Source organism: Stegodyphus dumicola, chromosome 11, assembly GCF_044657685.1.
Source record: "Stegodyphus dumicola isolate Sdum_Otavi_A_Nest chromosome 11, ASM4465768v1".
NCBI classification, from domain to species: Eukaryota; Metazoa; Arthropoda; class Arachnida; order Araneae; family Eresidae; genus Stegodyphus; species Stegodyphus dumicola.
Window position 1 is genome coordinate 2,191,111 of NC_140778.1, and position 144,179 is coordinate 2,335,289.

The following is a 144,179-nucleotide window of genomic DNA, read 5'->3' on the forward strand; positions in this document are numbered from 1 at the left end:
GTATTCAAATCCCTTTGGACTAAAAAAACAAAAAAAAATCTGAACTGTTTCAGATTTTAAATTATGTCCAAAGGGGCGTTTTTTAACATTTTGTATGTTACCTTTCTTTATTAAATATCATGCTCCTCGCACTTAAACCATAAGTTCCAGTGCAACAGCAATATCGCAAAATAATTTTAAAACGAGCATATCTTTAGAATTTCCGATACAGAGACTCACGCGCTGGAGATAAAAATGTTTTTTCTGCACAACGTTGCCACTGCTCGCTTTGAAATCCTTGAGTTTGTTAATTAAAAATTCGTCAAAGTTTTAAAAAATAGGAAATCGATCATAAAACAAATTTCAAATTTCAAATTTGGTCTTCCACATGCTCATATTCGTTGGAGGATTACGTTATTCAAAATTCGATGACTCTATGTACCGTTATTTTATGACATTGCGAGAAATATACATACATTTACGCAGATTTTCATTGTTTAATTTCTTCAAATATAATGCACGACTCTAACATTTTATGGCAACAGTTTGAAAAGTGAACCGACATTTATGAGTCCGACGCAAAATGCAAAAACGAAACTAATAATCCTTCGGAATTCAAATCCCTTTGGACTAAAAAAAAAAAAAAAAATCTGAAATGTTTCAGATTTTAAATTATGTCCAAAGGGGCGTTTTCTAACATTTTGTGTGTTACATTTCTTTATTAAATATCATGTTCCTCGCACTTAAACCATAAGATCCAGTGCAACAGCAATATCGCAAAATAGTTTTAAAACGAGCATATCTTTAGAATTTCCGATACAGAGACTCACGCGCTGGAGATAAAAATGTTTTTTCTGCACAACGTTGCCACTGCTCGCTTTGAAATCCTTGAGTTTGTTAATCAAAAATTCGTCAAAGTTTTAAAAAATTGGAAATCGATCATAAAACAAATTTCAAATTTGGTCTTCCACATGCTCATATTCCTTGGAGGATTACGTCATTCAAAACTCGAAGACTCTATGTACCGTTATTTTATGACAATGTGAGAAATATACATACATTTACGCAGATATTCATTATTTAATTTCTTCAAATATAATGCAGGACTCTAGCATTTCATGGCAACAGTTTGAAAAGTGAACCGACATTTATCCGTCCGACGCAAAATGCCAAAACGAAACTAATAGCCCTTCGGGATTCAAATCTCTTTGGACTAAAAAAAAAAAAAATCTGAAATGTTTCAGATTTTAAATTACGTCCAAAGGGGCGTTTCTTAACATTTTGTATGTTACTTTCTTTATTAAATATCATGTTCCTCGCACTTAAAACATAAGATTCAGTGCAACAGCAATATCGCAAAATAGTTTTAAAACGAGCATATCTTTAGAATTTCCGATACAGAGACTCACGCGCTGGAGATAAAAATGTTTTTTCTGCACAACGTTGCCATTGCTCGCTTTGAAATCCTTGAGCTTGTTAATCAAAAATTCGTCAAAGTTTTAAAAAATAGGAAATCGATCATAAAACAAATTTCAAATTTGGTCTTCCACATGCTCATATTCGTTGGAGGATTACGTTATTCAAAATTCGATGACTCTATGTACCGTTATTTTATGGCAATGTGAGAAATATACATACATTTACGCAGATTTTCATTATTTAATTTCTTCAAATATAATGCAGGACTCTAACATTTTAAGGCAACAGTTTGAAAAGTGAACCGACATTTATCCGACCGACGCAAAATGCCAAAACGAAACTAATAGTCCTTCGGGATTCAAATACCTTTGGACTAAAAAAAAAAAAAAAAGAATCTGAAATTAAGACACAATAACACGCCGAATAAATACTAATTCAGAAGTCAAACAACAAAATTGCGTTTGTTGTTTGACTTCTGAATTAGTATTTATTCGGCGTGTCATTTGCGGTTTTGCAGCTGAAGATGGTGGTTCGGTAAAACCATCGAAACTTGTCCTGTGAAAATTTTGTGGATTGACGCTGATTTTTGTTGTTTGACTTCTGAATTAGTAAAATCTGAAATGTTTCAGATTTTAAATTACGTCCAAAAGGACGTTTTTTATCATTTTGTGTGTTAGCTTTCTTTATTAAATATCATGTTCCTCGCACTTAAACCATAAGATCCAGTGCAACAGCAATATCGCAAAATAATTATAAAACGAGCATATCTTTAGAATTTCCGATACAGAGATTCACGCGCTGGAGATAAAAATGTTTTTTCTGCACAACGTTGCCATTGCTAGCTTTGAAATCCTTGAGTTTGTTAATCAAAAATTCGTCAAAGTTTTAAAAAATAGGAAATCGATCATAAAACAAATTTCAAATTTGGTCTACCACATGCTCATATTCGTTGGAGGATTACGTTATTCAAAATTCGATGACTCTATGTACCGTTATTTTATGGCAATGTGAGAAATATACATACATTTACGCAGATTTTCATTATTTAATTTCTTCAAATATAATGCAGGACTCTAACATTTTATGGCAACAGTTTGAAAAGTGAACCGACATTTATCCGACCGACGCAAAATGCCAAAACGTATCTAATAGTCCTTCGGGATTCAAATCCCTTTGGACTAAAAAAAAAAAAAAAAGAATCTGAAATTAAGACACAATAACACGCCGAATAAATACTAATTCAGAAGTCAAACAACAAACGCAATTTTGTTGTTTGACTTCTGAATTAGTATTTATTCGGCGTGTCATTTGCGGTTTTGCAGCTGAAGATGGTGGTTCGGTAAAACCATCGAAACTGGTCCTGTGAAAATTTTGTGGATTGACGCTGATTTTTGTTGTTTGACTTCTGAATTAGTAAAATCTGAAATGTTTCAGATTTTAAATTACGTCCAAAGGGGCGTTTTTTAACATTTTGTGTGTTACCTTTCTTTATTAAATATCATGTTCCTCGCACTTAAAACATAAGATTCAGTGCAACAGCAATATCGCAAAATAGTTTTAAAACGAGCATATCTTTAGAATTTCCGATACAGAGACTCACGCGCTGGAGATAAAAATGTTTTTTCTGCACAACGTTGCCATTGCTCGCTTTGAAATCCTTGAGCTTGTTAATCAAAAATTCGTCAAAGTTTTAAAAAATAGGAAATCGATCATAAAACAAATTTCAAATTTGGTCTTCCACATGCTCATATTCGTTGGAGGATTACGTTATTCAAAATTCGATGACTCTATGTACCGTTATTTTATGGCAATGTGAGAAATATACATACATTTACGCAGATTTTCATTATTTAATTTCTTCAAATATAATGCAGGACTCTAACATTTTATGGCAACAGTTTGAAAAGTGAACCGACATTTATCCGACCGACGCAAAATGACAAAACGTATCTAATAGTCCTTCGGGATTCAAATCCCTTTGGACTAAAAAAAAAAAAAAAAAAGAATCTGAAATTAAGACACAATAACACGCCGAATAAATACTAATTCAGAAGTCAAACAACAAACGCAATTTTGTTGTTTGACTTCTGAATTCGTATTTATTCGGCGTGTCATTTGCGGTTTTGCAGCTGAAGATGGTGGTTCGGTAAAACCATCGAAACTAGTCCTGTGAAAATTTTGTGGATTGACGCTGATTTTTGTTGTTTGACTTCTGAATTAGTAAAATCTGAAATGTTTCAGATTTTAAATTACGTCCAAAGGGGCGTTTTTTAACATTTTGTGTGTTACCTTTCTTTATTAAATATCATGTTCCTCGCACTTCAACCATAAGATCCAGTGCAACAGCAATATCGCAAAATAATTTTAAAACGACCATATCTTTAGAATTTCCGATACAGAGACTCACGCGCTGGAGATAAAAATGTATTTTCTGCACAACGTTGCCATTGCTCGCTTTGAAATCCTTGAGTTTGTTAATCAAAAATTCGTCAAAGTTTTAAAAAATAGGAAATCGATCATAAAACAAATTTCAAATTTCAAATTTGGTCTTCCACATGCTCATATTCGTTGGAGGATTACGTTATTCAAAATTCGATGACTCTATGTACTGTTGTTTTATCACAATACGAGAAATATACATACATTTATGCAGATTTTTCATTATTTAATTTCTTCAAATATAATGCAGGACTCTAACATTTTATGGCAACAGTTTGAAAAGTGAACCGACATTTATCCGTTCGACGCAAAATGCCAAAACGAAACTAATAGTCCTTCGGGATTCAAATCTCTTTGGACTAAAAAAAAAAAAAAAAAATCTGAAATTTTTCAGATTATAAATTACGTCCAAAGGGGCGTTTTTTAACATTTTGTATGTTACTTTCTTTATTAAATATCATGTTCCTCGCACTTAAAACATAAGATTCAGTGCAACAGCAATATCGCAAAATAGTTTTAAAACGAGCATATCTTTAGAATTTCCGATACGGAGACTCACGCGCTGGAGATAAAAATGTTTTTTCTGCACAACGTTGCCATTGCTCGCTTTGAAATCCTTGAGTTTGTTAATCAAAAATACGTCAAAGTTTTAAAAAATAGGAAATCGATCATAAAACAAATTTCAAATTTCAAATTTGGTCTTCCACATGCTCATATTCGTTGGAGGATTACGTTATTGAAAATTCGATGACTCTATGTACCGTTATTTTATGACAATGTGAGAAATATACATACATTTACGCAGATTTTCATTATTTAATTTCTTCAAATATAATGCAGGACTCTAACATTTTATGGCAACATTTTGAAAAGTGAACCGACATTTATCCGACCGACGCAAAATGCCAAAACGAAACTAATAGTCCTTCGGGATTCAAATCTCTTTGGACTAAAAAAAAAAAAAAAACCTGAAATATTTCAGATTTTAAATTACGTCCAAAGGGGCGTTTTTTAACATTTTGTATGTTACTTTCTTTATTAAATATCATGTTCCTCGCACTTAAAACATAAGATTCAGTGCAACAGCAATATCGCAAAATAGTTTTAAAACGAGCATATCTTTAGAATTTCCGATACGGAGACTCACGCGCTGGAGATAAAAATGTTTTTTCTGCACAACGTTGCCATTGCTCGCTTTGAAATCCTTGAGCTTGTTAATCAAAAATTCGTCAAAGTTTTAAAAAATAGGAAATCGATCATAAAACAAATTTCAAATTTGGTCTTCCACATGCTCATATTCGTTGGATGATTACGTTATTCAAAATTCGATGACTCTATGTACCGTTATTTTATGACAATGTGAGAAATATACATACATTTACGCAGATTTTCATTATTTAATTTCTTCAAATATAATGCAGGACTCTAACATTTTATGGCAACAGTTTGAAAAGTGAACCGACATTTATCCGACCGACGCAAAATGCCAAAACGAAACTAATAGTTTTTCGGGATTCAAATCTCTTTGGACTAAAAAAAAAAAAAAAAACCTGAAATATTTCAGATTTTAAATTATGTCCAAAGGGGCGTTTTTTAACATTTTGTATGTTACTTTCTTTATTAAATATCATGTTCCTCGCACTTAAAACATAAGATTCAGTGCAACAGCAATATCGCAAAATAGTTTTAAAACGAGCATATCTTTAGAATTTCCGATACGGAGACTCACGCGCTGGAGATAAAAATGTTTTTTCTGCACAACGTTGCCATTGCTCGCTTTGAAATCCTTGAGTTTGTTAATCAAAAATACGTCAAAGTTTTAAAAAATAGGAAATCGATCATAAAACAAATTTCAAATTTCAAATTTGGTCTTCCACATGCTCATATTCGTTGGAGGATTACGTTATTCAAAATTCGATGACTCTATGTACCGTTATTTTATGACAATGTGAGAAATATACATACATTTACGCAGATTTTCATTATTTAATTTCTTCAAATATAATGCAGGACTCTAACATTTTATGGCAACAGTTTGAAAAGTGAACCGACATTTATCCGACCGACGCAAAATGCCAAAACGAAACTAATAGTCCTTCGGGATTCAAATCTCTTTGGACTAAAAAAAAAAAAAAAAAACCTGAAATATTTCAGATTTTAAATTACGTCCAAAGGGGCGTTTTTTAACATTTTGTATGTTACTTTCTTTATTAAATATCATGTTCCTCGCACTTAAAACATAAGATTCAGTGCAACAGCAATATCGCAAAATAGTTTTAAAACGAGCATATCTTTAGAATTTCCGATACAGAGACTCACGCGCTGGAGATAAAAATGTTTTTTCTGCACAACGTTGCCATTGCTCGCTTTGAAATCCTTGAGCTTGTTAATCAAAAATTCGTCAAAGTTTTAAAAAATAGGAAATCGATCATAAAACAAATTTCAAATTTGGTCTTCCACATGCTCATATTCGTTGGAGGATTATGTTATTCAAAATTCGATGACTCTATGTACCGTTATTTTATGGCAATGTGAGAAATATACATACTTTTACGCAGATTTTCATTATTTAATTTCTTCAAATATAATGCAGGACTCTAACATTTTATGGCAACAGTTTGAAAAGTGAACCGACATTTATCCGTCCGACGCAAAATGCCAAAACGAAACTAATAGTCCTTCGGGATTCAAATCTCTTTGGACTAAAAAAAAAAAAAATCTGAAATGTTTCAGATTATAAATTACGTCCAAAGGGGCGTTTTTTTTACATTTTGTATGTTACTTTCTTTATTAAATATCATGTTCCTCGCACTTAAAACATAAGATTCAGTGCAACAGCAATATCGCAAAATAGTTTTAAAACGAGCATATCTTTAGAATTTCCGATACGGAGACTCACGCGCTGGAGATAAAAATGTTTTTTCTGCACAACGTTGCCATTGCTCGCTTTGAAATCCTTGAGTTTGTTCATCAAAAATACGTCAAAGTTTTAAAAAATAGGAAATCGATCATAAAACAAATTTCAAATTTCAAATTTGGTCTTCCACATGCTCATATTCGTTGGAGGATTACGTTATTCAAAATTCGATGACTCTATGTACCGTTATTTTATGACAATGTGAGAAATATACATACATTTACGCAGATTTTCATTATTTAATTTCTTCAAATATAATGCAGGACTCTAACATTTTATGGCAACAGTTTGAAAAGGGAACCGACATTTATCCGACAGACGCAAAATGCCAAAACGAAACTAATAGTCCTTCGGGATTCAAATACCTTTGGACTAAAAAAAAAAAAAAAAAAAAAAAAAAAAAAAAAAAAATCTGAAATTAAGACACAATAACACGCCGAATAAATACTAATTCAGAAGTCAAACAACAAAATTGCGTTTGTTGTTTGACTTCTGAATTAGTATTTATTCGGCGTGTCATTTGCGGTTTTGCAGCTGAAGATGGTGGTTCGGTAAAACCATCGAAACTAGTCCTGTGAAAATTTTGTGGATTGACGCTGATTTTTGTTGTTTGACTTCTGAATTAGTAAAATCTGAAATGTTTCAGATTTTAAATTACGTCCAAAAGGACGTTTTTTATCATTTTGTGTGTTAGCTTTCTTTATTAAATATCATGTTCCTCGCACTTAAACCATAAGATCCAGTGCAACAGCAATATCGCAAAATAATTATAAAACGAGCATATCTTTAGAATTTCCGATACAGAGATTCACGCGCTGGAGATAAAAATGTTTTTTCTGCACAACGTTGCCATTGCTAGCTTTGAAATCCTTGAGTTTGTTAATCAAAAATTCGTCAAAGTTTTAAAAAATAGGAAATCGATCATAAAACAAATTTCAAATTTGGTCTTCCACATGCTCATATTCGTTGGAGGATTACGTTATTCAAAATTCGATGACTCTATGTACCGTTATTTTATGGCAATGTGAGAAATATATATACATTTACGCAGATTTTCATTATTTAATTTCTTCAAATATAATGCAGGACTCTAACATTTTATGGCAACAGTTTGAAAAGTGAACCGACATTTATCCGACCGACGCAAAATGCCAAAACGTATCTAATAGTCCTTCGGGATTCAAATCCCTTTGGACTAAAAAAAAAAAAAAAAAAGAATCTGAAATTAAGACACAATAACACGCCGAATAAATACTAATTCAGAAGTCAAACAACAAACGCAATTTTGTTGTTTGACTTCTGAATTAGTATTTATTCGGCGTGTCATTTGCGGTTTTGCAGCTGAAGATGGTGGTTCGGTAAAACCATCGAAACTAGTCCTGTGAAAATTTTGTGGATTGACGCTGATTTTTGTTGTTTGACTTCTGAATTAGTAAAATCTGAAATGTTTCAGATTTTAAATTACGTCCAAAAGGACGTTTTTTATCATTTTGTGTGTTAGCTTTCTTTATTAAATATCATGTTCCTCGCACTTCAACCATAAGATCCAGTGCAACAGCAATATCGCAAAATAATTTTAAAACGAGCATATCTTTAGAATTTCCGATACAGAGACTCACGCGCTGGAGATAAAAATGTATTTTCTGCACAACGTTGCCATTGCTCGCTTTAAAATCCTTGAGTTTGTTAATCAAAAATTCGTCAAAGTTTTAAAAAATAGGAAATTGATCATAAAACAAATTTCAAATTTGGTCTTCCACATGCTCATATTCGTTGGAGGATTACGTTATTCAAAATTCGATGACTCTATGTACCGTTGTTTTATCACAATACGAGAAATATACATACATTTATGCAGATTTTTCATTATTTAATTTCTTCAAATATAATGCAGGACTCTAACATTTTATGGCAACAGTTTGAAAAGTGAACCGACATTTATCCGTCCGACGCAAAATGCCAAAACGAAACTAATAGTCCTTCGGGATTCAAATCTCTTTGGACTAAAAAAAAAAAAAATCTTAAATGTTTCAGATTATAAATTACGTCCAAAGGGGCGTATTTTAACATTTTGTATGTTACTTTCTTTATTAAATATCATGTTCCTCGCACTTAAAACATAAGATTCAGTGCAACAGCAATATCGCAAAATAGTTTTAAAACGAGCATATCTTTAGAATTTCCGATACGGAGACTCACGCGCTGGAGATAAAAATGTTTTTTCTGCACAACGTTGCCATTGCTCGCTTTGAAATCCTTGAGTTTGTTAATCAAAAATACGTCAAAGTTTTAAAAAATAGGAAATCGATCATAAAACAAATTTCAAATTTCAAATTTGGTCTTCCACATGCTCATATTCGTTGGAGGATTACGTTATTCAAAATTCGATGACTCTATGTACCGTTATTTTATGACAATGTGAGAAATATACATACATTTACGCAGATTTTCATTATTTAATTTCTTCAAATATAATGCAGGACTCTAACATTTTATGGCAACAGTTTGAAAAGTGAACCGACATTTATCCGACCGACGCAAAATGCCAAAACGAAACTAATAGTCCTTCGGGATTCAAATCTCTTTGGACTAAAAAAAAAAAAAAAAAACCTGAAATATTTCAGATTTTAAATTACGTCCAAAGGGGCGTTTTTTAACATTTTGTATGTTACTTTCTTTATTAAATATCATGTTCCTCGCACTTAAAACATAAGATTCAGTGCAACAGCAATATCGCAAAATAGTTTTAAAACGAGCATATCTTTAGAATTTCCGATACAGAGACTCACGCGCTGGAGATAAAAATGTTTTTTCTGCACAACGTTGCCATTGCTCGCTTTGAAATCCTTGAGCTTGTTAATCAAAAATTCGTCAAAATTTTAAAAAATAGGAAATCGATCATAAAACAAATTTCAAATTTGGTCTTCCACATGCTCATATTCGTTGGAGGATTACGTTATTCAAAATTCGATGACTCTATGTACCGTTATTTTATGACAATGTGAGAAATATACATACATTTACGCAGATTTTCATTATTTAATTTCTTCAAATATAATGCAGGACTCTAACATTTTATGGCAACAGTTTGAAAAGTGAACCGACATTTATCCGACCGACGCAAAATGCCAAAACGAAACTAATAGTCCTTCGGGATTCAAATACCTTTGGACTAAAAAAAAAAAAAAAAAAAAAAAAAAAAAAAAAAAAAAAATCTGAAATTAAGACACAATAACACGCCGAATAAATACTAATTCAGAAGTCAAACAACAAAATTGCGTTTGTTGTTTGACTTCTGAATTAGTATTTATTCGGCGTGTCATTTGCGGTTTTGCAGCTGAAGATGGTAGTTCGGTAAAACCATCGAAACTAGTCCTGTGAAAATTTTGTGGATTGACGCTGATTTTTGTTGTTTGACTTCTGAATTAGTAAAATCTGAAATGTTTCAGATTTTAAATTACGTCCAAAAGGACGTTTTTTATCATTTTGTGTGTTAGCTTTCTTTATTAAATATCATGTTCCTCGCACTTAAACCATAAGATCCAGTGCAACAGCAATATCGCAAAATAATTATAAAACGAGCATATCTTTAGAATTTCCGATACAGAGATTCACGCGCTGGAGATAAAAATGTTTTTTCTGCACAACGTTGCCATTGCTAGCTTTGAAATCCTTGAGTTTGTTAATCAAAAATTCGTCAAAGTTTTAAAAAATAGGAAATCGATCATAAAACAAATTTCAAATTTGGTCTTCCACATGCTCATATTCGTTGGAGGATTACGTTATTCAAAATTCGATGACTCTATGTACCGTTATTTTATGGCAATGTGAGAAATATACATACATTTACGCAGATTTTCATTATTTAATTTCTTCAAATATAATGCAGGACTCTAACATTTTATGGCAACAGTTTGAAAAGTGAACCGACATTTATCCGACCGACGCAAAATGCCAAAACGTATCTAATAGTCCTTCGGGATTCAAATCCCTTCGGACTAAAAAAAAAAAAAAAAGAATCTGAAATTAAGACACAATAACACGCCGAATAAATACTAATTCAGAAGTCAAACAACAAACGCAATTTTGTTGTTTGACTTCTGAATTAGTATTTATTCGGCGTGTCATTTGCGGTTTTGCAGCTGAAGATGGTGGTTCGGTAAAACCATCGAAACTGGTCCTGTGAAAATTTTGTGGATTGACGCTGATTTTTGTTGTTTGACTTCTGAATTAGTAAAATCTGAAATGTTTCAGATTTTAAATTACGTCCAAAGGGGCGTTTTTTAACATTTTGTGTGTTACCTTTCTTTATTAAATATCATGTTCCTCGCACTTCAACCATAAGATCCAGTGCAACAGCAATATCGCAAAATAATTTTAAAACGAGCATATCTTTAGAATTTCCGATACAGAGACTCACGCGCTGGAGATAAAAATGTATTTTCTGCACAACGTTGTCATTGCTCGCTTTGAAATCCTTGAGCTTGTTAATCAAAAATTCGTCAAAGTTTTAAAAAATAGGAAATCGATCATAAAACAAATTTCAAATTTGGTCTTCCACATGCTCATATTCGTTGGAGGATTACGTTATTCAAAATTCGATGACTATATGTACCGTTATTTTATGACAATGTGAGAAATATACATACATTTACGCAGATATTCATTATTTAATTTCTTCAAATATAATGCAGGACTCTAACATTTCATGGCAACAGTTTAAAAAGTGAAGCGACATTTATTCGTCCGACGCAAAATGCCAAAACTAAACTAATAATCCTTCGGGATTCAAATCCCTTTGGACTAAAAAAAAAAAAAAATCTGAAATGTTTCAGATTTTAAATTATGTCCAAAGGGGCGTTTTTTAACATTTTGTATATTACCTTTCTTTATTAAATATCATGTTCCTCGCACTTAAACCATAAGATTCAGTGCAACAGCAATATCGCAAAATAGTTTTAAAACGAGCATATCTTTAGAATTTCCGATACAGAGACTCACGCGCTGGAGATAAAAATGTTTTTTCTGCACAACGTTGCCATTGCTCGCTTTGAAATCCTTGAGTTTGTTAATCAAAAATTCGTCAAACTTTTAAAAAATAGGAAATCGATCATAAAACAAATTTCAAATTTCAAATTTGGTCTTCCACATGCTCATATTCGTTGGAGGATTACGTTATTCAAAATTCGATGACTATATGTACCGTTATTTTATGACAATGTGAGAAATATACATACATTTACGCAGATATTCATTATTTAATTTCTTCAAATATAATGCAGGACTCTAACATTTCATGGCAACAGTTTAAAAAGTGAAGCGACATTTATTCGTCCGACGCAAAATGCCAAAACTAAACTAATAATCCTTCGGGATTCAAATCCCTTTGGACTAAAAAAAAAAAAAAATCTGAAATGTTTCAGATTTTAAATTATGTCCAAAGGGGCGTTTTTTAACATTTTGTATATTACCTTTCTTTATTAAATATCATGTTCCTCGCACTTAAACCATAAGATTCAGTGCAACAGCAATATCGCAAAATAGTTTTAAAACGAGCATATCTTTAGAATTTCCGATACAGAGACTCACGCGCTGGAGATAAAAATGTTTTTTCTGCACAACGTTGCCACTGCTCGCTTCCAAATCCTTGAGTTTGTTAATCAAAAATTCGTCAAAGTTTTAAAAAATAGGAAATCCATCGTAAAACAAATTTCAAATTTGGTCTTCCACATGCTCATATTCGTTGGAGGATTACGTTATTCAAAATTCGATGACTATATGTACCGTTATTTTATGACAATGTGAGAAATATACATACATTTACGCAGATATTCATTATTTAATTTCTTCAAATATAATGCAGGACTCTAACATTTCATGGCAACAGTTTGAAAAGTGAACCGACATTTATCCGTCCGACGCAAAATGCCAAAACGAAACTAATAGTCCTTCGGGATTCAAATCTCTTTGGGCTAAAAAAAAAAAAAAATCTGAAATGTTTCAGATTTTAAATTACGTCCAAAGGGGCGTTTCTTAACATTTTGTATGTTACTTTCTTTATTAAATATCATGTTCCTCGCACTTAAAACATAAGATTCAGTGCAACAGCAATATCGCAAAATAGTTTTAAAACGAGCATATCTTTAGAATTTCCGATACAGAGACTCAGGCGCTGGAGATAAAAATGTTTTTTCTGCACAACGTTGCCATTGTTCGCTTTGAAATCCTTGAGCTTGTTAATCAAAAATTCGTCAAAGTTTTAAAAAATAGGAAATCCATCATAAAACAAATTTCAAATTTGGTCTTCCACATGCTCATATTCGTTGGAGGATTACGTTATTCAAAATTCGATGACTCTATGTACCGTTATTTTATGGCAACTGTTTGAAAAGTGAACCGACATTTATCCGACCGACGCAAAATGCCAAAACGAATCTAATAGTCCTTCGGGATTCAAATCCCTTTTGACTAAAAAGAAAAAAAAAAATCTGAAATTAAGACACAATAACACACCGAATAAATACTAATTCAGAAGTCAAACAACAAACGCAATTTTGTTGTTTGACTTCTGAATTAGTATTTATTCGGCGTGTCATTTGCGGTTTTGCAGCTGAAGATGGTGGTTCGGTAATACCATCGAAACTAGTCCTGTGAAAATTTTGTGGATTGACGCTGATTTTTGTTGTTTGACTTCTGAATTAGTAAAATCTGAAATGTTTCAGATTTTAAATTACGTCCGAAGGGGCGTTTTTTAACATTTTGTGTGTTACCTTTCATTATTAAATATCATGTTCCTCGCACTTAAACCATAAGATCCAGTGCAACAGCAATATCGCAAAATAATTTCAAAAAGGAGCATATCTTTAGAATTTCCGATACAGAGACTCACGCGCTAGAGATAAAAATGTTTTTTCTCCACAACGTTGCCATTGCTCGCTTTGAAATCCTTGAGTTTGTTAATCAAAAATTCGTCAAAATTTTAAAAAATAGGAAATCGATCATAAAACAAATTTCAAATTTGGTCTTCCACATGCTCATATTCGTTGGAGGATTACGTTATTCAAAATTCGATGACTCTATGTACCGTTATTTTATGGCAATGTGAGAAATATACATACATTTACGCAGATTTTCATTATTTAATTTCTTCAAATATAATGCAGGACTCTAACATTTTATGGCAACAGTTTGAAAAGTGAACCGACATTTATCCGACCGACGCAAAATGCCAAAACGAATCTAATTGTCCTTCGGGATTCAAATCCCTTTGGACTAAAAAAAAAAAAAAAAAAAAAAAAAAAAAAAAGAATCTGAAATTAAGACACAATAACACGCCGAATAAATACTAATTCAGAAGTCAAACAACAAACGCAATTTTGTTGTTTGACTTCTGAATTAGTATTTATTCGGCGTGTCATTTGCGGTTTTGCAGCTGAAGATGGTGGTTCGGTAATACAATCGAAACTAGTCCTGTGAAAATTTTGTGGATTGACGCTGATTTTTGTTGTTTGACTTCTGAATTAGTAAAATCTGAAATGTTTCAGATTTTAAATTACGTCCGAAGGGGCGTTTTTTAACATTTTGTGTGTTACCTTTCATTATTAAATATCATGTTCCTCGCACTTAAACCATAAGATCCAGTGCAACAGCAATATCGCAAAATAATTTCAAAAAGGAGCATATCTTTAGAATTTCCGATACAGAGACTCACGCGCTAGAGATAAAAATGTTTTTTCTCCACAACGTTGCCATTGCTCGCTTTGAAATCCTTGAGTTTGTTAATCAAAAATTCGTCAAAGTTTTAAAAAATAGGAAATCGATCATAAAACAAATTTCAAATTTGGTCTTCCACATGCTCATATTCGTTGGAGGATTACGTTATTCAAAATTCGATGACTCTATGTACCGTTATTTTATGGCAATGTGAGAAATATACATACATTTACGCAGATTTTCATTATTTAATTTCTTCAAATATAATGCAGGACTCTAACATTTTATGGCAACAGTTTGAAAAGTGAACCGACATTTATCCGACCGACGCAAAATGCCAAAACGAATCTAATTGTCCTTCGGGATTCAAATCCCTTTGGACTAAAAAAAAAAAAAAAAAAAAAAAAAAAAAAAAAAAAAAAAAAAAAGAATCTGAAATTAAGACACAATAACACGCCGAATAAATACTAATTCAGAAGTCAAACAACAAACGCAATTTTGTTGTTTGACTTCTGAATTAGTATTTATTCGGCGTGTAATTTGCGGTTTTGCAGCTGAAGATGGTGGTTCGGTAAAACCATCGAAACTAGTCCTGTGAAAATTTTGTGGATTGACGCTGATTTTTGTTGTTTGACTTCTGAATTAGTAAAATCTGAAATGTTTCAGATTTTAAATTACGTCCAAAGGGGCGTTTTTTAACATTTTGTGTGTTACCTTTCTTTATTAAATATCATGTTCCTCGCACTTCAACCATAAGATCCAGTGCAACAGCAATATCGCAAAATAATTTTAAAACGAGCATATTTTTAGAATTTCCGATACAGAGACTCACGCGCTGGAGATAAAAATGTTTTTTCTGCACAACGTTGCCATTGCTCGCTTTGAAATCCTTGAGTTTGTTAATCAAAAATTCGTCAAAGTTTTAAAAAATAGGAAATCGATCATAAAACAAATTTCAAATTTGGTCTTCCACATGCTCATATTCGTTGGAGGATTACGTTATTCAAAATTCGATGACTCTATGTACCGTTATTTTATGACAATGTGAGAAATATACATACATTTACGCAGATTTTCATTATTTAATTTCTTCAATTATAATGCAGGACTCTAACATTTTATGGAAACAGTTTGAAAAGTGAACCGACATTTATCCGACCGACGCAAAATGCCAAAACGAAACTAATAGTCCTTCGGGATTCAAATCCCTTTGGACTAAAAAAAAAAGAAAAAAAAAATCTGAAATTAAGACACAATAACACGCCGAATAAATACTAATTCAGAAGTCAAACAACAAAATTGCGTTTGTTGTTTGACTTCTGAATTAGTATTTATTCGGCGTGTCATTTGCGGTTTTGCAGCTGAAGATGGTGGTTCGGTAAAAACATCGAAACTAGTCCTGTGAAAATTTTGTGGATTGACGCTGCTTTTTGTTGTTTGACTTTTGAATTAGTAAAATCTGAAATGTTTCAGATTTTAAATTACGTCCAAAGGGACGTTTTTTATCATTTTGTGTGTTAGCTTTCTTTATTAAATATCATGTTCCTCGCACTTAAACCATAAGATTCAGTGCAACAGCAATACCGCAAAATAACTTTAAAACGAGCATATCTTTAGAAATTCCGATACAGAGACTCACGTGCTGGAGATAAAAATGTTTTTTCTGCACAACGTTGCCATTGCTCGCTTTGAAATGCTTGAGTTTGTTAATCAAAAATTCGTCAAAGTTTTAAAAAATAGGAAATCGATCATAAAACAAATTTCAAATTTCAAATTTGGTTTTCCACATGCCTATATTCGTTGGAGGATTATGTTATTCAAAATTCGATGACTCTATGTACCGTTGTTTTATGGCAATGTGAGAAATATACATACATTTACGCAGATTTTCATTATTTAATTTCTTCAAATATAATGCAGGACTCTAACATTTTATGGCAACAGTTTGAAAAGTGAACCGACATTTATCCGACCGACGCAAAATGCCAAAACGTATCTAATAGTCCTTCGGGATTCAAATCCCTTTGGACTAAAAAAAAAAAAAAAAAAGAATCTGAAATTAAGACACAATAACACGCCGAATAAATACTAATTCAGAAGTCAAACAACAAACGCAATTTTGTTGTTTGACTTCTGAATTAGTATTTATTCGGTGTGTAATTTGCGGTTTTGCAGCTGAAGATGGTGGTTCGGTAAAACCATCGAAACTGGTCCTGTGAAAATTTTGTGGATTGACGCTGATTTTTGTTGTTTGACTTCTGAATTAGTAAAATCTGAAATGTTTCAGATTTTAAATTACGTCCAAAGGGGCGTTTTTTAACATTTTGTGTGTTACCTTTCTTTATTAAATATCATGTTCCTCGCACTTCAACCATAAGATCCAGTGCAACAGCAATATCGCAAAATAATTTTAAAACGAGCATATCTTTAGAATTTCCGATACAGAGACTCACGCGCTGGAGATAAAAATGTATTTTCTGCACAACGTTGCCATTGCTCGCTTTGAAATCCTTGAGTTTGTTAATCAAAAACTCGTCAAAGTTTTAAAAAATAGGAAATCGATCATAAAACAAAATTCAAATTTCAAATTTGGTCTTCCACATGCTCATATTCGTTGGAGGATTACGTTATTCAAAATTCGATGACTCTATGTACTGTTGTTTTATCACAATACGAGAAATATACATACATTTATGCAGATTTTTCATTATTTAATTTCTTCAAATATAATGCAGGACTCTAACCTTTTATGGCAACAGTATGAAAAGTGAACCGACATTTATCCGACCGACGCAAAATGCCAAAACGAATCTAATAGTCCTTCGGGATTCAAATCCCTTTTGACTAAAAAAAAAAAAAAAAAAAAAAAATCTGAAATTAAGACACAATATCACGCCGAATAAATACTAATTCAGAAGTCAAACAACAAACGCAATTTTGTTGTTTGACTTCTGAATTAGTATTTATTCGGCGTGTCATTTGCGGTTTTGCAGCTGAAGATGGTGGTTCGGTAAAACCATCGAAACTAGTCCTGTGAAAATTTTGTGGATTGACGCTGATTTTTGTTGTTTGACTTCTGAATTAGTAAAATCTGAAATGTTTCAGATTTTAAATTACGTCCAAAGGGGCGTTTTTTAACATTTTGTGTGTTACCTTTCTTTATTAAATATCATGTTCCTCGCACTTCAACCATAAGATCCAGTGCAACAGCAATATCGAAAAATAATTTTAAAACGAGCATATTTTTAGAATTTCCGATACAGAGACTCACGCGCTGGAGATAAAAATGTTTTTTCTGCACAACGTTGCCATTGCTCGCTTTGAAATCCTTGAGTTTGTTAATCAAAAATTCGTCAAAGTTTTAAAAAATAGGAAATCGATCATAAAACAAATTTCAAATTTGGTCTTCCACATGCTCATATTCGTTGGAGGATTACGTTATTCAAAATTCGATGACTCTATGTACCGTTATTTTATGACAATGTGAGAAATATACATACATTTACGCAGATTTTCATTATTTAATTTTTTCAAATATAATGCAGGACTCTAACATTTTATGGCAACAGTTTGAAAAGTGAACCGACATTTATCCGACCGACGCAAAATGCCAAAACGAAACTAATAGTCCTTCGGGATTCAAATCCCTTTGGACTAAAAAAAAAAAAGAAAAAAAAAATCTGAAATTAAGACACAATAACACGCCGAATAAATACTAATTCAGAAGTCAAACAACAAAATTGCGTTTGTTGTTTGACTTCTGAATTAGTATTTATTCGGCGTGTCATTTGCGGTTTTGCAGCTGAAGATGGTGGTTCGGTAAAACCATCGAAACTGGTCCTGTGAAAATTTTGTGGATTGACGCTGATTTTTGTTGTTTGACTTCTGAATTAGTAAAATCTGAAATGTTTCAGATTTTAAATTACGTCCAAAGGGGCGTTTTTTAACATTTTGTGTGTTACCTTTCTTTATTAAATATCATGTTCCTCGCACTTCAACCATAAGATCCAGTGCAACAGCAATATCGCAAAATAATTTTAAAACGAGCATATCTTTAGAATTTCCGATACAGAGACTCACGCGCTGGAGATAAAAATGTATTTTCTGCACAACGTTGCCATTGCTCGCTTTGAAATGCTTGAGTTTGTTAATCAAAAATTCGTCAAAGTTTTAAAAAATAGGAAATCGATCATAAAACAAATTTCAAATTTCAAATTTGGTTTTCCACATGCCTATATTCGTTGGAGGATTATGTTATTCAAAATTCGATGACTCTATGTACCGTTGTTTTATGGCAATGTGAGAAATATACATACATTTACGCAGATTTTCATTATTTAATTTCTTCAAATATAATGCAGGACTCTAACCTTTTATGGCAACAGTATGAAAAGTGAACCGACATTTATCCGACCGACGCAAAATGCCAAAACGAATCTAATAGTCCTTCGGGATTCAAATCCCTTTTGACTAAAAAAAAAAAAAAAAAAAAAATCTGAAATTAAGACACAATATCACGCCGAATAAATACTAATTCAGAAGTCAAACAACAAACGCAATTTTGTTGTTTGACTTCTGAATTAGTATTTATTCGGCGTGTCATTTGCGGTTTTGCAGCTGAAGATGGTGGTTCGGTAAAACCATCGAAACTAGTCCTGTGAAAATTTTGTGGATTGACGCTGATTTTTGTTGTTTGACTTCTGAATTAGTAAAATCTGAAATGTTTCAGATTTTAAATTACGTCCAAAGGGGCGTTTTTTAACATTTTGTGTGTTACCTTTCTTTATTAAATATCATGTTCCTCGCACTTCAACCATAAGATCCAGTGCAACAGCAATATCGAAAAATAATTTTAAAACGAGCATATTTTTAGAATTTCCGATACAGAGACTCACGCGCTGGAGATAAAAATGTTTTTTCTGCACAACGTTGCCATTGCTCGCTTTGAAATCCTTGAGTTTGTTAATCAAAAATTCGTCAAAGTTTTAAAAAATAGGAAATCGATCATAAAACAAATTTCAAATTTGGTCTTCCACATGCTCATATTCGTTGGAGGATTACGTTATTCAAAATTCGATGACTCTATGTACCGTTATTTTATGACAATGTGAGAAATATACATACATTTACGCAGATTTTCATTATTTAATTTCTTCAAATATAATGCAGGACTCTAACATTTTATGGCAACAGTTTGAAAAGTGAACCGACATTTATTCGACCGACGCAAAATGCCAAAACGAAACTAATAGTCCTTCGGGATTCAAATCCCTTTGGACTAAAAAAAAAAAGAAAAAAAAAATCTGAAATTAAGACACAATAACACGCCGAATAAATACTAATTCAGAAGTCAAACAACAAAATTGCGTTTGTTGTTTGACTTCTGAATTAGTATTTATTCGGCGTGTCATTTGCGGTTTTGCAGCTGAAGATGGTGGTTCGGTAAAACCATCGAAACTGGTCCTGTGAAAATTTTGTGGATTGACGCTGATTTTTGTTGTTTGACTTCTGAATTAGTAAAATCTGAAATGTTTCAGATTTTAAATTACGTCCAAAGGGGCGTTTTTTAACATTTTGTGTGTTACCTTTCTTTATTAAATATCATGTTCCTCGCACTTCAACCATAAGATCCAGTGCAACAGCAATATCGCAAAATAATTTTAAAACGAGCATATCTTTAGAATTTCCGATACAGAGACTCACGCGCTGGAGATAAAAATGTATTTTCTGCACAACGTTGCCATTGCTCGCTTTGAAATGCTTGAGTTTGTTAATCAAAAATTCGTCAAAGTTTTAAAAAATAGGAAATCGATCATAAAACAAATTTCAAATTTCAAATTTGGTTTTCCACATGCCTATATTCGTTGGAGGATTATGTTATTCAAAATTCGATGACTCTATGTACCGTTGTTTTATGGCAATGTGAGAAATATACATACATTTACGCAGATTTTCATTATTTAATTTCTTCAAATATAATGCAGGACTCTAACATTTTATGGCAACAATTTGAAAAGTGAACCGACATTTATCCGACCGACGCAAAATGCCAAAACGAATCTAATTGTCCTTCGGGATTCAAATCCCTTTGGACTAAAAAAAAAAAAAAAAAAAAAAAAAAAAAAAAAAAAAAAAAGAATCTGAAATTAAGACACAATAACACGCCGAATAAATACTAATTCAGAAGTCAAACAACAAACGCAATTTTGTTGTTTGACTTCTGAATTAGTATTTATTCGGCGTGTCATTTGCGGTTTTGCAGCTGAAGATGGTGGTTCGGTAAAACCATCGAAACTAGTCCTGTGAAATTTTTGTGGATTGACGCTGATTTTTGTTGTTTGACTTCTGAATTAGTAAAATCTGAAATGTTTCAGATTTTAAATTACGTCCAAAGGGGCGTTTTTTAACATTTTGTGTGTTACCTTTCTTTATTAAATATCATGTTCCTCGCACTTCAACCATAAGATCCAGTGCAACAGCAATATCGCAAAATAATTTTAAAACGAGCATATTTTTAGAATTTCCGATACAGAGACTCACGCGCTGGAGATAAAAATGTTTTTTCTGCACAACGTTGCCATTGCTCGCTTTGAAATCCTTGAGTTTGTTAATCAAAAATTCGTCAAAGTTTTAAAAAATAGGAAATCGATCATAAAACAAATTTCAAATTTCAAATTTGGTCTTCCACATGCTCATATTCGTTGGAGGATTACGTTATTCAAAATTCGATGACTCTATGTACCGTTATTTTATGACAATGTGAGAAATATACATACATTTACGCAGATTTTCATTATTTAATTTCTTCAAATATAATGCAGGACTCTAACATTTTATGGCAACAGTTTGAAAAGTGAACCGACATTTATCCGACCGACGCAAAATGCCAAAACGAATCTAATAGTTTTTCGGGATTCAAATCCCTTTTGACTAAAAAGAAAAAAAAAAAAAAAAATCTGAAATTAAGACACAATAACACACCGAATAAATACTAATTCAGAAGTCAAACAACAAACGCAATTTTGTTGTTTGACTTCTGAATTAGTATTTATTCGGCGTGTCATTTGCGGTTTTGCAGCTGAAGATGGTGATTCGGTAATACAATCGAAACTAGTCCTGTGAAAATTTTGTGGATTGACGCTGATTTTTGTTGTTTGACTTCTGAATTAGTAAAATCTGAAATGTTTCAGATTTTAAATTACGTCCGAAGGGGCGTTTTTTAACATTTTGTGTGTTACCTTTCATTATTAAATATCATGTTCCTCGCACTTAAACCATAAAATCCAGTGCAACAGCAATATCGCAAAATAATTTCAAAAAGGAGCATATCTTTAGAATTTCCGATACAGAGACTCACGCGCTAGAGATAAAAATGTTTTTTCTCCACAACGTTGCCATTGCTCGCTTTGAAATGCTTGAGTTTGTTAATCAAAAATTCGTCAAAGTTTTAAAAAATAGGAAATCGATCATAAAACAAATTTCAAATTTCAAATTTGGTTTTCCACATGCCTATATTCGTTGGAGGATTATGTTATTCAAAATTCGATGACTCTATGTACCGTTGTTTTATGGCAATGTGAGAAATATACATACATTTACGCAGATTTTCATTATTTAATTTCTTCAAATATAATGCAGGACTCTAACCTTTTATGGCAACAGTATGAAAAGTGAACCGACATTTATCCGACCGACGCAAAATGCCAAAACGAATCTAATAGTCCTTCGGGATTCAAATCCCTTTTGACTAAAAAAAAAAAAAAAAAAAAATCTGAAATTAAGACACAATATCACGCCGAATAAATACTAATTCAGAAGTCAAACAACAAACGCAATTTTGTTGTTTGACTTCTGAATTAGTATTTATTCGGCGTGTCATTTGCGGTTTTGCAGCTGAAGATGGTGGTTCGGTAAAACCATCGAAACTAGTCCTGTGAAAATTTTGTGGATTGACGCTGATTTTTGTTGTTTGACTTCTGAATTAGTAAAATCTGAAATGTTTCAGATTTTAAATTACGTCCAAAGGGGCGTTTTTTAACATTTTGTGTGTTACCTTTCTTTATTAAATATCATGTTCCTCGCACTTCAACCATAAGATCCAGTGCAACAGCAATATCGAAAAATAATTTTAAAACGAGCATATTTTTAGAATTTCCGATACAGAGACTCAGCGCTGGAGATAAAAATGTTTTTTCTGCACAACGTTGCCATTGCTCGCTTTGAAATCCTTGAGTTTGTTAATCAAAAATTCGTCAAAGTTTTAAAAAATAGGAAATCGATCATAAAACAAATTTCAAATTTGGTCTTCCACATGCTCATATTCGTTGGAGGATTACGTTATTCAAAATTCGATGACTCTATGTACCGTTATTTTATGACAATGTGAGAAATATACATACATTTACGCAGATTTTCATTATTTAATTTCTTCAAATATAATGCAGGACTCTAACATTTTATGGCAACAGTTTGAAAAGTGAACCGACATTTATCCGACCGACGCAAAATGCCAAAACGAAACTAATAGTCCTTCGGGATTCAAATCCCTTTGGACTAAAAAAAAAAAGAAAAAAAAAATCTGAAATTAAGACACAATAACACGCCGAATAAATACTAATTCAGAAGTCAAACAACAAAATTGCGTTTGTTGTTTGACTTCTGAATTAGTATTTATTCGGCGTGTCATTTGCGGTTTTGCAGCTGAAGATGGTGGTTCGGTAAAACCATCGAAACTGGTCCTGTGAAAATTTTGTGGATTGACGCTGATTTTTGTTGTTTGACTTCTGAATTAGTAAAATCTGAAATGTTTCAGATTTTAAATTACGTCCAAAGGGGCGTTTTTTAACATTTTGTGTGTTACCTTTCTTTATTAAATATCATGTTCCTCGCACTTCAACCATAAGATCCAGTGCAACAGCAATATCGCAAAATAATTTTAAAACGAGCATATCTTTAGAATTTCCGATACAGAGACTCACGCGCTGGAGATAAAAATGTATTTTCTGCACAACGTTGCCATTGCTCGCTTTGAAATGCTTGAGTTTGTTAATCAAAAATTCGTCAAAGTTTTAAAAAATAGGAAATCGATCATAAAACAAATTTCAAATTTCAAATTTGGTTTTCCACATGCCTATATTCGTTGGAGGATTATGTTATTCAAAATTCGATGACTCTATGTACCGTTGTTTTATGGCAATGTGAGAAATATACATACATTTACGCAGATTTTCATTATTTAATTTCTTCAAATATAATGCAGGACTCTAACATTTTATGGCAACAGTTTGAAAAGTGAACCGACATTTATCCGACCGACGCAAAATGCCAAAACGAATCTAATTGTCCTTCGGGATTCAAATCCCTTTGGACTAAAAAAAAAAAAAAAAAAAAAAAAAAAAAAAAAAAAAAAAAAGAATCTGAAATTAAGACACAATAACACGCCGAATAAATACTAATTCAGAAGTCAAACAACAAACGCAATTTTGTTGTTTGACTTCTGAATTAGTATTTATTCGGCGTGTCATTTGCGGTTTTGCAGCTGAAGATGGTGGTTCGGTAAAACCATCGAAACTAGTCCTGTGAAATTTTTGTGGATTGACGCTGATTTTTGTTATTTGACTTCTGAATTAGTAAAATCTGAAATGTTTCAGATTTTAAATTACGTCCAAAGGGGCGTTTTTTAACATTTTGTGTGTTACCTTTCTTTATTAAATATCATGTTCCTCGCACTTCAACCATAAGATCCAGTGCAACAGCAATATCGCAAAATAATTTTAAAACGAGCATATTTTTAGAATTTCCGATACAGAGACTCACGCGCTGGAGATAAAAATGTATTTTCTGCACAACGTTGCCATTGCTCGCTTTGAAATGCTTGAGTTTGTTAATCAAAAATTCGTCAAAGTTTTAAAAAATAGGAAATCGATCATAAAACAAATTTCAAATTTCAAATTTGGTTTTCCACATGCCTATATTCGTTGGAGGATTATGTTATTCAAAATTCGATGACTCTATGTACCGTTGTTTTATGGCAATGTGAGAAATATACATACATTTACGCAGATTTTCATTATTTAATTTCTTCAAATATAATGCAGGACTCTAACATTTTATGGCAACAGTTTGAAAAGTGAACCGACATTTATCCGACCGACGCAAAATGCCAAAACGAATCTAATTGTCCTTCGGGATTCAAATCCCTTTGGACTAAAAAAAAAAAAAAAAAAAAAAAAAAAAAAAAAAAAAAAAAAAAGAATCTGAAATTAAGACACAATAACACGCCGAATAAATACTAATTCAGAAGTCAAACAACAAACGCAATTTTGTTGTTTGACTTCTGAATTAGTATTTATTCGGCGTGTCATTTGCGGTTTTGCAGCTGAAGATGGTGGTTCGGTAAAACCATCGAAACTAGTCCTGTGAAATTTTTGTGGATTGACGCTGATTTTTGTTATTTGACTTCTGAATTAGTAAAATCTGAAATGTTTCAGATTTTAAATTACGTCCAAAGGGGCGTTTTTTAACATTTTGTGTGTTACCTTTCTTTATTAAATATCATGTTCCTCGCACTTCAACCATAAGATCCAGTGCAACAGCAATATCGCAAAATAATTTTAAAACGAGCATATTTTTAGAATTTCCGATACAGAGACTCACGCGCTGGAGATAAAAATGTTTTTTCTGCACAACGTTGCCATTGCTCGCTTTGAAATCCTTGAGTTTGTTAATCAAAAATTCGTCAAAGTTTTAAAAAATAGGAAATCGATCATAAAACAAATTTCAAATTTCAAATTTGGTCTTCCACATGCTCATATTCGTTGGAGGATTACGTTATTCAAAATTCGATGACTCTATGTACCGTTATTTTATGACAATGTGAGAAATATACATACATTTACGCAGATTTTCATTATTTAATTTCTTCAAATATAATGCAGGACTCTAACATTTTATGGCAACAGTTTGAAAAGTGAACCGACATTTATCCGACCGACGCAAAATGCCAAAACGAATCTAATAGTTTTTCGGGATTCAAATCCCTTTTGACTAAAAAGAAAAAAAAAAAAAAAAAATCTGAAATTAAGACACAATAACACACCGAATAAATACTAATTCAGAAGTCAAACAACAAACGCAATTTTGTTGTTTGACTTCTGAATTAGTATTTATTCGGCGTGTCATTTGCGGTTTTGCAGCTGAAGATGGTGATTCGGTAATACAATCGAAACTAGTCCTGTGAAAATTTTGTGGATTGACGCTGATTTTTGTTGTTTGACTTCTGAATTAGTAAAATCTGAAATGTTTCAGATTTTAAATTACGTCCGAAGGGGCGTTTTTTAACATTTTGTGTGTTACCTTTCATTATTAAATATCATGTTCCTCGCACTTAAACCATAAAATCCAGTGCAACAGCAATATCGCAAAATAATTTCAAAAAGGAGCATATCTTTAGAATTTCCGATACAGAGACTCACGCGCTAGAGATAAAAATGTTTTTTCTCCACAACGTTGCCATTGCTCGCTTTGAAATGCTTGAGTTTGTTAATCAAAAATTCGTCAAAGTTTTAAAAAATAGGAAATCGATCATAAAACAAATTTCAAATTTGGTCTTCCACATGCTCATATTCGTTGGAGGATTACGTTATTCAAAATTCGATGACTCTATGTACCGTTATTTTATGGCAATGTGAGAAATATACATACATTTACGCAGATTTTCATTATTTAATTTCTTCAAATATAATGCAGGACTCTAACATTTTATGGCAACAGTTTGAAAAGTGAACCGACATTTATCCGACCGACGCAAAATGCCAAAACGAATCTAATTGTCCTTCGGGATTCAAATCCCTTTGGACTAAAAAAAAAAAAAAAAAAAAAAAAAAAAAAAAAAAAAAAAAAAAGAATCTGAAATTAAGACACAATAACACGCCGAATAAATACTAATTCAGAAGTCAAACAACAAACGCAATTTTGTTGTTTGACTTCTGAATTAGTATTTATTCGGCGTGTAATTTGCGGTTTTGCAGCTGAAGATGGTGGTTCGGTAAAACCATCGAAACTAGTCCTGTGAAAATTTTGTGGATTGACGCTGATTTTTGTTGTTTGACTTCTGAATTAGTAAAATCTGAAATGTTTCAGATTTTAAATTACGTCCAAAGGGGCGTTTTTTAACATTTTGTGTGTTACCTTTCTTTATTAAATATCATGTTCCTCGCACTTCAACCATAAGATCCAGTGCAACAGCAATATCGCAAAATAATTTTAAAACGAGCATATTTTTAGAATTTCCGATACAGAGACTCACGCGCTGGAGATAAAAATGTTTTTTCTGCACAACGTTGCCATTGCTCGCTTTGAAATCCTTGAGTTTGTTAATCAAAAATTCGTCAAAGTTTTAAAAAATAGGAAATCGATCATAAAACGAATTTCAAATTTCAAATTTGGTTTTCCACATGCTCATATTCGTTGGAAGGTGACGTTAATCAAAATTCGATGACTCTATGTACCGTTGTTTTATCACAATACGAGAAATATACATACATTTATGCAGATTTTTCATTATTTAATTTCTTCAAATATAATGCAGGACTTTAACATTTTGTGGCAACAGTTTGAAAAGTGAACCGACATTTATGAGTCCGACGCAAAATGCCAAAACGAAACTAATAGTCCTTCGGGATTCAAATCTTTTTGGACTAAAAAAAAAAAAATCTGAAATGTTTCAGATTTTAAATTACATGCAAAGGGGCGTTATTTAACATTTTGTGTGTTACCTTTCTTTATTAAATATCATGTTCCTCGCACTTAAGCCATAAAATAGAGTGCTACAGCAATATCGCAAAATAGTTTTAAAACGAGCATATCATTAGAATTTCCGATACAGAGACTCACGCGCTGGAGATAAAAATGTTTTTCTGCACAACGTTGCCATTGCTCGCTTTGAAATCCTTGAGCTTGTTAATCAAAAATTCGTCAAAGTTTTAAAAATAGGAAATCGATCATAAAAGAAATTTCAAATTTGGTCTTCCACATGCTCATATTCGTTGGAGGATTACGTTATTCAAAATTCGATGACTCTATGTACCGTTATTTTATGACAATGCGAGAAATATACGTACATTTACGCAGATTTTCATTATTTAATTTCTTCAAATATAATGCAGGACTCTAACATTTTATGGCAACAGTTTGAAAAGTGAACCGACATTTATGAGTCCGACGCAAAATGCCAAAACGAAACTAATAATCCTTCGGGATTCAAATCCCTATGGACTAAAAAAAAAAAAAAATTGAAATGTTTCAGATTTTAAATTACGTCCAAAGGGGCGTTTTTTTAACATTTTGTGTGTTACCTTTCTTTATTAAATATCATGTTCCTCGCACTTAAACCATAAGATCCAGTGCAACAGCAATATCGCAAAATAGTTTTAAAACGAGAATATCTTTAGAATTTCCGATACAGAGACTCACGCGCTGGAGATAAAAATGTTTTTTCTGCACAACGTTGCCATTGCTCGCTTTGAAATCCTTGAGTTTGTTAATCAAAAATTCGTCAAAGTTTTAAAAAATAGGAAATCGATCATAAAACGAATTTCAAATTTCAAATTTGGTTTTCCACATGCTCATATTCGTTGGAAGGTGACGTTATTCAAAATTCGATGACTCTATGTACCGTTGTTTTATCACAATACGAGAAATATACATACGTTTATGCAGATTTTTCATTATTTAATTTCTTCAAATATAATGCAGGACTCTAACATTTTATGGCAACAGTTTGAAAAGTGAACCGACATTTATGAGTCCGACGCAAAATGCCAAAACGAAACTAATAATCCTTCGGGATTCAAATCCCTATGGACTAAAAAAAAAAAAAATCTGAAATGTTTCAGATTTTAAATTACATCCAAAGGGGCGTTATTTAACATTTTGTGTGTTACCTTTCTTTATTAAATATCATGTTCCTCGCACTTAAGCCATAAAATAGAGTGCAACAGCAATATCGCAAAATAGTTTTAAAACGAGCATATCATTAGAATTTCCGATAGAGAGACTCACGCGCTGGAGATAAAAATGTTTTTCTGCACAACGTTGCCATTGCTCGCTTTGAAATCCTTGAGCTTGTTAATCAAAAATTCGTCAAAGTTTTAAAAATAGGAAATCGATCATAAAAGAAATTTCAAATTTGGTCTTCCACATGCTCATATTCGTTGGAGGATTACGTCATTCAAAATTCGATGACTCTATGTACCGTTATTTTATGACAATGCGAGAAATATACGTACATTTACGCAGATTTTCATTATTTAATTTCTTCAAATATAATGCAGGACTCTAACATTTTATGGCAACAGTTTGAAAAGTGAACCGACATTTATGAGTCCGACGCAAAATGCCAAAACGAAACTAATAATCCTTCGGGATTCAAATCCCTATGGACTAAAAAAAAAAAAAAAATTGAAATGTTTCAGATTTTAAATTACGTCCAAAGGGGCGTTTTTTTAACATTTTGTGTGTTACCTTTCTTTATTAAATATCATGTGCCTCGCACTTAAACCATAAGATCCAGTGCAACAGCAATATCGCAAAATAATTTTAAAACCAGCATATCTTTAGAATTTCCGATACAGAGACTCACGTGCTGGAGATAAAAATGTTTTTTCTGCACAACGTTGCCATTGCTCGCTTTGAAATCCTTGAGCTTGTTAATCAAAAATTCGTCAAAGTTTTAAAAATAGGAAATCGATCATAAAAGAAATTTCAAATTTGGTCTTCCACATGCTCATATTCGTTGGAGGATTACGTTATTCAAAATTCGATGACTCTATGTACCGTTATTTTATGACAATGGGAGAAATATACATACATTTACGCAGATTTTCATTATTTAATTTCTTTAAATATATTGCAGGACTCTAACATTTTATGGCAACAGTTTCAAAAGTGAACCGACATTTATCCGTCCGACGCAAAATGCGAAAACGAAACTAATAATCCTTCGGGATTCAAATCCCTTTGGACTAAAAAAAAAAAAAAAATCTGAAATTTTTCAGATTTTAACTTATGTCCAAAGGGGCGTTTTTTAACATTTTGTGTGTTACCTTTCTTTATTAAATATCATGTTCCTCGCACTTAAACCATAAGATCCAGTGCAACAGCAATATCGCAAAATAGTTTTAAAACGAGAATATCTTTAGAATTTCCGATACAGAGACTCACGCGCTGGAGATAAAAATGTTTTTTCTGCACAACGTTGCCATTGCTCGCTTTGAAATCCTTGAGTTTGTTAATCAAAAATTCGTCAAAGTTTTAAAAAATAGGAAATCGATCATAAAACGAATTTCAAATTTCAAATTTGGTTTTCCAAATGCTCATATTCGTTGGAAGGTGACGTTATTCAAAATTCGATGACTCTATGTACCGTTGTTTTATCACAATACGAGAAATATACATACATTTATGCAGATTTTTCATTATTTAATTTCTTCAAATATAATGCAGGACTTTAACATTTTGTGGCAACAGTTTGAAAAGTGAACCGACATTTATGATTCCGACGCAAAATGCCAAAACGAAACTAATAGTCCTTCGGGATTCAAATCTTTTTGGACTAAAAAAAAAAAAAATCTGAAATGTTTCAGATTTTAAATTACATCCAAAGGGGCGTTATTTAACATTTTGTGTGTTACCTTTCTTTATTAAATATCATGTTCCTCGCACTTAAGCCATAAAATAGAGTGCAACAGCAATATCGCAAAATAGTTTTAAAACGAGCATATCATTAGAATTTCCGATACAGAGACTCACGCGCTGGAGATAAAAATGTTTTTCTGCACAACGTTGCCATTGCTCGCTTTGAAATCCTTGAGCTTGTTAATCAAAAATTCGTCAAAGTTTTAAAAAATAGGAAATCGATCATAAAAAAAATTTCAAATTTGGTCTTCCACATGCTCATATTCGTTGGAGGATTACGTTATTCAAAATTCGATGACTCTATGTACCGTTATTTTTTGACAATGGGAGATATATACATACATTTACGCAGATTTTCATTATTTAATTTCTTCAAATATAATGCAGGACTCTAACATTTTATGGCAACAGTTTGAAAAGTGAACCGACATTTATGAGTCCGACGCAAAATGCCAAAACGAAACTAATAATCCTTCGGGATTCAAATCCCTATGGACTAAAAAAAAAAAAATTTGAAATGTTTCAGATTTTAAATTACGTCCAAAGGGGCGTTTTTTTAACATTTTGTGTGTTACCTTTCTTTATTAAATATCATGTGCCTCGCACTTAAACCATAAGATCCAGAGCAACAGCAATATCGCAAAATAATTTTAAAACCAGCATATCTTTAGAATTTCCGATACAGAGACTCACGTGCTGGAGATAAAAATGTTTTTTCTGCACAACGTTGCCATTGCTCGCTTTGAAATCCTTGAGCTTGTTAATCAAAAATTCGTCAAAGTTTTAAAAATAGGAAATCGATCTTAAAAGAAATTTCAAATTTGGTCTTCCACATGCTCATATTCGTTGGAGGATTACGTTATTCAAAATTCGATGTCTCTATGTACCGTTATTTTATGACAATGGGAGAAATATACATACATTTACGCAGATTTTCATTATTTAATTTCTTTAAATATATTGCAGGACTCTAACATTTTATGGCAACAGTTTCAAAAGTGAACCGACATTTATCCGTCCGACGCAAAATGCGAAAACGAAACTAATAATCCTTCGGGATTCAAATCCCTTTGGACTAAAAAAAAAAAAAAAAAATCTGAAATTTTTCAGATTTTAACTTATGTCCAAAGGGGCGTTTTTTACATTTTGTGTGTTACCTTTCTTTATTAAATATCATGTTCCTCGCACTTAAACCATAAAATCCAGTGCAACAGCAATATCGCAAAATAGTTTTAAAACGAGAATATCTTTAGAATTTCCGATACAGAGACTCACGCGCTGGAGATAAAAATGTTTTTTCTGCACAACGTTGCCATTGCTCGCTTTGAAATCCTTGAGTTTGTTAATCAAAAATTCGTCAAAGTTTTAAAAAATAGGAAATCGTTCATAAAACGAATTTCAAATTTCAAATTTGGTTTTCCACATGCTCATATTCGTTGGAAGGTGACGTTATTCAAAATTCGATGACTCTATGTACCGTTGTTTTATCACAATACGAGAAATATACATACATTTATGCAGATTTTTCATTATTTAATTTCTTCAAATATAATGCAGGACTCTAACATTTTATGGCAACAGTTTGAAAAGTGAACCGACCTTTATCCGTCCGACGCAAAATGCGAAAACGAAACTAATAGTCCTTCGGGATTCAAATCTCTTTGGACTAAAAAAAAAAAAAAAAATCTGAAATGTTTCAGATTTTAAATTACGTCCAAAGGGGCGTTTTTTAACATTTTGTATGTTACTTTTTTTATTAAATATCATGTTCCTCGCACTTAAAACATAAGATTCAGTGCAACAGCAATATTGCAAAATAGTTTTAAAACGAGCATATCTTTAGAATTTCCGATACAGAGACTCACGCGCTGGAGATAAAAATGTTTTTTCTGCACAACGTTGCCATTGCTCGCTTTGAAATCCTTGAGCTTTTTAATCAAAAATTCGTCAAAGTTTTAAAAAATAGGAAATCGATCATAAAACAAATTTCAAATTTCAAATTTGGTCTTCCACATGCTCATATTCGTTGGAGGATTACGTTATTCAAAATTCGATGACTCTATGTACCGTTATTTTATGACAATGCGAGAAATATACGTACATTTACGCAGATTTTCATTATTTAATTTCTTCAAATATAATGCAGGACTCTAACATTTTATGGCAACAGTTTGAAAAGTGAACCGACATTTATGAGTCCGACGCAAAATGCCAAAACGAAACTAATAATCCTTCGGGATTCAAATCCCTATGGACTAAAAAAAAAAAAATTTGAAATGTTTCAGATTTTAAATTACGTCCAAAGGGGCGTTTTTTTAACATTTTGTGTGTTACCTTTCTTTATTAAATATCATGTGCCTCGCACTTAAACCATAAGATCCAGAGCAACAGCAATATCGCAAAATAATTTTAAAACCAGCATATCTTTAGAATTTCCGATACAGAGACTCACGTGCTGGAGATAAAAATGTTTTTTCTGCACAACGTTGCCATTGCTCGCTTTGAAATCCTTGAGCTTGTTAATCAAAAATTCGTCAAAGTTTTAAAAATAGGAAATCGATCTTAAAAGAAATTTCAAATTTGGTCTTCCACATGCTCATATTCGTTGGAGGATTACGTTATTCAAAATTCGATGTCTCTATGTACCGTTATTTTATGACAATGGGAGAAATATACATACATTTACGCAGATTTTCATTATTTAATTTCTTTAAATATATTGCAGGACTCTAACATTTTATGGCAACAGTTTCAAAAGTGAACCGACATTTATCCGTCCGACGCAAAATGCGAAAACGAAACTAATAATCCTTCGGGATTCAAATCCCTTTGGACTAAAAAAAAAAAAAAAAATCTGAAATTTTTCAGATTTTAACTTATGTCCAAAGGGGCGTTTTTTACATTTTGTGTGTTACCTTTCTTTATTAAATATCATGTTCCTCGCACTTAAACCATAAAATCCAGTGCAACAGCAATATCGCAAAATAGTTTTAAAACGAGAATATCTTTAGAATTTCCGATACAGAGACTCACGCGCTGGAGATAAAAATGTTTTTTCTGCACAACGTTGCCATTGCTCGCTTTGAAATCCTTGAGTTTGTTAATCAAAAATTCGTCAAAGTTTTAAAAAATAGGAAATCGTTCATAAAACGAATTTCAAATTTCAAATTTGGTTTTCCACATGCTCATATTCGTTGGAAGGTGACGTTATTCAAAATTCGATGACTCTATGTACCGTTGTTTTATCACAATACGAGAAATATACATACATTTATGCAGATTTTTCATTATTTAATTTCTTCAAATATAATGCAGGACTCTAACATTTTATGGCAACAGTTTGAAAAGTGAACCGACCTTTATCCGTCCGACGCAAAATGCGAAAACGAAACTAATAGTCCTTCGGGATTCAAATCTCTTTGGACTAAAAAAAAAAAAAAAAATCTGAAATGTTTCAGATTTTAAATTACGTCCAAAGGGGCGTTTTTTAACATTTTGTATGTTACTTTTTTTATTAAATATCATGTTCCTCGCACTTAAAACATAAGATTCAGTGCAACAGCAATATTGCAAAATAGTTTTAAAACGAGCATATCTTTAGAATTTCCGATACAGAGACTCACGCGCTGGAGATAAAAATGTTTTTTCTGCACAACGTTGCCATTGCTCGCTTTGAAATCCTTGAGCTTTTTAATCAAAAATTCGTCAAAGTTTTAAAAAATAGGAAATCGATCATAAAACAAATTTCAAATTTCAAATTTGGTCTTCCACATGCTCATATTCGTTGGAGGATTACGTTATTCAAAATTCGATGACTCTATGTACCGTTATTTTATGACAATGCGAGAAATATACGTACATTTACGCAGATTTTCATTATTTAATTTCTTCAAATATAATGCAGGACTCTAACATTTTATGGCAACAGTTTGAAAAGTGAACCGACATTTATGAGTCCGACGCAAAATGCCAAAACGAAACTAATAATCCTTCGGGATTCAAATCCCTATGGACTAAAAAAAAAAAAAATTGAAATGTTTCAGATTTTAAATTACGTCCAAAGGGGCGTTTTTTTAACATTTTGTGTGTTACCTTTCTTTATTAAATATCATGTGCCTCGCACTTAAACCATAAGATCCAGTGCAACAGCAATATCGCAAAATAATTTTAAAACCAGCATATCTTTAGAATTTCCGATACAGAGACTCACGTGCTGGAGATAAAAATGTTTTTTCTGCACAACGTTGCCATTGCTCGCTTTGAAATCCTTGAGCTTGTTAATCAAAAATTCGTCAAAGTTTTAAAAATAGGAAATCGATCATAAAAGAAATTTCAAATTTGGTCTTCCACATGCTCATATTCGTTGGAGGATTACGTTATTCAAAATTCGATGACTCTATGTACCGTTATTTTATGACAATGGGAGAAATATACATACATTTACGCAGATTTTCATTATTTAATTTCTTTAAATATATTGCAGGACTCTAACATTTTATGGCAACAGTTTCAAAAGTGAACCGACATTTATCCGTCCGACGCAAAATGCGAAAACGAAACTAATAATCCTTCGGGATTCAAATCCCTTTGGACTAAAAAAAAAAAAAAAAAAATCTGAAATTTTTCAGATTTTAACTTATGTCCAAAGGGGCGTTTTTTAACATTTTGTGTGTTACCTTTCTTTATTAAATATCATGTTCCTCGCACTTAAACCATAAGATCCAGTGCAACAGCAATATCGCAAAATAGTTTTAAAACGAGAATATCTTTAGAATTTCCGATACAGAGACTCACGCGCTGGAGATAAAAATGTTTTTTCTGCACAACGTTGCCATTGCTCGCTTTGAAATCCTTGAGTTTGTTAATCAAAAATTCGTCAAAGTTTTAAAAAATAGGAAATCGATCATAAAACGAATTTCAAATTTCAAATTTGGTTTTCCACATGCTCATATTCGTTGGAAGGTGACGTTATTCAAAATTCGATGACTCTATGTACCGTTGTTTTATCACAATACGAGAAATATACATACATTTATGCAGATTTTTCATTATTTAATTTCTTCAAATATAATGCAGGACTCTAACATTTTGTGGCAACAGTTTGAAAAGTGAACCGACATTTATGAGTCCGACGCAAAATGCCAAAACGAAACTAATAGTCCTTCGGGATTCAAATCTTTTTGGACTAAAAAAAAAAAAAAATCTGAAATGTTTCAGATTTTAAATTACATCCAAAGGGGCGTTATTTAACATTTTGTGTGTTACCTTTCTTTATTAAATATCATGTTCCTCGCACTTAAGCCATAAAATAGAGTGCAACAGCAATATCGCAAAATAGTTTTAAAACGAGCATATCATTAGAATTTCCGATACAGAGACTCACGCGCTGGAGATAAAAATGTTTTTCTGCACAACGTTGCCATTGCTCGCTTTGAAATCCTTGAGCTTGTTAATCAAAAATTCGTCAAAGTTTTAAAAAATAGGAAATCGATCATAAAAAAAATTTCAAATTTGGTCTTCCACATGCTCATATTCGTTGGAGGATTACGTTATTCAAAATTCGATGACTCTATGTACCGTTATTTTTTGACAATGGGAGAAATATACATACATTTACGCAGATTTTCATTATTTAATTTCTTCAAATATAATGCAGGACTCTAACATTTTATGGCAACAGTTTGAAAAGTGAACCGACATTTATGAGTCCGACGCAAAATGCCAAAACGAAACTAATAATCCTTCGGGATTCAAATCCCTATGGACTAAAAAAAAAAAAAAATTTGAAATGTTTCAGATTTTAAATTACGTCCAAAGGGGCGTTTTTTTTAACATTCTGTGTGTTACCTTTCTTTATTATATATCATGTGCCTCGCACTTAAACCATAAGATCCAGAGCAACAGCAATATCGCAAAATAATTTTAAAACCAGCATATCTTTAGAATTTCCGATACAGAGACTCACGTGCTGGAGATAAAAATGTTTTTTCTGCACAACGTTGCCATTGCTCGCTTTGAAATCCTTGAGCTTGTTAATCAAAAATTCGTCAAAGTTTTAAAAATAGGAAATCGATCATAAAAGAAATTTCAAATTTGGTCTTCCACATGCTCATATTCGTTGGAGGATTACATTATTCAAAATTCGATGTCTCTATGTACCGTTATTTTATGACAATGGGAGAAATATACATACATTTCCGCAGATTTTCATTATTTAATTTCTTTAAATATATTGCAGGACTCTAACATTTTATGGCAACAGTTTCAAAAGTGAACCGACATTTATGCGTCCGACGCAAAATGCGAAAACGAAACTAATAATCCTTCGGGATTCAAATCCCTTTGGACTAAAAAAAAAAAAAAAAAAAATCTGAAATTTTTCAGATTTTAACTTATGTCCAAAGGGGCGTTTTTTACATTTTGTGTGTTACCTTTCTTTATTAAATATCATGTTCCTCGCACTTAAACCATAAAATCCAGTGCAACAGCAATATCGCAAAATAGTTTTAAAACGAGAATATCTTTAGAATTTCCGATACAGAGACTCACGCGCTGGAGATAAAAATGTTTTTTCTGCACAACGTTGCCATTGCTCGCTTTGAAATCCTTGAGTATGTTAATCAAAAATTCGTCAAAGTTTTAAAAAATAGGAAATCGATCATAAAAAAAATTTCAAATTTGGTCTTCCACATGCTCATATTCGTTGGAAGGTGACGTTATTCAAAATTCGATGACTCTATGTACCGTTGTTTTATCAAAATACGAGAAATATACATACATTTATGCAGATTTTTCATTATTTAATTTCTTCAAATATAATGCAGGACTCTAACATTTTGTGGCAACAGTTTGAAAAGTGAACCGACATTTATGAGTCCAAAGCAAAATGCCAAAACGAAACTAATAGTCCTTCGGGATTCAAATCTTTTTGGACTAAAAAAAAAAAAAAATCTGAAATGTTTCAGATTTTAAATTACATCCAAAGGGGCGTTATTTAACATTTTGTGTGTTACCTTTCTTTATTAAATATCATGTTCCTCGCACTTAAGCCATAAGATAGAGTGCAACAGCAATATCGCAAAATAGTTTTAAAACGAGCATATCTTTAGAATTTCCGATACAGAGACTCACGCGCTGGAGATAAAAATGTTTTTCTGCACAACGTTGCCATTGCTCGCTTTGAAATCCTTGAGCTTGTTAATCAAAAATTCGTCAAAGTTTTAAAAAATAGGAAATCGATCATAAAAAAAATTTCAAATTTGGTCTTCCACATGCTCATATTCGTTGGAGGATTACGTTATTCAAAATTCGATGACTCTATGTACCGTTATTTTTTGACAATGGGAGAAATATACATACATTTACGCAGATTTTCATTATTTAATTTCTTCAAATATAATGCAGGACTCTAACATTTTATGGCAACAATTTGAAAAGTGAACCGACATTTATCCGTCCGACGCAAAATGCCAAAACGAAACTAATAGTTCTTCGGGATTCAAATCCCTTTGGACTAAAAAAAAAAAAAATATGAACTGTTTCAGATTTTAAATTATGTCCAAAGGGGCGTTTTTTAACATTTTGTATGTTACCTTTCTTTATTAAATATCATGCTCCTCGCACTTAAACCATAAGATCCAGTGCAACAGCAATATCGCAAAATAATTTTAAAACGAGCATATCTTTAGAATTTCCGATACAGAGACTCACGCGCTGGAGATAAAAATATTTTTTCTGCATAACGTTGCCATTGCTCGCTTTGAAATCGTTAAGTTTGTTAATTAAAAATTCGTCAAAGTTTTAAAAAATAGGAAATCGATCATAAAACAAATTTCAAATTTCAAATTTGGTCTTCCACATGCTTATATTCGTTGGAGGATTACGTTATTCAAAATTCGATGACTCTATGTACCGTTATTTTATGACATTGCGAGAAATATACATACATTTACGCAGATTTTCATTGTTTAATTTCTTCAAATATAATGCACGACTCTAACATTTTATGGCAACAGTTTGAAAAGTGAACCGACATTTATGAGTCCGACGCAAAATGCAAAAACGAAACTAATAATCCTTCGGGATTCAAATCCCTTTGGACTAAAAAAAAAAAAAAAATCTGAAATGTTTCAGATTTTAAATTATGTCCAAAGGGGCGTTTTCTAACATTTTGTGTGTTACATTTCTTTATTAAATATCATGTTCCTCGCACTTAAACCATAAGATCCAGTGCAACAGCAATATCGCAAAAAAGTTTTAAAACGAGCATATCTTTAGAATTTCCGATACAGAGACTCACGCGCTGGAGATAAAAATGTTTTTTCTGCACAACGTTGCCACTGCTCGCTTTGAAATCCTTGAGTTTGTTAATCAAAAATTCGTCAAAGTTTTAAAAAATTGGAAATCGATCATAAAACAAATTTCAAATTTGGTCTTCCACATGCTCATATTCCTTGGAGGATTACGTCATTCAAAACTCGAAGACTCTATGTACCGTTATTTTATGACAATGTGAGAAATATACATACATTTACGCAGATATTCATTATTTAATTTCTTCAAATATAATGCAGGACTCTAACAATTTATGGCAACAGTTTGAAAAGTGAACCGACATTTATCCGTCCGACGCAAAATGCCAAAACGAAACTAATAGTCCTTCGGGATTCAAATCTCTTTGGACTAAAAAAAAAAAAAAAAAAAAAACCTGAAATGTTTCAGATTTTAAATCACGTCCAAAGGGGCGTTTTTTAACATTTTGTATGTTACTTTCTTTATTAAATATCATGTTCCTCGCACTTAAAACATAAGATTCAGTGCAAAAGCATTAACGCAAAATAGTTTTAAAACGAGCATATCTTTAGAATTTCCGATACAGAGACTCACGCGCTGGAGATAAAAATGTTTTTCTGCACAACGTTGCCATTGCTCGCTTTGAAATCCTTGAGTTTGTTACTCAAAAATTCGTCAAAGTTTTAAAAAATAGGAAATCGATCATAAAACAAATTTCAAATTTCAAATTTGGTCTTCCACATGCTCATATTCGTTGGAGGATTACGTTATTCAAAATTCGATGACTCTATGTACCGTTGTTTTATGACATTGCGAGAAATATACATACATTTACGCAGATTTTCATTGTTTAATTTCTTCAAATATAATGCAGGACTCTAACATTTTATGGCAACAGTTTGAAAAGTGAACCGACATTTATGAGTCCGACGCAAAATGCAAAAACGAAACTAATAATCCTTCGGGATTCAAATCCCTTTGGACTAAAAAAAAAAAAAAAATTTGAAATGTTTCAGATTTTAAATTACGTCCAAAGGGGCGTTTTTTTAACATTTTGTGTGTTACCTTTCTTTATTAAATATCATGTGCCTCGCAATTAAACCATAAGATCCAGTGCAACAGCAATATCGCAAAATAATTTTAAAACCAGCGTATCTTTAGAATTTCCGATACAGAGACTCACGCGCTGGAGATAAAAATGTTTTTCTGCACAACGTTGCCATTGCTCGCTTTGAAATCCTTGAGTTTGTTACTCAAAAATTCGTCAAAGTTTTAAAAAATAGGAAATCGATCATAAAACAAATTTCAAATTTCAAATTTGGTCTTCCACATGCTCATATTCGTTGGAGGATTACGTTATTCAAAATTCGATGACTCTATGTACCGTTGTTTTGCCACAATACGAGAAATATACATACATTTATGCAGATTTTTCATTATTTAATTTCTTCAAATATAATGCAGGACTCTAACCTTTTGTGGCAACACTTTTAAAAGTGAACCGACATTTATGAGTCCGACGCAAAATGCCAAAACGAAACTAATAGTCCTTCGGGATTCAAATCCCTTTGGACAAAAACGAGTAAAGACTCGTTTCGATTGGTACCTTTGACATTTGGACCTCCAAAATTAAAAAAAAAGAAAAAAAAAAAAATCTGAAATGTTTCAGATTTTAAATTACGTCCAAAGGGGCGTTTTTTACATTTTGTATGTTACTTTCTTTATTAAATATCATGTTCCTCGCACTTAAACCATAAGATCCAGTGCAACAGCAATATCGCAAAATAGTTTTAAAACGAGAATATCTTTAGAATTTCCGATACAGAGACTCACGCGCTGGAGATAAAAATATTTTCTCTGCACAACGTTGCCACTGCTCGCTTTGAAATCCTTGAGTTTGTTAATCAAAGATTCGTCAAAGTTTTAAAAAATTGGAAAACGATCATAAAACAAATTTCAAATTTGGTCTTCCACATGCTCATATTCGTTGGAGGATTACGTTATTCAAAATTCGATGACTCTATGTACCGTTATTTTATGACAATGTGAGAAATATACATACATTTACGCAGATATTCATTATTTAATTTCTTCAAATATAATGCAGGACTCTAACATTTCATGGCAACAGTTTAAAAAGTGAAGCGACATTTATCCGTCCGACGCAAAATGCCAAAATTAAACTAATAATCCTTCGGTATTCAAATCCCTTTGGACTAAAAAAACAAAAAAAAATCTGAACTGTTTCAGATTTTAAATTATGTCCAAAGGGGCGTTTTTTAACATTTTGTATGTTACCTTTCTTTATTAAATATCATGCTCCTCGCACTTAAACCATAAGTTCCAGTGCAACAGCAATATCGCAAAATAATTTTAAAACGAGCATATCTTTAGAATTTCCGATACAGAGACTCACGCGCTGGAGATAAAAATGTTTTTTCTGCACAACGTTGCCACTGCTCGCTTTGAAATCCTTGAGTTTGTTAATTAAAAATTCGTCAAAGTTTTAAAAAATAGGAAATCGATCATAAAACAAATTTCAAATTTCAAATTTGGTCTTCCACATGCTCATATTCGTTGGAGGATTACGTTATTCAAAATTCGATGACTCTATGTACCGTTATTTTATGACATTGCGAGAAATATACATACATTTACGCAGATTTTCATTGTTTAATTTCTTCAAATATAATGCACGACTCTAACATTTTATGGCAACAGTTTGAAAAGTGAACCGACATTTATGAGTCCGACGCAAAATGCAAAAACGAAACTAATAATCCTTCGGGATTCAAATCCCTTTGGACTAAAAAAAAAAAAAAAAATCTGAAATGTTTCAGATTTTAAATTATGTCCAAAGGGGCGTTTTCTAACATTTTGTGTGTTACATTTCTTTATTAAATATCATGTTCCTCGCACTTAAACCATAAGATCCAGTGCAACAGCAATATCGCAAAATAGTTTTAAAACGAGCATATCTTTAGAATTTCCGATACAGAGACTCACGCGCTGGAGATAAAAATGTTTTTTCTGCACAACGTTGCCACTGCTCGCTTTGAAATCCTTGAGTTTGTTAATCAAAAATTCGTCAAAGTTTTAAAAAATTGGAAATCGATCATAAAACAAATTTCAAATTTGGTCTTCCACATGCTCATATTCCTTGGAGGATTACGTCATTCAAAACTCGAAGACTCTATGTACCGTTATTTTATGACAATGTGAGAAATATACATACATTTACGCAGATATTCATAATTTAATTTCTTCAAATATAATGCAGGACTCTAACAATTTATGGCAACAGTTTGAAAAGTGAACCGACATTTATCCGTCCGACGCAAAATGCCAAAACGAAATTAATAGTCCTTCGGGATTCAAATCCATTTAGACTAAAAAAAAAAAAAAAAAAAAAAAAAAAAAAAAAAAAAAAAAAACATCTGAAATGTTTCAGATTTTAAATTACGTCCAAAGGGGCGTTTTTTAACATTTTGTGTGTTACCTTTCTTTATTAAATATCATGTTCCTCGCACTTAAACCATAAGATCCAGTGCAACAGCAATATCGCAAAATAATTTTAAAACGAGCATATCTTTAGAATTTCCGATACAGAGACTCACGCGCTGGAGATAAAAATGTTTTTTCTGCACAACGTTGCCATTGCTCGCTTTGAAATCCTTGAGTTTGTTAATCAAAAATTCGTCAAAGTTTTAAAAAATAGGAAATCGATCATAAAACAAATTTCAAATTTGGTCTTCAACATGCTCATATTCGTTGGAGGATTACGTTATTCAAAATTCGATGACTATATGTACCGTTATTTTATGACAATGTGAGAAATATACATACATTTACGCAGATATTCATTATTTAATTTCTTCAAATATAATGCAGGACTCTAGCATTTCATGGCAACAGTTTGAAAAGTGAACCGACATTTATCCGTCCGACGCAAAATGCCAAAACGAAACTAATAGCCCTTCGGGATTCAAATCTCTTTGGACTAAAAAAAAAAAAAATCTGAAATGTTTCAGATTTTAAATTACGTCCAAAGGGGCGTTTCTTAACATTTTGTATGTTACTTTCTTTATTAAATATCATGTTCCTCGCACTTAAAACATAAGATTCAGTGCAACAGCAATATCGCAAAATAGTTTTAAAACGAGCATATCTTTAGAATTTCCGATACAGAGACTCACGCGCTGGAGATAAAAATGTTTTTTCTGCACAACGTTGCCATTGCTCGCTTTGAAATCCTTGAGCTTGTTAATCAAAAATTCGTCAAAGTTTTAAAAAATAGGAAATCGATCATAAAACAAATTTCAAATTTGGTCTTCCACATGCTCATATTCGTTGGAGGATTACGTTATTCAAAATTCGATGACTCTATGTACCGTTATTTTATGGCAATGTGAGAAATATACATACATTTACGCAGATTTTCATTATTTAATTTCTTCAAATATAATGCAGGACTCTAACATTTTAAGGCAACAGTTTGAAAAGTGAACCGACATTTATCCGACCGACGCAAAATGCCAAAACGAAACTAATAGTCCTTCGGGATTCAAATACCTTTGGACTAAAAAAAAAAAAAAAAGAATCTGAAATTAAGACACAATAACACGCCGAATAAATACTAATTCAGAAGTCAAACAACAAAATTGCGTTTGTTGTTTGACTTCTGAATTAGTATTTATTCGGCGTGTCATTTGCGGTTTTGCAGCTGAAGATGGTGGTTCGGTAAAACCATCGAAACTTGTCCTGTGAAAATTTTGTGGATTGACGCTGATTTTTGTTGTTTGACTTCTGAATTAGTAAAATCTGAAATGTTTCAGATTTTAAATTACGTCCAAAAGGACGTTTTTTATCATTTTGTGTGTTAGCTTTCTTTATTAAATATCATGTTCCTCGCACTTAAACCATAAGATCCAGTGCAACAGCAATATCGCAAAATAATTATAAAACGAGCATATCTTTAGAATTTCCGATACAGAGATTCACGCGCTGGAGATAAAAATGTTTTTTCTGCACAACGTTGCCATTGCTAGCTTTGAAATCCTTGAGTTTGTTAATCAAAAATTCGTCAAAGTTTTAAAAAATAGGAAATCGATCATAAAACAAATTTCAAATTTGGTCTACCACATGCTCATATTCGTTGGAGGATTACGTTATTCAAAATTCGATGACTCTATGTACCGTTATTTTATGGCAATGTGAGAAATATACATACATTTACGCAGATTTTCATTATTTAATTTCTTCAAATATAATGCAGGACTCTAACATTTTATGGCAACAGTTTGAAAAGTGAACCGACATTTATCCGACCGACGCAAAATGCCAAAACGTATCTAATAGTCCTTCGGGATTCAAATCCCTTTGGACTAAAAAAAAAAAAAAAAGAATCTGAAATTAAGACACAATAACACGCCGAATAAATACTAATTCAGAAGTCAAACAACAAACGCAATTTTGTTGTTTGACTTCTGAATTAGTATTTATTCGGCGTGTCATTTGCGGTTTTGCAGCTGAAGATGGTGGTTCGGTAAAACCATCGAAACTGGTCCTGTGAAAATTTTGTGGATTGACGCTGATTTTTGTTGTTTGACTTCTGAATTAGTAAAATCTGAAATGTTTCAGATTTTAAATTACGTCCAAAGGGGCGTTTTTTAACATTTTGTGTGTTACCTTTCTTTATTAAATATCATGTTCCTCGCACTTAAAACATAAGATTCAGTGCAACAGCAATATCGCAAAATAGTTTTAAAACGAGCATATCTTTAGAATTTCCGATACAGAGACTCACGCGCTGGAGATAAAAATGTTTTTTCTGCACAACGTTGCCATTGCTCGCTTTGAAATCCTTGAGCTTGTTAATCAAAAATTCGTCAAAGTTTTAAAAAATAGGAAATCGATCATAAAACAAATTTCAAATTTGGTCTTCCACATGCTCATATTCGTTGGAGGATTACGTTATTCAAAATTCGATGACTCTATGTACCGTTATTTTATGGCAATGTGAGAAATATACATACATTTACGCAGATTTTCATTATTTAATTTCTTCAAATATAATGCAGGACTCTAACATTTTATGGCAACAGTTTGAAAAGTGAACCGACATTTATCCGACCGACGCAAAATGACAAAACGTATCTAATAGTCCTTCGGGATTCAAATCCCTTTGGACTAAAAAAAAAAAAAAAAAAGAATCTGAAATTAAGACACAATAACACGCCGAATAAATACTAATTCAGAAGTCAAACAACAAACGCAATTTTGTTGTTTGACTTCTGAATTCGTATTTATTCGGCGTGTCATTTGCGGTTTTGCAGCTGAAGATGGTGGTTCGGTAAAACCATCGAAACTAGTCCTGTGAAAATTTTGTGGATTGACGCTGATTTTTGTTGTTTGACTTCTGAATTAGTAAAATCTGAAATGTTTCAGATTTTAAATTACGTCCAAAGGGGCGTTTTTTAACATTTTGTGTGTTACCTTTCTTTATTAAATATCATGTTCCTCGCACTTCAACCATAAGATCCAGTGCAACAGCAATATCGCAAAATAATTTTAAAACGACCATATCTTTAGAATTTCCGATACAGAGACTCACGCGCTGGAGATAAAAATGTATTTTCTGCACAACGTTGCCATTGCTCGCTTTGAAATCCTTGAGTTTGTTAATCAAAAATTCGTCAAAGTTTTAAAAAATAGGAAATCGATCATAAAACAAATTTCAAATTTCAAATTTGGTCTTCCACATGCTCATATTCGTTGGAGGATTACGTTATTCAAAATTCGATGACTCTATGTACTGTTGTTTTATCACAATACGAGAAATATACATACATTTATGCAGATTTTTCATTATTTAATTTCTTCAAATATAATGCAGGACTCTAACATTTTATGGCAACAGTTTGAAAAGTGAACCGACATTTATCCGTTCGACGCAAAATGCCAAAACGAAACTAATAGTCCTTCGGGATTCAAATCTCTTTGGACTAAAAAAAAAAAAAAAAAATCTGAAATTTTTCAGATTATAAATTACGTCCAAAGGGGCGTTTTTTAACATTTTGTATGTTACTTTCTTTATTAAATATCATGTTCCTCGCACTTAAAACATAAGATTCAGTGCAACAGCAATATCGCAAAATAGTTTTAAAACGAGCATATCTTTAGAATTTCCGATACGGAGACTCACGCGCTGGAGATAAAAATGTTTTTTCTGCACAACGTTGCCATTGCTCGCTTTGAAATCCTTGAGTTTGTTAATCAAAAATACGTCAAAGTTTTAAAAAATAGGAAATCGATCATAAAACAAATTTCAAATTTCAAATTTGGTCTTCCACATGCTCATATTCGTTGGAGGATTACGTTATTGAAAATTCGATGACTCTATGTACCGTTATTTTATGACAATGTGAGAAATATACATACATTTACGCAGATTTTCATTATTTAATTTCTTCAAATATAATGCAGGACTCTAACATTTTATGGCAACATTTTGAAAAGTGAACCGACATTTATCCGACCGACGCAAAATGCCAAAACGAAACTAATAGTCCTTCGGGATTCAAATCTCTTTGGACTAAAAAAAAAAAAAAAACCTGAAATATTTCAGATTTTAAATTACGTCCAAAGGGGCGTTTTTTAACATTTTGTATGTTACTTTCTTTATTAAATATCATGTTCCTCGCACTTAAAACATAAGATTCAGTGCAACAGCAATATCGCAAAATAGTTTTAAAACGAGCATATCTTTAGAATTTCCGATACGGAGACTCACGCGCTGGAGATAAAAATGTTTTTTCTGCACAACGTTGCCATTGCTCGCTTTGAAATCCTTGAGCTTGTTAATCAAAAATTCGTCAAAGTTTTAAAAAATAGGAAATCGATCATAAAACAAATTTCAAATTTGGTCTTCCACATGCTCATATTCGTTGGATGATTACGTTATTCAAAATTCGATGACTCTATGTACCGTTATTTTATGACAATGTGAGAAATATACATACATTTACGCAGATTTTCATTATTTAATTTCTTCAAATATAATGCAGGACTCTAACATTTTATGGCAACAGTTTGAAAAGTGAACCGACATTTATCCGACCGACGCAAAATGCCAAAACGAAACTAATAGTCCTTCGGGATTCAAATCTCTTTGGACTAAAAAAAAAAAAAAAAACCTGAAATATTTCAGATTTTAAATTATGTCCAAAGGGGCGTTTTTTAACATTTTGTATGTTACTTTCTTTATTAAATATCATGTTCCTCGCACTTAAAACATAAGATTCAGTGCAACAGCAATATCGCAAAATAGTTTTAAAACGAGCATATCTTTAGAATTTCCGATACGGAGACTCACGCGCTGGAGATAAAAATGTTTTTTCTGCACAACGTTGCCATTGCTCGCTTTGAAATCCTTGAGTTTGTTAATCAAAAATACGTCAAAGTTTTAAAAAATAGGAAATCGATCATAAAACAAATTTCAAATTTCAAATTTGGTCTTCCACATGCTCATATTCGTTGGAGGATTACGTTATTCAAAATTCGATGACTCTATGTACCGTTATTTTATGACAATGTGAGAAATATACATACATTTACGCAGATTTTCATTATTTAATTTCTTCAAATATAATGCAGGACTCTAACATTTTATGGCAACAGTTTGAAAAGTGAACCGACATTTATCCGACCGACGCAAAATGCCAAAACGAAACTAATAGTCCTTCGGGATTCAAATCTCTTTGGACTAAAAAAAAAAAAAAAAACCTGAAATATTTCAGATTTTAAATTACGTCCAAAGGGGCGTTTTTTAACATTTTGTATGTTACTTTCTTTATTAAATATCATGTTCCTCGCACTTAAAACATAAGATTCAGTGCAACAGCAATATCGCAAAATAGTTTTAAAACGAGCATATCTTTAGAATTTCCGATACAGAGACTCACGCGCTGGAGATAAAAATGTTTTTTCTGCACAACGTTGCCATTGCTCGCTTTGAAATCCTTGAGCTTGTTAATCAAAAATTCGTCAAAGTTTTAAAAAATAGGAAATCGATCATAAAACAAATTTCAAATTTGGTCTTCCACATGCTCATATTCGTTGGAGGATTATGTTATTCAAAATTCGATGACTCTATGTACCGTTATTTTATGGCAATGTGAGAAATATACATACTTTTACGCAGATTTTCATTATTTAATTTCTTCAAATATAATGCAGGAATCTAACATTTTATGGCAACAGTTTGAAAAGTGAACCGACATTTATCCGTCCGACGCAAAATGCCAAAACGAAACTAATAGTCCTTCGGGATTCAAATCTCTTTGGACTAAAAAAAAAAAAAATCTGAAATGTTTCAGATTATAAATTACGTCCAAAGGGGCGTTTTTTTTACATTTTGTATGTTACTTTCTTTATTAAATATCATGTTCCTCGCACTTAAAACATAAGATTCAGTGCAACAGCAATATCGCAAAATAGTTTTAAAACGAGCATATCTTTAGAATTTCCGATACGGAGACTCACGCGCTGGAGATAAAAATGTTTTTTCTGCACAACGTTGCCATTGCTCGCTTTGAAATCCTTGAGTTTGTTCATCAAAAATACGTCAAAGTTTTAAAAAATAGGAAATCGATCATAAAACAAATTTCAAATTTCAAATTTGGTCTTCCACATGCTCATATTCGTTGGAGGATTACGTTATTCAAAATTCGATGACTCTATGTACCGTTATTTTATGACAATGTGAGAAATATACATACATTTACGCAGATTTTCATTATTTAATTTCTTCAAATATAATGCAGGACTCTAACATTTTATGGCAACAGTTTGAAAAGTGAACCGACATTTATCCGACCGACGCAAAATGCCAAAACGTATCTAATAGTCCTTCGGGATTCAAATCCCTTTGGACTAAAAAAAAAAAAAAAAAAGAATCTGAAATTAAGACACAATAACACGCCGAATAAATACTAATTCAGAAGTCAAACAACAAACGCAATTTTGTTGTTTGACTTCTGAATTAGTATTTATTCGGCGTGTCATTTGCGGTTTTGCAGCTGAAGATGGTGGTTCGGTAAAACCATCGAAACTAGTCCTGTGAAAATTTTGTGGATTGACGCTGATTTTTGTTGTTTGACTTCTGAATTAGTAAAATCTGAAATGTTTCAGATTTTAAATTACGTCCAAAAGGACGTTTTTTATCATTTTGTGTGTTAGCTTTCTTTATTAAATATCATGTTCCTCGCACTTCAACCATAAGATCCAGTGCAACAGCAATATCGCAAAATAATTTTAAAACGAGCATATCTTTAGAATTTCCGATACAGAGACTCACGCGCTGGAGATAAAAATGTATTTTCTGCACAACGTTGCCATTGCTCGCTTTAAAATCCTTGAGTTTGTTAATCAAAAATTCGTCAAAGTTTTAAAAAATAGGAAATTGATCATAAAACAAATTTCAAATTTGGTCTTCCACATGCTCATATTCGTTGGAGGATTACGTTATTCAAAATTCGATGACTCTATGTACCGTTGTTTTATCACAATACGAGAAATATACATACATTTATGCAGATTTTTCATTATTTAATTTCTTCAAATATAATGCAGGACTCTAACATTTTATGGCAACAGTTTGAAAAGTGAACCGACATTTATCCGTCCGACGCAAAATGCCAAAACGAAACTAATAGTCCTTCGGGATTCAAATCTCTTTGGACTAAAAAAAAAAAAAATCTTAAATGTTTCAGATTATAAATTACGTCCAAAGGGGCGTATTTTAACATTTTGTATGTTACTTTCTTTATTAAATATCATGTTCCTCGCACTTAAAACATAAGATTCAGTGCAACAGCAATATCGCAAAATAGTTTTAAAACGAGCATATCTTTAGAATTTCCGATACGGAGACTCACGCGCTGGAGATAAAAATGTTTTTTCTGCACAACGTTGCCATTGCTCGCTTTGAAATCCTTGAGTTTGTTAATCAAAAATACGTCAAAGTTTTAAAAAATAGGAAATCGATCATAAAACAAATTTCAAATTTCAAATTTGGTCTTCCACATGCTCATATTCGTTGGAGGATTACGTTATTCAAAATTCGATGACTCTATGTACCGTTATTTTATGACAATGTGAGAAATATACATACATTTACGCAGATTTTCATTATTTAATTTCTTCAAATATAATGCAGGACTCTAACATTTTATGGCAACAGTTTGAAAAGTGAACCGACATTTATCCGACCGACGCAAAATGCCAAAACGAAACTAATAGTCCTTCGGGATTCAAATCTCTTTGGACTAAAAAAAAAAAAAAAAAACCTGAAATATTTCAGATTTTAAATTACGTCCAAAGGGGCGTTTTTTAACATTTTGTATGTTACTTTCTTTATTAAATATCATGTTCCTCGCACTTAAAACATAAGATTCAGTGCAACAGCAATATCGCAAAATAGTTTTAAAACGAGCATATCTTTAGAATTTCCGATACAGAGACTCACGCGCTGGAGATAAAAATGTTTTTTCTGCACAACGTTGCCATTGCTCGCTTTGAAATCCTTGAGCTTGTTAATCAAAAATTCGTCAAAATTTTAAAAAATAGGAAATCGATCATAAAACAAATTTCAAATTTGGTCTTCCACATGCTCATATTCGTTGGAGGATTACGTTATTCAAAATTCGATGACTCTATGTACCGTTATTTTATGACAATGTGAGAAATATACATACATTTACGCAGATTTTCATTATTTAATTTCTTCAAATATAATGCAGGACTCTAACATTTTATGGCAACAGTTTGAAAAGTGAACCGACATTTATCCGACCGACGCAAAATGCCAAAACGAAACTAATAGTCCTTCGGGATTCAAATACCTTTGGACTAAAAAAAAAAAAAAAAAAAAAAAAAAAAAAAAAAAAAATCTGAAATTAAGACACAATAACACGCCGAATAAATACTAATTCAGAAGTCAAACAACAAAATTGCGTTTGTTGTTTGACTTCTGAATTAGTATTTATTCGGCGTGTCATTTGCGGTTTTGCAGCTGAAGATGGTGGTTCGGTAAAACCATCGAAACTAGTCCTGTGAAAATTTTGTGGATTGACGCTGATTTTTGTTGTTTGACTTCTGAATTAGTAAAATCTGAAATGTTTCAGATTTTAAATTACGTCCAAAAGGACGTTTTTTATCATTTTGTGTGTTAGCTTTCTTTATTAAATATCATGTTCCTCGCACTTAAACCATAAGATCCAGTGCAACAGCAATATCGCAAAATAATTATAAAACGAGCATATCTTTAGAATTTCCGATACAGAGATTCACGCGCTGGAGATAAAAATGTTTTTTCTGCACAACGTTGCCATTGCTAGCTTTGAAATCCTTGAGTTTGTTAATCAAAAATTCGTCAAAGTTTTAAAAAATAGGAAATCGATCATAAAACAAATTTCAAATTTGGTCTTCCACATGCTCATATTCGTTGGAGGATTACGTTATTCAAAATTCGATGACTCTATGTACCGTTATTTTATGGCAATGTGAGAAATATACATACATTTACGCAGATTTTCATTATTTAATTTCTTCAAATATAATGCAGGACTCTAACATTTTATGGCAACAGTTTGAAAAGTGAACCGACATTTATCCGACCGACGCAAAATGCCAAAACGTATCTAATAGTCCTTCGGGATTCAAATCCCTTCGGACTAAAAAAAAAAAAAAAAGAATCTGAAATTAAGACACAATAACACGCCGAATAAATACTAATTCAGAAGTCAAACAACAAACGCAATTTTGTTGTTTGACTTCTGAATTAGTATTTATTCGGCGTGTCATTTGCGGTTTTGCAGCTGAAGATGGTGGTTCGGTAAAACCATCGAAACTGGTCCTGTGAAAATTTTGTGGATTGACGCTGATTTTTGTTGTTTGACTTCTGAATTAGTAAAATCTGAAATGTTTCAGATTTTAAATTACGTCCAAAGGGGCGTTTTTTAACATTTTGTGTGTTACCTTTCTTTATTAAATATCATGTTCCTCGCACTTCAACCATAAGATCCAGTGCAACAGCAATATCGCAAAATAATTTTAAAACGAGCATATCTTTAGAATTTCCGATACAGAGACTCACGCGCTGGAGATAAAAATGTATTTTCTGCACAACGTTGTCATTGCTCGCTTTGAAATCCTTGAGCTTGTTAATCAAAAATTCGTCAAAGTTTTAAAAAATAGGAAATCGATCATAAAACAAATTTCAAATTTGGTCTTCCACATGCTCATATTCGTTGGAGGATTACGTTATTCAAAATTCGATGACTATATGTACCGTTATTTTATGACAATGTGAGAAATATACATACATTTACGCAGATATTCATTATTTAATTTCTTCAAATATAATGCAGGACTCTAACATTTCATGGCAACAGTTTAAAAAGTGAAGCGACATTTATTCGTCCGACGCAAAATGCCAAAACTAAACTAATAATCCTTCGGGATTCAAATCCCTTTGGACTAAAAAAAAAAAAAAATCTGAAATGTTTCAGATTTTAAATTATGTCCAAAGGGGCGTTTTTTAACATTTTGTATATTACCTTTCTTTATTAAATATCATGTTCCTCGCACTTAAACCATAAGATTCAGTGCAACAGCAATATCGCAAAATAGTTTTAAAACGAGCATATCTTTAGAATTTCCGATACAGAGACTCACGCGCTGGAGATAAAAATGTTTTTTCTGCACAACGTTGCCATTGCTCGCTTTGAAATCCTTGAGTTTGTTAATCAAAAATTCGTCAAACTTTTAAAAAATAGGAAATCGATCATAAAACAAATTTCAAATTTCAAATTTGGTCTTCCACATGCTCATATTCGTTGGAGGATTACGTTATTCAAAATTCGATGACTATATGTACCGTTATTTTATGACAATGTGAGAAATATACATACATTTACGCAGATATTCATTATTTAATTTCTTCAAATATAATGCAGGACTCTAACATTTCATGGCAACAGTTTAAAAAGTGAAGCGACATTTATTCGTCCGACGCAAAATGCCAAAACTAAACTAATAATCCTTCGGGATTCAAATCCCTTTGGACTAAAAAAAAAAAAAAATCTGAAATGTTTCAGATTTTAAATTATGTCCAAAGGGGCGTTTTTTAACATTTTGTATATTACCTTTCTTTATTAAATATCATGTTCCTCGCACTTAAACCATAAGATTCAGTGCAACAGCAATATCGCAAAATAGTTTTAAAACGAGCATATCTTTAGAATTTCCGATACAGAGACTCACGCGCTGGAGATAAAAATGTTTTTTCTGCACAACGTTGCCACTGCTCGCTTCCAAATCCTTGAGTTTGTTAATCAAAAATTCGTCAAAGTTTTAAAAAATAGGAAATCCATCGTAAAACAAATTTCAAATTTGGTCTTCCACATGCTCATATTCGTTGGAGGATTACGTTATTCAAAATTCGATGACTATATGTACCGTTATTTTATGACAATGTGAGAAATATACATACATTTACGCAGATATTCATTATTTAATTTCTTCAAATATAATGCAGGACTCTAACATTTCATGGCAACAGTTTGAAAAGTGAACCGACATTTATCCGTCCGACGCAAAATGCCAAAACGAAACTAATAGTCCTTCGGGATTCAAATCTCTTTGGGCTAAAAAAAAAAAAAATCTGAAATGTTTCAGATTTTAAATTACGTCCAAAGGGGCGTTTCTTAACATTTTGTATGTTACTTTCTTTATTAAATATCATGTTCCTCGCACTTAAAACATAAGATTCAGTGCAACAGCAATATCGCAAAATAGTTTTAAAACGAGCATATCTTTAGAATTTCCGATACAGAGACTCAGGCGCTGGAGATAAAAATGTTTTTTCTGCACAACGTTGCCATTGTTCGCTTTGAAATCCTTGAGCTTGTTAATCAAAAATTCGTCAAAGTTTTAAAAAATAGGAAATCCATCATAAAACAAATTTCAAATTTGGTCTTCCACATGCTCATATTCGTTGGAGGATTACGTTATTCAAAATTCGATGACTCTATGTACCGTTATTTTATGGCAACTGTTTGAAAAGTGAACCGACATTTATCCGACCGACGCAAAATGCCAAAACGAATCTAATAGTCCTTCGGGATTCAAATCCCTTTTGACTAAAAAGAAAAAAAAAAATCTGAAATTAAGACACAATAACACACCGAATAAATACTAATTCAGAAGTCAAACAACAAACGCAATTTTGTTGTTTGACTTCTGAATTAGTATTTATTCGGCGTGTCATTTGCGGTTTTGCAGCTGAAGATGGTGGTTCGGTAATACCATCGAAACTAGTCCTGTGAAAATTTTGTGGATTGACGCTGATTTTTGTTGTTTGACTTCTGAATTAGTAAAATCTGAAATGTTTCAGATTTTAAATTACGTCCGAAGGGGCGTTTTTTAACATTTTGTGTGTTACCTTTCATTATTAAATATCATGTTCCTCGCACTTAAACCATAAGATCCAGTGCAACAGCAATATCGCAAAATAATTTCAAAAAGGAGCATATCTTTAGAATTTCCGATACAGAGACTCACGCGCTAGAGATAAAAATGTTTTTTCTCCACAACGTTGCCATTGCTCGCTTTGAAATCCTTGAGTTTGTTAATCAAAAATTCGTCAAAATTTTAAAAAATAGGAAATCGATCATAAAACAAATTTCAAATTTGGTCTTCCACATGCTCATATTCGTTGGAGGATTACGTTATTCAAAATTCGATGACTCTATGTACCGTTATTTTATGGCAATGTGAGAAATATACATACATTTACGCAGATTTTCATTATTTAATTTCTTCAAATATAATGCAGGACTCTAACATTTTATGGCAACAGTTTGAAAAGTGAACCGACATTTATCCGACCGACGCAAAATGCCAAAACGAATCTAATTGTCCTTCGGGATTCAAATCCCTTTGGACTAAAAAAAAAAAAAAAAAAAAAAAAAAAAAAAAAGAATCTGAAATTAAGACACAATAACACGCCGAATAAATACTAATTCAGAAGTCAAACAACAAACGCAATTTTGTTGTTTGACTTCTGAATTAGTATTTATTCGGCGTGTCATTTGCGGTTTTGCAGCTGAAGATGGTGGTTCGGTAATACAATCGAAACTAGTCCTGTGAAAATTTTGTGGATTGACGCTGATTTTTGTTGTTTGACTTCTGAATTAGTAAAATCTGAAATGTTTCAGATTTTAAATTACGTCCGAAGGGGCGTTTTTTAACATTTTGTGTGTTACCTTTCATTATTAAATATCATGTTCCTCGCACTTAAACCATAAGATCCAGTGCAACAGCAATATCGCAAAATAATTTCAAAAAGGAGCATATCTTTAGAATTTCCGATACAGAGACTCACGCGCTAGAGATAAAAATGTTTTTTCTCCACAACGTTGCCATTGCTCGCTTTGAAATCCTTGAGTTTGTTAATCAAAAATTCGTCAAAGTTTTAAAAAATAGGAAATCGATCATAAAACAAATTTCAAATTTGGTCTTCCACATGCTCATATTCGTTGGAGGATTACGTTATTCAAAATTCGATGACTCTATGTACCGTTATTTTATGGCAATGTGAGAAATATACATACATTTACGCAGATTTTCATTATTTAATTTCTTCAAATATAATGCAGGACTCTAACATTTTATGGCAACAGTTTGAAAAGTGAACCGACATTTATCCGACCGACGCAAAATGCCAAAACGAATCTAATTGTCCTTCGGGATTCAAATCCCTTTGGACTAAAAAAAAAAAAAAAAAAAAAAAAAAAAAAAAAAAAAAAAAAAAAAAAGAATCTGAAATTAAGACACAATAACACGCCGAATAAATACTAATTCAGAAGTCAAACAACAAACGCAATTTTGTTGTTTGACTTCTGAATTAGTATTTATTCGGCGTGTAATTTGCGGTTTTGCAGCTGAAGATGGTGGTTCGGTAAAACCATCGAAACTAGTCCTGTGAAAATTTTGTGGATTGACGCTGATTTTTGTTGTTTGACTTCTGAATTAGTAAAATCTGAAATGTTTCAGATTTTAAATTACGTCCAAAGGGGCGTTTTTTAACATTTTGTGTGTTACCTTTCTTTATTAAATATCATGTTCCTCGCACTTCAACCATAAGATCCAGTGCAACAGCAATATCGCAAAATAATTTTAAAACGAGCATATTTTTAGAATTTCCGATACAGAGACTCACGCGCTGGAGATAAAAATGTTTTTTCTGCACAACGTTGCCATTGCTCGCTTTGAAATCCTTGAGTTTGTTAATCAAAAATTCGTCAAAGTTTTAAAAAATAGGAAATCGATCATAAAACAAATTTCAAATTTGGTCTTCCACATGCTCATATTCGTTGGAGGATTACGTTATTCAAAATTCGATGACTCTATGTACCGTTATTTTATGACAATGTGAGAAATATACATACATTTACGCAGATTTTCATTATTTAATTTCTTCAATTATAATGCAGGACTCTAACATTTTATGGAAACAGTTTGAAAAGTGAACCGACATTTATCCGACCGACGCAAAATGCCAAAACGAAACTAATAGTCCTTCGGGATTCAAATCCCTTTGGACTAAAAAAAAAAGAAAAAAAAAATCTGAAATTAAGACACAATAACACGCCGAATAAATACTAATTCAGAAGTCAAACAACAAAATTGCGTTTGTTGTTTGACTTCTGAATTAGTATTTATTCGGCGTGTCATTTGCGGTTTTGCAGCTGAAGATGGTGGTTCGGTAAAAACATCGAAACTAGTCCTGTGAAAATTTTGTGGATTGACGCTGCTTTTTGTTGTTTGACTTTTGAATTAGTAAAATCTGAAATGTTTCAGATTTTAAATTACGTCCAAAGGGACGTTTTTTATCATTTTGTGTGTTAGCTTTCTTTATTAAATATCATGTTCCTCGCACTTAAACCATAAGATTCAGTGCAACAGCAATACCGCAAAATAACTTTAAAACGAGCATATCTTTAGAAATTCCGATACAGAGACTCACGTGCTGGAGATAAAAATGTTTTTTCTGCACAACGTTGCCATTGCTCGCTTTGAAATGCTTGAGTTTGTTAATCAAAAATTCGTCAAAGTTTTAAAAAATAGGAAATCGATCATAAAACAAATTTCAAATTTCAAATTTGGTTTTCCACATGCCTATATTCGTTGGAGGATTATGTTATTCAAAATTCGATGACTCTATGTACCGTTGTTTTATGGCAATGTGAGAAATATACATACATTTACGCAGATTTTCATTATTTAATTTCTTCAAATATAATGCAGGACTCTAACATTTTATGGCAACAGTTTGAAAAGTGAACCGACATTTATCCGACCGACGCAAAATGCCAAAACGTATCTAATAGTCCTTCGGGATTCAAATCCCTTTGGACTAAAAAAAAAAAAAAAAAAGAATCTGAAATTAAGACACAATAACACGCCGAATAAATACTAATTCAGAAGTCAAACAACAAACGCAATTTTGTTGTTTGACTTCTGAATTAGTATTTATTCGGTGTGTAATTTGCGGTTTTGCAGCTGAAGATGGTGGTTCGGTAAAACCATCGAAACTGGTCCTGTGAAAATTTTGTGGATTGACGCTGATTTTTGTTGTTTGACTTCTGAATTAGTAAAATCTGAAATGTTTCAGATTTTAAATTACGTCCAAAGGGGCGTTTTTTAACATTTTGTGTGTTACCTTTCTTTATTAAATATCATGTTCCTCGCACTTCAACCATAAGATCCAGTGCAACAGCAATATCGCAAAATAATTTTAAAACGAGCATATCTTTAGAATTTCCGATACAGAGACTCACGCGCTGGAGATAAAAATGTATTTTCTGCACAACGTTGCCATTGCTCGCTTTGAAATCCTTGAGTTTGTTAATCAAAAACTCGTCAAAGTTTTAAAAAATAGGAAATCGATCATAAAACAAAATTCAAATTTCAAATTTGGTCTTCCACATGCTCATATTCGTTGGAGGATTACGTTATTCAAAATTCGATGACTCTATGTACTGTTGTTTTATCACAATACGAGAAATATACATACATTTATGCAGATTTTTCATTATTTAATTTCTTCAAATATAATGCAGGACTCTAACCTTTTATGGCAACAGTATGAAAAGTGAACCGACATTTATCCGACCGACGCAAAATGCCAAAACGAATCTAATAGTCCTTCGGGATTCAAATCCCTTTTGACTAAAAAAAAAAAAAAAAAAAAAAAATCTGAAATTAAGACACAATATCACGCCGAATAAATACTAATTCAGAAGTCAAACAACAAACGCAATTTTGTTGTTTGACTTCTGAATTAGTATTTATTCGGCGTGTCATTTGCGGTTTTGCAGCTGAAGATGGTGGTTCGGTAAAACCATCGAAACTAGTCCTGTGAAAATTTTGTGGATTGACGCTGATTTTTGTTGTTTGACTTCTGAATTAGTAAAATCTGAAATGTTTCAGATTTTAAATTACGTCCAAAGGGGCGTTTTTTAACATTTTGTGTGTTACCTTTCTTTATTAAATATCATGTTCCTCGCACTTCAACCATAAGATCCAGTGCAACAGCAATATCGAAAAATAATTTTAAAACGAGCATATTTTTAGAATTTCCGATACAGAGACTCACGCGCTGGAGATAAAAATGTTTTTTCTGCACAACGTTGCCATTGCTCGCTTTGAAATCCTTGAGTTTGTTAATCAAAAATTCGTCAAAGTTTTAAAAAATAGGAAATCGATCATAAAACAAATTTCAAATTTGGTCTTCCACATGCTCATATTCGTTGGAGGATTACGTTATTCAAAATTCGATGACTCTATGTACCGTTATTTTATGACAATGTGAGAAATATACATACATTTACGCAGATTTTCATTATTTAATTTCTTCAAATATAATGCAGGACTCTAACATTTTATGGCAACAGTTTGAAAAGTGAACCGACATTTATCCGACCGACGCAAAATGCCAAAACGAAACTAATAGTCCTTCGGGATTCAAATCCCTTTGGACTAAAAAAAAAAAAGAAAAAAAAAATCTGAAATTAAGACACAATAACACGCCGAATAAATACTAATTCAGAAGTCAAACAACAAAATTGCGTTTGTTGTTTGACTTCTGAATTAGTATTTATTCGGCGTGTCATTTGCGGTTTTGCAGCTGAAGATGGTGGTTCGGTAAAACCATCGAAACTGGTCCTGTGAAAATTTTGTGGATTGACGCTGATTTTTGTTGTTTGACTTCTGAATTAGTAAAATCTGAAATGTTTCAGATTTTAAATTACGTCCAAAGGGGCGTTTTTTAACATTTTGTGTGTTACCTTTCTTTATTAAATATCATGTTCCTCGCACTTCAACCATAAGATCCAGTGCAACAGCAATATCGCAAAATAATTTTAAAACGAGCATATCTTTAGAATTTCCGATACAGAGACTCACGCGCTGGAGATAAAAATGTATTTTCTGCACAACGTTGCCATTGCTCGCTTTGAAATGCTTGAGTTTGTTAATCAAAAATTCGTCAAAGTTTTAAAAAATAGGAAATCGATCATAAAACAAATTTCAAATTTCAAATTTGGTTTTCCACATGCCTATATTCGTTGGAGGATTATGTTATTCAAAATTCGATGACTCTATGTACCGTTGTTTTATGGCAATGTGAGAAATATACATACATTTACGCAGATTTTCATTATTTAATTTCTTCAAATATAATGCAGGACTCTAACCTTTTATGGCAACAGTATGAAAAGTGAACCGACATTTATCCGACCGACGCAAAATGCCAAAACGAATCTAATAGTCCTTCGGGATTCAAATCCCTTTTGACTAAAAAAAAAAAAAAAAAAAAAATCTGAAATTAAGACACAATATCACGCCGAATAAATACTAATTCAGAAGTCAAACAACAAACGCAATTTTGTTGTTTGACTTCTGAATTAGTATTTATTCGGCGTGTCATTTGCGGTTTTGCAGCTGAAGATGGTGGTTCGGTAAAACCATCGAAACTAGTCCTGTGAAAATTTTGTGGATTGACGCTGATTTTTGTTGTTTGACTTCTGAATTAGTAAAATCTGAAATGTTTCAGATTTTAAATTACGTCCAAAGGGGCGTTTTTTAACATTTTGTGTGTTACCTTTCTTTATTAAATATCATGTTCCTCGCACTTCAACCATAAGATCCAGTGCAACAGCAATATCGAAAAATAATTTTAAAACGAGCATATTTTTAGAATTTCCGATACAGAGACTCACGCGCTGGAGATAAAAATGTTTTTTCTGCACAACGTTGCCATTGCTCGCTTTGAAATCCTTGAGTTTGTTAATCAAAAATTCGTCAAAGTTTTAAAAAATAGGAAATCGATCATAAAACAAATTTCAAATTTGGTCTTCCACATGCTCATATTCGTTGGAGGATTACGTTATTCAAAATTCGATGACTCTATGTACCGTTATTTTATGACAATGTGAGAAATATACATACATTTACGCAGATTTTCATTATTTAATTTCTTCAAATATAATGCAGGACTCTAACATTTTATGGCAACAGTTTGAAAAGTGAACCGACATTTATCCGACCGACGCAAAATGCCAAAACGAAACTAATAGTCCTTCGGGATTCAAATCCCTTTGGACTAAAAAAAAAAAGAAAAAAAAAATCTGAAATTAAGACACAATAACACGCCGAATAAATACTAATTCAGAAGTCAAACAACAAAATTGCGTTTGTTGTTTGACTTCTGAATTAGTATTTATTCGGCGTGTCATTTGCGGTTTTGCAGCTGAAGATGGTGGTTCGGTAAAACCATCGAAACTGGTCCTGTGAAAATTTTGTGGATTGACGCTGATTTTTGTTGTTTGACTTCTGAATTAGTAAAATCTGAAATGTTTCAGATTTTAAATTACGTCCAAAGGGGCGTTTTTTAACATTTTGTGTGTTACCTTTCTTTATTAAATATCATGTTCCTCGCACTTCAACCATAAGATCCAGTGCAACAGCAATATCGCAAAATAATTTTAAAACGAGCATATCTTTAGAATTTCCGATACAGAGACTCACGCGCTGGAGATAAAAATGTATTTTCTGCACAACGTTGCCATTGCTCGCTTTGAAATGCTTGAGTTTGTTAATCAAAAATTCGTCAAAGTTTTAAAAAATAGGAAATCGATCATAAAACAAATTTCAAATTTCAAATTTGGTTTTCCACATGCCTATATTCGTTGGAGGATTATGTTATTCAAAATTCGATGACTCTATGTACCGTTGTTTTATGGCAATGTGAGAAATATACATACATTTACGCAGATTTTCATTATTTAATTTCTTCAAATATAATGCAGGACTCTAACATTTTATGGCAACAGTTTGAAAAGTGAACCGACATTTATCCGACCGACGCAAAATGCCAAAACGAATCTAATTGTCCTTCGGGATTCAAATCCCTTTGGACTAAAAAAAAAAAAAAAAAAAAAAAAAAAAAAAAAAAAAAAAAAGAATCTGAAATTAAGACACAATAACACGCCGAATAAATACTAATTCAGAAGTCAAACAACAAACGCAATTTTGTTGTTTGACTTCTGAATTAGTATTTATTCGGCGTGTCATTTGCGGTTTTGCAGCTGAAGATGGTGGTTCGGTAAAACCATCGAAACTAGTCCTGTGAAATTTTTGTGGATTGACGCTGATTTTTGTTGTTTGACTTCTGAATTAGTAAAATCTGAAATGTTTCAGATTTTAAATTACGTCCAAAGGGGCGTTTTTTAACATTTTGTGTGTTACCTTTCTTTATTAAATATCATGTTCCTCGCACTTCAACCATAAGATCCAGTGCAACAGCAATATCGCAAAATAATTTTAAAACGAGCATATTTTTAGAATTTCCGATACAGAGACTCACGCGCTGGAGATAAAAATGTTTTTTCTGCACAACGTTGCCATTGCTCGCTTTGAAATCCTTGAGTTTGTTAATCAAAAATTCGTCAAAGTTTTAAAAAATAGGAAATCGATCATAAAACAAATTTCAAATTTCAAATTTGGTCTTCCACATGCTCATATTCGTTGGAGGATTACGTTATTCAAAATTCGATGACTCTATGTACCGTTATTTTATGACAATGTGAGAAATATACATACATTTACGCAGATTTTCATTATTTAATTTCTTCAAATATAATGCAGGACTCTAACATTTTATGGCAACAGTTTGAAAAGTGAACCGACATTTATCCGACCGACGCAAAATGCCAAAACGAATCTAATAGTTTTTCGGGATTCAAATCCCTTTTGACTAAAAAGAAAAAAAAAAAAAAAAATCTGAAATTAAGACACAATAACACACCGAATAAATACTAATTCAGAAGTCAAACAACAAACGCAATTTTGTTGTTTGACTTCTGAATTAGTATTTATTCGGCGTGTCATTTGCGGTTTTGCAGCTGAAGATGGTGATTCGGTAATACAATCGAAACTAGTCCTGTGAAAATTTTGTGGATTGACGCTGATTTTTGTTGTTTGACTTCTGAATTAGTAAAATCTGAAATGTTTCAGATTTTAAATTACGTCCGAAGGGGCGTTTTTTAACATTTTGTGTGTTACCTTTCATTATTAAATATCATGTTCCTCGCACTTAAACCATAAAATCCAGTGCAACAGCAATATCGCAAAATAATTTCAAAAAGGAGCATATCTTTAGAATTTCCGATACAGAGACTCACGCGCTAGAGATAAAAATGTTTTTTCTCCACAACGTTGCCATTGCTCGCTTTGAAATGCTTGAGTTTGTTAATCAAAAATTCGTCAAAGTTTTAAAAAATAGGAAATCGATCATAAAACAAATTTCAAATTTCAAATTTGGTTTTCCACATGCCTATATTCGTTGGAGGATTATGTTATTCAAAATTCGATGACTCTATGTACCGTTGTTTTATGGCAATGTGAGAAATATACATACATTTACGCAGATTTTCATTATTTAATTTCTTCAAATATAATGCAGGACTCTAACCTTTTATGGCAACAGTATGAAAAGTGAACCGACATTTATCCGACCGACGCAAAATGCCAAAACGAATCTAATAGTCCTTCGGGATTCAAATCCCTTTTGACTAAAAAAAAAAAAAAAAAAAAAATCTGAAATTAAGACACAATATCACGCCGAATAAATACTAATTCAGAAGTCAAACAACAAACGCAATTTTGTTGTTTGACTTCTGAATTAGTATTTATTCGGCGTGTCATTTGCGGTTTTGCAGCTGAAGATGGTGGTTCGGTAAAACCATCGAAACTAGTCCTGTGAAAATTTTGTGGATTGACGCTGATTTTTGTTGTTTGACTTCTGAATTAGTAAAATCTGAAATGTTTCAGATTTTAAATTACGTCCAAAGGGGCGTTTTTTAACATTTTGTGTGTTACCTTTCTTTATTAAATATCATGTTCCTCGCACTTCAACCATAAGATCCAGTGCAACAGCAATATCGCAAAATAATTTTAAAACGAGCATATTTTTAGAATTTCCGATACAGAGACTCAGCGCTGGAGATAAAAATGTTTTTTCTGCACAACGTTGCCATTGCTCGCTTTGAAATCCTTGAGTTTGTTAATCAAAAATTCGTCAAAGTTTTAAAAAATAGGAAATCGATCATAAAACAAATTTCAAATTTGGTCTTCCACATGCTCATATTCGTTGGAGGATTACGTTATTCAAAATTCGATGACTCTATGTACCGTTATTTTATGACAATGTGAGAAATATACATACATTTACGCAGATTTTCATTATTTAATTTCTTCAAATATAATGCAGGACTCTAACATTTTATGGCAACAGTTTGAAAAGTGAACCGACATTTATCCGACCGACGCAAAATGCCAAAACGAAACTAATAGTCCTTCGGGATTCAAATCCCTTTGGACTAAAAAAAAAAAGAAAAAAAAAATCTGAAATTAAGACACAATAACACGCCGAATAAATACTAATTCAGAAGTCAAACAACAAAATTGCGTTTGTTGTTTGACTTCTGAATTAGTATTTATTCGGCGTGTCATTTGCGGTTTTGCAGCTGAAGATGGTGGTTCGGTAAAACCATCGAAACTGGTCCTGTGAAAATTTTGTGGATTGACGCTGATTTTTGTTGTTTGACTTCTGAATTAGTAAAATCTGAAATGTTTCAGATTTTAAATTACGTCCAAAGGGGCGTTTTTTAACATTTTGTGTGTTACCTTTCTTTATTAAATATCATGTTCCTCGCACTTCAACCATAAGATCCAGTGCAACAGCAATATCGCAAAATAATTTTAAAACGAGCATATCTTTAGAATTTCCGATACAGAGACTCACGCGCTGGAGATAAAAATGTATTTTCTGCACAACGTTGCCATTGCTCGCTTTGAAATGCTTGAGTTTGTTAATCAAAAATTCGTCAAAGTTTTAAAAAATAGGAAATCGATCATAAAACAAATTTCAAATTTCAAATTTGGTTTTCCACATGCCTATATTCGTTGGAGGATTATGTTATTCAAAATTCGATGACTCTATGTACCGTTGTTTTATGGCAATGTGAGAAATATACATACATTTACGCAGATTTTCATTATTTAATTTCTTCAAATATAATGCAGGACTCTAACATTTTATGGCAACAGTTTGAAAAGTGAACCGACATTTATCCGACCGACGCAAAATGCCAAAACGAATCTAATTGTCCTTCGGGATTCAAATCCCTTTGGACTAAAAAAAAAAAAAAAAAAAAAAAAAAAAAAAAAAAAAAAAAAAAGAATCTGAAATTAAGACACAATAACACGCCGAATAAATACTAATTCAGAAGTCAAACAACAAACGCAATTTTGTTGTTTGACTTCTGAATTAGTATTTATTCGGCGTGTCATTTGCGGTTTTGCAGCTGAAGATGGTGGTTCGGTAAAACCATCGAAACTAGTCCTGTGAAATTTTTGTGGATTGACGCTGATTTTTGTTATTTGACTTCTGAATTAGTAAAATCTGAAATGTTTCAGATTTTAAATTACGTCCAAAGGGGCGTTTTTTAACATTTTGTGTGTTACCTTTCTTTATTAAATATCATGTTCCTCGCACTTCAACCATAAGATCCAGTGCAACAGCAATATCGCAAAATAATTTTAAAACGAGCATATTTTTAGAATTTCCGATACAGAGACTCACGCGCTGGAGATAAAAATGTATTTTCTGCACAACGTTGCCATTGCTCGCTTTGAAATGCTTGAGTTTGTTAATCAAAAATTCGTCAAAGTTTTAAAAAATAGGAAATCGATCATAAAACAAATTTCAAATTTCAAATTTGGTTTTCCACATGCCTATATTCGTTGGAGGATTATGTTATTCAAAATTCGATGACTCTATGTACCGTTGTTTTATGGCAATGTGAGAAATATACATACATTTACGCAGATTTTCATTATTTAATTTCTTCAAATATAATGCAGGACTCTAACATTTTATGGCAACAGTTTGAAAAGTGAACCGACATTTATCCGACCGACGCAAAATGCCAAAACGAATCTAATTGTCCTTCGGGATTCAAATCCCTTTGGACTAAAAAAAAAAAAAAAAAAAAAAAAAAAAAAAAAAAAAAAAAAAAAGAATCTGAAATTAAGACACAATAACACGCCGAATAAATACTAATTCAGAAGTCAAACAACAAACGCAATTTTGTTGTTTGACTTCTGAATTAGTATTTATTCGGCGTGTCATTTGCGGTTTTGCAGCTGAAGATGGTGGTTCGGTAAAACCATCGAAACTAGTCCTGTGAAATTTTTGTGGATTGACGCTGATTTTTGTTATTTGACTTCTGAATTAGTAAAATCTGAAATGTTTCAGATTTTAAATTACGTCCAAAGGGGCGTTTTTTAACATTTTGTGTGTTACCTTTCTTTATTAAATATCATGTTCCTCGCACTTCAACCATAAGATCCAGTGCAACAGCAATATCGCAAAATAATTTTAAAACGAGCATATTTTTAGAATTTCCGATACAGAGACTCACGCGCTGGAGATAAAAATGTTTTTTCTGCACAACGTTGCCATTGCTCGCTTTGAAATCCTTGAGTTTGTTAATCAAAAATTCGTCAAAGTTTTAAAAAATAGGAAATCGATCATAAAACAAATTTCAAATTTCAAATTTGGTCTTCCACATGCTCATATTCGTTGGAGGATTACGTTATTCAAAATTCGATGACTCTATGTACCGTTATTTTATGACAATGTGAGAAATATACATACATTTACGCAGATTTTCATTATTTAATTTCTTCAAATATAATGCAGGACTCTAACATTTTATGGCAACAGTTTGAAAAGTGAACCGACATTTATCCGACCGACGCAAAATGCCAAAACGAATCTAATAGTTTTTCGGGATTCAAATCCCTTTTGACTAAAAAGAAAAAAAAAAAAAAAATCTGAAATTAAGACACAATAACACACCGAATAAATACTAATTCAGAAGTCAAACAACAAACGCAATTTTGTTGTTTGACTTCTGAATTAGTATTTATTCGGCGTGTCATTTGCGGTTTTGCAGCTGAAGATGGTGATTCGGTAATACAATCGAAACTAGTCCTGTGAAAATTTTGTGGATTGACGCTGATTTTTGTTGTTTGACTTCTGAATTAGTAAAATCTGAAATGTTTCAGATTTTAAATTACGTCCGAAGGGGCGTTTTTTAACATTTTGTGTGTTACCTTTCATTATTAAATATCATGTTCCTCGCACTTAAACCATAAAATCCAGTGCAACAGCAATATCGCAAAATAATTTCAAAAAGGAGCATATCTTTAGAATTTCCGATACAGAGACTCACGCGCTAGAGATAAAAATGTTTTTTCTCCACAACGTTGCCATTGCTCGCTTTGAAATGCTTGAGTTTGTTAATCAAAAATTCGTCAAAGTTTTAAAAAATAGGAAATCGATCATAAAACAAATTTCAAATTTGGTCTTCCACATGCTCATATTCGTTGGAGGATTACGTTATTCAAAATTCGATGACTCTATGTACCGTTATTTTATGGCAATGTGAGAAATATACATACATTTACGCAGATTTTCATTATTTAATTTCTTCAAATATAATGCAGGACTCTAACATTTTATGGCAACAGTTTGAAAAGTGAACCGACATTTATCCGACCGACGCAAAATGCCAAAACGAATCTAATTGTCCTTCGGGATTCAAATCCCTTTGGACTAAAAAAAAAAAAAAAAAAAAAAAAAAAAAAAAAAAAAAAAAAAAGAATCTGAAATTAAGACACAATAACACGCCGAATAAATACTAATTCAGAAGTCAAACAACAAACGCAATTTTGTTGTTTGACTTCTGAATTAGTATTTATTCGGCGTGTAATTTGCGGTTTTGCAGCTGAAGATGGTGGTTCGGTAAAACCATCGAAACTAGTCCTGTGAAAATTTTGTGGATTGACGCTGATTTTTGTTGTTTGACTTCTGAATTAGTAAAATCTGAAATGTTTCAGATTTTAAATTACGTCCAAAGGGGCGTTTTTTAACATTTTGTGTGTTACCTTTCTTTATTAAATATCATGTTCCTCGCACTTCAACCATAAGATCCAGTGCAACAGCAATATCGCAAAATAATTTTAAAACGAGCATATTTTTAGAATTTCCGATACAGAGACTCACGCGCTGGAGATAAAAATGTTTTTTCTGCACAACGTTGCCATTGCTCGCTTTGAAATCCTTGAGTTTGTTAATCAAAAATTCGTCAAAGTTTTAAAAAATAGGAAATCGATCATAAAACAAATTTCAAATTTCAAATTTGGTCTTCCACATGCTCATATTCGTTGGAGGATTACGTTATTCAAAATTCGATGACTCTATGTACTGTTGTTTTATCACAATACGAGAAATATACATACATTTATGCAGATTTTTCATTATTTAATTTCTTCAAATATAATGCAGGACTCTAACCTTTTATGGCAACAGTATGAAAAGTGAACCGACATTTATCCGACCGACGCAAAATGCCAAAACGAATCTAATAGTCCTTCGGGATTCAAATCCCTTTTGACTAAAAAAAAAAAAAAAAAATCTGAAATTAAGACACAATATCACGCCGAATAAATACTAATTCAGAAGTCAAACAACAAACGCAATTTTGTTGTTTGACTTCTAAATTAGTATTTATTCGGCGTGTCATTTGCGGTTTTGCAGCTGAAGATGGTGGTTCGGTAAAACCATCGAAACTAGTCCTGTGAAAATTTTGTGGATTGACGCTGATTTTTGTTTGACTTCTGAATTAGTAAAATCTGAAATGTTTCAGATTTTAAATTACGTCCAAAGGGGCGTTTTTTAACATTTTGTGTGTTACCTTTCTTTATTAAATATCATGTTCCTCGCACTTCAACCATAAGATCCAGTGCAACAGCAATATCGCAAAATAATTTTAAAACGAGCATATCTTTAGAATTTCCGATACAGAGACTCACGCGCTGGAGATAAAAATGTATTTTCTGCACAACGTTGCCATTGCTCGCTTTGAAATGCTTGAGTTTGTTAATCAAAAATTCGTCAAAGTTTTAAAAAATAGGAAATCGATCATAAAACAAATTTCAAATTTCAAATTTGGTTTTCCACATGCCTATATTCGTTGGAGGATTATGTTATTCAAAATTCGATGACTCTATGTACCGTTGTTTTATGGCAATGTGAGAAATATACATACATTTACGCAGATTTTCATTATTTAATTTCTTCAAATATAATGCAGGACTCTAACATTTTATGGCAACAGTTTGAAAAGTGAACCGACATTTATCCGACCGACGCAAAATGCCAAAACGAATCTAATTGTCCTTCGGGATTCAAATCCCTTTGGACTAAAAAAAAAAAAAAAAAAAAAAAAAGAATCTGAAATTAAGACACAATAACACGCCGAATAAATACTAATTCAGAAGTCAAACAACAAACGCAATTTTGTTGTTTGACTTCTGAATTAGTATTTATTCGGCGTGTCATTTGCGGTTTTGCAGCTGAAGATGGTGGTTCGGTAAAACCATCGAAACTAGTCCTGTGAAATTTTTGTGGATTGACGCTGATTTTTGTTGTTTGACTTCTGAATTAGTAAAATCTGAAATGTTTCAGATTTTAAATTACGTCCAAAGGGGCGTTTTTTAACATTTTGTGTGTTACCTTTCTTTATTAAATATCATGTTCCTCGCACTTCAACCATAAGATCCAGTGCAACAGCAATATCGCAAAATAATTTTAAAACGAGCATATTTTTAGAATTTCCGATACAGAGACTCACGCGCTGGAGATAAAAATGTTTTTTCTGCACAACGTTGCCATTGCTCGCTTTGAAATCCTTGAGTTTGTTAATCAAAAATTCGTCAAAGTTTTAAAAAATAGGAAATCGATCATAAAACAAATTTCAAATTTCAAATTTGGTCTTCCACATGCTCATATTCGTTGGAGGATTACGTTATTCAAAATTCGATGACTCTATGTACCGTTATTTTATGACAATGTGAGAAATATACATACATTTACGCAGATTTTCATTATTTAATTTCTTCAAATATAATGCAGGACTCTAACATTTTATGGCAATAGTTTGAAAAGTGAACCGACATTTATCCGACCGACGCAAAATGCCAAAACGAATCTAATAGTTTTTCGGGATTCAAATCACTTTTGACTAAAAAGAAAAAAAAAAAAATCTGAAATTAAGACACAATAACACACCGAATAAATACTAATTCAGAAGTCAAACAACAAACGCAATTTTGTTGTTTGACTTCTGAATTAGTATTTATTCGGCGTGTCATTTGCGGTTTTGCAGCTGAAGATGGTGGTTCGGTAATACAATCGAAACTAGTCCTGTGAAAATTTTGTGGATTGACGCTGATTTTTGTTGTTTGACTTCTGAATTAGTAAAATCTGAAATGTTTCAGATTTTAAATTACGTCCGAAGGGGCGTTTTTTAACATTTTGTGTGTTACCTTTCATTATTAAATATCATGTTCCTCGCACTTAAACCATAAGATCCAGTGCAACAGCAATATCGCAAAATAATTTCAAAAAGGAGCATATCTTTAGAATTTCCGATACAGAGACTCACGCGCTAGAGATAAAAATGTTTTTTCTCCACAACGTTGCCATTGCTCGCTTTGAAATCCTTGAGTTTGTTAATCAAAAATTCGTCAAAGTTTTAAAAAATAGGAAATCGATCATAAAACAAATTTCAAATTTGGTCTTCCACATGCTCATATTCGTTGGAGGATTACGTTATTCAAAATTCGATGACTCTATGTACCGTTATTTTATGGCAATGTGAGAAATATACATACATTTACGCAGATTTTCATTATTTAATTTCTTCAAATATAATGCAGGACTCTAACATTTTATGGCAACAGTTTGAAAAGTGAACCGACATTTATCCGACCGACGCAAAATGCCAAAACGAATCTAATTGTCCTTCGGGATTCAAATCCCTTTGGACTAAAAAAAAAAAAAAAAAAAAAAAAAAAAAAAAAAAAAAAGAATCTGAAATTAAGACACAATAACACGCCGAATAAATACTAATTCAGAAGTCAAACAACAAACGCAATTTTGTTGTTTGACTTCTGAATTAGTATTTATTCGGCGTGTAATTTTCGGTTTTGCAGCTGAAGATGGTGGTTCGGTAAAACCATCGAAACTAGTCCTGTGAAAATTTTGTGGATTGACGCTGATTTTTGTTGTTTGACTTCTGAATTAGTAAAATCTGAAATGTTTCAGATTTTAAATTACGTCCAAAGGGGCGTTTTTTAACATTTTGTGTGTTACCTTTCTTTATTAAATATCATGTTCCTCGCACTTCAACCATAAGATCCAGTGCAACAGCAATATCGCAAAATAATTTTAAAACGAGCATATTTTTAGAATTTCCGATACAGAGACTCACGCGCTGGAGATAAAAATGTTTTTTCTGCACAACGTTGCCATTGCTCGCTTTGAAATCCTTGAGTTTGTTAATCAAAAATTCGTCAAAGTTTTAAAAAATAGGAAATCGATCATAAAACAAATTTCAAATTTGGTCTTCCACATGCTCATATTCGTTGGAGGATTACGTTATTCAAAATTCGATGACTCTATGTACCGTTATTTTATGGCAATATGAGAAATATACATACATTTACGCAGATTTTCATTATTTAATTTCTTCAAATATAATGCAGGACTCTAACATTTTATGGAAACAGTTTGAAAAGCGAACCGACATTTATCCGACCGACGCAAAATGCCAAAACGAAACTAATAGTCCTTCGGGATTCAAATCCCTTTGGACTAAAAAAAAAAAGAAAAAAAAAATCTGAAATTAAGACACAATAACACGCCGAATAAATACTAATTCAGAAGTCAAACAACAAAATTGCGTTTGTTGTTTGACTTCTGAATTAGTATTTATTCGGCGTGTCATTTGCGGTTTTGCAGCTGAAGATGGTGGTTCGGTAAAAACATCGAAACTAGTCCTGTGAAAATTTTGTGGATTGACGCTGCTTTTTGTTGTTTTACTTTTGAATTAGTAAAATCTGAAATGTTTCAGATTTTAAATTACGTCCAAAGGGACGTTTTTTATCATTTTGTGTGTTAGCTTTCTTTATTAAATATCATGTTCCTCGCACTTAAACCATAAGATCCAGTGCAACAGCAATATCGCAAAATAATTTTAAAACGAGCATATTTTTAGAATTTCCGATACAGAGACTCACGCGCTGGAGATAAAAATGTTTTTTCTGCACAACGTTGCCATTGCTCGCTTTGAAATCCTTGAGTTTGTTAATCAAAAATTCGTCAAAGTTTTAAAAAATAGGAAATCGATCATAAAACAAATTTCAAATTTGGTCTTCCACATGCTCATATTCGTTGGAGGATTACGTTATTCAAAATTCGATGACTCTATGTACCGTTATTTTATGACAATGTGAGAAATATACATACATTTACGCAGATTTTCATTATTTAATTTCTTCAAATATAATGCAGGACTCTAACATTTTATGGAAACAGTTTGAAAAGCGAACCGACATTTATCCGACCGACGCAAAATGCCAAAACGAAACTAATAGTCCTTCGGGATTCAAATCCCTTTGGACTAAAAAAAAAAAGAAAAAAAAAATCTGAAATTAAGACACAATAACACGCCGAATAAATACTAATTCAGAAGTCAAACAACAAAATTGCGTTTGTTGTTTGACTTCTGAATTAGTATTTATTCGGCGTGTCATTTGCGGTTTTGCAGCTGAAGATGGTGGTTCGGTAAAAACATCGAAACTAGTCCTGTGAAAATTTTGTGGATTGACGCTGCTTTTTGTTGTTTTACTTTTGAATTAGTAAAATCTGAAATGTTTCAGATTTTAAATTACGTCCAAAGGGACGTTTTTTATCATTTTGTGTGTTAGCTTTCTTTATTAAATATCATGTTCCTCGCACTTAAACCATAAGATCCAGTGCAACAGGAATACCGCAAAATAACTTTAAAACGAGCATATCTTTAGAATTTCCGATACAGAGACTCACGTGCTGGAGATAAAAATGTTTTTTCTGCACAACGTTGCCATTGCTCGCTTTGAAATGCTTGAGTTTGTTAATCAAAAATTCGTCAAAGTTTTAAAAAATAGGAAATCGATCATAAAACAAATTTCAAATTTCAAATTTGGTTTTCCACATGCCTATATTCGTTGGAGGATTATGTTATTCAAAATTCGATGACTCTATGTACCGTTGTTTTATGGCAATGTGAGAAATATACATACATTTACGCAGATTTTCATTATTTAATTTCTTCAAATATAATGCAGGACTCTAACATTTTATGGCAACAGTTTGAAAAGTGAACCGACATTTATCCGACCGACGCAAAATGCCAAAACGTATCTAATAGTCCTTCGGGATTCAAATCCCTTTGGACTAAAAAAAAAAAAAAAAGAATCTGAATTTAAGACACAATAACACGCCGAATAAATACTAATTCAGAAGTCAAACAACAAACGCAATTTTGTTGTTTGACTTCTGAATTAGTATTTATTCGGCGTGTCATTTGCGGTTTTGCAGCTGAAGATGGTGGTTCGGTAAAACCATCGAAACTGGTCCTGTGAAAATTTTGTGGATTGACGCTGATTTTTGTTGTTTGACTTCTGAATTAGTAAAATCTGAAATGTTTCAGATTTTAAATTACGTCCAAAGGGGCGTTTTTTAACATTTTGTGTGTTACCTTTCTTTATTAAATATCATGTTCCTCGCACTTCAACCATAAGATCCAGTGCAACAGCAATATCGCAAAATAATTTTAAAACGAGCATATCTTTAGAATTTCCGATACAGAGACTCACGCGCTGGAGATAAAAATGTATTTTCTGCACAACGTTGCCATTGCTCGCTTTGAAATCCTTGAGTTTGTTAATCAAAAATTCGTCAAAGTTTTAAAAAATAGGAAATCGATCATAAAACAAATTTCAAATTTCAAATTTGGTCTTCCACATGCTCATATTCGTTGGAGGATTACGTTATTCAAAATTCGATGACTCTATGTACTGTTGTTTTATCACAATACGAGAAATATACATACATTTATGCAGATTTTTCATTATTTAATTTCTTCAAATATAATGCAGGACTCTAACCTTTTATGGCAACAGTATGAAAAGTGAACCGACATTTATCCGACCGACGCAAAATGCCAAAACGAATCTAATAGTCCTTCGGGATTCAAATCCCTTTTGACTAAAAAAAAAAAAAAAAAAAAAACTCTGAAATTAAGACACAATATCACGCCGAATAAATACTAATTCAGAAGTCAAACAACAAACGCAATTTTGTTGTTTGACTTCTGAATTAGTATTTATTCGGCGTGTCATTTGCGGTTTTGCAGCTGAAGATGGTGGTTCGGTAAAACCATCGAAACTAGTCCTGTGAAAATTTTGTGGATTGACGCTGATTTTTGTTGTTTGACTTCTGAATTAGTAAAATCTGAAATGTTTCAGATTTTAAATTACGTCCAAAGGGGCGTTTTTTAACATTTTGTGTGTTACCTTTCTTTATTAAACATCATGTTCCTCGCACTTCAACCATAAGATCCAGTGCAACAGCAATATCGCAAAATAATTTTAAAACGAGCATATTTTTAGAATTTCCGATACAGAGACTCACGCGCTGGAGATAAAAATGTTTTTTCTGCACAACGTTGCCATTGCTCGCTTTGAAATCCTTGAGTTTGTTAATCAAAAATTCGTCAAAGTTTTAAAAAATAGGAAATCGATCATAAAACAAATTTCAAATTTGGTCTTCCACATGCTCATATTCGTTGGAGGATTACGTTATTCAAAATTCGATGACTCTATGTACCGTTATTTTATGACAATGTGAGAAATATACATACATTTACGCAGATTTTCATTATTTAATTTCTTCAAATATAATGCAGGACTCTAACATTTTATGGCAACAGTTTGAAAAGTGAACCGACATTTATCCGACCGACGCAAAATGCCAAAACGAAACTAATAGTCCTTCGGGATTCAAATCCCTTTGGACTAAAAAAAAAAGAAAAAAAAAATCTGAAATTAAGACACAATAACACGCCGAATAAATACTAATTCAGAAGTCAAACAACAAAATTGCGTTTGTTGTTTGACTTCTGAATTAGTATTTATTCGGCGTGTCATTTGCGGTTTTGCAGCTGAAGATGGTGGTTCGGTAAAACCATCGAAACTGGTCCTGTGAAAATTTTGTGGATTGACGCTGATTTTTGTTGTTTGACTTCTGAATTAGTAAAATCTGAAATGTTTCAGATTTTAAATTACGTCCAAAGGGGCGTTTTTTAACATTTTGTGTGTTACCTTTCTTTATTAAATATCATGTTCCTCGCACTTCAACCATAAGATCCAGTGCAACAGCAATATCGCAAAATAATTTTAAAACGAGCATATCTTTAGAATTTCCGATACAGAGACTCACGCGCTGGAGATAAAAATGTATTTTCTGCACAACGTTGCCATTGCTCGCTTTGAAATGCTTGAGTTTGTTAATCAAAAATTCGTCAAAGTTTTAAAAAATAGGAAATCGATCATAAAACAAATTTCAAATTTCAAATTTGGTTTTCCACATGCCTATATTCGTTGGAGGATTATGTTATTCAAAATTCGATGACTCTATGTACCGTTGTTTTATGGCAATGTGAGAAATATACATACATTTACGCAGATTTTCATTATTTAATTTCTTCAAATATAATGCAGGACTCTAACATTTTATGGCAACAGTTTGAAAAGTGAACCGACATTTATCCGACCGACGCAAAATGCCAAAACGAATCTAATTGTCCTTCGGGATTCAAATCCCTTTGGACTAAAAAAAAAAAAAAAAAAAAAAAAAAAAAAAAAAAAAGAATCTGAAATTAAGACACAATAACACGCCGAATAAATACTAATTCAGAAGTCAAACAACAAACGCAATTTTGTTGTTTGACTTCTGAATTAGTATTTATTCGGCGTGTCATTTGCGGTTTTGCAGCTGAAGATGGTGGTTCGGTAAAACCATCGAAACTAGTCCTGTGAAATTTTTGTGGATTGACGCTGATTTTTGTTGTTTGACTTCTGAATTAGTAAAATCTGAAATGTTTCAGATTTTAAATTACGTCCAAAGGGGCGTTTTTTAACATTTTGTGTGTTACCTTTCTTTATTAAATATCATGTTCCTCGCACTTCAACCATAAGATCCAGTGCAACAGCAATATCGCAAAATAATTTTAAAACGAGCATATTTTTAGAATTTCCGATACAGAGACTCACGCGCTGGAGATAAAAATGTTTTTTCTGCACAACGTTGCCATTGCTCGCTTTGAAATCCTTGAGTTTGTTAATCAAAAATTCGTCAAAGTTTTAAAAAATAGGAAATCGATCATAAAACAAATTTCAAATTTCAAATTTGGTCTTCCACATGCTCATATTCGTTGGAGGATTACGTTATTCAAAATTCGATGACTCTATGTACCGTTATTTTATGACAATGTGAGAAATATACATACATTTACGCAGATTTTCATTATTTAATTTCTTCAAATATAATGCAGGACTCTAACATTTTATGGCAATAGTTTGAAAAGTGAACCGACATTTATCCGACCGACGCAAAATGCCAAAACGAATCTAATAGTTTTTCGGGATTCAAATCACTTTTGACTAAAAAGAAAAAAAAAAAAAAATCTGAAATTAAGACACAATAACACACCGAATAAATACTAATTCAGAAGTCAAACAACAAACGCAATTTTGTTGTTTGACTTCTGAATTAGTATTTATTCGGCGTGTCATTTGCGGTTTTGCAGCTGAAGATGGTGGTTCGGTAATACAATCGAAACTAGTCCTGTGAAAATTTTGTGGATTGACGCTGATTTTTGTTGTTTGACTTCTGAATTAGTAAAATCTGAAATGTTTCAGATTTTAAATTACGTCCGAAGGGGCGTTTTTTAATATTTTGTGTGTTACCTTTCATTATTAAATATCATGTTCCTCGCACTTAAACCATAAGATCCAGTGCAACAGCAATATCGCAAAATAATTTCAAAAAGGAGCATATCTTTAGAATTTCCGATACAGAGACTCACGCGCTAGAGATAAAAATGTTTTTTCTCCACAACGTTGCCATTGCTCGCTTTGAAATCCTTGAGTTTGTTAATCAAAAATTCGTCAAAGTTTTAAAAAATAGGAAATCGATCATAAAACAAATTTCAAATTTGGTCTTCCACATGCTCATATTCGTTGGAGGATTACGTTATTCAAAATTCGATGACTCTATGTACCGTTATTTTATGGCAATGTGAGAAATATACATACATTTACGCAGATTTTCATTATTTAATTTCTTCAAATATAATGCAGGACTCTAACATTTTATGGCAACAGTTTGAAAAGTGAACCGACATTTATCCGACCGACGCAAAATGCCAAAACGAATCTAATTGTCCTTCGGGATTCAAATCCCTTTGGACTAAAAAAAAAAAAAAAAAAAAAAAAAAAAAAAAAAAAAAGAATCTGAAATTAAGACACAATAACACGCCGAATAAATACTAATTCAGAAGTCAAACAACAAACGCAATTTTGTTGTTTGACTTCTGAATTAGTATTTATTCGGCGTGTCATTTGCGGTTTTGCAGCTGAAGATGGTGGTTCGGTAAAACCATCGAAACTGGTCCTGTGAAAATTTTGTGGATTGACGCTGATTTTTGTTGTTTGACTTCTGAATTAGTAAAATCTGAAATGTTTCAGATTTTAAATTACGTCCAAAGGGGCGTTTTTTAACATTTTGTGTGTTACCTTTCTTTATTAAATATCATGTTCCTCGCACTTCAACCATAAGATCCAGTGCAACAGCAATATCGCAAAATAATTTTAAAACGAGCATATCTTTAGAATTTCCGATACAGAGACTCACGCGCTGGAGATAAAAATGTATTTTCTGCACAACGTTGCCATTGCTCGCTTTGAAATCCTTGAGTTTGTTAATCAAAAATTCGTCAAAGTTTTAAAAAATAGGAAATCGATCATAAAACAAATTTCAAATTTCAAATTTGGTCTTCCACATGCTCATATTCGTTGGAGGATTACGTTATTCAAAATTCGATGACTCTATGTACTGTTGTTTTATCACAATACGAGAAATATACATACATTTATGCAGATTTTTCATTATTTAATTTCTTCAAATATAATGCAGGACTCTAACCTTTTATGGCAACAGTATGAAAAGTGAACCGACATTTATCCGACCGACGCAAAATGCCAAAACGAATCTAATAGTCCTTCGGGATTCAAATCCCTTTTGACTAAAAAAAAAAAAAAAAAAACTCTGAAATTAAGACACAATATCACGCCGAATAAATACTAATTCAGAAGTCAAACAACAAACGCAATTTTGTTGTTTGACTTCTGAATTAGTATTTATTCGGCGTGTCATTTGCGGTTTTGCAGCTGAAGATGGTGGTTCGGTAAAACCATCGAAACTAGTCCTGTGAAATTTTTGTGGATTGACGCTGATTTTTGTTGTTTGACTTCTGAATTAGTAAAATCTGAAATGTTTCAGATTTTAAATTACGTCCAAAGGGGCGTTTTTTAACATTTTGTGTGTTACCTTTCTTTATTAAATATCATGTTCCTCGCACTTCAACCATAAGATCCAGTGCAACAGCAATATCGCAAAATAATTTTAAAATGAGCATATTTTTAGAATTTCCGATACAGAGACTCACGCGCTGGAGATAAAAATGTTTTTTCTGCACAACGTTGCCATTGCTCGCTTTGAAATCCTTGAGTTTGTTAATCAAAAATTCGTCAAAGTTTTAAAAAATAGGAAATCAATCATAAAACAAATTTCAAATTTCAAATTTGGTCTTCCACATGCTCATATTCGTTGGAGGATTACGTTATTCAAAATTCGATGACTCTATGTACCGTTGTTTTATCACAATACGAGAAATATACATACATTTATGCAGATTTCTCATTATTTAATTTCTTCAAATATAATGCAGGACTCTTAACATTTTATGGCAACAGTTTGAAAAGTGAACCGACATTTATCCGTCCGACGCAAAATGCCAAAACGAAACTAATAGTCCTTCGGGATTCAAATCTCTTTGGACTAAAAAAAAAAAAAATCTGAAATGTTTCAGATTTTAAATTACGTCCAAAGGGGCGTTTTTTAACATTTTGTATGTTACTTTCTTTATTAAATATCATGTTCCTCGCACTTAAAACATAAGATTCAGTGCAACAGCAATATCGCAAAATAGTTTTAAAACGAGCATATCTTTAGAATTTCCGATACAGAGACTCACGCGCTGGAGATAAAAATGTTTTTTCTGCACAACGTTGCCATTGCTCGCTTTGAAATCCTTGAGCTTGTTAATCAAAAATTCGTCAAAGTTTTAAAAAATAGGAAATCGATCATAAAACAAATTTCAAATTTGGTCTTCCACATGCTCATATTCGTTGGAGGATTACGTTACTCAAAATTCGATGACTCTATGTACCGTTATTTTATGACAATGTGAGAAATATACATACATTTACGCAGATTTTCATTATTTAATTTCTTCAAATATAATGCAGGACTCTAACATTTTATGGCAACAGTTTGAAAAGTGAACCGACATTTATCCGACCGACGCAAAATGCCAAAAGGAAACTAATAGTCCTTCGGGATTCAAATCTCTTTGGACTAAAAAAAAAAAAAAATCTGAAATGTTTCAGATTTTAAATTACGTCCAAAGGGGCGTTTCTTAACATTTTGTATGTTACTTTCTTTATTAAATATCATGTTCCTCGCACTTAAAACATAAGATTCAGTGCAACAGCTATATCGCAAAATAGTTTTAAAACGAGCATATCTTTAGAATTTCCGATACAGAGACTCAGGCGCTGGAGATAAAAATGTTTTTTCTGCACAACGTTGCCATTGCTCGCTTTGAAATCCTTGAGCTTGTTAATCAAAAATTCGTCAAAGTTTTAAAAAATAGGAAATCCATCATAAAACAAATTTCAAATTTGGTCTTCCACATGCTCATATTCGTTGGAGGATTACGTTATTCAAAATTCGATGACTCTATGTACCGTTATTTTATGGCAACTGTTTGAAAAGTGAACCGACATTTATCCGACCGACGCAAAATGCCAAAACGAATCTAATAGTTTTTCGGGATTCAAATCCCTTTTGACTAAAAAGAAAAAAAAAAAAATCTGAAATTAAGACACAATAACACACCGAATAAATACTAATTCAGAAGTCAAACAACAAACGCAATTTTGTTGTTTGACTTCTGAATTAGTATTTATTCGGCGTGTCATTTGCGGTTTTGCAGCTGAAGATGGTGGTTCGGTAATACAATCGAAACTAGTCCTGTGAAAATTTTGTGGATTGACGCTGATTTTTGTTGTTTGACTTCTGAATTAGTAAAATCTGAAATGTTTCAGATTTTAAATTACGTCCGAAGGGGCGTTTTTTAACATTTTGTGTGTTACCTTTCATTATTAAATATCATGTTCCTCGCACTTAAACCATAAGATCCAGTGCAACAGCAATATCGCAAAATAATTTCAAAAAGGAGCATATCTTTAGAATTTCCGATACAGAGACTCACGCGCTAGAGATAAAAATGTTTTTTCTCCACAACGTTGCCATTGCTCGCTTTGAAATCCTTGAGTTTGTTAATCAAAAATTCGTCAAAGTTTTAAAAAATAGGAAATCGATCATAAAACAAATTTCAAATTTCAAATTTGGTCTTCCACATGCTCATATTCGTTGGAGGATTACGTTATTCAAAATTCGATGACTCTATGTACCGTTATTTTACGACAATGTGAGAAATATACATATATTTACGCAGATTTTCATTAATTAATTTCTTCAAATATAATGCAGGACTCTAACATTTTATGGCAACAGTTTGAAAAGTGAACCGACATTTATCCGACCGACGCAAAATGCCAAAAGGAAACTAATAGTCCTTCGGGATTCAAATCTCTTTGGACTAAAAAAAAAAAAAATCTGAAATGTTTCAGATTTTAAATTACGTCCAAAGGGGCGTTTCTTAACATTTTGTATGTTACTTTCTTTATTAAATATCATGTTCCTCGCACTTAAAACATAAGATTCAGTGCAACAGCAATATCGCAAAATAGTTTTAAAACGAGCATATCTTTAGAATTTCCGATACAGAGACTCCGGCGCTGGAGATAAAAATGTTTTTTCTGCACAACGTTGCCATTGCTCGCTTTGAAATCCTTGAGCTTGTTAATCAAAAATTCGTCAAAGTTTTAAAAAATAGGAAATCCATCATAAAACAAATTTCAAATTTGGTCTTCCACATGCTCATATTCGTTGGAGGATTACGTTATTCAAAATTCGATGACTCTATGTACCGTTATTTTATGGCAACTGTTTGAAAAGTGAACCGACATTTATCCGACCGACGCAAAATGCCAAAACGAATCTAATAGTTTTTCGGGATTCAAATCCCTTTTGACTAAAAAGAAAAAAAAAAAAAAAAATCTGAAATTAAGACACAATAACACACCGAATAAATACTAATTCAGAAGTCAAACAACAAACGCAATTTTGTTGTTTGACTTCTGAATTAGTATTTATTCGGCGTGTCATTTGCGGTTTTGCAGCTGAAGATGGTGGTTCGGTAATACAATCGAAACTAGTCCTGTGAAAATTTTGTGGATTGACGCTGATTTTTGTTGTTTGACTTCTGAATTAGTAAAATCTGAAATGTTTCAGATTTTAAATTACGTCCGAAGGGGCGTTTTTTAACATTTTGTGTGTTACCTTTCATTATTAAATATCATGTTCCTCGCACTTAAACCATAAGATCCAGTGCAACAGCAATATCGCAAAATAATTTCAAAAAGGAACATATCTTTAGAATTTCCGATACAGAGACTCACGCGCTAGAGATAAAAATGTTTTTTTCTCCACAACGTTGCCATTGCTCGCTTTGAAATCCTTGAGTTTGTTAATCAAAAATTCGTCAAAGTTTTAAAAAATAGGAAATCGATCATAAAACAAATTTCAAATTTGGTCTTCCACATGCTCATATTCGTTGGAGGATTACGTTATTCAAAATTCGATGACTCTATGTACCGTTATTTTATGGCAATGTGAGAAATATACATACATTTACGCAGATTTTCATTATTTAATTTCTTCAAATATAATGCAGGACTCTAACATTTTATGGCAACAGTTTGAAAAGTGAACCGACATTTATCCGACCGACGCAAAATGCCAAAACGAAACTAATAGTCCTTCGGGATTCAAATCCCTTTGGACTAAAAAAAAAAAGAAAAAAAAAATCTGAAATTAAGACACAATAACACGCCGAATAAATACTAATTCAGAAGTCAAACAACAAAATTGCGTTTGTTGTTTGACTTCTGAATTAGTATTTATTCGGCGTGTCATTTGCGGTTTTGCAGCTGAAGATGGTGGTTCGGTAAAAACATCGAAACTAGTCCTGTGAAAATTTTGTGGATTGACGCTGCTTTTTGTTGTTTGACTTTTGAATTAGTAAAATCTGAAATGTTTCAGATTTTAAATTACGTCCAAAGGGACGTTTTTTATCATTTTGTGTGTTAGCTTTCTTTATTAAATATCATGTTCCTCGCACTTAAACCATAAGATCCAGTGCAACAGCAATACCGCAAAATAACTTTAAAACGAGCATATCTTTAGAATTTCCGATACAGAGACTCACGTGCTGGAGATAAAAATGTTTTTTCTGCACAACGTTGCCATTGCTCGCTTTGAAATGCTTGAGCTTGTTAATCAAAAATTCGTGAAAGTTTTAAAAAATAGGAAATCGATCATAAAACAAATTTCAAATTTGGTCTTCCACATGCTCATATTCGTTGGAGGATTACGTTATTCAAAATTCGATGACTCTATGTACCGTTATTTTATGGCAATGTGAGAAATATACATACATTTACGCAGATTTTCATTATATAATTTTTTCAAATATAATGCAGGACTCTAACATTTTATGGCAACAGTTTGAAAAGTGAACCGACATTTATCCGACCGACGCAAAATGCCAAAACGAATCTAATAGTCCTTCGGGATTCAAATCCCTTTTGACTAAAAAAAAAAAAAAAATCTGAAATTAAGACACAATATCACGCCGAATAAATACTAATTCAGAAGTCAAACAACAAACGCAATTTTGTTGTTTGACTTCTGATTTAGTATTTATTCGGCGTGTCATTTGCGGTTTTGCAGCTGAAGATGGTGGTTCGGTAAAACCATCGAAACTAGTCCTGTGAAAATTTTGTGGATTGACGCTGATTTTTGTTGTTTGACTTCTGAATTAGTAAAATCTGAAATGTTTCAGATTTTAAATTACGTCCAAAGGGGCGTTTTTTAACATTTTGTGTGTTACCTTTCTTTATTAAATATCATGTTCCTCGCACTTCAACCATAAGATCCAGTGCAACAGCAATATCGAAAAATAATTTTAAAACGAGCATATCTTTAGAATTTCCGATACAGAGACTCACGCGCTAGAGATAAAAATGTTTTTTCTGCACAACGTTGCCATTGCTCGCTTTGAAATCCTTGAGTTTGTTAATCAAAAATTCGTCAAAGTTTTAAAAAATAGGAAATCGATCATAAAACAAATTTCAAATTTCAAATTTGGTCTTCCACATGCTCATATTCGTTGGAGGATTACGTTATTCAAAATTCGATGACTCTATGTACCGTTGTTTTATCACAATACGAGAAATATACATACATTTATGCAGATTTCTCATTATTTAATTTCTTCAAATATAATGCAGGACTCTTAACATTTTATGGCAACAGTTTGAAAAGTGAACCGACATTTATCCGTCCGACGCAAAATGCCAAAACGAAACTAATAGTCCTTCGGGATTCAAATCTCTTTGGACTAAAAAAAAAAAAAAATCTGAATTGTTTCAGATTTTAAATTACGTCCAAAGGGGCGTTTCTTAACATTTTGTATGTTACTTTCTTTATTAAATATCATGTTCCTCGCACTTAAAACATAAGATTCAGTGCAACAGCAATATCGCAAAATAGTTTTAAAACGAGCATATCTTTAGAATTTCCGATACAGAGACTCCGGCGCTGGAGATAAAAATGTTTTTTCTGCACAACGTTGCCATTGCTCGCTTTGAAATCCTTGAGCTTGTTAATCAAAAATTCGTCAAAGTTTTAAAAAATAGGAAATCCATCATAAAACAAATTTCAAATTTGGTCTTCCACATGCTCATATTCGTTGGAGGATTACGTTATTCAAAATTCGATGACTCTATGTACCGTTATTTTATGGCAACTGTTTGAAAAGTGAACCGACATTTATCCGACCGACGCAAAATGCCAAAACGAATCTAATAGTTTTTCGGGATTCAAATCCCTTTTGACTAAAAAGAAAAAAAAAAAAAAAATCTGAAATTAAGACACAATAACACACCGAATAAATACTAATTCAGAAGTCAAACAACAAACGCAATTTTGTTGTTTGACTTCTGAATTAGTATTTATTCGGCGTGTCATTTGCGGTTTTGCAGCTGAAGATGGTGGTTCGGTAATACAATCGAAACTAGTCCTGTGAAAATTTTGTGGATTGACGCTGATTTTTGTTGTTTGACTTCTGAATTAGTAAAATCTGAAATGTTTCAGATTTTAAATTACGTCCGAAGGGGCGTTTTTTAACATTTTGTGTGTTACCTTTCATTATTAAATATCATGTTCCTCGCACTTAAACCATAAGATCCAGTGCAACAGCAATATCGCAAAATAATTTCAAAAAGGAGCATATCTTTAGAATTTCCGATACAGAGACTCACGCGCTAGAGATAAAAATGTTTTTTTCTCCACAACGTTGCCATTGCTCGCTTTGAAATCCTTGAGTTTGTTAATCAAAAATTCGTCAAAGTTTTAAAAAATAGGAAATCGATCATAAAACAAATTTCAAATTTGGTCTTCCACATGCTCATATTCGTTGGAGGATTACGTTATTCAAAATTCGATGACTCTATGTACCGTTATTTTATGGCAATGTGAGAAATATACATACATTTACGCAGATTTTCATTATTTAGTTTCTTCAAATATAATGCAGGACTCTAACATTTTATGGCAACAGTTTGAAAAGTGAACCGACATTTATCCGACCGACGCAAAATGCCAAAACGAAACTAATAGTCCTTCGGGATTCAAATCCCTTTGGACTAAAAAAAAAAAAGAAAAAAAAAATCTGAAATTAAGACACAATAACACGCCGAATAAATACTAATTCAGAAGTCAAACAACAAAATTGCGTTTGTTGTTTGACTTCTGAATTAGTATTTATTCGGCGTGTCATTTGCGGTTTTGCAGCTGAAGATGGTGGTTCGGTAAAAACATCGAAACTAGTCCTGTGAAAATTTTGTGGATTGACGCTGCTTTTTGTTGTTTGACTTTTGAATTAGTAAAATCTGAAATGTTTCAGATTTTAAATTACGTCCAAAGGGACGTTTTTTATCATTTTGTGTGTTAGCTTTCTTTATTAAATATCATGTTCCTCGCACTTAAACCATAAGATCCAGTGCAACAGCAATACCGCAAAATAACTTTAAAACGAGCATATCTTTAGAATTTCCGATACAGAGACTCACGTGCTGGAGATAAAAATGTTTTTTCTGCACAACGTTGCCATTGCTCGCTTTGAAATGCTTGAGCTTGTTAATCAAAAATTCGTGAAAGTTTTAAAAAATAGGAAATCGATCATAAAACAAATTTCAAATTTGGTCTTCCACATGCTCATATTCGTTGGAGGATTACGTTATTCAAAATTCGATGACTCTATGTACCGTTATTTTATGGCAATGTGAGAAATATACATACATTTACGCAGATTTTCATTATATAATTTTTTCAAATATAATGCAGGACTCTAACATTTTATGGCAACAGTTTGAAAAGTGAACCGACATTTATCCGACCGACGCAAAATGCCAAAACGAATCTAATAGTCCTTCGGGATTCAAATCCCTTTTGACTAAAAAAAAAAAAAAAATCTGAAATTAAGACACAATATCACGCCGAATAAATACTAATTCAGAAGTCAAACAACAAACGCAATTTTGTTGTTTGACTTCTGATTTAGTATTTATTCGGCGTGTCATTTGCGGTTTTGCAGCTGAAGATGGTGGTTCGGTAAAACCATCGAAACTAGTCCTGTGAAAATTTTGTGGATTGACGCTGATTTTTGTTGTTTGACTTCTGAATTAGTAAAATCTGAAATGTTTCAGATTTTAAATTACGTCCAAAGGGGCGTTTTTTAACATTTTGTGTGTTACCTTTCTTTATTAAATATCATGTTCCTCGCACTTCAACCATAAGATCCAGTGCAACAGCAATATCGCAAAATAATTTTAAAACGAGCATATCTTTAGAATTTCCGATACAGAGACTCACGCGCTGGAGATAAAAATGTTTTTTCTGCACAACGTTGCCATTGCTCGCTTTGAAATCCTTGAGTTTGTTAATCAAAAATTCGTCAAAGTTTTAAAAAATAGGAAATCGATCATAAAACAAATTTCAAATTTCAAATTTGGTCTTCCACATGCTCATATTCGTTGGAGGATTACGTTATTCAAAATTCGATGACTCTATGTACCGTTGTTTTATCACAATACGAGAAATATACATACATTTATGCAGATTTCTCATTATTTAATTTCTTCAAATATAATGCAGGACTCTTAACATTTTATGGCAACAGTTTGAAAAGTGAACCGACATTTATCCGTCCGACGCAAAATGCCAAAACGAAACTAATAGTCCTTCGGGATTCAAATCTCTTTGGACTAAAAAAAAAAAAAAAATCTGAAATGTTTCAGATTTTAAATTACGTCCAAAGGGGCGTTTTTTAACATTTTGTATGTTACTTTCTTTATTAAATATCATGTTCCTCGCACTTAAAACATAAGATTCAGTGCAACAGCAATATCGCAAAATAGTTTTAAAACGAGCATATCTTTAGAATTTCCGATACAGAGACTCACGCGCTGGAGATAAAAATGTTTTTTCTGCACAACGTTGCCATTGCTCGCTTTGAAATCCTTGAGCTTGTTAATCAAAAATTCGTCAAAGTTTTAAAAAATAGGAAATCGATCATAAAACAAATTTCAAATTTGGTCTTCCACATGCTCATATTCGTTGGAGGATTACGTTATTCAAAATTCGATGACTCTATGTACCGTTATTTTATGACAATGTGAGAAATATACATACATTTACGCAGATTTTCATTATTTAATTTCTTCAAATATAATGCAGGACTCTAACATTTTATGGCAACAGTTTGAAAAGTGAACCGACATTTATCCGACCGACGCAAAATGCCAAAAGGAAACTAATAGTCCTTCGGGATTCAAATCTCTTTGGACTAAAAAAAAAAAAAAATCTGAAATGTTTCAGATTTTAAATTACGTCCAAAGGGGCGTTTCTTAACATTTTGTATGTTACTTTCTTTATTAAATATCATGTTCCTCGCACTTAAAACATAAGACTCAGTGCAACAGCAATATCGCAAAATAGTTTTAAAACGAGCATATCTTTAGAATTTCCGATACAGAGACTCCGGCGCTGGAGATAAAAATGTTTTTTCTGCACAACGTTGCCATTGCTCGCTTTGAAATCCTTGAGCTTGTTAATCAAAAATTCGTCAAAGTTTTAAAAAATAGGAAATCCATCATAAAACAAATTTCAAATTTGGTCTTCCACATGCTCATATTCGTTGGAGGATTACGTTATTCAAAATTCGATGACTCTATGTACCGTTATTTTATGGCAACTGTTTGAAAAGTGAACCGACATTTATCCGACCGACGCAAAATGCCAAAACGAATCTAATAGTTTTTCGGGATTCAAATCCCTTTTGACTAAAAAGAAAAAAAAAAAAAATCTGAAATTAAGACACAATAACACACCGAATAAATACTAATTCAGAAGTCAAACAACAAACGCAATTTTGTTGTTTGACTTCTGAATTAGTATTTATTCGGCGTGTCATTTGCGGTTTTGCAGCTGAAGATGGTGGTTCGGTAATACAATCGAAACTAGTCCTGTGAAAATTTTGTGGATTGACGCTGATTTTTGTTGTTTGACTTCTGAATTAGTAAAATCTGAAATGTTTCAGATTTTAAATTACGTCCGAAGGGGCGTTTTTTAACATTTTGTGTGTTACCTTTCATTATTAAATATCATGTTCCTCGCACTTAAACCATAAGATCCAGTGCAACAGCAATATCGCAAAATAATTTCAAAAAGGAGCATATCTTTAGAATTTCCGATACAGAGACTCACGCGCTAGAGATAAAAATGTTTTTTTCTCCACAACGTTGCCATTGCTCGCTTTGAAATCCTTGAGTTTGTTAATCAAAAATTCGTCAAAGTTTTAAAAAATAGGAAATCGATCATAAAACAAATTTCAAATTTGGTCTTCCACATGCTCATATTCGTTGGAGGATTACGTTATTCAAAATTCGATGACTCTATGTACCGTTATTTTATGGCAATGTGAGAAATATACATACATTTACGCAGATTTTCATTATTTAATTTCTTCAAATATAATGCAGGACTCTAACATTTTATGGCAACAGTTTGAAAAGTGAACCGACATTTATCCGACCGACGCAAAATGCCAAAACGAATCTAATTGTCCTTCGGGATTCAAATCCCTTTGGACTAAAAAAAAAAAAAAAAAAAAAAAAAAAAAAAAAAAAAAAAAATCTGAAATTAAGACACAATAACACGCCGAATAAATACTAATTCAGAAGTCAAACAACAAACGCAATTTTGTTGTTTGACTTCTGAATTAGTATTTATTCGGCGTGTCATTTGCGGTTTTGCAGCTGAAGATGGTGGTTCGGTAAAACCATCGAAACTAGTCCTGTGAAAATTTTGTGGATTGACGCTGATTTTTGTTGTTTGACTTCTGAATTAGTAAAATCTGAAATGTTTCAGATTTTAAATTACGTCCAAAGGGGCGTTTTTTAACATTTTGTGTGTTACCTTTCTTTATTAAATATCATGTTCCTCGCACTTCAACCATAAGATCCAGTGCAACAGCAATATCGCAAAATAATTTTAAAACGAGCATATCTTTAGAATTTCCGATACAGAGACTCACGCGCTGGAGATAAAAATGTTTTTTCTGCACAACGTTGCCATTGCTCGCTTTTAAATCCTTGAGTTTGTTAATCAAAAATTCGTCAAAGTTTTAAAAAATAGGAAATCGATCATAAAACAAATTTCAAATTTCAAATTTGGTCTTCCACATGCTCATATTCGTTGGAGGATTACGTTATTCAAAATTCGATGACTCTATGTACCGTTGTTTTATCACAATACGAGAAATATACATACATTTATGCAGATTTCTCATTATTTAATTTCTTCAAATATAATGCAGGACTCTTAACATTTTATGGCAACAGTTTGAAAAGTGAACCGACATTTATCCGTCCGACGCAAAATGCCAAAACGAAACTAATAGTCCTTCGGGATTCAAATCTCTTTGGACTAAAAAAAAAAAAAAATCTGAAATGTTTCAGATTTTAAATTACGTCCAAAGGGGCGTTTTTTAACATTTTGTATGTTACTTTCTTTATTAAATATCATGTTCCTCGCACTTAAAACATAAGATTCAGTGCAACAGCAATATCGCAAAATAGTTTTAAAACGAGCATATCTTTAGAATTTCCGATACAGAGACTCACGCGCTGGAGATAAAAATGTTTTTTCTGCACAACGTTGCCATTGCTCGCTTTGAAATCCTTGAGCTTGTTAATCAAAAATTCGTAAAAGTTTTAAAAAATAGGAAATCGATCATAAAACAAATTTCAAATTTGGTCTTCCACGTGCTCATATTCGTTGGAGGATTACGTTATTCAAAATTTGATGACTCTATGTACCGTTATTTTATGACAATGTGAGAAATATACATACATTTACGCAGATTTTCATTATTTAATTTCTTCAAATATAATGCAGGACTCTAACATTTTATGGCAACAGTTTGAAAAGTGAACCGACATTTATCCGACCGACGCAAAATGCCAAAAGGAAACTAATAGTCCTTCGGGATTCAAATCTCTTTGGACTAAAAAAAAAAAAAAAATCTGAAATGTTTCAGATTTTAAATTACGTTCAAAGGGGCGTTTCTTAACATTTTGTATGTTACTTTCTTTATTAAATATCATGTTCCTCGCACTTAAAACATAAGATTCAGTGCAACAGCAATATCGCAAAATAGTTTTAAAACGAGCATATCTTTAGAATTTCCGATACAGAGACTCCGGCGCTGGAGATAAAAATGTTTTTTCTGCACAACGTTGCAATTGCTCGCTATGAAATCCTTGAGCTTGTTAATCAAAAATTCGTCAAAGTTTTAAAAAATAGGAAATCCATCATAAAACAAATTTCAAATTTGGTCTTCCACATGCTCATATTCGTTGGAGGATTACGTTATTCAAAATTCGATGACTCTATGTACCGTTATTTTATGGCAACTGTTTGAAAAGTGAACCGACATTTATCCGACCGACGCAAAATGCCAAAACGAATCTAATAGTTTTTCGGGATTCAAATCCCTTTTGACTAAAAAGAAAAAAAAAAAAATCTGAAATTAAGACACAATAACACACCGAATAAATACTAATTCAGAAGTCAAACAACAAACGCAATTTTGTTGTTTGACTTCTGAATTAGTATTTATTCGGCGTGTCATTTGCGGTTTTGCAGCTGAAGATGGTGGTTCGGTAATACAATCGAAACTAGTCCTGTGAAAATTTTGTGGATTGACGCTGATTTTTGTTGTTTGACTTCTGAATTAGTAAAATTTGAAATGTTTCAGATTTTAAATTACGTCCGAAGGGGCGTTTTTTAACATTTTGTGTGTTACCTTTCATTATTAAATATCATGTTCCTCGCACTTAAACCATAAGATCCAGTGCAACAGCAATATCGCAAAATAATTTCAAAAAGGAGCATATCTTTAGAATTTCCGATACAGAGACTCACGCGCTAGAGATAAAAATGTTTTTTTCTCCACAACGTTGCCATTGCTCGCTTTGAAATCCTTGAGTTTGTTAATCAAAAATTCGTCAAAGTTTTAAAAAATAGGAAATCGATCATAAAACAAATTTCAAATTTGGTCTTCCACATGCTCATATTCGTTGGAGGATTACGTTATTCAAAATTCGATGACTCTATGTACCGTTATTTTATGGCAATGTGAGAAATATACATACATTTACGCAGATTTTCATTATTTAATTTCTTCAAATATAATGCAGGACTCTAACATTTTATGGCAACAGTTTGAAAAGTGAACCGACATTTATCCGACCGACGCAAAATGCCAAAACGAATCTAATTGTCCTTCGGGATTCAAATCCCTTTGGACTAAAAAAAAAAAAAAAAAAAAAAAAAAAAAAAATCTGAAATTAAGACACAATAACACGCCGAATAAATACTAATTCAGAAGTCAAACAACAAACGCAATTTTGTTGTTTGACTTCTGAATTAGTATTTATTCGGCGTGCCATTTGCGGTTTTGCAGCTGAAGATGGTGGTTCGGTAAAACCATCGAAACTAGTCCTGTGAAAATTTTGTGGATTGACGCTGATTTTTGTTGTTTGACTTCTGAATTAGTAAAATCTGAAATGTTTCAGATTTTAAATTACGTCCAAAGGGGCGTTTTTTAACATTTTGTGTGTTACCTTTCTTTACTAAATATCATGTTCCTCGCACTTCAACCATAAGATCCAGTGCAACAGCAATATCGCAAAATAATTTTAAAACGAGCATATTCTTAGAATTTCCGATACAGAGACTCACGCGCTGGAGATAAAAATGTTTTTTCTGCACAACGTTGCCATTGCTCGCTTTGAAATCCTTGAGTATGTTAATCAAAAATTCGTCAAAGTTTTAAAAAATAGGAAATCGATCATAAAACAAATTTCAAATTTGGTCTTCCACATGCTCATATTCGTTGGAGGATTACGTTATTCAAAATTCGATGACTCTATGTACCGTTATTTTATGGCAACTGTTTGAAAAGTGAACCGACATTTATCCGACCGACGCAAAATGCCAAAACGGATCTAATAGTCCTTCGGGATTCAAATCCCTTTTGACTAAAAAAAAAAAAAAAAAAAATCTGAAATTAAGACACAATAACACACCGAATAAATACCAATTCAGAAGTCAAACAACAAACGCAATTTTGTTGTTTGACTTCTGAATTAGTATTTATTCGGCGTGTCATTTGCGGTTTTGCAGCTGAAGATGGTGGTTCGGTAAAACCATCGAAACTAGTCCTGTGAAAATTTTGTGGATTGACGCTGATTTTTGTTGTTTGACTTCTGAATTAGTAAAATCTGAAATGTTTCAGATTTTAAATTACGTCCAAAGGGGCGTTTTTTAATATTTTGTGTGTTACCTTTCTTTACTAAATATCATGTTCCTCGCACTTAAACCATAAGATCCAGTGCAACAGCAATATCGCAAAATAATTTTAAAACGAGCATTTCTTTAGAATTTCCGATACAGAGACTCACGTGCTGGAGATAAAAATGTTTTTTCTGCACAACGTTGCCATTGCTCGCTTTGAAATCCTTGAGTTTCTTAATCAAAAATTCGTCAAAGTTTTAAAAAATAGGAAATCGATCATAAAACAAATTTCAAATTTCAAATTTGGTTTTCCACATGCCTATATTCGTTGGAGGATTATGTTATTCAAAATTCGATGACTCTATGTACCGTTGTTTTATCACAATACGAGAAATATACATACATTTATGCAGATTTTTCATTATTTAATTTCTTCGAATATAATGCAGGACTCTAACCTTTTGTGGCAACACTTTTAAAAGTGAAACGACATTTATGAGTCCGACGCAAAATGCCAAAACTAAACTAATAATCCTTCGGGATTAAAATCCCTTTGGATTAAAAAAAAAAAAAAATCTGAAATGTTTCAGATTTTAAATTATATCCAAAGGGGCGTTTTTTAACATTTTGTATATTACCTTTCTTTATTAAATATCATGTTCCTCGCACTTAAAGCATAAGATCCAGTGCAACAGCAATATCGCAAAATAGTTTTAAAACGAGCATATCTTTAGAATTTCCGATACAGAGACTCACGCGCTGGAGATAAAATGTTTTTTCTGCACAACGTTGCCACTGCTCGCTTTGAAATCCTTGAGTTTGTTAAACAAAGATTCGTCAAAGTTTTAAAAAATTGGAAATCGATCATAAAACAAATTTCAAATTTGGTCTTCCACATGCTCATATTCGTTGGAGGATTACGTTATTCAAAATTCGATGACTCTATGTACCGTTATTTTATGTCAATGTGAGAAATATACATACATTTACGCAGATTTTCATTATATAATTTCTTCAAATATAATGCAGGACTCTAACATTTTATGGCAACAGTTTGAAAAGTGAACCGACATTTATCCGACCGACGCAAAATTCCAAAACGAATCTAATAGTCCTTCGGGATTCAAATCCCTTTTGACTAAAAAAAAAAAAAAATCTGAAATTAAGACACAATAACACGCCGAATAAATACTAATTCAGAAGTCAAACAACAAACGCAAATTTGTTGTTTGACTTCTGAATTAGTATTTATTCGGCGTGCCATTTGCGGTTTTGCAGCTGAAGATGGTGGTTCGGTAAAACCATCGAAATTAGTCCTGTGAAAATTTTGTGGATTGACGCTGATTTTTGTTGTTTGACTTCTGAATTAGTAAAATATGAAATGTTTCAGATTTTAAATTACGTCCAAAGGGGCGTTTTTTAACATTTTGTGTGTTAACTTTCATTATTAAAAATATCATGTTCCTCGCACTTAAACCACAAGATCCAGTGCAACAGCAATATCGCAAAATAATTTTAAAACGAGCAAATCTTTAGAATTTCCGATACAGAGACTCACGCGCTGGAGATAAAAATGTTTTTTCTCCACAACGTTGCCATTGCTCGCTTTGAAATCCTTGAGTTTGTTAATCAAAAATTCGTCAAAGTTTTAAAAAATAGGAAATCGATCATAAAACAAATTTCAAATTTGGTCTTCCACATGCTCATATTCGTTGGAGGATTACGTTATTCAAAATTCGATGACTCTATGTACCGTTATTTTATGGCAATGTGAGAAATATACATACATTTACGCAGATTTTCATTATTTAATTTCTTCAAATATAATGCAGGACTCTAACATTTTATGGCAACAGTTTGAAAAGTGAACCGACATTTATCCGACCGACGCAAAGTGCCAAAACGAATCTAATAGTCCTTCGGGATTCAAATCCCTTTGGACTAAAAAAAAAAAAAAAAAAAAAAAAAATCTGAAATTAAGACACAATAACACGCCGAATAAATACTAATTCAGAAGTCAAACAACAAACGCAATTTTGTTGTTTGACTTCTGAATTAGTATTTATTCGGCGTGCCATTTGCGGTTTTGCAGCTGAAGATGGTGGTTCGGTAAAACCATCGAAACTAGTCCTGTGAAAATTTTGTGGATTGACGCTGATTTTTGTTGTTTGACTTCTGAATTAGTAAAATCTGAAATGTTTCAGATTTTAAATTACGTCCAAAGGGGCGTTTTTTAACATTTTGTGTGTTACCTTTCTTTATTAAATATCATGTTCCTCGCACTTAAAACATAAGATTCAGTGCAACAGCAATATCGCAAAATAATTTTAAAACGAGCATATCTTTAGAATTTCCGATACAGAGACTCACGCGCTGGAGATAAAAATGTTTTTTCTGCACAACGTTGCCATTGCTCGCTTTGAAATCCTTGAGCTTTTTAATCAAAAATTCGTCAAAGTTTTAAAAAATAGGAAATCGATCATAAAACAAATTTCAAATTTGGTCTTCCACATGCTCATATTCGTTGGAGGATTACGTTATTCAAAATTCGATGACTCTATGTACCGTTGTTTTATCACAATACGAGAAATATACATACAAATATGCAGATTTTTCATTATTTAATTTCTTCAAATATAATGCAGGACTCTTAACATTTTATGGCAACAGTTTGAAAAGTGAACCGACATTTATCCGTCCGACGCAAAATGCCAAAACGAAACTAATAGTCCTTCGGGATTCAAATCTCTTTGGACTAAAAAAAAAAAAAAAATCTGAAATGTTTCAGATTTTAAATTACGTCCAAAGGGGCGTTTCTTAACATTTTGTGTGTTACCTTTCTTTACTAAATATCATGTTCCTCGCACTTCAACCATAAGATCCAGTGCAACAGCAATATCGCAAAATAATTTTAAAACGAGCATATTTTTAGAATTTCCGATACAGAGACTCACGCGCTGGAGATAAAAATGTTTTTTCTCCACAACGTTGCCATTGCTCGCTTTGAAATCCTTGAGCTTTTTAATCAAAAATTCGTCAAAGTTTTAAAAAATAGGAAATCGATCATAAAACAAATTTCAAATTTGGTCTTCCACATGCTCATATTCGTTGGAGGATTACGTTATTCAAAATTCGATGACTCTATGTACCGTTGTTTTATCACAATACGAGAAATATACATACAAATATGCAGATTTTTCATTATTTAATTTCTTCAAATATAATGCAGGACTCTTAACATTTTATGGCAACAGTTTGAAAAGTGAACCGACATTTATCCGTCCGACGCAAAATGCCAAAACGAAACTAATAGTCCTTCGGGATTCAAATCTCTTTGGACTAAAAAAAAAAAAAAAAATCTGAAATGTTTCAGATTTTAAATTACGTCCAAAGGGGCGTTTCTTAACATTTTGTGTGTTACCTTTCTTTACTAAATATCATGTTCCTCGCACTTCAACCATAAGATCCAGTGCAACAGCAATATCGCAAAATAATTTTAAAACGAGCATATTTTTAGAATTTCCGATACAGAGACTCACGCGCAGGAGATAAAAATGTTTTTTCTCCACAACGTTGCCATTGCTCGCTTTGAAATCCTTGAGTTTGTTAATCAAACATTCGTCAAAGTTTTAAAAAATAGGAAATCGATCATAAAACAAATTTCAAATTTGGTCTTCCACATGCTCATATTCGTTGGAGGATTACGTTATTCAAAATTCGATGACTCTATGTACCGTTATTTTATGTCAATGTGAGAAATATACATACATTTACGCAGATTTTCATTATATAATTTCTTCAAATATAATGCAGGACTCTAACATTTTATGGCAACAGTTTGAAAAGTGAACCGACATTTATCCGACCGACGCAAAATTCCAAAACGAATCTAATAGTCCTTCGGGATTCAAATCCCTTTTGACTAAAAAAAAAAAAAAAATCTGAAATTAAGACACAATAACACGCCGAATAAATACTAATTCAGAAGTCAAACAACAAACGCAAATTTGTTGTTTGACTTCTGAATTAGTATTTATTCGGCGTGCCATTTGCGGTTTTGCAGCTGAAGATGGTGGTTCGGTAAAACCATCGAAATTAGTCCTGTGAAAATTTTGTGGATTGACGCTGATTTTTGTTGTTTGACTTCTGAATTAGTAAAATATGAAATGTTTCAGATTTTAAATTACGTCCAAAGGGGCGTTTTTTAACATTTTGTGTGTTAACTTTCATTATTAAAAATATCATGTTCCTCGCACTTAAACCACAAGATCCAGTGCAACAGCAATATCGCAAAATAATTTTAAAACGAGCAAATCTTTAGAATTTCCGATACAGAGACTCACGCGCTGGAGATAAAAATGTTTTTTCTCCACAACGTTGCCATTGCTCGCTTTGAAATCCTTGAGTTTGTTAATCAAAAATTCGTCAAAGTTTTAAAAAATAGGAAATCGATCATAAAACAAATTTCAAATTTGGTCTTCCACATGCTCATATTCGTTGGAGGATTACGTTATTCAAAATTCGATGACTCTATGTACCGTTATTTTATGGCAATGTGAGAAATATACATACATTTACGCAGATTTTCATTATTTAATTTCTTCAAATATAATGCAGGACTCTAACATTTTATGGCAACAGTTTGAAAAGTGAACCGACATTTATCCGACCGACGCAAAATGCCAAAACGAATCTAATTGTCCTTCGGGATTCAAATCCCTTTGGACTAAAAAAAAAAAAAAAAAAAAAAAAAAAAAATCTGAAATTAAGACACAATAACACGCCGAATAAATACTAATTCAGAAGTCAAACAACAAACGCAATTTTGTTGTTTGACTTCTGAATTAGTATTTATTCGGCGTGCCATTTGCGGTTTTGCAGCTGAAGATGGTGGTTCGGTAAAACCATCGAAACTAGTCCTGTGAAAATTTTGTGGATTGACGCTGATTTTTGTTGTTTGACTTCTGAATTAGTAAAATCTGAAATGTTTCAGATTTTAAATTACGTCCAAAGGGGCGTTTTTTAACATTTTGTGTGTTACCTTTCTTTACTAAATATCATGTTCCTCGCACTTCAACCATAAGATCCAGTGCAACAGCAATATCGCAAAATAATTTTAAAACGAGCATATTCTTAGAATTTCCGATACAGAGACTCACGCGCTGGAGATAAAAATGTTTTTTCTGCACAACGTTGCCATTGCTCGCTTTGAAATCCTTGAGTATGTTAATCAAAAATTCGTCAAAGTTTTAAAAAATAGGAAATCGATCATAAAACAAATTTCAAATTTGGTCTTCCACATGCTCATATTCGTTGGAGGATTACGTTATTCAAAATTCGATGACTCTATGTACCATTATTTTATGGCAACTGTTTGAAAAGTGAACCGACATTTATCCGACCGACGCAAAATGCCAAAACGGATCTAATAGTCCTTCGGGATTCAAATCCCTTTTGACTAAAAAAAAAAAAAAAAAATCTGAAATTAAGACACAATAACACACCGAATAAATACCAATTCAGAAGTCAAACAACAAACGCAATTTTGTTGTTTGACTTCTGAATTAGTATTTATTCGGCGTGTCATTTGCGGTTTTGCAGCTGAAGATGGTGGTTCGGTAAAACCATCGAAACTAGTCCTGTGAAAATTTTGTGGATTGACGCTGATTTTTGTTGTTTGACTTCTGAATTAGTAAAATCTGAAATGTTTCAGATTTTAAATTACGTCCATAGGGGCGTTTTTTAATATTTTGTGTGTTACCTTTCTTTACTAAATATCATGTTCCTCGCACTTAAACCATAAGATCCAGTGCAACAGCAATATCGCAAAATAATTTTAAAACGAGCATTTCTTTAGAATTTCCGATACAGAGACTCACGTGCTGGAGATAAAAATGTTTTTTCTGCACAACGTTGCCATTGCTCGCTTTGAAATCCTTGAGTTTCTTAATCAAAAATTCGTCAAAGTTTTAAAAAATAGGAAATCGATCATAAAACAAATTTCAAATTTCAAATTTGGTTTTCCACATGCCTATATTCGTTGGAGGATTATGTTATTCAAAATTCGATGACTCTATGTACCGTTGTTTTATCACAATACGAGAAATATACATACATTTATGCAGATTTTTCATTATTTAATTTCTTCGAATATAATGCAGGACTCTAACCTTTTGTGGCAACACTTTTAAAAGTGAAACGACATTTATGAGTCCGACGCAAAATGCCAAAACTAAACTAATAATCCTTCGGGATTAAAATCCCTTTGGATTAAAAAAAAAAAAAAATCTGAAATGTTTCAGATTTTAAATTATATCCAAAGGGGCGTTTTTTAACATTTTGTATATTACCTTTCTTTATTAAATATCATGTTCCTCGCACTTAAAGCATAAGATCCAGTGCAACAGCAATATCGCAAAATAGTTTTAAAACGAGCATATCTTTAGAATTTCCGATACAGAGACTCACGCGCTGGAGATAAAATGTTTTTTCTGCACAACGTTGCCACTGCTCGCTTTGAAATCCTTGAGTTTGTTAATCAAAGATTCGTCAAAGTTTTAAAAAATTGGAAATCGATCATAAAACAAATTTCAAATTTGGTCTTCCACATGCTCATATTCGTTGGAGGATTACGTTATTCAAAATTCGATGACTCTATGTACCGTTATTTTATGTCAATGTGAGAAATATACATACATTTACGCAGATTTTCATTATATAATTTCTTCAAATATAATGCAGGACTCTAACATTTTATGGCAACAGTTTGAAAAGTGAACCGACATTTATCCGACCGACGCAAAATTCCAAAACGAATCTAATAGTCCTTCGGGATTCAAATCCCTTTTGACTAAAAAAAAAAAAAAATCTGAAATTAAGACACAATAACACGCCGAATAAATACTAATTCAGAAGTCAAACAACAAACGCAAATTTGTTGTTTGACTTCTGAATTAGTATTTATTCGGCGTGCCATTTGCGGTTTTGCAGCTGAAGATGGTGGTTCGGTAAAACCATCGAAATTAGTCCTGTGAAAATTTTGTGGATTGACGCTGATTTTTGTTGTTTGACTTCTGAATTAGTAAAATATGAAATGTTTCAGATTTTAAATTACGTCCAAAGGGGCGTTTTTTAACATTTTGTGTGTTAACTTTCATTATTAAAAATATCATATTCCTCGCACTTAAACCACAAGATCCAGTGCAACAGCAATATCGCAAAATAATTTTAAAACGAGCAAATCTTTAGAATTTCCGATACAGAGACTCACGCGCTGGAGATAAAAATGTTTTTTCTCCACAACGTTGCCATTGCTCGCTTTGAAATCCTTGAGTTTGTTAATCAAAAATTCGTCAAAGTTTTAAAAAATAGGAAATCGATCATAAAACAAATTTCAAATTTGGTCTTCCACATGCTCATATTCGTTGGAGGATTACGTTATTCAAAATTCGATGACTCTATGTACCGTTATTTTATGGCAATGTGAGAAATATACATACATTTACGCAGATTTTCATTATTTAATTTCTTCAAATATAATGCAGGACTCTAACATTTTATGGCAACAGTTTGAAAAGTGAACCGACATTTATCCGACCGACGCAAAGTGCCAAAACGAATCTAATAGTCCTTCGGGATTCAAATCCCTTTGGACTAAAAAAAAAAAAAAAAAAAAAAAATCTGAAATTAAGACACAATAACACGCCGAATAAATACTAATTCAGAAGTCAAACAACAAACGCAATTTTGTTGTTTGACTTCTGAATTAGTATTTATTCGGCGTGCCATTTGCGGTTTTGCAGCTGAAGATGGTGGTTCGGTAAAACCATCGAAACTAGTCCTGTGAAAATTTTGTGGATTGACGCTGATTTTTGTTGTTTGACTTCTGAATTAGTAAAATCTGAAATGTTTCAGATTTTAAATTACGTCCAAAGGGGCGTTTTTTAACATTTTGTGTGTTACCTTTCTTTATTAAATATCATGTTCCTCGCACTTAAAACATAAGATTCAGTGCAACAGCAATATCGCAAAATAATTTTAAAACGAGCATATCTTTAGAATTTCCGATACAGAGACTCACGCGCTGGAGATAAAAATGTTTTTTCTGCACAACGTTGCCATTGCTCGCTTTGAAATCCTTGAGCTTTTTAATCAAAAATTCGTCAAAGTTTTAAAAAATAGGAAATCGATCATAAAACAAATTTCAAATTTGGTCTTCCACATGCTCATATTCGTTGGAGGATTACGTTATTCAAAATTCGATGACTCTATGTACCGTTGTTTTATCACAATACGAGAAATATACATACAAATATGCAGATTTTTCATTATTTAATTTCTTCAAATATAATGCAGGACTCTTAACATTTTATGGCAACAGTTTGAAAAGTGAACCGACATTTATCCGTCCGACGCAAAATGCCAAAACGAAACTAATAGTCCTTCGGGATTCAAATCTCTTTGGACTAAAAAAAAAAAAAAAATCTGAAATGTTTCAGATTTTAAATTACGTCCAAAGGGGCGTTTCTTAACATTTTGTGTGTTACCTTTCTTTACTAAATATCATGTTCCTCGCACTTCAACCATAAGATCCAGTGCAACAGCAATATCGCAAAATAATTTTAAAACGAGCATATTTTTAGAATTTCCGATACAGAGACTCACGCGCTGGAGATAAAAATGTTTTTTCTGCACAACGTTGCCATTGCTCGCTTTGAAATCCTTGAGTTTCTTAATCAAAAATTCGTCAAAGTTTTAAAAAATAGGAAATCGATCATAAAACAAATTTCAAATTTCAAATTTGGTTTTCCACATGCCTATATTCGTTGGAGGATTATGTTATTCAAAATTCGATGACTCTATGTACCGTTGTTTTATCACAATACGAGAAATATACATACATTTATGCAGATTTTTCATTATTTAATTTCTTCGAATATAATGCAGGACTCTAACCTTTTGTGGCAACACTTTTAAAAGTGAAACGACATTTATGAGTGCGACGCTAAATGCCAAAACTAAACTAATAATCCTTCGGGATTAAAATCCCTTTGGATTAAAAAAAAAAAAAATCTGAAATGTTTCAGATTTTAAATTATATCCAAAGGGGCGTTTTTTAACATTTTGTATATTACCTTTCTTTATTAAATATCATGTTCCTCGCACTTAAAGCATAAGATCCAGTGCAACAGCAATATCGCAAAATAGTTTTAAAACGAGCATATCTTTAGAATTTCCGATACAGAGACTCACGCGCTGGAGATAAAAATGTTTTTTCTGCACAACGTTGCCACTGCTCGCTTTATAATCCTTTAGTTTGTTAATCAAAGATTCGTCAAAGTTTTAAAAAATTGGAAATCGATCATAAAACAAATTTCAAATTTGGTCTTCCACATGCTCATATTCGTTGGAGGATTACGTCATTCAAAACTCGAAGACTCTATGTACCGTTATTTTATGACAATGTGAGAAATATACATACATTTACGCAGATATTCATTATTTAATTTCTTCAAATATAATGCAGGACTCTAACAATTTATGGCAACAGTTTGAAAAGTGAACCGACATTTATCCGACCGACGCAAAATGCCAAAACGAATCTAATATTCCTTCGGGATTCAAATCCCTTTTGACTAAAAAAAAAAAAAAAAAAATCTGAAATTAAGACACAATAACACGCCGAATAAATACTAATTCAGAAGTCAAACAACAAACGCAATTTTGTTGTTTGACTTCTGAATTAGTATTTATTCGGCGTGCCATTTGCGGTTTTGCAGCTGAAGATGGTGGTTCGGTAAAACCATCGAAACTAGTCCTGTGAAAATTTTGTGGATTGACGCTGATTTTTGTTCTTTGACTTCTGAATTAGTAAAATATGAAATGTTTCAGATTTTAAATTACGTCCAAAGGGGCGTTTTTTAACATTTTGTGTGTTAACTTTCATTATTAAAAATATCATGTTCCTCGCACTTAAACCATAAGATCCAGTGCAACAGCAATATCGCAAAATAATTTTAAAACGAGCAAATCTTTAGAATTTCCGATACAGAGACTCACGCGCTGGAGATAAAAATGTTTTTTCTCCACAACGTTGCCATTGCTCGCTTTGAAATCCTTGAGTTTGTTAATCAAAAATTCGTCAAAGTTTTAAAAAATAGGAAATCGATCATAAAACAAATTTCAAATTTGGTCTTCCACATGCTCATATTCGTTGGAGGATTACGTTATTCAAAATTCGATGACTCTATGTACCGTTATTTTATGTCAATGTGAGAAATATACATACATTTACGCAGATTTCCATTATATAATTTCTTCAAATATAATGCAGGACTCTAACATTTTATGGCAACAGTTTGAAAAGTGAACCGACATTTATCCGACCGACGCAAAATTCCAAAACGAATCTAATAGTCCTTCGGGATTCAAATCCCTTTTGACTAAAAAAAAAAAAAATCTGAAATTAAGACACAATAACACGCCGAATAAATACTAATTCAGAAGTCAAACAACAAACGCAAATTTGTTGTTTGACTTCTGAATTAGTATTTATTCGGCGTGCCATTTGCGGTTTTGCAGCTGAAGATGGTGGTTCGGTAAAACCATCGAAATTAGTCCTGTGAAAATTTTGTGGATTGACGCTGATTTTTGTTGTTTGACTTCTGAATTAGTAAAATATGAAATGTTTCAGATTTTAAATTACGTCCAAAGGGGCGTTTTTTAACATTTTGTGTGTTAACTTTCATTATTAAAAATATCATGTTCCTCGCACTTAAACCACAAGATCCAGTGCAACAGCAATATCGCAAAATAATTTTAAAACGAGCAAATCTTTAGAATTTCCGATACAGAGACTCACGCGCTGGAGATAAAAATGTTTTTTCTCCACAACGTTGCCATTGCTCGCTTTGAAATCCTTGAGTTTGTTAATCAAAAATTCGTCAAAGTTTTAAAAAATAGGAAATCGATCATAAAACAAATTTCAAATTTGGTCTTCCACATGCTCATATTCGTTGGAGGATTACGTTATTCAAAATTCGATGACTCTATGTACCGTTATTTTATGGCAATGTGAGAAATATACATACATTTACGCAGATTTTCATTATTTAATTTCTTCAAATATAATGCAGGACTCTAACATTTTATGGCAACAGTTTGAAAAGTGAACCGACATTTATCCGACCGACGCAAAGTGCCAAAACGAATCTAATAGTCCTTCGGGATTCAAATCCCTTTGGACTAAAAAAAAAAAAAAAAAAAAAAAAAAATCTGAAATTAAGACACAATAACACGCCGAATAAATACTAATTCAGAAGTCAAACAACAAACGCAATTTTGTTGTTTGACTTCTGAATTAGTATTTATTCGGCGTGCCATTTGCGGTTTTGCAGCTGAAGATGGTGGTTCGGTAAAACCATCGAAACTAGTCCTGTGAAAATTTTGTGGATTGACGCTGATTTTTGTTGTTTGACTTCTGAATTAGTAAAATCTGAAATGTTTCAGATTTTAAATTACGTCCAAAGGGGCGTTTTTTAACATTTTGTGTGTTACCTTTCTTTATTAAATATCATGTTCCTCGCACTTAAAACATAAGATTCAGTGCAACAGCAATATCGCAAAATAATTTTAAAACGAGCATATCTTTAGAATTTCCGATACAGAGACTCACGCGCTGGAGATAAAAATGTTTTTTCTGCACAACGTTGCCATTGCTCGCTTTGAAATCCTTGAGCTTTTTAATCAAAAATTCGTCAAAGTTTTAAAAAATAGGAAATCGATCATAAAACAAATTTCAAATTTGGTCTTCCACATGCTCATATTCGTTGGAGGATTACGTTATTCAAAATTCGATGACTCTATGTACCGTTGTTTTATCACAATACGAGAAATATACATACAAATATGCAGATTTTTCATTATTTAATTTCTTCAAATATAATGCAGGACTCTTAACATTTTATGGCAACAGTTTCAAAAGTGAACCGACATTTATCCGTCCGACGCAAAATGCCAAAACGAAACTAATAGTCCTTCGGGATTCAAATCTCTTTGGACTAAAAAAAAAAAAAAAATCTGAAATGTTTCAGATTTTAAATTACGTCCAAAGGGGCGTTTCTTAACATTTTGTGTGTTACCTTTCTTTACTAAATATCATGTTCCTCGCACTTCAACCATAAGATCCAGTGCAACAGCAATATCGCAAAATAATTTTAAAACGAGCATATTTTTAGAATTTCCGATACAGAGACTCACGCGCTGGAGATAAAAATGTTTTTTCTGCACAACGTTGCCATTGCTCGCTTTGAAATCCTTGAGTTTCTTAATCAAAAATTCGTCAAAGTTTTAAAAAATAGGAAATCGATCATAAAACAAATTTCAAATTTGGTCTTCCACATGCTCATATTCGTTGGAGGATTACGTTATTCAAAATTCGATGACTCTATGTACCGTTATTTTATGACAATGTGAGAAATATACATACATTTACGCAGATTTTCATTATTTAATTTCTTCAAATATAATGCAGGACTATAACATTTTATGGCAACAGTTTGAAAAGTGAACCGACATTTATCCGACCGACGCAAAATGCCAAAACGAAACTAATAGTCCTTCGGGATTCAAATCCCTTTGGACTAAAAAAAAAAAAGAAAAAAAAAATCTGAAATTAAGACACAATAACACGCTGAATAAATACTAATTCAGAAGTCAAACAACAAAATTGCGTTTGTTGTTTGACTTCTGAATTAGTATTTATTCGGCGTGTCATTTGCGGTTTTGCAGCTGAAGATGGTGGTTCGGTAAAAACATCGAAACTAGTCCTGTGAAAATTTTGTGGATTGACGCTGATTTTTGTTGTTTGACTTCTGAATTAGTAAAATCTGAAATGTTTCAGATTTTAAATTACGTCCAAAGGGACGTTTTTTATCATTTTGTGTGTTAGCTTTCTTTATTAAATATCATGTTCCTCGCACGTAAAGCATAAGATCCAGTGCAACAGCAATATCGCAAAATAGTTTTAAAACGAGCATATCTTTAGAATTTCCGATACAGAGACTCACGCGCTGGAGATAAAAATTTTTTTCTGCACAACGTTGCCACTGCTCGCTTTGAAATCCTTGAGTTTGTTAATCAAAGATTCGTCAAAGTTTTAAAAAATTGGAAATCGATCATAAAACAAATTTCAAATTTGGTCTTCCACATGCTCATATTCGTTGGAGGATTACGTCATTCAAAACTCGAAGACCCTATGTACCGTTATTTTATGACAATGTGAGAAATATACATACATTTACGCAGATATTCATTATTTAATTTCTTCAAATATAATGCAGGACTCTTAACATTTTATGGCAACAGTTTGAAAAGTGAACCGACATTTATCCGTCCGACGCAAAATGCCAAAACGAATCTAATAGTCCTTCGGGATTCAAATCCCTTTGGACTAAAAAAAAAAAAAAATCTGAAATGTTTCAGATTTTAAATTATGTCCAAAGGGGCGTTTTTTAACATTTTGTATATTACCATTCTTTATTAAATATCATGTTCCTCGCACTTAAACCATAAGATTCAGTGCAACAGCAATATCGCAAAATAGTTTTAAATCGAGCATATCTTTAGAATTTCCGATACAGAGACTCACGCGCTGGAGATAAAAATGTTTTTTCTGCACAACGTTGCCATTGCTCGCTTTGAAATCCTTGAGCTTGTTAATCAAAAATTCGTCAAAGTTTTAAAAAATAGGAAATCGATCATAAAACAAATTTCAAATTTGGTCTTCCACATGCTCATATTCGTTGGAGGATTACGTTATTCAAAATTCGGTGACTCTATGTACCGTTATTTTATGACAATGTGAGAAATATACATACATTTACGCAGATATTCATTATTTAATTTCTTCAAATATAATGCAGGACTATAACATTTTATGGCAACAGTTTGAAAAGTGAACCGACATTTATCCGACCGACGCAAAATGCCAAAACGAAACTAATAGTCCTTCGGGATTCAAATCCCTTTGGACTAAAAAAAAAAAAAGAAAAAAAAAATCTGAAATTAAGACACAATAACACGCTGAATAAATACTAATTCAGAAGTCAAACAACAAAATTGCGTTTGTTGTTTGACTTCTGAATTAGTATTTATTCGGCGTGTCATTTGCGGTTTTGCAGCTGAAGATGGTGGTTCGGTAAAAACATCGAAACTAGTCCTGTGAAAATTTTGTGGATTGACGCTGATTTTTGTTGTTTGACTTCTGAATTAGTAAAATCTGAAATGTTTCAGATTTTAAATTACGTCCAAAGGGACGTTTTTTATCATTTTGTGTGTTAGCTTTCTTTATTAAATATCATGTTCCTCGCACGTAAAGCATAAGATCCAGTGCAACAGCAATATCGCAAAATAGTTTTAAAACGAGCATATCTTTAGAATTTCCGATACAGAGACTCACGCGCTGGAGATAAAAATTTTTTTCTGCACAACGTTGCCACTGCTCGCTTTGAAATCCTTGAGTTTGTTAATCAAAGATTCGTCAAAGTTTTAAAAAATTGGAAATCGATCATAAAACAAATTTCAAATTTGGTCTTCCACATGCTCATATTCGTTGGAGGATTACGTCATTCAAAACTCGAAGACCCTATGTACCGTTATTTTATGACAATGTGAGAAATATACATACATTTACGCAGATATTCATTATTTAATTTCTTCAAATATAATGCAGGACTCTTAACAATTTATGGCAACAGTTTGAAAAGTGAACCGACATTTGTCCGTCCGACGCAAAATGCCAAAACGAAACTAATAGTCCTTCGGGATTCAAATCTCTTTGGACTAAAAAAAAAAAAATCTGAAATGTTTCAGATTTTAAATTACGTCCAAAGGGGCGTTTTTTAACATTTTGTATGTTACTTTCTTTATTAAATATCATGTTCCTTGCACTTAAAACATAAGATTCAGTGCAACAGCAATATCGCAAAATAGTTTTAAAACGAGCATATCTTTAGAATTTCCGATACAGAGAATAGTCCTTCGGGATTCAAATCCCTTTGGACTAAAAAAAAAAAAGAAAAAAAAATCTGAAATTAAGACACAATAACACGCCGAATAAATACTAATTCAGAAGTCAAACAACAAAATTGCGTTTGTTGTTTGACTTCTGAATTAGTATTTATTCGGCGTGTCATTTGCGGTTTTGCAGCTGAAGATGGTGGTTCGGTAAAAACATCGAAACTAGTCCTGTGAAAATTTTGTGGATTGACGCTGCTTTTTGTTGTTTGACTTTTGAATTTGTAAAATCAGAAATGTTTCAGATTTTAAATTACGTCCAAAGGGACGTTTTTTATCATTTTGTGTGTTAGCTTTCTTTATTAAATATCATGTTCCTCGCACTTAAACCATAAGATCCAGTGCAACAGCAATATCGCAAAATAATTTTAAAACGAGCATTTCTTTAGAATTTCCGATACAGAGACTCACGTGCTGGAGATAAAAATGTTTTTTCTGCACAACGTTGCCATTGCTCGCTTTGAAATCCTTGAGTTTGTTAATCAAAAATTCGTCAAAGTTTTAAAAAATAGGAAATCGATCATAAAACAAATTTCAAATTTCAAATTTGGTTTTCCACATGCCTATATTCGTTGGAGGATTATGTTATTCAAAATTCGATGACTCTATGTACCGTTGTTTTATCACAATACGAGAAATATACATACATTTATACAGATTTTTCATTATATAATTTCTTCAAATATAATGCAGGACTCTAACCTTTTGTGGCAACACTTTTAAAAGTGAACCGACATTTATGAGTCCGACGCAAAATGCCAAAACTAAACTAATAATCCTTCGGGATTCAAATCCCTTTGGACTAAAAAAAAAAAAAATCTGAAATGTTTCAGGTTTTAAATTATATCCAAAGGGGCGTTTTTTAACATTTTGTATATTACCTTTCTTTATTAAATATCATGTTCCTCGCACGTAAAGCATAAGATCCAGTGCAACAGCAATATCGCAAAATAGTTTTAAAACGAGCATATCTTTAGAATTTCCGATACAGAGACTCACGCGCTGGAGATAAAAATTTTTTTCTGCACAACGTTGCCACTGCTCGCTTTGAAATCCTTGAGTTTGTTAATCAAAGATTCGTCAAAGTTTTAAAAAATTGGAAATCGATCATAAAACAAATTTCAAATTTGGTCTTCCACATGCTCATATTCGTTGGAGGATTACGTCATTCAAAATTCGATGACTCTATGTACCGTTATTTTATGACAATGTGAGAAATATACATACATTTACGCAGATATTCATTATTTAATTTCTTCAAATATAATGCAGGACTCTAACAATTTATGGCAACAGTTTGAAAAGTGAACCGACATTTATCCGTCCGACGCAAAATGCCAAAACGAAGCTAATAGTCCTTCGGGATTCAAATCTCTTTGGACTAAAAAAAAAAAAAAAAAAAAAAAAAAAAAAATCTGAAATTAAGACACAATAACACGCCGAATAAATACTAATTCAGAAGTCAAACAACAAACGCAATTTTGTTGTTTGACTTCTGAATTAGTATTTATTCGGCGTGTCATTTGCGGTTTTGCAGCTGAAGATGGTGGTTCGGTAAAACCATCGAAACTAGTCCTGTGAAAATTTTGTGGATTGACGCTGATTTTTGTTGTTTGACTTCTGAATTAGTAAAATATGAAATGTTTCAGATTTTAAATTACGTCCAAAGGGGCGTTTTTTAACATTTTGTCTGTTACCTTTCATTATTAAATATCATGTTCCTCGCACTTAAACCATAAGATCCAGTGCAACAGCAATATCGCAAAATAATTTTAAAACGAGCATATCTTTAGAATTTCCGATACAGAGACTCACGCGCTGGAGATAAAAATGTTTTTTCTCCACAACGTTGCCATTGCTCGCTTTGAAATCCTTGAGTTTGTTAATCAAAAATTCGTCAAAGTTTTAAAAAATAGGAAATCGATCATAAAACAAATTTCAAATTTGGTCTTCCACATGCTCATATTCGTTGGAGGATTACGTTATTCAAAATTCGATGACTCTATGTACCGTTATTTTATTGCATTGCGAGAAATATACATACATTTACGCAGATTTTTCATTATTTAATTTCTTCAAATATAATGCAGGACTCTAACATTTTATGGCAACGGTTTGAAAAGTGAACCGACATTTATCCGACCGACGCAAAATGCCAAAACGAATCTAATAGTCCTTCGGGATTCAAATCCCTTTGGACTAAAAAAAAAAAAAATCTGAAATGTTTCAGATTTTAAATTATGTCCAAAGGGGCGTTTTTTAACATTTTGTATATTACCTTTCTTTATTAAATATCATGTTCCTCGCACTTCAACCATAAGATTCAGTGCAACAGCAATATCGCAAAATAGTTTTAAAACGAGCATATCTTTAGAATTTCCGATACAGAGAATAGTCCTTCGGGATTCAAATCCCTTTTGACTAAAAAAAAAAAAAAAAAAAAAAAAAAAAAATCTGAAATTAAGACACAATAACACGCCGAATAAATACTAATTCAGAAGTCAAACAACAAACGCAATTTTGTTGTTTGACTTCTGAATTAGTATTTATTCGGCGTGTCATTTGCGGTTTTGCAGCTGAAGATGGTGGTTCGGTAAAACCATCGAAACTAGTCCTGTGAAAATTTTGTGGATTGACGCTGATTTTTGTTGTTTGACTTCTGAATTAGTAAAATATGAAATGTTTCAGATTTTAAATTACGTCCGAAGGGGCGTTTTTTAACATTTTGTGTGTTACCTTTCATTATTAAATATCATGTTCCTCGCACTTCAACCATAAGATCCAGTGCAACAGCAATATCGCAAAATAATTTCAAAAAGGAGCATATCTTTAGAATTTCCGATACAGAGACTCACGCGCTAGAGATAAAAATGTTTTTTCTCCACAACGTTGCCATTGCTCGCTTTGAAATCCTTGAGTTTGTTAATCAAAAATTCGTCAAAGTTTTAAAAAATAGGAAATCGATCATAAAACAAATTTCAAATTTGGTCTTCCACATGCTCATATTCGTTGGAGGATTACGTTATACAAAATTCGATGACTCTATGTACCGTTATTTTATGGCAATGTGAGAAATATACATACATTTACGCAGATTTTTATTATTTAATTTCTTCAAATATAATGCAGGACTCTAACCTTTTGTGGCAACACTTTTAAAAGTGAACCGACATTTATGAGTCCGACGCAAAATGCCAAAACTAAACTAATAATCCTTCGGGATTCAAATCCCTTTGGACTAAAAAAAAAAAAAATCTGAAATGTTTCAGGTTTTAAATTATATCCAAAGGGGCGTTTTTTAACATTTTGTATATTACCTTTCTTTATTAAATATCATGTTCCTCGCACGTAAAGCATAAGATCCAGTGCAACAGCAATATCGCAAAATAGTTTTAAAACGAGCATATCTTTAGAATTTCCGATACAGAGACTCACGCGCTGGAGATAAAAATTTTTTTTCTGCACAACGTTGCCATTGCTCGCTTTGAAATCCTTGAGTTTGTTAATCAAAAATTCGTCAAAGTTTTAAAAAATAGGAAATCGATCATAAAACAAATTTCAAATTTCAAATTTGGTCTTCCACATGCTCATATTCGTTGGAGGATTATGTTATTCAAAATTCGATGACTCTATGTACCGTTGTTTTATCACAATACGAGAAATATACATACATTTATGCAGATTTTTCATTATTTAATTTCTTCAAATATAATGCAGGACTCTTAACATTTTATGGCAACAGTTTGAAAAGTGAACCGACATTTATCCGTCCGACGCAAAATGCCAAAACGAAACTAATAGTCCTTCGGGATTCAAATCTCTTTGGACTAAAAAAAAAAAAAAAATCTGAAATGTTTCAGATTTTAAATTACGTCTAAAGGGGCGTTTTTTAACATTTTGTATGTTACTTTCTTTATTAAATATCATGTTCCTCGCACTTAAAACATAAGATTCAGTGCAACAGCAATATCGCAAAATAGTTTTAAAACGAGCATATCTTTAGAATTTCCGATACAGAGACTCAGGCGCTGGAGATAAAAATGTTTTTTCTGCACAACCTTCACATTGCTCGCTTTGAAATCCTTGAGCTTGTTAATCAAAAATTCGTCAAAGTTTTAAAAAATAGGAAATCGATCATAAAACAAATTTCAAATTTCAAATTTGGTCTTCCACATGCTCATATTCGTTGGAGGATTATGTTATTCAAAATTCGATGACTCTATGTACCGTTGTTTTATCACAATACGAGAAATATACATACATTTATGCAGATTTTTCATTATTTAATTTCTTCAAATATAATGCAGGACTCTAACATTTTATGGCAACAGTTTGAAAAGGGAACCGACATTTATCCGACCGACGCAAAATGCCAAAACGAAACTAATAGTCCTTCGGGATTCAAATCACTTTGGACTAAAAAAAAAAAGAAAAAAAAATCTGAAATTAAGACACAATAACACGCCGAATAAATACTAATTCAGAAGTCAAACAACAAAATTGCGTTTGTTGTTTGACTTCTGAATTAGTATTTATTCGGCGTGTCATTTGCGGTTTTGCAGCTGAAGATGGTGGTTCGGTAAAAACATCGAAACTAGTCCTGTGAAAATTTTGTGGATTGACGCTGCTTTTTGTTGTTTGACTTTTGAATTTGTAAAATCAGAAATGTTTCAGATTTTAAATTACGTCCAAAGGGACGTTTTTTATCATTTTGTGTGTTAGCTTTCTTTATTAAATATCATGTTCCTCGCACTTAAACCATAAGATCCAGTGCAACAGCAATATCGCAAAATAATTTTAAAACGAGCATTTCTTTAGAATTTCCGATACAGAGACTCACGTGCTGGAGATAAAAATGTTTTTTCTGCACAACGTTGCCATTGCTCGCTTTGAAATCCTTGAGTTTGTTAATCAAAAATTCGTCAAAGTTTTAAAAAATAGGAAATCGATCATAAAACAAATTTCAAATTTCAAATTTGGTTTTCCACATGCTCATATTCGTTGGAGGATTACGTCATTCAAAATTCGATGACTCTATGTACCGTTATTTTATGACAATGTGAGAAATATACATACATTTACGCAGATATTCATTATTTAATTTCTTCAAATATAATGCAGGACTCTAACAATTTATGGCAACAGTTTGAAAAGTGAACCGACATTTATCCGTCCGACGCAAAATGCCAAAACGAAACTAATAGTCCTTCGGGATTCAAATCTCTTTGGACTAAAAAAAAAAAAAAAAAAAAAAAAAAAAATCTGAAATTAAGACACAATAACACGCCGAATAAATACTAATTCAGAAGTCAAACAACAAACGCAATTTTGTTGTTTGACTTCTGAATTAGTATTTATTCGGCGTGTCATTTGCGGTTTTGCAGCTGAAGATGGTGGTTCGGTAAAACCATCGAAACTAGTCCTGTGAAAATTTTGTGGATTGACGCTGATTTTTGTTGTTTGACTTCTGAATTAGTAAAATATGAAATGTTTCAGATTTTAAATTACGTCCAAAGGGGCGTTTTTTAACATTTTGTCTGTTACCTTTCATTATTAAATATCATGTTCCTCGCACTTAAACCATAAGATCCAGTGCAACAGCAATATCGCAAAATAATTTTAAAACGAGCATATCTTTAGAATTTCCGATACAGAGACTCACGCGCTGGAGATAAAAATGTTTTTTCTCCACAACGTTGCCATTGCTCGCTTTGAAATCCTTGAGTTTGTTAATCAAAAATTCGTCAAAGTTTTAAAAAATAGGAAATCGATCATAAAACAAATTTCAAATTTGGTCTTCCACATGCTCATATTCGTTGGAGGATTACGTTATTCAAAATTCGATGACTCTATGTACCGTTATTTTATTGCATTGCGAGAAATATACATACATTTACGCAGATTTTTCATTATTTAATTTCTTCAAATATAATGCAGGACTCTAACATTTTATGGCAACGGTTTGAAAAGTGAACCGACATTTATCCGACCGACGCAAAATGCCAAAACGAATCTAATAGTCCTTCGGGATTCAAATCCCTTTGGACTAAAAAAAAAAAAATCTGAAATGTTTCAGATTTTAAATTATGTCCAAAGGGGCGTTTTTTAACATTTTGTATATTACCTTTCTTTATTAAATATCATGTTCCTCGCACTTCAACCATAAGATTCAGTGCAACAGCAATATCGCAAAATAGTTTTAAAACGAGCATATCTTTAGAATTTCCGATACAGAGAATAGTCCTTCGGGATTCAAATCCCTTTTGACTAAAAAAAAAAAAAAAAAAAAAAAAAAAAAATCTGAAATTAAGACACAATAACACGCCGAATAAATACTAATTCAGAAGTCAAACAACAAACGCAATTTTATTGTTTGACTTCTGAATTAGTATTTATTCGGCGTGTCATTTGCGGTTTTACAACTGAAGATGGTGTTTCGGTAAAACCATCGAAACTAGTGCTGTGAAAATTTTGTGGATTGACGCTGATTTTTGTTGTTTGACTTCTGAATTAGTAAAATCTGAAATGTTTCAGATTTTAAATTACGTCCAAAGGGGCGTTTTTTAACATTTTGTGTGTTACCATTCTTTATTAAATATCATGTTCCTCGCACTTCAACCATAAGATCCAGTGCAACAGCAATATCGCAAAATAATTTTAAAACGAGCATATTTTTAGAATTTCCGATACAGAGACTCACGCGCTGGAGATAAAAATGTTTTTTCTGCACAACGTTGCCATTGCACGCTTTGAAATCCTTGAGTTTGTTAATCAAAAATTCGTCAAAGTTTTAAAAAATAGGAAATCGATCATAAAACAAATTTCAAATTTCAAATTTGGTCTTCCACATGCTCATATTCGTTGGAGGATTACGTTATTCAAAATTCGATGACTCTATGTACCGTTGTTTTATCACAATACGAGAAATATACATACATTTATGCAGATTTTTCATTATTTAATTTCTTCAAATATAATGCAGGACTCTTAACATTTTATGGCAACAGTTTGAAAAGTGAACCGACATTTATCCGTCCGACGCAAAATGCCAAAACGAAACTAATAGTCCTTCGGGATTCAAATCTCTTTGGACTAAAAAAAAAAAAAAATCTGAAATGTTTCAGATTTTAAATTACGTCCAAAGGGGCGTTTTTTAACATTTTGTATGTTACTTTCTTTATTAAATATAATGTTCCTCGCACTTAAAACATAAGATTCAGTGCAACAGCAATATCGCAAAATAGTTTTAAAACGAGCATATCTTTAGAATTTCCGATACAGAGACTCAGGCGCTGGAGATAAAAATGTTTTTTCTGCACAACGTTGACATTGCTCGCTTTGAAATCCTTGAGCTTGTTAATCAAAAATTCGTCAAAGTTTTAAAAAATAGGAAATCGATCATAAAACAAATTTCAAATTTCAAATTTGGTCTTCCACATGCTCATATTCGTTGGAGGATTACGTTATTCAAAATTCGATGACTCTATGTACCGTTGTTTTATCACAATACGAGAAATATACATACATTTATGCAGATTTTTCATTATTTAATTTCTTCAAATATAATGCAGGACTCTAACATTTTATGGCAACAGTTTGAAAAGTGAACCGACATTTATCCGTCCGACGCAAAATGCCAAAACGAAACTAATAGTCCTTCGGGATTCAAATCTCTTTGGACTAAAAAAAAAAAAAAATCTGAAATGTTTCAGATTTTAAATTACGTCCAAAGGGGCGTTTTTTAACATTTTGTATGTTACTTTCTTTATTAAATATAATGTTCCTCGCACTTAAAACATAAGATTCAGTGCAACAGCAATATCGCAAAATAGTTTTAAAACGAGCATATCTTTAGAATTTCCGATACAGAGACTCACGCGCTGGAGATAAAAATGTTTTTTTCTGTACAACGTTGCCATTGCTCGCTTTGAAATCCTTGAGCTTGTTAATCAAAAATTCGTCAAAGTTTTAAAAAATAGGAAATCGATCATAAAACAAATTTCAAATTTGGTCTTCCACATGCTCATATTCGTTGGAGGATTACGTCATTCAAAACTCGAAGACTCTATGTACCGTTATTTTATGACAATGTGAGAAATATACATACATTTACGCAGATATTCTTTATTTAATTTCTTCAAATATAATGCAGGACTCTAACAATTTATGGCAACAGTTTGAAAAGTGAACCGACATTTATCCGTCCGACGCAAAATGCCAAAACGAAACTAATAGTCCTTCGGGATTCAAATCTCTTTGGACTAAAAAAAAAAAAAAAAAAAAATCTGAAATGTTTCAGATTTTAAATTACGTCCAAAGGGGCGTTTTTTAACATTTTGTATGTTACTTTCTTTATTAAATATCATGTTCCTCGCACTTAAAACATAAGATTCAGTGCAACAGCAATATCGCAAAATAGTTTTAAAACGAGCATATCTTTAGAATTTTCGATACAGAGAATAGTCCTTCGGGATTCAAATCCCTTTGGACTAAAAAAAAAAAAAAAAAAAAATCTGAAATTAAGACACAATAACACGCCGAATAAATATTAATTCAGAAGTCAAACAACAAAATTGCGTTTGTTGTTTGACTTCTGAATTAGTATTTATTCGGCGTGTCATTTGCGGTTTTGCAGCTGAAGATGGTGGTTCGGTAAAACCATCGAAACTAGTCCTGTGAAAATTTTCTGGATTGACGCTGATTTTTGTTGTTTGACTTCTGAATTAGTAAAATCTGAAATGTTTCAGATTTTAAATTACGTCCAAAGGGGCGTTTTTTAACATTTTGTGTGTTACCTTTCATTATTAAATAACATGTTCCTCGCACTTAAACCATAAGATCCAGTGCAACAGCAATATCGCAAAATAATTTTAAAACGAGCATATCTTTAGAATTTCCGATACAGAGACTCACGCGCTGGAGATAAAAATGTTTTTTCTCCACAACGTTGCCATTGCTCGCTTTGAAATCCTTGAGTTTGTTAATCAAAAATTCGTCAAAGTTTTAAAAAATAGGAAATCGATCATAAAACAAATTTCAAATTTGGTCTTCCACATGCTCATATTCGTTGGAGGATTACGTTATTCAAAATTCGATGACTCTATGTACCGTTGTTTTATCACAATACGAGAAATATACATACATTTATGCAGATTTTTCATTATTTAATTTCTTCAAATATAATGCAGGACTCTTAACATTTTATGGCAACAGTTTGAAAAGTGAACCGACATTTATCCGTCCGACGCAAAATGCCAAAACGAAACTAATAGTCCTTCGGGATTCAAATCTCTTTGGACTAAAAAAAAAAAAAATCTGAAATGTTTCAGATTTTAAATTACGTCCAAAGGGGCGTTTTTTAACATTTTGTATGTTACTTTCTTTATTAAATATCATGTTCCTCGCACTTAAAACATAAGATTCAGTGCAACAGCAATATCGCAAAATAGTTTTAAAACGAGCATATCTTTAGAATTTCCGATACAGAGACTCAGGCGCTGGAGATAAAAATGTTTTTTCTGCACAACGTTGACATTGCTCGCTTTGAAATCCTTGAGCTTGTTAATCAAAAATTCGTCAAAGTTTTAAAAAATAGGAAATCGATCATAAAACAAATTTCAAATTTCAAATTTGGTCTTCCACATGCTCATATTCGTTGGAGGATTACGTTATTCAAAATTCGATGACTCTATGTACCGTTGTTTTATCACAATACGAGAAATATACATACATTTATGCAGATTTTTCATTATTTAATTTCTTCAAATATAATGCAGGACTCTTAACATTTTATGGCAACAGTTTGAAAAGTGAACCGACATTTATCCGTCCGACGCAAAATGCCAAAACGAAACTAATAGTCCTTCGGGATTCAAATCTCTTTGGACTAAAAAAAAAAAAAATCTGAAAAGTTTCAGATTTTAAATTACGTCCAAAGGGGCGTTTTTTAACATTTTGTATGTTACTTTCTTTATTAAATATCATGTTCCTCGCACTTAAAACATAAGATTCAGTGCAACAGCAATATCGCAAAATAGTTTTAAAACGAGCATATCTTTAGAATTTCCGATACAGAGACTCACGCGCTGGAGATAAAAATGTTTTTTTCTGTACAACGTTGCCATTGCTCGCTTTGAAATCCTTGAGCTTGTTAATCAAAAATTCGTCAAAGTTTTAAAAAATAGGAAATCGATCATAAAACAAATTTCAAATTTGGTCTTCCACATGCTCATATTCGTTGGAGGATTACGTCATTCAAAACTCGAAGACTCTATGTACCGTTATTTTATGACAATGTGAGAAATATACATACATTTACGCAGATATTCTTTATTTAATTTCTTCAAATATAATGCAGGACTCTAACAATTTATGGCAACAGTTTGAAAAGTGAACCGACATTTATCCGTCCGACGCAAAATGCCAAAACGAAACTAATAGTCCTTCGGGATTCAAATCTCTTTGGACTAAAAAAAAAAAAAAAAAAATCTGAAATGTTTCAGATTTTAAATTACGTCCAAAGGGGCGTTTTTTAACATTTTGTATGTTACTTTCTTTATTAAATATCATGTTCCTCGCACTTAAAACATAAGATTCAGTGCAACAGCAATATCGCAAAATAGTTTTAAAACGAGCATATCTTTAGAATTTCCGATACAGAGAATAGTCCTTCGGGATTCAAATCCCTTTGGACTAAAAAAAAAAAAAAAAAAAAAAAAATCTGAAATTAAGACACAATAACACGCCGAATAAATATTAATTCAGAAGTCAAACAACAAAATTGCGTTTGTTGTTTGACTTCTGAATTAGTATTTATTCGGCGTGTCATTTGCGGTTTTGCAGCTGAAGATGGTGGTTCGGTAAAACCATCGAAACTAGTCCTGTGAAAATTTTCTGGATTGACGCTGATTTTTGTTGTTTGACTTCTGAATTAGTAAAATCTGAAATGTTTCAGATTTTAAATTACGTCCAAAGGGGCGTTTTTTAACATTTTGTGTGTTACCTTTCATTATTAAATATCATGTTCCTCGCACTTAAACCATAAGATCCAGTGCAACAGCAATATCGCAAAATAATTTTAAAACGAGCATATCCTTAGAATTTCCGATACAGAGACTCACGCGCTGGAGATAAAAATGTTTTTTCTCCACAACGTTGCCATTGCTCGCTTTGAAATCCTTGAGTTTGTTAATCAAAAATTCGTCAAAGTTTTAAAAAATAGGAAATCGATCATAAAACAAATTTCAAATTTCAAATTTGGTCTTCCACATGCTCATATTCGTTGGAGGATTACGTTATTCAAAATTCGATGACTCTATGTACCGTTGTTTTATCACAATACGAGAAATATACATACATTTATGCAGATTTTTCATTATTTAATTTCTTCAAATATAATGCAGGACTCTTAACATTTTATGGCAACAGTTTGAAAAGTGAACCGACATTTATCCGTCCGACGCAAAATGCCAAAACGAAACTAATAGTCCTTCGGGATTCAAATCTCTTTGGACTAAAAAAAAAAAAAAAAATCTGAAATGTTTCAGATTTTAAATTACGTCCAAAGGGGCGTTTTTTAACATTTTGTATGTTACTTTCTTTATTAAATATCATGTTCCTCGCACTTAAAACATAAGATTCAGTGCAACAGCAATATCGCAAAATAGTTTTAAAACGAGCATATCTTTAGAATTTCCGATACAGAGACTCAGGCGCTGGAGATAAAAATGTTTTTTCTGCACAACGTTGACATTGCTCGCTTTGAAATCCTTGAGCTTGTTAATCAAAAATTCGTCAAAGTTTTAAAAAATAGGAAATCGATCATAAAACAAATTTCAAATTTCAAATTTGGTCTTCCACATGCTCATATTCGTTGGAGGATTACGTTATTCAAAATTCGATGACTCTATGTACCGTTGTTTTATCACAATACGAGAAATATACATACATTTATGCAGATGTTTCATTATTTAATTTCTTCAAATATAATGCAGGACTCTAACATTTTATGGCAACAGTTTGAAAAGGGAACCGACATTTATCCGACCGACGCAAAATGCCAAAACGAAACTAATAGTCCTTCGGAATTCAAATCCCTTTGGATTAAAAAAAAAAAAATCTGAAATGTTTCAGATTTTAAATTATATCCAAAGGGGCGTTTTTTAACATTTTGTATATTACCTTTCTTTATTAAATATCATGTTCCTCGCACTTAAACCATAAGATCCAGTGCAACAGCAATATCGCAAAATAGTTTTAAAACGAGCATATCTTTAGAATTTCCGATACAGAGACTCACGCGCTGGAGATAAAAATGTTTTTTCTGCACAACGTTGCCACTGCTCGCTTTGAAATCCTTGAGTTTGTTAATCAAAGATTCGTCAAAGTTTTAAAAAATTGGAAATCGATCATAAAACAAATTTCAAATTTGGTCTTCCACATGCTCATATTCGTTGGAGGATTACGTCATTCAAAACTCGAAGACTCTATGTACCGTTATTTTATGACAATGTGAGAAATATACATACATTTACGCAGATATTCATTATTTAATTTCTTCAAATATAATGCAGGACTCTAACAATTTATGGCAACAGTTTGAAAAGTGAACCGACATTTATCCGTCCGACGCAAAATGCCGAAACGAAACTAATAGTCCTTCGGGATTCAAATCTCTTTGGACTAAAAAAAAAAAAAAAAAAAAAAATCTGAAATGTTTCAGATTTTAAATTACGTCCAAAGGGGCGTTTTTTAACATTTTGTATGTTACTTTCTTTATTAAATATCATGTTCCTCGCACTTAAAACATAAGATTCAGTGCAACAGCAATATCGCAAAATAGTTTTAAAACGAGCATATCCTTAGAATTTCCGATACAGAGACTCAGGCGCTGGAGATAAAAATGTTTTTTCTGCACAACGTTGACATTGCTCGCTTTGAAATCCTTGAGCTTGTTAATCAAAAATTCGTCAAAGTTTTAAAAAATAGGAAATCGATCATAAAACAAATTTCAAATTTCAAATTTGGTCTTCCACCTGCTCATATTCGTTGGAGGATTACGTTATTCAAAATTCGATGACTCTATGTACCGTTGTTTTATCACAATACGAGAAATATACATACATTTATGCAGATGTTTCATTATTTAATTTCTTCAAATATAATGCAGGACTCAAACATTTTATGGCAACAGTTTGAAAAGTGAACCGACATTTATCCGTCCGACGCAAAATGCCAAAACGAAACTAATAGTCCTTCGGGATTCAAATCTCTTTGGACTAAAAAAAAAAAAAAAATCTGAAAAGTTTCAGATTTTAAATTACGTCCAAAGGGGCGTTTTTTAACATTTTGTATGTTACTTTCTTTATTAAATATGATGTTCCTCGCACTTAAAACATAAGATTCAGTGCAACAGCAATATCGCAAAATAGTTTTAAAACGAGCATATCTTTAGAATTTCCGATACAGAGACTCACGCGCTGGAGATAAAAATGTTTTTTTCTGTACAACGTTGCCATTGCTCGCTTTGAAATCCTTGAGCTTGTTAATCAAAAATTCGTCAAAGTTTTAAAAAATAGGAAATCGATCATAAAACAAATTTCAAATTTGGTCTTCCACATGCTCATATTCGTTGGAGGATTACGTCATTCAAAACTCGAAGACTCTATGTACCGTTATTTTATGACAATGTGAGAAATATACATACATTTACGCAGATATTCTTTATTTAATTTCTTCAAATATAATGCAGGACTCTAACAATTTATGGCAACAGTTTGAAAAGTGAACCGACATTTATCCGTCCGACGCAAAATGCCAAAACGAAACTAATAGTCCTTCGGGATTCAAATCTCTTTGGACTAAAAAAAAAAAAAAAAAATCTGAAATGTTTCAGATTTTAAATTACGTCCAAAGGGGCGTTTTTTAACATTTTGTATGTTACTTTCTTTATTAAATATCATGTTCCTCGCACTTAAAACATAAGATTCAGTGCAACAGCAATATCGCAAAATAGTTTTAAAACGAGCATATCTTTAGAATTTCCGATACAGAGAATAGTCCTTCGGGATTCAAATCCCTTTGGACTAAAAAAAAAAAAAAAAAAAAATCTGAAATTAAGACACAATAACACGCCGAATAAATATTAATTCAGAAGTCAAACAACAAAATTGCGTTTGTTGTTTGACTTCTGAATTAGTATTTATTCGGCGTGTCATTTGCGGTTTTGCAGCTGAAGATGGTGGTTCGGTAAAACCATCGAAACTAGTCCTGTGAAAATTTTCTGGATTGACGCTGATTTTTGTTGTTTGACTTCTGAATTAGTAAAATCTGAAATGTTTCAGATTTTAAATTACGTCCAAAGGGGCGTTTTTTAACATTTTGTGTGTTACCTTTCATTATTAAATATCATGTTCCTCGCACTTAAACCATAAGATCCAGTGCAACAGCAATATCGCAAAATAATTTTAAAACGAGCATATCTTTAGAATTTCCGATACAGAGACTCAGGCGCTGGAGATAAAAATGTTTTTTCTGCACAACGTTGACATTGCTCGCTTTGAAATCCTTGAGCTTGTTAATCAAAAATTCGTCAAAGTTTTAAAAAATAGGAAATCGATCATAAAACAAATTTCAAATTTCAAATTTGGTCTTCCACATGCTCATATTCGTTGGAGGATTACGTTATTCAAAATTCGATGACTCTATGTACCGTTGTTTTATCACAATACGAGAAATATACATACATTTATGCAGATGTTTCATTATTTAATTTCTTCAAATATAATGCAGGACTCTAACATTTTATGGCAACAGTTTGAAAAGGGAACCGACATTTATCCGACCGACGCAAAATGCCAAAACGAAACTAATAGTCCTTCGGAATTCAAATCCCTTTGGATTAAAAAAAAAAAAATCTGAAATGTTTCAGATTTTAAATTATATCCAAAGGGGCGTTTTTTAACATTTTGTATATTACCTTTCTTTATTAAATATCATGTTCCTCGCACTTAAACCATAAGATCCAGTGCAACAGCAATATCGCAAAATAGTTTTAAAACGAGCATATCTTTAGAATTTCCGATACAGAGACTCACGCGCTGGAGATAAAAATGTTTTTTCTGCACAACGTTGCCACTGCTCGCTTTGAAATCCTTGAGTTTGTTAATCAAAGATTCGTCAAAGTTTTAAAAAATTGGAAATCGATCATAAAACAAATTTCAAATTTGGTCTTCCACATGCTCATATTCGTTGGAGGATTACGTCATTCAAAACTCGAAGACTCTATGTACCGTTATTTTATGACAATGTGAGAAATATACATACATTTACGCAGATATTCATTATTTAATTTCTTCAAATATAATGCAGGACTCTAACAATTTATGGCAACAGTTTGAAAAGTGAACCGACATTTATCCGTCCGACGCAAAATGCCGAAACGAAACTAATAGTCCTTCGGGATTCAAATCTCTTTGGACTAAAAAAAAAAAAAAAAAAAAAATCTGAAATGTTTCAGATTTTAAATTACGTCCAAAGGGGCGTTTTTTAACATTTTGTATGTTACTTTCTTTATTAAATATCATGTTCCTCGCACTTAAAACATAAGATTCAGTGCAACAGCAATATCGCAAAATAGTTTTAAAACGAGCATATCCTTAGAATTTCCGATACAGAGACTCAGGCGCTGGAGATAAAAATGTTTTTTCTGCACAACGTTGACATTGCTCGCTTTGAAATCCTTGAGCTTGTTAATCAAAAATTCGTCAAAGTTTTAAAAAATAGGAAATCGATCATAAAACAAATTTCAAATTTCAAATTTGGTCTTCCACCTGCTCATATTCGTTGGAGGATTACGTTATTCAAATTTCGATGACTCTATGTACCGTTGTTTTATCACAATACGAGAAATATACATACATTTATGCAGATGTTTCATTATTTAATTTCTTCAAATATAATGCAGGACTCAAACATTTTATGGCAACAGTTTGAAAAGTGAACCGACATTTATCCGTCCGACGCAAAATGCCAAAACGAAACTAATAGTCCTTCGGGATTCAAATCTCTTTGGACTAAAAAAAAAAAAAAAATCTGAAAAGTTTCAGATTTTAAATTACGTCCAAAGGGGCGTTTTTTAACATTTTGTATGTTACTTTCTTTATTAAATATGATGTTCCTCGCACTTAAAACATAAGATTCAGTGCAACAGCAATATCGCAAAATAGTTTTAAAACGAGCATATCTTTAGAATTTCCGATACAGAGACTCACGCGCTGGAGATAAAAATGTTTTTTTCTGTACAACGTTGCCATTGCTCGCTTTGAAATCCTTGAGCTTGTTAATCAAAAATTCGTCAAAGTTTTAAAAAATAGGAAATCGATCATAAAACAAATTTCAAATTTGGTCTTCCACATGCTCATATTCGTTGGAGGATTACGTCATTCAAAACTCGAAGACTCTATGTACCGTTATTTTATGACAATGTGAGAAATATACATACATTTACGCAGATATTCTTTATTTAATTTCTTCAAATATAATGCAGGACTCTAACAATTTATGGCAACAGTTTGAAAAGTGAACCGACATTTATCCGTCCGACGCAAAATGCCAAAACGAAACTAATAGTCCTTCGGGATTCAAATCTCTTTGGACTAAAAAAAAAAAAAAAAAAATCTGAAATGTTTCAGATTTTAAATTACGTCCAAAGGGGCGTTTTTTAACATTTTGTATGTTACTTTCTTTATTAAATATCATGTTCCTCGCACTTAAAACATAAGATTCAGTGCAACAGCAATATCGCAAAATAGTTTTAAAACGAGCATATCTTTAGAATTTCCGATACAGAGAATAGTCCTTCGGGATTCAAATCCCTTTGGACTAAAAAAAAAAAAAAAAAAAAATCTGAAATTAAGACACAATAACACGCCGAATAAATATTAATTCAGAAGTCAAACAACAAAATTGCGTTTGTTGTTTGACTTCTGAATTAGTATTTATTCGGCGTGTCATTTGCGGTTTTGCAGCTGAAGATGGTGGTTCGGTAAAACCATCGAAACTAGTCCTGTGAAAATTTTCTGGATTGACGCTGATTTTTGTTGTTTGACTTCTGAATTAGTAAAATCTGAAATGTTTCAGATTTTAAATTACGTCCAAAGGGGCGTTTTTTAACATTTTGTATGTTACTTTCTTTATTAAATATCATGTTCCTCGCACTTAAAACATAAGATTCAGTGCAACAGCAATATCGCAAAATAGTTTTAAAACGAGCATATCTTTAGAATTTCCGATACAGAGACTCAGGCGCTGGAGATAAAAATGTTTTTTCTGCACAACGTTGACATTGCTCGCTTTGAAATCCTTGAGCTTGTTAATCAAAAATTCGTCAAAGTTTTAAAAAATAGGAAATCGATCATAAAACAAATTTCAAATTTCAAATTTGGTCTTCCACATGCTCATATTCGTTGGAGGATTACGTTATTCAAAATTCGATGACTCTATGTACCGTTGTTTTATCACAATACGAGAAATATACATACATTTATGCAGATGTTTCATTATTTAATTTCTTCAAATATAATGCAGGACTCTAACATTTTATGGCAACAGTTTGAAAAGGGAACCGACATTTATCCGACCGACGCAAAATGCCAAAACGAAACTAATAGTCCTTCGGGATTCAAATCCCTTTGGATTAAAAAAAAAAAAATCTGAAATGTTTCAGATTTTAAATTATATCCAAAGGGGCGTTTTTTAACATTTTGTATATTACCTTTCTTTATTAAATATCATGTTCCTCGCACTTAAACCATAAGATCCAGTGCAACAGCAATATCGCAAAATAGTTTTAAAACGAGCATATCTTTAGAATTTCCGATACAGAGACTCACGCGCTGGAGATAAAAATGTTTTTTCTGCACAACGTTGCCACTGCTCGCTTTGAAATCCTTGAGTTTGTTAATCAAAGATTCGTCAAAGTTTTAAAAAATTGGAAATCGATCATAAAACAAATTTCAAATTTGGTCTTCCACATGCTCATATTCGTTGGAGGATTACGTCATTCAAAACTCGAAGACTCTATGTACCGTTATTTTATGACAATGTGAGAAATATACATACATTTACGCAGATATTCATTATTTAATTTCTTCAAATATAATGCAGGACTCTAACAATTTATGGCAACAGTTTGAAAAGTGAACCGACATTTATCCGTCCGACGCAAAATGCCGAAACGAAACTAATAGTCCTTCGGGATTCAAATCTCTTTGGACTAAAAAAAAAAAAAAAAAAAAAAAAAAAATCTGAAATGTTTCAGATTTTAAATTACGTCCAAAGGGGCGTTTTTTAACATTTTGTATGTTACTTTCTTTATTAAATATCATGTTCCTCGCACTTTAAACATAAGATTCAGTGCAACAGCAATATCGCAAAATAGTTTTAAAACGAGCATATCTTTAGAATTTCCGATACAGAGACTCAGGCGCTGGAGATAAAAATGTTTTTTCTGCACAACGTTGACATTGCTCGCTTTGAAATCCTTGAGCTTGTTAATCAAAAATTCGTCAAAGTTTTAAAAAATAGGAAATCGATCATAAAACAAATTTCAAATTTCAAATTTGGTCTTCCACATGCTCATATTCGTTGGAGGATTACGTTATTCAAAATTCGATGACTCTATGTACCGTTGTTTTATCACAATACGAGAAATATACATACATTTATGCAGATGTTTCATTATTTAATTTCTTCAAATATAATGCAGGACTCTAACATTTTATGGCAACAGTTTGAAAAGGGAACCGACATTTATCCGACCGACGCAAAATGCCAAAACGAAACTAATAGTCCTTCGGGATTCAAATCCCTTTGGACTAAAAAAAAAAAGAAAAAAAAATCTGAAATTAAGACACAATAACACGCCGAATAAATACTAATTCAGAAGTCAAACAACAAAATTGCGTTTGCTGTTTGACTTCTGAATTAGTATTTATTCGGCGTGTCATTTGCGGTTTTGCAGCTGAAGATGGTGGTTCGGTAAAAACATCGAAACTAGTCCTGTGAAAATTTTGTGGATTGACGCTGCTTTTTGTTGTTTGACTTTTGAATTAGTAAAATCTGAAATGTTTCAGATTTTAAATTACGTCCAAAGGGACGTTTTTTATCATTTTGTGTGTTAGCTTTCTTTATTAAATATCATGTTCCTCGCACTTAAACCATAAGATCCAGTGCAACAGCAATATCGCAAAATAATTTTAAAACGAGCATTTCTTTAGAATTTCCGATACAGAGACTCACGTGCTGGAGATAAAAATGTTTTTTCTGCACAACGTTGCCATTGCTCGCTTTGAAATCCTTGAGTTTGTTAATCAAAAATTCGTCAAAATTTTAAAAAATAGGAAATCGATCATAAAACAAATTTCAAATTTCAAATTTGGTTTTCCACATGCCTATATTCGATGGAGGATTATGTTATTCAAAATTCGATGACTCTATGTACCGTTGTTTTATCACAATACGAGAAATATACATACATTTATGCAGATTTTTCATTATTTAATTTCTTCGAATATAATGCAGGACTCTAACCTTTTGTGGCAACACTTTTAAAAGTGAACCGACATTTATGAGTCCGACGCAAAATCCCAAAACTAAACTGATAATCCTTCGGGATTCAAATCCCTTTGGATTAAAAAAAAAAATCTGAAATGTTTCAGATTTTAAATTATATCCAAAGGGGCGTTTTTTAACATTTTGTATATTACCTTTCTTTATTAAATATCATGTTCCTCGCACTTAAAGCATAAGATCCAGTGCAACAGCAATATCGCAAAATAGTTTTAAAACGAGCATATCTTTAGAATTTCCGATACAGAGACTCACGCGCTGGAGATAAAAATGTTTTTTCTGCACAACGTTGCCACTGCTCGCTTTGAAATCCTTGAGTTTGTTAATCAAAGATTCGTCAAAGTTTTAAAAAATTGGAAATCGATCATAAAACAAATTTCAAATTTGGTCTTCCACATGCTCATATTCGTTGGAGGATTACGTCATTCAAAACTCGAAGACTCTATGTACCGTTATTTTATGACAATGTGAGAAATATACATACATTTACGCAGATATTCATTATTTAATTTCTTCAAATATAATGCAGGACTCTAACAATTTATGGCAACAGTTTGAAAAGTGAACCGACATTTATCCGTCCGACGCAAAATGCCGAAAAGAAATTAATAGTCCTTCGGGATTCAAATCTCTTTGGACTAAAAAAAAAAAAAAAAAAAAATCTGAAATGTTTCAGATTTTAAATTACGTCCAAAGGGGCGTTTTTTAACATTTTGTATGTTACTTTCTTTATTAAATATCATGTTCCTTGCACTTAAAACATAAGATTCAGTGCAACAGCAATATCGCAAAATAGTTTTAAAACGAGCATATCTTTAGAATTTCCGATACAGAGACTCACGCGCTGGAGATAAAAATGTTTTTTCTGCACAACGTTGCCATTGCTCGCTTTGAAATCCTTGAGCTTGTTAATCAAAAATTCGTGAAAGTTTTAAAAAATAGCAAATCGATCATAAAACAAATTTCAAATTTGGTCTTCCACATGCTCATATTCGTTGGAGGATTACGTTATTCAAAATTCGATGACTCTATGTACCGTTATTTTATGGCAATGTGCGAAATATACATACATTTACGCAGATTTTCATTATATAATTTCTTCAAATATAATGCAGGACTCTTAACATTTTATGGCAACAGTTTGAAAAGTGAACCGACATTTATCCGACCGACGCAAAATGCCAAAACGAATCTAATAGTCCTTCGGGATTCAAATCCCTTTTGACTAAAAAAAAAAAAAAATCTGAAATTAAGACAAAATAACACGCCGAATAAATACTAATTCAGAAGTCAAACAACAAACGCAATTTTGTTGTTTGACTTCTGAATTAGTATTTATTCGGCGTGTCATTTGCGGTTTTGCAACTGAAGATGGTGGTTCGGTAAAACCATCGAAACTAGTGCTGTGAAAATTTTGTGGATTGACGCTGATTTTTGTTGTTTGACTTCTGAATTAGTAAAATCTGAAATGTTTCAGATTTTAAATTACGTCCAAAGGGGCGATTTTTAACATTTTGTGTGTTACCTTTCTTTATTAAATATCATGTTCCTCGCACTTCAACCATAAGATCCAGTGCAACAGCAATATCGCAAAATAATTTTAAAACGAGCATATTTTTAGAATTTCCGATACAGAGACTCACGCGCTGGAGATAAAAATGTTTTTTCTGCACAACGTTGCCACTGCTCGCTTTGAAATCCTTGAGTTTGTTAATCAAAAATTCGTCAAAGTTTTAAAAAATAGGAAATCGATCATAAAACAAATTTCAAATTTCAAATTTGGTCTTCCACATGCTCATATTCGTTGGAGGATTACGTTGTTCAAAATTCGATGACTCTATGTACCGTTGTTTTATCACAATACGAGAAATATACATACATTTATGCAGATTTTTCATTATTTAATTTCTTCAAATATAATGCAGGACTCTTAACATTTTATGGCAACAGTTTGAAAAGTGAACCGACATTTATTCGTCCGACGCAAAATGCCAAAACGAAACTAATAGTCCTTCGGGATTCAAATCTCTTTGGACTAAAAAAAAAAAAAAATCTGAAAAGTTTCAGATTTTAAATTACGTCCAAAGGGGCGTTTCTTAACATTTTGTATGTTACTTTCTTTATTAAATATCATGTTCCTCGCACTTAAAACATAAGATTCAGTGCAACAGCAATATCGCAAAATAGTTTTAAAACGAGCATATCTTTAGAATTTCCGATACAGAGACTCAGGCGCTGGAGATAAAAATGTTTTTTCTGCACAACGTTGGCATTGCTCGCTTTGAAATCCTTGAGCTTGTTAATCAAAAATTCGTCAAAGTTTTAAAAAATAGGAAATCGATCATAAAACAAATTTCAAATTTGGTCTTCCACATGCTCATATTCGTTGGAGGATTACGTTATTCAAAATTCGATGACTATATGTACCGTTATTTTATGACAATGTGAGAAATATACATACATTTACGCAGATATTCATTATTTAATTTCTTCAAATATAATGCAGGACTCTAACATTTTATGGCAACAGTTTGAAAAGTGAACCGACATTTATCCGACCGACGCAAAATGCCAAAACGAAACTAATAGTCCTTCGGGATTCAAATCTCTTTGGACTAAAAAAAAAAAAATCTGAAATGTTTCAGATTTTAAATTACGTCCAAAGGGGCGTTTTTTAACATTTTGTATGTTACTTTCTTTATTAAATATCATGTTCCTCGCACTTAAAACATAAGATTCAGTGCAACAGCAATATCGCAAAATAGTTTTAAAACGAGCATATCTTTAGAATTTCCGATACAGAGACTCAGGCGCTGGAGATAAAAATGTTTTTTCTGCACAACGTTGCCATTGCTCGCTTTGAAATCCTTGAGCTTATTAATCAAAAATTCGTCAAAGTTTTAAAAAATAGGAAATCGATCATAAAACAAATTTCAAATTTGGTCTTCCACATGCTCATATTCGTTGGAGGATTACGTTATTCAAAATTCGATGACTCTATGTACCGTTATTTTATGACAATGTGAGAAATATACATACATTTACGCAGATTTTCATTATTTAATTTCTTCAAATATAATGCAGGACTCTAACATTTTATGGCAACAGTTTGAAAAGTGAACCGACATTTATCCGACCGACGCGAAATGCCAAAACGAAACTAATAGTCCTTCGGGATTCAAATCCCTTTGGACTAAAAAAAAAAAGAAAAAAAAAATCTGAAATTAAGACACAATAACACGCTGAATAAATACTAATTCAGAAGTCAAACATAAAAATTGCGTTTGTTGTTTGACTTCTGAATTAGTATTTATTCGGCGTGTCATTTGCGGTTTTGCAGCTGAAGATGGTGGTTCGGTAAAAACATCGAAACTAGTCCTGCGAAAATTTTGTGGATTGACGCTGATTTTTGTTGTTTGACTTCTGAATTAGTAAAATCTGAAATGTTTCAGATTTTAAATTACGTCCAAAGGGGCGTTTTTTATCATTTTGTGTGTTAGCTTTCTTTATTAAATATCATGTACCTCGCACTTAAACCATAAGATCCAGTGCAACAGCAATATCGCAAAATAATTTTAAAACGAGCATATCTTTAGAATTTCCGATACAGAGACTCACGTGCTGGAGATAAAAATGTTTTTTCTGCACAACGTTGCCATTGCTCGCTTTGAAATCCTTGAGTTTGTTAATGAAAAATTCGTCAAAGTTTTAAAAAATAGGAAATCGATCATAAAACAAATTTCAAATTTCAAATTTGGTTTTCCACATGCCTATATTCGTTGGAGGATTATGTTATTCAAAATTCGATGACTCTATGTACCGTTGTTTTATCACAATACGAGAAATATACATACATTTATACAGATTTTTCATTATGTAATTTCTTCAAATATAATGCAGGACTCTAACATTTTATGGCAACAGTTTGAAAAGTGAACCGACATTTATCCGTCCGACGCAAAATGCCAAAACGAAACTAATAGTCCTTCGGGATTCAAATCTCTTTGGACTAAAAAAAAAAAAAAATCTGAAAAGTTTCAGATTTTAAATTACGTCCAAAGGGGCGTTTTTTAACATTTTGTATGTTACTTTCTTTATTAAATATCATGTTCCTCGCACTTAAAACATAAGATTCAGTGCAACAGCAATATCGCAAAATAGTTTTAAAACGAGCATATCTTTAGAATTTCCGATACAGAGAATAGTCCTTCGGGATTCAAATCCCTTTTGACTAAAAAAAAAAAAAAAAAAAAAAAAAAAAATCTGAAATTAAGACACAATAACACGCCGAATAAATACTAATTCAGAAGTCAAACAACAAACTCAATTTTGTTGTTTGACTTCTGAATTAGTATTTATTCGGCGTGTCATTTGCGGTTTTGCAGCTGAAGATGATGGTTCGGTAAAACCATCGAAACTAGTCCTGTGAAAATTTTGTGGATTGACGCTGATTTTTGTTGTTTGACTTCTGAAATAGTAAAATCTGAAATGTTTCAGATTTTAAATTACGTCCGAAGGGGCGTTTTTTAACATTTTGTGTGTTACCTTTCATTATTAAATATCATGTTCCTCGCACTTAAACCATAAGATCCAGTGCAACAGCAATATCGCAAAATAATTTCAAAAAGGAGCATATCTTTAGAATTTCCGATACATAGACTCACGCGCTAGAGATAAAAATGTTTTTTCTCCACAACGTTGCCATTGCTCGCTTTGAAATCCTTGAGCTTGTTAATCAAAAATTCGTGAAAGTTTTAAAAAATAGGAAGTCGATGATAAAACAAATTTCAAATTTGGTCTTCCACATGCTCATATTCGTTCGAGGATTACGTTATTCAAAATTTGATGACTCTATGTACCGTTATTTTATGGCAATGTGAGAAATATACATACATTTACGCAGATTTTCATTATTTAATTTCTTCAAATATAATGCAGGACTCTAACATTTTATGGCAACAGTTTGAAAAGTGAACCGACATTTATCCGTCCGACGCAAAATGCCAAAACGAAACTAATAGTCCTTCGGGATTCAAATCTCTTTGGACTAAAAAAAAAAAAAAAAAAAAATCTGAAATGTTTCAGATTTTAAATTACGTCCAAAGGGGCGTTTTTTAACATTTTGTATGTTACTTTCTTTATTAAATATCATGTTCCTCGCACTTAAAACATAAGATTCAGTGCAACAGCAATATCGCAAAATAGTTTTAAAACGAGCATATCTTTAGAATTTCCGATACAGAGAATAGTCCTTCGGGATTCAAATCCCTTTTGACTAAAAAAAAAAAAAAAAAAAAAATCTGAAATTAAGACACAATAACACGCCGAATAAATACTAATTCAGAAGTCAAACAACAAACGCAATTTTGTTGTTTGACTTCTGAATTAGTATTTATTCGGCGTGTCATTTGCGGTTTTGCAGCTGAAGATGATGGTTCGGTAAAACCATCGAAACTAGTCCTGTGAAAATTTTGTGGATTGACGCTGATTTTTGTTGTTTGACTTCTGAATTAGTAAAATCTGAAATGTTTCAGATTTTAAATTACGTCCGAAGGGGCGTTTTTTAACATTTTGTGTGTTACCTTTCATTATTAAATATCATGTTCCTCGCACTTAAACCATAAGATCCAGTGCAACAGCAATATCGCAAAATAATTTCAAAAAGGAGCATATCTTTAGAATTTCCGATACATAGACTCACGCGCTAGAGATAAAAATGTTTTTTCTCCACAACGTTGCCATTGCTCGCTTTGAAATCCTTGAGTTTGTTAATCAAAAATTCGTCAAAGTTTTAAAAAATAGGAAATCGATCATAAAACAAATTTCAAATTTGGTCTTCCACATGCTCATATTCGTTGGAGGATTACGTTATTCAAAATTCGATGACTCTATGTACCGTTATTTTATGGCAATGTGAGAAATATACATACATTTACGCAGATTTTCATTATTTAATTTCTTCAAATATAATGCAGGACTCTAACATTTTATGGCAACAGTTTGAAAAGTGAACCGACATTTATCCGACCGACGCAAAATGCCAAAACGAATCTAATAGTCCTTCGGGATTCAAATCCCTTTGGGCTGAAAAAAAAAATAAAAAATAAAAAAAAAGAATCTGAAATTAAGACACAATAACACGCCGAATAAATACTAATTCAGAAGTCAAACAACAAAAGCAATTTTGTTGTTTGACTTCTGAATTAGTATTTATTCGGCGTGTCATTTGCGGTTTTGCAACTGAAGATGGTGGTTCGGTAAAACCATCGAAACTAGTGCTGTGAAAATTTTGTGGATTGACGCTGATTTTTGTTGTTTGACTTCTGAATTAGTAAAATCTGAAATGTTTCAGATTTTAAATTACTTCCAAAGGGGCGTTTTTTAACATTTTGTGTGTTACCTTTCTATATTAAATATCATGTTCCTCGCACTTCAACCATAAGATCCAGTGCAACAGCAATATCGCAAAATAATTTTAAAACGAGCATATTTTTAGAATTTCCGATACAGAGACTCACGCGCTGGAGTTAAAAATGTTTTTTCTGCACAACGTTGCCATTGCACGCTTTGAAATCCTTGAGTTTGTTAATCAAAAATTCGTCAAAGTTTTAAAAAATAGGAAATCGATCATAAAACAAATTTCAAATTTCAAATTTGGTCTTCCACATGCTCATATTCGTTGGAGGATTACGTTATTCAAAATTCGATGACTCTATGTACCGTTGTTTTATCACAATACGAGAAATATACATACATTTATGCAGATTTTTCATTATTTAATTTCTTCAAATATAATGCAGGACTCTTAACATTTTATGGCAACAGTTTGAAAAGTGAACCGACATTTATCCGTCCGACGGAAAATGCCAAAACGAAACTAATAGTCCTTCGGGATTCAAATCTCTTTGGACTAAAAAAAAAAAAAATCTGAAATGTTTCAGATTTTAAATTACGTCCAAAGGGGCGTTTTTTAACATTTTGTATGTTACTTTCTTTGTTAAATATAATGTTCCTCGCACTTAAAACATAAGATTCAGTGCAACAGCAATAATTCAAAATAGTTTTAAAACGAGCATATCTTTAGAATTTCCGATACAGAGACTCAGGCGCTGGAGATAAAAATGTTTTTTCTGCACAACGTTGACATTGCTCGCTTTGAAATCCTTGAGCTTGTTAATCAAAAATTCGTCAAAGTTTTAAAAAATAGGAAATCGATCATAAAACAAATTTCAAATTTCAAATTTGGTCTTCCACATGCTCATATTCGTTGGAGGATTACGTTATTCAAAATTCGATGACTCTATGTACCGTTGTTTTATCACAATACGAGAAATATACATACATTTATGCAGATGTTTCATTATTTAATTTCTTCAAATATAATGCAGGACTCTAACATTTTATGGCAACAGTTTGAAAAGGGAACCGACATTTATCCGACCGACGCAAAATGCCAAAACGAAACTAATAGTCCTTCGGGATTCAAATCCCTTTGGACTAAAAAAAAAAAAGAAAAATCTGAAATGTTTCAGATTTTAAATTACGTCCAAAGGGGCGTTTTTTAACATTTTGTATGTTACTTTCTTTATTAAATATCATGTTCCTCGCACTTAAAACATAAGATTCAGTGCAACAGCAATATCGCAAAATAGTTTTAAAACGAGCATATCTTTACAATTTCCGATACAGAGAATAGTCCTTCGGGATTCAAATCCCTTTGGACTAAAAAAAAAAAAAAAAATCTGAAATGTTTCAGGTTTTAAATTATATCCAAAGGGGCGTTTTTTAACATTTTGTATATTACCTTTCTTTATTAAATATCATGTTCCTCGCACGTAAAGCATAAGATCCAGTGCAACAGCAATATCGCAAAATAGTTTTAAAACGAGCATATCTTTAGAATTTCCGATACAGAGACTCACGCGCTGGAGATAAAAATTGTTTTCTGCACAACGTTGCCATTGCTCACTTTGAAATCCTTGAGTTTGTTAATCAAAAATTCGTCAAAGTTTTAAAAAATAGGAAATCGATCATAAAACAAATTTCAAATTTCAAATTTGGTCTTCCACATGCTCATATTCGTTGGAGGATTACGTTATTCAAAATTCGATGACTCTATATACCGTTATTTTATTGCATTGCGAGAAATATACATACATTTACGCAGATTTTCATTATTTAATTTCTTCAAATATAATGCAGGACTCTAACATTTTATGGCAACAGTTTGAAAAGTGAACCGACATTTATCCGACCGACGCAAAATGCCAAAACGAATCTAATAGTCCTTCGGGATTCAAATCCCTTTGGACTAAAAAAAAAAAAAAAAAAAAAAAAAAAAAAATCTGAAATTAAGACACAATAACACGCCGAATAAATACTAATTCAGAAGTCAAACAACAAACGCAATTTTGTTGTTTGACTTCTGAATTAGTATTTATTCGGCGTGTCATTTGCGGTTTTGCAGCTGAAGATGGTGGTTCGGTAAAAACATCGAAACTAGTCCTGTGAAAATTTTGTGGATTGACGCTGATTTTTGTTGTTTGACTTCTGAATTAGTAAAATCTGAAATGTTTCAGATTTTAAATTACGTCCAAAGGGACGTTTTTTTATCATTTTGTGTGTTAGCTTTCTTTATTAAATATCATGTTCCTCGCACTTAAAGCATAAGATCCAGTGCAACAGCAATATCGCAAAATAGTTTTAAAACGAGCATATCTTTAGAATTTCCGATACAGAGACTCACGCGCTGGAGATAAAAATGTTTTTTCTGCACACCGTTGCCACTGCTCGCTTTGAAATCCTTGAGTTTGTTAATCAAAGATTCGTCAAAGTTTTAAAAAATTGGAAATCGATCAAAAAACAAATTTCAAATTTGGTCTTCCACATGCTCATATTCGTTGGAGGTTTACGTCATTCAAAACTCGAAGACTCTATGTACCGTTATTTTATGACAATGTGAGAAACATACATACATTTACGCAGATTTTCATTATTTAATTTCTTCAAATATAATGCAGGACTCTAACAATTTATGGCAACAGTTTGAAAAGTGAACCGACATTTATCCGTCCGACGCAAAATGCCAAAACGAAACTAATAGTCCTTCGGGATTCAAATCTCTTTGGACTAAAAAAAAAAAAAAAAAAAAAATCTGAAATGTTTCAGATTTTAAATTACGTCCAAAGGGGCGTTTTTTAACGTTTTGTATGTTACTTTCTTTATTAAATATCATGTTCCTCGCACTTAAAACATAAGATTCAGTGCAACAGCAATATCGCAAAATAGTTTTAAAACGAGCATATCTTTACAATTTCCGATACAGAGAATAGTCCTTCGGGATTCACATTCCTTTGGACTAAAAAAAAAAAAATCTGAAATGTTTCAGGTTTTAAATTATATCCAAAGGGGCGTTTTTTGACATTTTGTATATTACCTTTCTTTATTAAATATCATGTTCCTCGCACGTAAAGCATAAGATCCAGTGCAACAGCAATATCGCAAAATAGTTTTAAAACGAGCATATCTTTAGAATTTCCGATACAGAGACTCACGCGCTGGAGATAAAAATTTTTTTCTGCACAACGTTGCCACTGCTCGCTTTGAAATCCTTGAGTATGTTAATTAAAGATTCGTCAAAGTTTTAAAAAATTGGAAATCGTTCATAAAACAAATTTCAAATTTGGTCTTCAACATGCTCATATTCGTTGGAGGATTACGTCATTCAAAACTCGAAGACTCTATGTACCGTTATTTTATGACAATGTGAGAAATATACATACATTTACGCAGATTTTCATTATTTAATTTCTTCAAATATAATGCAGGACTCTAACATTTTATGGCAACAGTTTGAAAAGTGAACCGACATTTATCCGACCGACGCAAAATGCCAAAACGAAACTAATAGTCCTTCGGGATTCAAATCCCTTTGGACTAAAAAAAAAAAGAAAAAAAAAATCTGAAATTAAGACACATTAACACGCCGAATAAATACTAATTCAGAAGTCAAACAACAAAATTGCGTTTGTTGTTTGACTTCTGAATTAGTATTTATTCGGCGTGTCATTTGCGGTTTTGCAGCTGAAGATGGTGGTTCGGTAAAAACATCGAAACTAGTCCTGTGAAAATTTTGTGGATTGACGCTGATTTTTGTTGTTTGACTTCTGAATTAGTAAAATCTGAAATGTTTCGGATTTTAAATTACGTCCAAAGGGACGTTTTTTATCATTTTGTGTGTTAGCTTTCTTTATTAAATATCATGTTCCTCGCACTTAAAGCATAAGATCCAGTGCAACAGCAATATCGCAAAATAGTTTTAAAACGAGCATATCTTTACAATTTCCGATACAGAGAATAGTCCTTCGGGATTCACATTCCTTTGGACTAAAAAAAAAAAAATCTGAAATGTTTCAGGTTTTAAATTATATCCAAAGGGGCGTTTTTTGACATTTTGTATATTACCTTTCTTTATTAAATATCATGTTCCTCGCACGTAAAGCATAAGATCCAGTGCAACAGCAATATCGCAAAATAGTTTTAAAACGAGCATATCTTTACAATTTCCGATACAGAGAATAGTCCTTCGGGATTCACATTCCTTTGGACTAAAAAAAAAAAAAATCTGAAATGTTTCAGGTTTTAAATTATATCCAAAGGGGCGTTTTTTGACATTTTGTATATTACCTTTCTTTATTAAATATCATGTTCCTCGCACGTAAAGCATAAGATCCAGTGCAACAGCAATATCGCAAAATAGTTTTAAAACGAGCATATCTTTAGAATTTCCGATACAGAGACTCACGCGCTGGAGATAAAAATGTTTTTTCTGCACACCGTTGCCACTGCTCGCTTTGAAATCCTTGAGTTTGTTAATCAAAAATTCGTCAAAGTTTTAAAAAATAGGAAATCGATCATAAAACAAATTTCAAATTTGGTCTTCCACATGCTCATATTCGTTGGAGGATTACGTTATTCAAAATTCGATGACTCTATGTACCGTTATTTTATTGCATTGCGAGAAATATACATACATTTACGCAGATTTTCATTATTTAATTTCTTCAAATATAATGCAGGACTCTAACATTTCATGGCAACAGTTTGAAAAGTGAAGCGACATTTATGAGTCCGACGCAAAATGCAAAAACTAAACTAATAATCCTTCGGGATTCAAATCCCTTTGGACTAAAAAAAAAAAAATCTGAAATGTTTCAGATTTTAAATTATGTCCAAAGGGGCGTTTTTTAACATTTTGTATATTACCTTTCTTTATTAAATATCATGTTCCTCGCACTTCAACCATAAGATTCAGTGCAACAGCAATATCGCAAAATAGTTTTAAAAGGAGCATATCTTTAGAATTTCCGATACAGAGACTCACGCGCTGGAGATAAAAATGTATTTTCTGCACAACGTTGCCATTGCTCGCTTTGAAATCCTTGAGCTTGTTAATCAAAAATTCGTGAAAGTTTTAAAAAATAGGAAATCGATCATAAAACAAATTTCAAATTTGGTCTTCCACATGCTCATATTCGTTGGAGGATAACGTCATTCAAAACTCAAAGACTCTATGTACCGTTATTTTATGACAATGTGAGAAATATACATACATTTACGCAGATATTCATTATTTAATTTCTTCAAATATAATGCAGGACTCTAACAATTTATGGCAACAGTTTGAAAAGTGAACCGACATTTATCCGTCCGACGCAAAATGCCAAAACGAAACTAATAGTCCTTCGGGATTCAAATCTCTTTGGACTAAAAAAAAAAAAAAAAAATCTGAAATGTTTCAGATTTTAAATTACGTCCAAAGGGGCGTTTTTTAACATTTTGTATGTTACTTTCTTTATTAAATATCATGTTCCTCGCACTTAAAACATAAGATTCAGTGCAACAGCAATATCGCAAAATAGTTTTAAAACGAGCATATCTTTAGAATTTCCGATACAGAGAATAGTCCTTCGGGATTCAAATCCCTTTTGACTAAAAAAAAAAAAAAAAAAAATCTGAAATTAAGACACAATAACACGCCGAATAAATACTAATTCAGAAGTCAAACAACAAACGCAATTTTGTTGTTTGACTTCTGAATTAGTATTTATTCGGCGTGTCATTTGCGGTTTTGCAGCTGAAGATGGTGGTTCGGTAAAACCATCGAAACTAGTCCTGTGAAAATTTTGTGGATTGACGCTGATTTTTGTTGTTTGACTTCTGAATTAGTAAAATCTGAAATGTTTCAGATTTTAAATTACGTCCGAAGGGGCGTTTTTTAACATTTTGTGTGTTACCTTTCATTATTAAATATCATGTTCCTCGCACTTAAACCATAAGATCCAGTGCAACAGCAATATCGCAAAATAATTTCAAAAAGGAGCATATCTTTAGAATTTCCGATACAGAGACTCACGCGCTAGAGATAAAAATGTTTTTTCTCCACAACGTTGCCATTGCTCGCTTTGAAATCCTTGAGTTTGTTAATCAAAAATTCGTCAAAGTTTTAAAAAATAGGAAATCGATCATAAAACAAATTTCAAATTTGGTCTTCCACATGCTCATATTCGTTGGAGGATTACGTTATTCAAAATTCGATGACTCTATGTACCGTTATTTTATGGCAATGTGAGAAATATACATACATTTACGCAGATTTTCATTATTTAATTTCTTCAAATATAATGCAGGACTCTAACATTTTATGGCAACAGTTTGAAAAGTGAACCGACATTTATCCGACCGACGCAAAATGCCAAAACGAAACTAATAGTCCTTCGGGATTCAAATCCCTTTGGACTAAAAAAAAAAAAGAAAAAAAAAATCTGAAATTAAGACACATTAACACGCCGAATAAATACTAATTCAGAAGTCAAACAACAAAATTGCGTTTGTTGTTTGACTTCTGAATTAGTATTTATTCGGCGTGTCATTTGCGGTTTTGCAGCTGAAGATGGTGGTTCGGTAAAAACATCGAAACTAGTCCTGTGAAAATTTTGTGGATTGACGCTGATTTTTGTTGTTTGACTTCTGAATTAGTAAAATCTGAAATGTTTCGGATTTTAAATTACGTCCAAAGGGACGTTTTTTATCATTTTGTGTGTTAGCTTTCTTTATTAAATATCATGTTCCTCGCACTTAAAGCATAAGATCCAGTGCAACAGCAATATCGCAAAATAGTTTTAAAACGAGCATATCTTTACAATTTCCGATACAGAGAATAGTCCTTCGGGATTCACATTCCTTTGGACTAAAAAAAAAAAAAATCTGAAATGTTTCAGGTTTTAAATTATATCCAAAGGGGCGTTTTTTGACATTTTGTATATTACCTTTCTTTATTAAATATCATGTTCCTCGCACGTAAAGCATAAGATCCAGTGCAACAGCAATATCGCAAAATAGTTTTAAAACGAGCATATCTTTACAATTTCCGATACAGAGAATAGTCCTTCGGGATTCACATTCCTTTGGACTAAAAAAAAAAAAAATCTGAAATGTTTCAGGTTTTAAATTATATCCAAAGGGGCGTTTTTTGACATTTTGTATATTACCTTTCTTTATTAAATATCATGTTCCTCGCACGTAAAGCATAAGATCCAGTGCAACAGCAATATCGCAAAATAGTTTTAAAACGAGCATATCTTTAGAATTTCCGATACAGAGACTCACGCGCTGGAGATAAAAATGTTTTTTCTGCACACCGTTGCCACTGCTCGCTTTGAAATCCTTGAGTTTGTTAATCAAAAATTCGTCAAAGTTTTAAAAAATAGGAAATCGATCATAAAACAAATTTCAAATTTGGTCTTCCACATGCTCATATTCGTTGGAGGATTACGTTATTCAAAATTCGATGACTCTATGTACCGTTATTTTATTGCATTGCGAGAAATATACATACATTTACGCAGATTTTCATTATTTAATTTCTTCAAATATAATGCAGGACTCTAACATTTCATGGCAACAGTTTGAAAAGTGAAGCGACATTTATGAGTCCGACGCAAAATGCAAAAACTAAACTAATAATCCTTCGGGATTCAAATCCCTTTGGACTAAAAAAAAAAAAATCTGAAATGTTTCAGATTTTAAATTATGTCCAAAGGGGCGTTTTTTAACATTTTGTATATTACCTTTCTTTATTAAATATCATGTTCCTCGCACTTCAACCATAAGATTCAGTGCAACAGCAATATCGCAAAATAGTTTTAAAAGGAGCATATCTTTAGAATTTCCGATACAGAGACTCACGCGCTGGAGATAAAAATGTATTTTCTGCACAACGTTGCCATTGCTCGCTTTGAAATCCTTGAGCTTGTTAATCAAAAATTCGTGAAAGTTTTAAAAAATAGGAAATCGATCATAAAACAAATTTCAAATTTGGTCTTCCACATGCTCATATTCGTTGGAGGATAACGTCATTCAAAACTCAAAGACTCTATGTACCGTTATTTTATGACAATGTGAGAAATATACATACATTTACGCAGATATTCATTATTTAATTTCTTCAAATATAATGCAGGACTCTAACAATTTATGGCAACAGTTTGAAAAGTGAACCGACATTTATCCGTCCGACGCAAAATGCCAAAACGAAACTAATAGTCCTTCGGGATTCAAATCTCTTTGGACTAAAAAAAAAAAAAAAAAATCTGAAATGTTTCAGATTTTAAATTACGTCCAAAGGGGCGTTTTTTAACATTTTGTATGTTACTTTCTTTATTAAATATCATGTTCCTCGCACTTAAAACATAAGATTCAGTGCAACAGCAATATCGCAAAATAGTTTTAAAACGAGCATATCTTTAGAATTTCCGATACAGAGAATAGTCCTTCGGGATTCAAATCCCTTTTGACTAAAAAAAAAAAAAAAAAAAATCTGAAATTAAGACACAATAACACGCCGAATAAATACTAATTCAGAAGTCAAACAACAAACGCAATTTTGTTGTTTGACTTCTGAATTAGTATTTATTCGGCGTGTCATTTGCGGTTTTGCAGCTGAAGATGGTGGTTCGGTAAAACCATCGAAACTAGTCCTGTGAAAATTTTGTGGATTGACGCTGATTTTTGTTGTTTGACTTCTGAATTAGTAAAATCTGAAATGTTTCAGATTTTAAATTACGTCCGAAGGGGCGTTTTTTAACATTTTGTGTGTTACCTTTCATTATTAAATATCATGTTCCTCGCACTTAAACCATAAGATCCAGTGCAACAGCAATATCGCAAAATAATTTCAAAAAGGAGCATATCTTTAGAATTTCCGATACAGAGACTCACGCGCTAGAGATAAAAATGTTTTTTCTCCACAACGTTGCCATTGCTCGCTTTGAAATCCTTGAGTTTGTTAATCAAAAATTCGTCAAAGTTTTAAAAAATAGGAAATCGATCATAAAACAAATTTCAAATTTGGTCTTCCACATGCTCATATTCGTTGGAGGATTACGTTATTCAAAATTCGATGACTCTATGTACCGTTATTTTATGGCAATGTGAGAAATATACATACATTTACGCAGATTTTCATTATTTAATTTCTTCAAATATAATGCAGGACTCTAACATTTTATGGCAACAGTTTGAAAAGTGAACCGACATTTATCCGACCGACGCAAAATGCCAAAACGAATCTAATAGTCCTTCGGGATTCAAATCCCTTTGGACTGAAAAAAAAAATAAAAAAAAATAAAAAAAAGAATGTGAAATTAAGACACAATAACACGCCGAATAAATACTAATTCAGAAGTCAAACAACAAACGCAATTTTGTTGTTTGACTTCTGAATTAGTATTTATTCGGCGTGTCATTTGCGGTTTTGCAACTGAAGATGGTGGTTCGGTAAAACCATCGAAACTAGTGCTGTGAAAATTTTGTGGATTGACGCTGATTTTTGTTGTTTGACTTCTGAATTAGTAAAATCTGAAATGTTTCAGATTTTAAATTACGTCCAAAGGGGCGTTTTTTAACATTTTGTGTGTTACCTTTCTTTATTAAATATCATGTTCCTCGCACTTCAACCATAAGATCCAGTGCAACAGCAATATCGCAAAATAATTTTAAAACGAGCATATTTTTAGAATTTCCGATACAGAGACTCACGCGCTGGAGATAAAAATGTTTTTTCTGCACAACGTTGCCATTGCACGCTTTGAAATCCTTGAGTTTGTTAATCAAAAATTCGTCAAAGTTTTAAAAAATAGGAAATCGATCATAAAACAAATTTCAAATTTCAAATTTGGTCTTCCACATGCTCATATTCGTTGGAGGATTACGTTATTCAAAATTCGATGACTCTATGTACCGTTGTTTTATCACAATACGAGAAATATACATACATTTATGCAGATTTCTCATTATTTAATTTCTTCAAATATAATGCAGGACTCTTAACATTTTATGGCAACAGTTTGAAAAGTGAACCGACATTTATCCGTCCGACGCAAAATGCCAAAACGAAACTAATAGTCCTTCGGGATTCAAATCTCTTTGGACTAAAAAAAAAAAAAAAAAAATCTGAAATGTTTCAGATTTTAAATTACGTCCAAAGGGGCGTTTTTTAACATTTTGTATGTTACTTTCTTTATTAAATATCATGTTCCTCGCACTTAAAACATAAGATTCAGTGCAACAGCAATATCGCAAAATAGTTTTAAAACGAGCATATCTTTACAATTTCCGATACAGAGAATAGTCCTTCGGGATTCAAATCCCTTTGGACTAAAAAAAAAAAAAAAAAAAAAAAAAAGAATCTGAAATTAAGACACAATAACACGCCGAATAAATACTAATTCAGAAGTCAAACAACAAACGCAATTTTGTTGTTTGACTTCTGAATTAGTATTTATTCGGCGTGTCATTTGCGGTTTTGCAGCTGAAGATGGTGGTTCGGTAAAACCATCGAAACTAGTCCTGTGAAAATTTTGTCGATTGACGCTGATTTTTGTTGTTTGACTTCTGAATTAGTAAAATCTGAAATGTTTCAGATTTTAAATTACGACCAAAGGGGCGTTTTTTAACATTTTGTGTGTTACCTTTCATTATTAAATATCATGTTCCTCGCACTTAAACCATAAGATCCAGTGCAACAGCAATATCGCAAAATAATTTTAAAACGAGCATATCTTTAAAATTTCCGATACAGAGACTCACGCGCTGGAGATAAAAATGTTTTTTCTGCACAACGTTGACATTGCTCGCTTTGAAATCCTTGAGCTTGTTAATCAAAAATTCGTCAAAGTTTTAAAAAATAGGAAATCGATCATAAAACAAATTTCAAATTTGGTTTTCCACATGCTCATATTCGTTGGAGGATTACGTTATTCAAAATTCGATGACTCTATGTACCGTTGTTTTATCACAATACGAGAAATATACATACATTTACGCAGATTTTCATTATTTAATTTCTTCAAATATAATGCAGGACTCTAACATTTCATGGCAACAGTTTAAAAAGTGAAGCGACATTTATCCGTCCGACGCAAAATGCCAAAACTAAACTAATAATCCTTCGGGATTCAAATCCCTTTGGACTAAAAAAAAAAAAACTGAAATGTATGATTTTAAATTATGTCCAAAGGGGCGTTTTTTAACATTTTGTATATTACCTTTCTTTATTAAATATCATGTTCCTCGCACTTAAACCATAAGATCCAGTGCAACAGCAATATCGCAAAATAGTTTTAAAACGAGCATATCTTTAGAATTTCCGATACAGAGACTCACGCGCTGGAGATAAAAATGTTTTTTCTGCACAACGTTGCCACTGCTCGCTTTGAAATCCTTGAGTTTGTTAATGAAAAATTCGTCAAAGTTTTAAAAAATAGGAAATCGATCATAAAACAAATTTCAAATTTCAAATTTGGTTTCCCACATGCCTATATTCGTTGGAGGATTACGTTATTCAAAATTCGATGACTC